Genomic DNA, 144,179 nt, shown 5'->3' on the forward strand with positions numbered 1-144,179 from the left:
TACACTTTGTTGATTTTTAAATGTTTTTCTGTCATGTTTATAAACTTAATTTATTTTTCCTTCAATTTTTGAGCTGCTCTTTACAGTATGTGTGACTTTAAAGAGCAGTTAATAAACTCTTGTTGTACCAAATTTGGCTTTGTTTGGACTTTTTTTGACCATAGGAACGCATTAATTGATTTTCAATGCATTCCTATGGGATTTCGTGCTTCGCAAGACAAAAAATTCGCTAGACGAAAAAACTCGCAGAACGAATTAATTTTGTCTTGCGAGGCACCACTGTACCTGCAGGTCTCAGGGAGGTTACAACATAAAAACACAATATAAAAACACAAAGTACATAATCAAAATAAAAACAAATACAACCGCCAATAACCTCCCCTAACACATTTTAAATGGGCATTAGATGCCAATCAGCTAAAGGCCTGGTTAAAGAGGAACATTTTTGCCTTGCACCTAAAGATGTATATTGAAGGTGCTTAGTGAACCTCCATGGAGAACATCCCACAAACAGGGAGCCACTGCAGAAAAGGCCTGTTCTGTAGATATGGTAGATGGGACTGTAAGCAAGGCTGATTAGAGGAGCTTCTGAGGGGACAAAGGAAGGAGGTGGAGCTTTGAATGAGTGGGGCTGTGGTGGGCATGGCTTGACAGAGTGGGAATTATGGCATCTTCAATTTTAGGAGACAGCAGCCACCACTGTTGACTTTATAATCTACTCACATCTTTTTTCACTGGACTGCACTTTGCCCCATCCTGGGCAAGAAAATGCCCAGGGCCTAGGATACCATAGGCAAAAAATCACTACCAAGAACTAAAGGAGAGGATTCCCCCCCCCCCAAAGGACCATTGAAAATGGATAAACAATTAAAAATGTATTGAAAGTAGAAAGGGGGGGAGAAAAAGAGAAATAATTTCTAATTAATTCTAGTGCCCTGCGCAACCCCAGTCTATTTGTAATCCTACAGGGAACATCTTTATTGATCTGGGGGACGTTGCTGCAGACTTCTGATGCTTATCTCAGCATAAAAATAGGCTCTCGTGATGAGCAGTGATTTAATTACATGACAATCACCGTTAACAGTGCATGGCGAAGACCCCCCTCCCCCCCCAAAAAAATATGCAGAGGAAGACTGGCAGTGATAAATGTGAGCCGATGGCTTTGACTTTCAGTAAAGTCATCCACTGCCAGGAATGGTAGGAAACCAACCCCCCTCCCTTCTTCCTTTTCCACCTCACTCACCCCGCCCCCCCCAGTCTTTTCTGTTTCTTAGAAAGCAGCTTGCTCTGTTTGAGATGTGCCCAAGGGATCTTAAGACATATTGGTGGGTGGGATAAGAGAGAGAAAGTGGAAGAAGGGGAGAGGATTGTGATCAAAGCAAGGCTTAAACCATATGACAGTTGAACTTGCCACCGTGTGATGCCTCTGAGGACATTGCTGTTTCATTGCACAGGTGCTCTTTGGGAAAATTTGCTGGAAAAAAATGTTTCCTGCAGTTCAGTACTTTTTAAAAGTGTACTTGGAGAGCAGATTTAGGCTTCTCAAAATTTGTCACCTGGGATGTCACCATCATACTTCTCACAGCATAGCCTTCCAAACCATGATAAGCAAATTTAGCAGTAGCCATTCAAATTTCAGATATTTCTTTCTGCTTTTTCAAATTTTCACTGCTTCTGTTTCAGTAACTTTCCTTCAATGTTGTCAGCTGCATGTTATGTGAGAGCACAATGCATCGTGGGATTTGTAGTCCTGGTTGTTGCCATTCTGGTGATGTTTATCACAGGCTGCACAGTTGTACAAATGTATCCGTAGTATGGCATGGTGCTTGCAGTATTTATCTCTGCACAACATTATGGGATTTGAAGAGATGCCAAAATACCAACATTTTCACATCAAAGCTTTGCAAGGACACAGATATCACAAGAATGTATGATCGTCATGAAAAGAAGAAAAAACCATTGTGTTGCAGGTGGAAGACTCCACTGTTTTGTCAAAAAAAATTGGCAGACTTTTAATATGGATGCCACAGTTTTTGAGCAGGATTCAGAAGTACTGAACTGCAGTAGAAATCCACAAAAATTGCCAATGGCAATTCTTTCAAATATGTGAAGAATTATCACCATGGCTGGTTCTTCCCTTGTTGGACGTTTCTGTGCAACTCATCTTTTATAACAAAAAAAATTTTTTTCTTTCCAGTAGCACCTTAAAGACCAACTAAGTTAGTTCTTGGTATGAGCTTTCGTGTGCATGCACACTTCTTCAGATACACTGAAGTATCTGTATACACAGATACACCATGTATCTGAAGAAGTGTGCATGCACACGAAAGCTCATACCAAGAACTAACTTAGTTGGTCTTTAAGGTGCTACTGGAAAGAATTTTTTTGTTTGTTTGTTTTGACTATGGCAGACCAACACGGCTACCTTTCTGTAACTCATCTTTTATAAGATGGGTATGCATAATTTAAGACTGATAAGAGTTAGGGACCTCCACATTCTTGGAGTATCCCTGTCCATTTAACCCACCAGCTTACTTTTCTGTCTCCTTGATGTTTAGACTGACAAGTCTTAGGTTACATCCTGTTTGCAACTCCCTCATTCTCATGCTGCTTTGGGATTTTTCAAAATGAATTTTCTTTTCTTGAAAAACAAATAAACACTGCCCTTCAATTTGTGCCCCCAGTCTGACAAAGCCCATATTTCCCCATGCATATTCTCTCTATGAGGATTATTACATTTGTTTTACCATCACATTACATTTCAATAGCCTTCTCCATTCACTTCAGTGGAATACAAATGGAGAACGGTCCTCTACTGAAGTCAACGGGTAAGCCATACATATTCTGCTTCTCCCCCATAAGGCATTACTGGATCAGATTGTAAATGAACACAGCTATAGAGGCAAACACACAAATACACACATCTTGGCTGGATTTGGATGAAATTTGGATGAACCCTTAACTCATGCAAGAAGAAGATGACCCTTTACTTTGAAATAAAATATATTCCACGTTGATATTTATTGTGCCATCAAAATGCTTTCTGTATATAAAAAAAGGAATCTCCCATAAACTAAACCCACAGAAAGCTGCTCAAAGTAACTGGATACATCTGATGGAAAGCAAGTGGATCCAACATCAACTGATCTGGTATGAATTTTCATGGCATGCATTATGCATGTGGGTCTAGAAAGAACAAATGGATATCAAGACCCAGGATATTTCTATCCAAGGCAAAAATGTTCTTAGATATGGATTTGGAGCCCTGCTGTCTTTGTAACATGCCCCCCAGCTTTCAGTGAACCAGTCTTGGATCAACTGAAGGAACTCAATCATACTCTGCTAAGAAACTTTCCAGAGTTGTCCTCAACCCAATGTGATGTTTCTTCACCTGCTTCACTCTGATGCTTCACAGGAACTTAAGGATGTAAGAATTGGCTTGCAGGATCAGAGAAAGACCCATTTAGACCAGTATTCCAAAGCTAGTCAAGGAGAAACCCACATTGGAATCTCACATATTGGGCATAAAGGATATTACATTCCACACTTGCCGTCTCATGTAAGAAAGCATAAATCTGTCAATCCTGGTTTTCTTGCTTTAACCATCTTATATTCTACTTCCCACATTTCAGCAGCAATTTGCAATTTTAGAAAACCCTTATTCACCAGTGTTTCTCCTAATATATACACATACACATTTTTCTATGCAGCTTTGACAAATATACACATGTTCCCAAACAATTTCCCCCAGTATAAGGCATTTTGTATATTATTTTCATTAATATATGCACTCGTGTGCCCACCTTCCCCTAATGTATGCATTTTTGTATTCAGAGAAATGCAAATTCTGAAAGCTGCCTGTGTTTCAGTATGTATATTGTTTTAGAAAGTGCACATTAGGTAGGTTCACCTTTAATTGCAAACGGAATCCATTCCTCCCCCCATCCCCACCAGAATTTCTTTGTTTTTTAAAAAATAGCTTTTAAAAAAGTTATGTTCCCTCTTGCCTTTCCTCTTGAAGGATAAGGCTTGCCTGGGAACTCAATCATTATAGCCTTTTCATATACAAAGCAAGAACTATTCTTCTAGATTTGCCTTCCTCAACCACACTCCTCAATTACTGGACTACAACTCCCATTGTCCTTGGGCAATTCTAGCAGGGGTTGTAGTCTAACAACACCTGGGACCCATCCTAGAGTGGAAAAGGCTGCTCTTGGGAACCAGCAATTGGGAACCTTCAGCCTATGAGCCTAATTAAGCCCAGCAGGGGGTCCTAATTCACCCACAATGCTTTTTTTCTCCAACCATGGTCACCTCTCTTACACCTAATGTCTTATGATCAGGTTTCGGTCAGGTAAAGATTTTGCTCTCTACCAAAAACAGGGCTTGGAAGCACTGCTGATCCACTGACTCCCAGTGGTTGCAAAGCCCTGTGCCTTTACCCACGTGATTTAAAGACAAGCTGCATGGGCTAAGGAAGTAGGGTTTGCAGTCTAATCAGTGGTCCTTACAGAGCTCTGCCAATCAGCTGGTCATCAGTGCCTTTGCCCATGCAGCTTGACAATGGAAGCACTTCACCCAACATCATGGTGATTGGCAGGTTCTGCAGCCATGCCCACCTGTCAAAATGATCTGTGGGTGTCGAGTGACCTGAGAATCCAGCCCACTAGCTGGAAAAGTATCACCATCTCCACTCTTGACCAATGCGTGGCATCAAAGGAATAACTAAAATACATTCAGGGGATTTGATGAACACACACAACTCTGGATTCCACAACCATGTTCTCTTCTCTTCTGCTTTTCTGGCATAATTTCCCCTGTTTGCAAGACAGACTAGAACTCAAAAGTCACTTCAGTCCTCTAAATGCAACTAGCAATGTATAATGTAACACAACCACCATCCAGATTGCACATTTTTAAAATAGCTCATTTAAAAAAAAAAATCACAGGCATTTTTGTTATAGCATTTCCTTTGGCGTGATGCAAATCAATGCATATAAGGTTATAAAAAATACTTTGCATATGTAGTGTTGGCAAGTCTTTAGATGAAGGTGTGGAGGGAAGGGACAAAGAGTTTGATAAGATGGAATTTTAGAAGGTAAAATCGGAAATCCATAGGGTCCAGAGAAGATTTGGTTCTGGTATTCCTGTTGAGTGGCTGATTGAAGGAAGTCTGTTGCCAGCAAAAGACTCCTCCCAAGAACAGCAGCAGGTACAAACAGTTTATAATGAATAAACAGCAGCAGCAACTGCTGGGTGAGAAAAAATCGAGACTGCTACAGCACTAAGCAATTTCTCGTAATTATGATAGAACAATTTTTCAAACTGTACATTGCTTATAGCCGAAGTTGGGCATCAAAGACTCACTAATTGAGAGTTGAATACCATCTACACACTGTCATTTGGCCTAACAATGACTCTTTTCTTCTGTCTTGATGCCAATCTGCTGGATATGTTTTAAAAAGTAAAGTAACCCAGAACATTTCATATCAGCTTTGTTGATCTGCTGTGTGAAGCAAAAAGAGAGAGATTGTTTTTCTATGATACAAAAATGAGAGGAAGTCCCTTGTATGGTTTCGACTCCAAAATCCACACTGAAAGCCATTCCAGCTTCTCCAGTTCTCATTTGGTTCTTACAGGGGCATATCAATGTGCTTGGGAAAAGAGTCAGATACACAGGATATATCTATATAGGTTGATGCATGTCTTGCAGATGAAACATCTTGGACACAAGGTAGGGACCACAGCACTGGACTGATCAGGAGAGGGCAGGGGAGATCCTGCGTGTACATTTGCAACGGAGTGTGTCTGTCTATGTGTGTGCGCACGTGCATGACGCATTCCAAGCTTCATATCCTACAGAGCACTCCGTTTCTTCCTAATGGGACTAGAGCCACTGTATGGTTTCAATTCAGCACGTTGCACCTGTAAAAACAAACAGACGTCACGTTTGCAACAAGGTAACCCAAGCTCACTATGCTGTGCATTAATGGCTCCCCAAGGAAAAGCCGAGGGAAAAACTAAGGAAGGTTCAAAAGTAATGAATCATTTTCTAAACACAGTAACATGGGGGATTAATTGCAGGAAGGATTTGAGAAGTCATGCATCATTTCTTGAAAACCAAAATATTAAAACCAGATTTTTTTTTCCTAATGAGATGCAACTGAGCGGGAGGTGGGGAGAGGGGTCTTCCACCTGACTTTGGCATTTGGCAGAAAAGGCCTCATTCCATTTTATTTTTAGTTCTCTTTCATGGAGTTTGATAAAGGAATGGGACCCCCCCTCCCACCATGTCATGTGGTAAGTGTGTAGTTCTTTCAGAATTTGGAGAACATAGTGTCTACATTTGTTTACAATACTCAACATAGTGTCTACAATTATCATTTCTTATTTGCTTCCATCCATTACAGCTGTATTCAAAGCAGTGCTAAGGGAAGTGTTCCATCAGCACAAGGAATTATTGCTGTGCAATGGAACTTTCTTCCCTTCTCCTTCCCCTGTATGCCCCCTAAATCTGTTCTGGGGTTCCCGCAACCCCAGAGCAGATTTGGGGATGGTGCAGGGCACACACATGGGGGTGCAAAGTGGGATACATTAGTGCTAGTGATAATCTTTGCACCCGCACAATTATTTGGTTGAATATCACTCTCAGGCATATTCAACAATAACATACTCAACAATAACGATAAAGGAAACCCAAAGCAAGATGTCTGAACAAAACCTTATTTCATGAAATGCAAGCCACAAGGTCACTAATACAAGTTAGTTTTGGTTTGACACAGTAAAGCCAAACTTTATCTAAACTTGGATGTTCCCGGTCCAGTTGACCCTTTGTGACTGGACCTTCTTCACTCTGACAGATTGACTTGTGTACAGAATCTCTCTTTCAAAGCATACAACCACTCTCTTTAAATTTCGCATTTAATTAAGCAAATTAATTAATATACCGCCCTATACCTGGAGGTCTCACCTTGCAAAACGGTTGTTCCCAAACCTAGTTGGACCTGAGTCTATGCATATTTAGCTTCATGAATTTCATGAAGCGGTCCTCTGTGTACAAAACCTCCTCCAAAAATAAGCCTATTGGCATTTAAATTAAAGTGTCGTGAGACTCTCTGTCTTATGCTTCAGCGACAGACTTACACAGCTACTCATCTAGAATTTATCCAGGTCAAAACACAATAATGACATCTTCCTCTCTCCAGCTCCACACTTTAAAAAAACACAGATTGAAAACAGAACCACCACCGAATGTTGTGTTTGTGGAAGGATTAGAAAATGTATGCAACAATTCTAGGTAACAACAACAACAACAACAACAACAACGACAACGACAACGACAATATGTCGCCCATCTGGCTGGGTTTCTCCAGCCACTTTGGGTGGCTCCCAACAGAGTATTAAAAACACAATTAAGCATCAAACATTAAAAACTTCCCTAAACAGGGCTGCCTTCAGATGTCTTCCTAAAGGTAGGCAATGGTAAACTGTTTGCCTCTGTTAGGGTGCTTCCAGATGACCTGTTTATTGAATATTGAATATTCATATTTATTGAATATTCATTTTGATTTGTTGGTAGGGAGTTTAGATGTTGCTGCATCAGGGCAAAAGTTATCACACACTTGCCAGTGAATTTCCCCATCCTAATTGCAAGAAGTCCAAGCTTTGGGGAAAATGGGTAGATAAAGGGGCCTGAAGGGCCACATTTGTCCCCCACTTCTGAGGTTCACTGCCCCTGCTCAAAGGCCACCAAGGATAAGAGAAACCACTCAAGCAAAATTCATAAATGCAAAACCTGAAATGCAACCTAAACAGAAAAACAGGAAAGCAACTTATTTCTGTATATAAATATTAATGCATGCCGCCAGTACAAATCCTGCATCTTCTACAAGAAAGAATTGGTGCAGACAGCGAGAGCAGAAAATACACTTAAGCTTAATGACTTTGTAGACTGGGCAGAAGCAAACAAAGATAAACTGGGATTCTGTCTGCCCAGAGGGTTTCCTCTAATGACTAGCCTGTTGGACCTTGATGCTTCTGGTCAAGAGCTGTTCGTCAAATGGCATAAAAGGATGTCAAGTTCACATGCCTTTTAAAACAAACCGGGAGCCAGAGATGTTTTGCTGCTTAAAGCAGAACTTAAACAGCGTCTAAGGGTCAATACTGTTGTAAAGTCTTGCTGTACCATTCAGACACCAGTTCAGGGCTGCCCTGCCCATGACACAGAGTGAGGCAGGCGCTTCGAGCATGGGAAGCCCAAATGAAATAATGTTAAAATCAGAGCAAAGGTGGCTGGGAGAAGTGGGTCTGTGACCGTTTTAGAAAGAGAGCGCTTTGGGGGATACAATTCCTTTCCATTCGGGTTTTCATCCCTCCCTTTTCCTGTGTCCGCCTCCTCCTTTCCCTTCCCACCCTGGTTTATGGTTCCTTCAGATGCCTTATCTCCTCCAGCCCAAATGCCCCTTCCGTGTGTTCCTCCAGCGCTGCACCTGGGGGCTCTTTGGGCTGGTGTCTCTGTTGGACGCAGCCATTCATTACTTACCCTTTGAACATCAGATGGCACCCTGGAGAGGAAGTCGAGCAACTCATTATTGTCAATGGCATAAGGGTTTCTAAGCTTCTTAGTAAATTTATTTATGCCTGCAAATGAAAACACCAACATAAAACATGGTTTTGTTTTTTGTTTTTTAAAAAAGGCAGTGATAAAACAGACACATCACACTATAGAAAAGGCCTTACTTGCTCAGGCAGGAAAGGGAGGAGGAGTTTAACAAGAAAAAATTAGTGCGAAAATACAGACAAGCCAGACACGTGTTGCTGTCATGTGGAATCATTCACAAACATCTTTCCTTAAAGGAAGTGGTGGGAGGTTTATTACAAAGCAAGCCGGCTTGTCTCGGCAATGAAAAGTCTCATTGTTCAAAAAAACGGGGGGAGCAGAGAAGCAAGAACAGCCATCACTCAGAACTTAAGGGTGGCATTTCTGGCTACATTTTGGCCTTGGGGAGGGGATGACCCATTGCAAAATATACCAAGTTGTGAGTGTCCCCTTCCATTCTGTGCATTCTCATTAGGGAGAGTGACAATTTAAATTCATGGGCCATTCGTAATTGACAAGGCTAGGGATGGGGGCAGGAATTCAGTTTGATTCACATTTTTAATGCAGACCTACCTAATTTGCAATGTCCAAAGCAATATATGAATTGAAATACAGTTATCCTTCAATATTCACACATCTCTGAATTTGTGATGGGGTTTTCTAGCCCAAATAAGGTATACAAAACCACATATATACAAGGGGAAACTGCACAAAATTGCATATTTCAGTGACAACATACAGAGCTACAATTTCCAGAGTGGTTTAACAAGCAGTCCCTCTTTCCATGGAACTCTGGGAAGAGTAGGTCTGTGAGGTGAATAAGGTTCTCCTACCAACTCACAGCGCCCTTACAAACTACAGCTCCCAGAGCTGAAGGGGGGGCAATGACTCTTCAGAGTGGTACCATAGTGCTTTATTTATTTATTTATTTTATCATAATTTTTATTGAGTTTTCCATATTTCATTTCAGTTCAATACACATATTCACAACTTATATTATTTACTCAAAATGAGCTTTGACTTCCTTCCGTACCATAGTGCTTTAAATGAATGATGACCAACTTACCCCAGATTAAAACGATGTACCTTAGTGGTATGTAATACAGGGTGATCATGGCTACTGCAAGGACTAAACAGGCCAGGCTAGAGAGGAAAGGAACTGTCCAGTTGAATGTGCTGTGGAAAAACAGGAAAAATCAAGAAGAGAGAAGTTTGTTGTTTCATGTTCACAGATATTTCTCATTTTGCAAATGCAACCATGACTCGAATGGTATTCCATTCAACAAGAGAATGCCACTGGAATGCACAAGTGAAGGCTACATGTTCTGAATTTCATTTCCTTGGAAACCAATGAGATATACAGCTGAATCGCACATGTTAGAGCTTTGCTCAATGACGTGCAGATGTGAACAGGCCACCACAGATAACAGCACCACATGCAGACTCAAACACAAGGCCAGTTCACACATTTGGGCTAAATCTAGTTGTTATAGCTGCCGCTAAGGCAAGTCCCTGCCATCTCCAGGTATGGCCTAGTAAACAAGCATGAAGTAACACCTTCACTTTCCTAGGAAAAGTGGCATCTTCATGTGCACCTCCAATGTTATCTCTCCCCCACCCCAAGGAGTCTATTTGTGTACTCATCAAAGTATGAGCATTTTTGTATTCACACAACTCTGATGGATATGACTTCTTCATTGGCTTCTGCAGGGACCAATCTACTACCGGTAGTGAAAACTGTTGCTAGGAGGGCAAACCCATCCCTTACAACGAATTTTCTTAGAGGAAGTGACCCTTTGTTTCCACCCCACAATAGCAGCTAAGTCAAAAAGCCCTGCTGGAAATTGAAGGAGACCCTGCTTCTAACAGTTTCCATGAGAGTTGCATTGTTGTGTGGCACTTGGTCTGGGGGTAAAAGCACAATCAAGGGGGGACAGATAAATTTATGGAGCCATGATAGGAATATGCTAGCTTTAGTGTCATGGGACGGGGCTGCCTCTGAATACCAGTGGCTGGGAATTGCAAGAGGGGAGCTCTTGTGCTCAGGTTCTGTTTGTGAGCTTCCCACTGGGGCATCTAGTAGGCCACTGTGAGAACAGGATGATGGACTATATGGGTTATTGGCCTGACCTAGTAGCCCTCCAGATACAGTTGGGGGTCTAGCTCCCCTTAGCCCCAGCCAGTATGGCCAACAATCAGTGATGATGGTTCAGCAACAGCCTGGAGAGAGGTGTATCTTGGGGAGGGTGAATCTCCTAGGGAGAGTCCCAAGAGCCAGACAGGGATGCAATGTAAACATCTTCAAAACCTGATGCTGGTGCAATCAGATGTGCTGAAATGGAGGAGCACCAATTGAGTCATGAAGAACACTTTGTCTTTATTGATTTCTTTTTTGTTTTGTTTAAGGAAGTATGGTGGGGGCCTGAGAGGAAATAATGCCTCTCTCAGCTTCAGTGAAGGCCTTACAATTTGAATTAAAGCAGGGGGTAAAGCGTACTTGCCCACAAACACATGGAAAATATTTTTAAGTCTGCCAACCCCAACAGAACAGAGCTATTTAAAGATCCCTTTGATAGGAAGGGTTATGCAGATGGAAGCGTTTATCCAAACCGTCATGACACTCGCTAAAACCACACTGGTGGACTTCTCCCCCTTCCCTCTCAGTCCCTAGCAACTTTAATATTGAGTTACAATGGGATTCCTGGAGGATTAGAGATGGCAGCCATATTAATGCCCCAGTGAGTTCTTAGGGATCATTGTAATCAAAATGAATATGGGTCACCCGGTGTCCCAAGCCTTCCTGCCATCCAGCTGCAAGGAGAACACAGCCCTCTGTTCACAGGCAAGGCCATCCCTTGGCCATTTCCCGCACAGCTGGGACAGATGTTGCAGAATAACAACACACATGGATCTGTTGCATTTTTAGACCCCACACGGCTGTTCTTTTAAAGAGCGGAACTGTTGACAAGCCTCAGTTTGTGTGTTTCAAAGAGGAAGGTCACACAGTTGTGCCAGTGCATGAGAGAGAGAGAAGATGTAATCACTCTTTGCTTCTTGGGGGATAAGCCATGCCAGAGAGTCACCCAGTGTATATTACACAATTTTGCCACTGAGACTAAGCAGGACTGGAAGCTGTAAGTTGGAAGGATGACAGACTGAGTGGGAACCATACATAAGATGTTCTGAGATCCTTGGAAAATATGTGGGATGGTACATATGTAAAGAATTAAAACAGGGGTGGACAACCTGTAGCCCTCCAGATATAGTTGGAGTCTAACTCCCAACAGCCCCATCCAGTAATGCCAATGGACAGGGATGATGGGAGTTGTAGTCCAGCAACATCTGAAGACCCCAGGTTCCTCATCCCTGAATTAAAGCAAATTAGTAGGTGTAACTAAAAGGCAACCAAGGTCGCTTGCTTTTCACTCTTCCTCCCAACTTGAGGGTCACCAACTTAGAAGGCTTTAAAAGAAGATAAGACAAATTCATGAAGGATAAGGCTATGCATAGCTACTTCCCCCTCTGCTGTTGGGGGAAGCATGCCTCTGAGTACAAGTTGCTGGATGGAAATCACAAGTGGAGAGAGCATGCTGTTGCGCTTAAGTCCTGCTTGTGGGTTTCCCAGAGGCATATGGTTTGTCACTATGCAAACAGAATGCTGGATTTGATAGGCTGGGCGTTTGGCTCGAGTCAGCAGCACTCTTCTTCTGTTTCCCATTTCCAGTAGGGCTCAGTAGTTTAATAGTAACACAGAAACACAAGGGTAGGTCAGAGGGATGTCACTGTTAGGAACCAGGCCTGGAGGCTTCTTGCAGGCGTGAGATAGCATTTCAGAAGCACAAGACAATAATTTGGTCTCAGTTCATCTGAACTATCCTGAAATCAGTCTAAGGGATTCTGCTCCATCTTAGTTTCCCAAATGAAGCCTTTAGCTGCTTCTGGATCAGGGTATTTTTACAGAGGATGAGATGGATGAGATTGGCAGAGCTAAGGTAGTGCCAGTGAACACACACAACATACTTACTCAGATCAGCTGCCCCTATTGATAGTGATGGGGCAAAGAAGGCAATGTTGGAGCTTACTGCTGTATCATTTTGTGCTCCTCTGCTGGGGGCAAGGGAGAGAGAGGTAGTTTTGGAAAATCCACGAGCACAGGTCTCAAAACAGTTTCCAGAGAGACGGGAAACAATGTCCAGAGATAAACCGAAGCATGCTTTTTCAGAAGCTTCCATGCATAATTTGCATGAAAGAGACCGAAAGAGAAATGAATGAATTGTTACAACGATGGGTGTCGTCACCAGTGAACTGAAAACACAGTGTAATAAATGAGCATTCTGCCATTTGATATTTGCTTCCAGCACTTCCCAGTTCAATCTTTTGTTTTCAGTCATGGCATTCAGAAACATTTCAGAGCATGGGAGCAACACTTGCACTTACTTCTTTATCCTCTCTGCAAAAGATGCGATTTCCTCCAAAAGTGTTTGGACTGTTATAACAATGTCTTGAACCATGTGGATTCTTTCTATCAAGCCTTTTTTATCAGATTCCTGGGAGGATTAAGGAAAAGAAAGGCAAGGGGGTGGGGGAGAAAAGAAAAACACAAATGCATAAGGTTTGTATGTCCTAAAATTGTCCCAGACAATGTGGGTTGTAGGAAGATTATTGTAAGATGTTTGGTAATATCTTTCAGCACAGCAAAGTTTGAAATTCAGGCACTCAAACCGTCTGGAGAGGTAACCTGGAAACCTATGGTATTCATTATGAATATTCTATTTCAAGACTTAAAACAACAGAAACCTACACTTCTGCTTTTAGCACTTTGGTGGAAGGTTCCTTCAGGTCACTTGAAAGTTCTTGGAACTGCAAAGCTGCTTATAAGAGAGGCAAAATATAGCACAGAAAGAGACATTTTCAGAAATTCATATCCTTTGAAACAGGCTCCCCCAACCTGGGGCCCCTCTAGATGTTCTGAACTACAACTTCCATTAGCAACAGTCCACACAGCCATATCACTGAGGATGGAAATAAACCAAGGATTGGCAATATGGTGTCCTCTACATGTGGCAGGCCACAATTCCCATCAGCTCCAGCTAGTCAGGGACGATGGGAATTGTCACCCAGGACACCCAGGACACAACACTGGCTACCTCAAAACTATACACTACAAGGAAAACACAGGCTGCTCATCCATGTGTTTTCCCCATAAGACCATCCTAGCAGATGGATGGGGATGCTTAACCCTCCCAATCATTGTTTGTTCCCTACAAATGCTTCCCTCCCCAGATGTTATCTCTGTACACACAGGTTTGGGCACATGTGTTTGCCAGCATGTAGCTCCATGTAGCCTTCTCCTGCCTTGGCACAGGTCACAGCACACTGCTTCCAAGGAGGAAAAGTGAGGCCTATGCTTAGAGATCTAGTAGGGTCACCCAGTGCTTTGCCTGGCTCTCTCTAACTTCTGGCCAATTCTTCATGGCAACAGAATTTAAAACACACACACACACACAATACCAAGATATTCCAGGGCAAGCCTGTTCTTGCAACCTGGAACTGTGAAGAATATCATCTGGCAGCTGGATATGCATCCTGCTGACTTTGTTTACACATCTTAGATTGTGCTACAAAAATGTGGTGATGACACACTTTAGCAAACACAACATTAAATCTTCTTGTTGCAGACTATCTGGACTGCCTGCGACTCAGAGATCAAGTTAAAATGAAGTCACCGATTTATGCTGAAGGACATCCTAAGAGTCATATGGGGGTCCGTATCTATATTAATAGCCATATGAATCTACATCTGTCTCCATCAATCTGTATATAACATAACAAGGGCTAAGAAATCCAGTGAACATATGAGTGGACTGCTGGTTAATCTGGGTTAGCTTCTGGCCTAAACTATAATTTATCACAGTGATGGGAAACTACTGTATTCTTACATGACCACTGTGCTCTCCTAGTAGAGGCCTAGGGCGGAGATTTCCAAACTGTGTGTTGCAACACATTAGTGTGTCGGCTGCGGTGTGTAGGTGTGTCGCCTGAATGCTCTCCGTGCTTCTCCTGGGGCTGGAAAGGGGTTAGTTTAACCTCTGGTTTGCAAATAAAACAGAATTATTGTGTCAAGAATATGTCTAAAAAGTGTGTCACCAACATGAAAAGTTTGGAAAGCTCTGGTCTAGGGGCTAGAAATAAGCTGCAAGACTGAAGATCTGTCTCCCATACACTTTTAAAATTGGACACAAGCTTCATATTTGTACATGATTAGGCAGGGGAAAGTTTAAGCCTATGGACTTGCCTGTCTTTTATTGGATCAGACTGCATTTTATTTATTTACCTAAGGATTTATAATTTGCATTTTCATGCAAGTATAACAAGGCGGTATACAACATAGATTATACCGTTCTTAAAAAGAAAAAGAATATTGCAAAGGCATGTCAAAATTATAGTTTTCAGAGAAGTTCTAAAAGAAGACATGGATGAATCCTGCCCAGTGTCTATGGGTAGGGACTTCTACAGGGCAGGGCCTGCCACACTTGGTTCCTAACAAAGGTTGACTGAACCTTAGGGATGTAGGAAACCACAAGAAGTGCCTCATGAGAGGATCTCAGTGATTGAAGTGGAGCATAAGGAATTATACGTTCCTTAAGATACTTTGGGTCCAACTTGTTTAGAGCTTTGTTAATGAACACAAGAACCTTGAACCAGACCCAATAGCAAATCAGCAAACAGTGCAGCTGTGTCAACAGTGGAATAGCCCATTGTCAGTAACCTGCCCCTTTGAGCAGTCTGTCTGCTGTGTTCTGCACTAGTTAAAGCTTCTGGGCTAGATACCAGGGTAGCTTCACACAATATGCATTTTGGTAAGAGTCTCGAGGCTGCATTGTATTGAACAATCCATTTCACTCCAGTTGTTCTGCATTCCACTTTTGGTGAATATTATTATTTTGATTGCGACTTCTTTGGCAACGTGGTCCTCTTAAGCCAATTTTTAACTGGCTCACTGAAGAAACACACACAGATGGGCATCAGTGACTTGATACCCTGAGCTCAGAAGCCTTTGTTTAAAATTATGGCGAAAATTCCCTGCCTGTATGACAAATCTGTCCTCTCAACCTTTCCTTCTCATCCTGAACTAAGCAGAGGGAGACCCCTTTTTCTTCACAGCCCCTTTCTTACTTCAACTGTTTCTCACCCAGCTGTGCTACTCAGTGTAGAATAAAAGCAGCCGTCTTCCTCTGGGAAAGCATTAAAACCATCAAAACGAATTTACAACTGAGAATTAATTACATGATCAGTGTGTTGCTTAAAATCTTCCCTGCATATTCTGAGCTAAGAAAAGACCTTGCTTCTCCATTAATTGCTTAAGCAAAACTACAAAAGAGGGTCTTGGTGAAGATTAAGCATGTCAGAGAAAAAGAACTAAGGGAGGGGTGGAGGAAAGTTGAACAGAGTCGGAATTTAAAGGCTTTTGTGTCTGAGTAATTCACCTCAGCTTGAACTTGGAAAATGAATAAGATGTGTAGCTCTTGCCCAAGAGAGGCCAAAATGTTCAACATCTAACGTTTGTCAAGCACCCATCACCCAATGGCTTACAATGAACACACTGGGTGTTCACTCCAAGAGGCCAAGGTTTTGTGACATTGTGCAACAGTGTGTCCCACTTTCAGCACCTCTGACCCTAGAGACAGGGTTATGCACATTGCCTGCAAAGCTGTCTAAAAATATATTTAATAAATAAAATGAGCCTCTGCAGAGCTAGCCCCCTGGAGAACAGGAAGCAGAGAAAATTGGGGTTATCTGTACAGGCTCCACCAGGAAAACAGGATGGATCAAAGACTTTGGTGAGAGGGTTAATTGGGTCTATGGCTGGACAGCCATACTGTGAGTAGCTTCCAAACAAATCAAGTTGGAGCGTAGTGCACAATGGTAGTTTTAACAGATTTCAATATTTGGTAGTTGTTGTTTTGGTAAAGAAAAGGTTATGCTACAGCCAGGGATCATTCAATACAGGGTGTATCTCGGTGACATCATAAACACAGTTTCTCAAGTCTCAATTAAAGAAAATTCCACTTGATTCCACTTGATGTAGATGAAAGATCAAGACAACCATCAGCAATGCAAGGCTAAGTTGGCCACACCCACCAAGAAAAGTATAGGTTGTATCCAGCTAAATTTTACTCAGAATAGACCCAATGAAATTAGTGGGCTAAGTGAGTTATGTCCTTCAATACCAGTGGCCTTTTGAATTTAGATCCAAAAGATTCTGAAGCTGATTTTACAGTATCAGGTGGTTTTGTGCTTGAGTCTCCTAAAGAAAGGCAAATTTAAGATCGGGGGAATGAGAAATGACACTAAAATGCAATTTGCTGCTTTATATAGGATGGACGAAAACTCAGCACTGTCCTCCAGGTGAGGGGCACTCCTATCCCCTTTTGGGAAGCTGGACTGTGGGTTGGCATTCCCTTGCCCATATCCCCAGGAAGTTTGGATGAAGCTCAAGCAAATTAGATGACAGGTTGAAAACTGATCAATGCAATCAGGTTTTTAATGTATGCTTAAATGAACTTCCCCGGCCAACATGAAAATGTTTAGATTGTTTAATTGATATGCAGTATGTAATATGTTTCTTTATAGTTTCATGCATTATAATATATTTGCTTTATAGTTTTCTAACATTTTCACTGTAAGCTGCCCTAGGATTCCTATTGTTCAGCTTTAGTATAGGATATTAAATATCCTGCATACATAGGGATGGATTAAATAAGTTCTTCAATGGAAATGTCTCAAAAGGCAAAGGCCAACTCGGCCCTCCAGCTGTTTTGGGACTACAACTCACATCATCCCTAGCTAACAGGACCAGTGGTCATGGATGATGGGAATTGTAGTCCCAAAACATCCGGAGGGCTGAGTTGTCCTATGCCAGGTCTAAAACAAGCCATAGGTCAGACTGTCATTGCTTGGCAGGGACGAATCATTAATTAGCAAAGGGCTGGGAGGTGCTTCTTTCAGCCTGAGGGTCACATTCTCTTCTGGGCAACTTTTGGTGGGGGAGCACAAACCAGTGGTGCGTGCAGGCAAAAATGGGCATATCAATGGGTGTAAATTTCACCTTATAAGAGGGGATGGTATGCTACAGCACTCTCAAAATTCCAAATATGCCCATAGGCCTCAAAGCATTGGTGGCACCCTGGTACAGATGGTCTAGTGCAGGGGTTGGGAACCAAGGGTTACCTCCTCCCCAAAATGTTTTCCAAGAGCCTCACACCAATGGTAGGTAGAAATAAAGGCTGAAGTGGGTTGGGGGCTGTGAGTTGGGGGCTGTGCCTTTCCCCTTCTAGAGTGATAATTCCCAGAGGGGTTTAACACTCAGTCCCTCTTCCAAGGGAGCTCGGCAAACTGTAGCTCCAAGAGGGGAATTTGGGTCTCCTAACAACTTCCAACACCCTCAAGAAACTCTACTTCCCAGGATTCTTTGGGGAGAAGCCCATGATTGTTTACAGCAGTAGCATAGTGCTTTAAATCTATGATGCGGATGTGGCCAAATACTCTGGGCCAAATGGGGAGGGTTACCCAAAATAGATTCTGCCTCAACTTCAGTTTACAGAGATTATATGTTGCTTCAGGAGCTGGTGCTTAGTCAAACAAACTCAGAGATGCTCTTCCAGACCCAAGGATCAAGGCCTTCTTTGAGCTATGCTATGTGAGTCGATACCTCAGGACCAGCTCAGTTCCCTTGAGCCTTTTTTTAAGCTTCCTTGGCAGGCTTTTCAACAGCTGTGTCTGACTCAAGACCGGAGTCCAGGACTCACATGAAAAAGCTGAAAAACCAACCATTCTCTCTCACTGAACAAACACAGAGCAAACACAAAGCAATACAGCTCATGAAAACTTGGCTCCTACACGGATATTGAATGATACAGGGACATGTTAAGACTGCATGGTCACTCAACAAGCTTTGGCTCATACCTGGAAGGCCTTACAAGGACTACCCTTGGAGTTACAGTGTAAAAATATTTGGTGTTCAGCCATGGCTGAGAAAATAATTCACAACTCAAAAGTGAAAAAGGAAGAGAAAAACCAGATAAATTTTATGCAATATGGTAGCCGTTTGTTACGAAACTGGTCTTAAGGATACACTATCCAAAGTATCTTTGCAGATACGTCTACCCTGAATGTGGGTGGCACTGTGGGTTAAACCACAGAGCCTAGGGCTTGCCAATCAGAAGGTTGGTGGTTTGAATCCCCGCAACAGGGTGAGCTCCCGTTCCTCGGTCCCTGCTCCTGCCAACCTAGCAGTTCAAAAGCATCTCAAAGTGCGGGGAAGGTACTTCCTCTGGCAGGAAGGTAAACGGCGTTTCTGTGCGCTGCTCTGGTTCGCCAGAAGCGGCTTAGTCATGCTGACCACATGACCCGGAAGCTGTACGCCGGCTCCCTCGGCCAATAAAGCGAGATGAGCGCCACAACCCCAGAGTCAGCCACGACTGGACCTAATGGTCAGGGGTCCCTTTACCTTTACGTTTACTATCCTGAACAGTACAGCTCAAACAACATTCTTCCTTGGCAACAACTGTCTGTGTCAGATAAAAACCATTTTTGTACTGTCCCCAGGACATTACAGCTGGAAATTTGGATAATGTGTATGGATTCATAAGAAGCATCCATGTTACATATATATATATATATATATATATATATATATATATATATATATATATTTTAAAAAGACCCCCCTGTGTGTATGCATTCCTTGTTGTAGAAGCAGAGCCCTTGTTGTAGAATCAGAGTTTCAGAGCTCTTACAATTTTACATAAGAAGTTGAAATATACATTTAACATGGCAATGCAATGGAGCGAGCATTCGAGAAAGGAAAAGTGCCCTGGGAATGAACCACTGTTATCTTCTGCTGCTGTCTCCTCTGTTGGATAAGGGGGAGCTGGAAGCTCAGCCCTTCCATTTTTAAAGATTGATCATTCAGATGGAAGGGAGTTAATCTGCTCTTCTGTTTTTGAACTAAGTGTCTATGTGTTTCTAAGTCGTAAACAGTTAGTCTCCCAGGGTGTGTTACAATTCCCAGAAGCGAGGTCTGTTATGTCTGACATGCAACAGAATCCCAGAAAGCTCCCTCTCCCCCTCTTTTCTCTGTATACTTTTGATAAAACACGCACACGTTTGATAGAAACCATGACCTTCTGTGTCAGATCCCAGCCAACAGCTTTTCCAAGTTTTAGGAGTGGGATGTATTTTACAAAGTTTACTTTTGTGTGCTTCGGTGACACAAGACTAAAATGTAATAATTATCCCAATGTTTCTGTGCAACAAGCAGTATTCTTGGACCTCACCAGTACTCTTCTAAAGCACCGTCCTTGAAAATCTAAATGGCCAGCAAAGATTACAGGGCTGAAATGATGCCGTTCATACATGTAGCAATGGTGTGAATGCTACTTTAAGAAGATAGGGTAGGGCCAGCCCCCCTGTCAAGGTGGTTTGTGGAGGTTAGGGGATGTTGGGATCTGGCTGGCTAGTCTGATCCAGTTCCCCAGCCCAGGAATCAAAATATTGTTTCACCGTCTCTTTACAGATTCACCACTGTCCCAATAGACCAACATGGCTGCCTCTCTGTGTATGTGTGTTACATTTAGAGATGCTTGAAGACCTAGTTTGGTCTTCGTTTTTAAATGGAACAACCTGATTTGTGCCTCCTGGATGGAACACACTTGTCTTGCAGTTTCGCACTTCTCTGAAATTTACGAGATAGTTCTTGGCTCCAGAAAAAAAGTCTATGAGGCTAAAGTGTATATTTTAGGATAAAATGTGAACAAAAGTGTGTATTTTGTGGGGTGAAACACAATAAGTAATATTCAAGTCCTACTCAGAACAGACCCATGAAAATAAATGAACGTTAGTCCTGTCTACTAGCTTCAGTGGGTCTACTCTGAGAAGGACAAGCATTGAATACCACCAGTGAAGTTAACAGACATGCCTAACTTAGGTCCAATAATTTTGGTGAGTCTACTTCAAGTAAAATGCAGTTGGCTTTAACCCTATAATATTAATTTTGGGCTTTTTTAAAAAAGTTGATGGCTACAGAAATGGGACTGAGGTCACTTCCAGATGACCTGTTTTATGTCAGTGGAGAGATTAGACAACACGGGCTGTTTAGTGAGCATTCATTGTGGTTTGCATGTGGGGAAATCAAACGATGTTGCATCAAGCATCATCCCACACTTTTTCATGCATTTCCCTGCTACTTTCCTTTGCCATGTTGTGAACGAATCTCAACTGAAAATAATGACAACTTGGAAGTGCCCTGAATGGACTCAGCAATGAACACATGGGACACTTGCTTGTATCCAATCTGCTCTATATTGCATCTTACCTTGTCGTCGTCATCTTCATCCTCCTCTACATCAATGCAGTCCTTAAAAAAACAAAACAGAAAATTAATCCAAATTCCAAATTGCTTAGCATAATTAATATCATTCTATTTATTTAAACATTTAAGGGGAACCCTGCTGGATCAGCCCAAAGGTGAATCAAGTCTATCATTCCACTGTGGTCAAACTGGATGTCTATGGGATCCCATAAACAATATATAAAGGCAACTAGCCCTTTCCTGATGTTTGTTCGCTGGCAACTGAGAACATGAGAAGAGGCCGCTGGATCAGGTCAACAGCTCATCTAATCCAGCATCCTGTTCTCACAGTGGCCACCCAGAGGCCTGTGGGAAACCCTCAAGCAGGGCCAGAGCACCATGTGGTTTCCAGCAAATGGCATTCAGAAGCATTACTGTTGCCAACCATAGAAGCAGAGCATAGCCATCATGGCTAGTAGCCATGATCATCACCAGTTGCATTTTGCCTCTAGTGCTATAGGTCCAGACTAGGTAACAAGTAGCCCTCTAGATGTTGCTTAGTTACAATTCCCATCCTCCGTGATTACTAGCCAGCCTGGCTGAGGCTGATGGAAGTTGGAGAGTCCAACACATTTGGAGGATCACAGGCTCCCTAACACTGCTGTCTGCATTCGCTCAACTAGGCTTGCTATTAGTGTGAAGTGTTGTATCCAATGTCAGACCTGCTCCGAGTTGACCCTTGAAATCAATTAACTTGGGTTTATTACTTTCAGTAGCCCTCTCTGAGTAAACCCCATTTAGATAAAGCTCAATGTCTTTATAATGGTCCATCAATAATGGCTAATCAAAAATGGCTGGTAATCATCAATTCATTTGATTTCCTTCTCCACACAACATAGTGTAATTCCAGAGTCACAACTTCCTTTTAAAAAATTAATAATTAAGACCTTGGATTATGACATTTTAAAACAATTGCTTTTTAATCCTCAAGGACTCTTCCCATCCTTTGGTCCATGTTCAGAAAACGGTAACAGAAATAACTCTCAACCATGACACAATTTTATGTTGGAACAAAGCTATCAGCAGCAGATGCAAGCCGAACCTTTCTAAAGGCAAGAAGGTTCAATTCTTGTTTTTTTTTCTTTTTTAAATGCTATTTTAATCCATTGCCAAGTTCTACTCTCGGTAAGCAGCTTTGTTCTTCCTCTGACAAATGAACCAGTTGGAATGTCAAGGCTGAGAATTCTTCTACACTCAGTTTATTCTATTCTCATTGCTTGTTTCAATGGCTGTTCGCTCCCTTTAGGGCCATTACCGAAACATTAGGGGGCAGAAAATACATTAGCACACACATAATCAATCTTAAGAATCAGATACAAAATTCTATACAGCATTATCACTCCACTTGCTAAGAAAAATGGGAGGGGGCGGTGGGGGAAAGGTTATGATTGAAGTGTAGGGGTAACAGGCATTTCAACACAGGTTCTTTGCTAGCAACACATAAAAAAAAGATTATCCAGGTCAGAAGGAACATTTCCTTTGAATAGGCAGATTTATTTATTTATTTTTAAATACAATAAGTGGAATGGAGGAAATGTTGAAGTGCAGAATTAAAAGTTGAGTTGGTAAATAAAATAAAATAAAATCCATTTTCGGGGCACAGGACTAAGCTCTTGAAAAGATTCAACTTGCGTTCCATTTTCCAGAAGGTGCAAGAAGCAACAATGAGATTGATGATCTTGGACCTGATCCTCACCAACAGGGAAGAACTGGTCAATAAGGTGGAAGTAGTGGGGACCTTGAGAGGAAGCGACCACATCCCTTTGGTATTCATTATACAGAGGAAAAGGAAAGCCAAGTGTAGTCGGACATCCACTTTGGACTTCTAGAAAGCGGACATCAAAAAGCTGGGTTAGATTCCATGGTCAGAAATACTCAAAGAGAAGGGAGTCCAGATGGGGGTTTCTTAAAGGCACAATCTCAAACAATTCCAACAAGACAGAAAAGTGGGATGCATCTAAAGAAACTGGTGTGGTTGCACAATGAGCTTACAGATGAGCTTAGAGTTAAGAAGGGCATGTATAAGAAATGGAAGAAGAGGTATCTCATAAACGAGCAGCCGACACTTGCAGGGGGAAGGTCTGGTAGGTTAAAGCTCAGAATGAGCTCAGACTTACAAGAGAGGTTAAAAATAATAATAAAAATGTTTGTTTTTTTCTTGGCTATGTTCGAAGCAAGAGAAAGAACAAAAATAATGTGTTCTTTGTGTAGAAAAGATGGAGAATATTGGGTGATGGAAAGCAAGTGAAAGTGCTCAATACCTACTTTCTCTCTGCCTTCTTCCAAAAGAAAAAATAGTGCCCAACCGGGTGATAATAAAATAAATGATGCAGAGAGGGAGCCCAAAACAGAAAAAAAGAGGTGGTAAAGGAACAGCTGGCTACTTTGAATGAATTCAAATATCCAGTGCCTGATGAACTGCAACCAAGGGTACTAAAGGAACTTGCAGATGCAATTGTAGAGCTTCTGTCTATAATCTTAAGAGAATTCTTAGGGAATTCTATGGACTGGAGGTGGTTGAATGTTGTCCCCATCTTCAAAAAGTGGAAGAAAGAGGACCCAGGCATCTTCCAGCTGTTCCAACAGGAATGGTCCAAAAACAGAAAATTAAACAGTCGTGTGTGATCACTTAAAAAGGGATGTCATGTTACTAAGGAGCTGCAAGGGTTTCTGAAAAGCAAGTCATGACAGATCACTCTTTTTTTTATTTTGATAGCGTTATAAAGCTTGGTGGATCAGGGGAATGCTGTGGATGCAATGTATCTTGATTTGAGCAAGGCTTTGGACAAAGCCCCTCAAGATATTCTTGTGGAGAAGCTGGTGCAGGGTTGGGAATGGTGACATCTGGAATCAAAAGGAAGTCATGGGGTCATGTTATGGATGTATCAGTGCACTGACAATGCACCCAAGTTTGGGTGCAGGTTTGGAGGGAGTATGAAATGCCCCTATGTGCATACAAGTGTAGACAGGAATAGCCCTCCTGGAACAGGCCAATGGACCATCAAGTCCAGCATCCTCTTCTCACAGTGGCCAAACAGATGGCCATGAGAAGCCTTGAAAGCAGAATCTGAGTACAACAGGACTCTCCACAGTTGTGCTCCTCAGCACCTGGCACTCAGAATCATACTGAAAGTGGAGATAGAACATAGCCATCTTGGCTAGTAGCTATTGATAGCCTTATCTCCCATAAATCTGTCTAATTTCCCGTTAAATCCATTTAGGCTTGTGGCCAAGGCTCCCTATTGTGGGAGCAAATTCCATAGTTTCACAATGCACTTTCTTTTGTCTGTCCTGAATCTTCCAAAATGCAGCTCATTGGATGGCCTTGAGTTCACGTATCACAAGGGAGAAATACCTTTCCCTATCCATGAATTCCATCTTCCATGAATTTGTCAAATCCTCTTTTAAAGCCATCCAGGTTAATGCCCATCACCGGCCCTTGTGGAAGCAAATTCCATAATTTAACTATGCACTGTGCAAAGAAATACTTTTTGTGCGTGTCTGTCTTGAATCCCCCAAAGTTCGGTTTCATTGGATGTCCATGAATTCTATTGTTATAAGAGAGGGAGAAAAGCTCTTCTCTATCCACTATTACCACACCATACGTAATTTTGCACACTTCTATCGTGTCACTTAGGGACGCAGGTGGCGCTGTGGGTTAAACCACAGAGCCTAGGACTTGCCTATCAGAAGGTCGGCAGTTTGAATCCCTGCGACGGGGTGAGCTCCCGTTGCTCGGTCCCTGCTCCTGCCAACCTAGCAGTTCGAAAGCACGTCAAAGTGCAAGTAGATAAATAGGTACCACTCCAGCGGGAAGGTAAACGGCATTTCCGTGTGCTGCTCTGGTTCACCAGAAGCAGCTTAGTCATGCTGGCCACATGACCCGGAAGTTGTACGCCGGCTCCCTTGGCCAATAAAGTGAGATGAGCGCCACAACCCCAGAGTCGGTCACGACTGGACCTTATGCTCAGGGGTCTCTTTACCTTTATCGTGTCGCTTCTTACTTGCCACTTCTGTAAACTAGAAAGCGCCAAATCTCATAGCATTTCTTCACAGGGAAGTTGTTCCTTTCCCTGGATCATCTGCCCTTTTCCAAGCCTTCTCCAGCCCTACAATATCCTTTTTGAAGTGAGGGGACCAGAACGGTACACAGTGTCAATGTAATGCTTACATGCGCAAGGCCTCCCGTATGTGAGAGGGAATCAGCCTAGGCTAATTGGGATTTCCCCTCATGTAGGTCCCTTTCACACGGTCCCTGAAAGTGGGCGCGGCTAGTCAGTGTGAACCCCTGCTCCAGCCCCTCACACATGCTTTCAATGGCATAAGAAGGTTCCTATGAACCCTCCTAAAATGAACTTTTGAAAATAATATGTGATGGGGAAGGGGAGGCTGTAAAGAAAAATAGTGTGCTCGACAAGACGTATGGCAAATCGCAACATCCATCACCCGCTTAGCATCAGTGGACAGAATCCTTGGGATTTCAGTGGGACAGCAACGTGTCGTCAGAGAATGAGTGATGGAGAGGGGTTGTTTTTAACTCTGTGTCCTCAGCCATCATCAGGTTTGCTGGATTTCACTATACCATTTTATCCCCCATAAAAACCCAATACAAACCTATCCCCTTTGCATTCGATAATGACTTGTTTGTCCCAAATTCCACCTAGAGAGTAAAACTTCAATTTTCCAGATGTAATAAAAGCCATGTTAAATGTTTTTATGGCTCCATCTGTAGGGATTAGGACTTCACTCTGATTATTTGGCCTCTAACCATTTGTCTTCGTATTTGATGTGCCTGAAATGGTCAGCTAACTGAAAATGCCATTTGCCCCAATCTGCAACTCTTTTCTCTCAAGTGGGGGTAGGGGTGGAGAGCAGACTCTGAACAGAACCAGAAAAGTAAAAATAAATAAAAATAAAATGGCAGGAAGATGCTTGAATACAACATAATTATAACCACAGTGCTATTATAATTGTTGCTGTTGTTGTTCTCAACATGGCATACATGGTCTACCTCCTCCTCATTTTACCCACACCCTGTGAGGTAGGTTAGGCTGAGTGACAATCAATAGCCCAAAGATCAGCATGGATTTATGGATGAGTGTGGATTTGGGGCCTGGGTCTCACAGTCCAACTAACCAATACACCAAACTGATTATTGCTTCCCCCAAGGTCCTATCCAGATTAAAAGTAACATAAAGTTGCTCGTAAGATTTGCTCTCTTTGAAGTTTCACAAGGTGAATCACAGAGAGTTGCCTTTTGACAGACAGGTTTAAAAACAGAGCCCTGCACGTTACAAAGAAGCATCCTGTTCCTTTCTAACTCCACAGACTTCCTGAACTTTTTTTTTTAAATGCGCAGGAAAGAATTCCTCTTCAGAGCCCCCTCGCCTCATTTTGCCACCTTAGGGCTCTCGTGGAAAAGGATTTGGGCACTTCAAAAGGGCAAGAGTACCAAGCAAAGTTACTTCAATTGAAGGTGGAAGAAGAGAAGGCAAAACCATTAAGCAAAGTTTAAAAGCTGACCCGAATTAATCTTAGTTTGATTCAAACTGATGACAAAAGCAGCTCGTTTTAAGAATATCTGTTGTGGTTTTGAATATAATGACTATAGCGATGTTAACAGAACCAGCTGGACACAAGCAATTGTGTTCAAGATGGATGAAGTTACTATGATATATTTTCTGTGGTGTACCATATCCATCTCTCTTATCTCACAGTCATATTGGGTCAAATATGACTGGCAGGCTTGTGAGGCATTATGCCACCTTTTCCAACCTTCCTGGCGCCCTCCAGATCTATTTTGGACTGTAACTCTTTATCAGCCCCAGTTGGGTCCTTCCCAGTCTTATCTAACCCATGGAAGTTGTAAGTCCAATACATCCGACAGGTTCCAGGTGGGATACAGCTGCATCGCAAAAAAATAATAATCTGCAAACCCCCATATCTCTTGTTTTGACTTATTTTGTTGTTGTTTTATGGTTTGAGGTTGCATTTTGGTATTAATGGATATTGTTTTGCTATTTTATATAGTGTCCACGACTTAGAGATTTCAAAAATAAATAAATAAGTGGTTTAGAAACACTTTTAAATGAAATAAATAAATGAAATAAAGGCAGTGAACAGATGCATTATGGGGCAGAGTGTGCTCAACACAGGCCTGTCTCGTAACACCTCCAAGAACTACCCTAAATTGATAGATTGAATTTGTAGTGAAGACTTGTCCGAACAAGCTATGTGCTGCCTGTGGGGTTTGCTTTTAAGGAAACACATATAGGGCCGTATTCAACAATAGTCCTACTCATAGGAGATGTACTGAAATTAGAGGACATGGCTAAGTTAGGTCCACACATTTCTAAGGGTACAAACGTAGTTGGACCTAGCTGAAAATAACCCATAGGGCTGTTATAAAGAAGCTTGGCACAACAAGCAATGATAGGGCTGCCATATGTCCAGTGTTTTGTCCTGGATCAATAGAAAAAGCACTTGTAAAAAACACTCAAAAACTTTAAAGTCGCTCTTTTTGCTTTGGCAGCCAAAAAGCTAAGAAAGAACTCCTTAGACAATATAGCAGTGAACTGTAAGGGAGACACAGGGATCTAACCAGAGACCATTATTTGTGGTGTGACACCCCTTTTACTTCTTAACACCCCTATGTATATTTGATTCAGATTTTTCATGGCCAACGGCTAGTACAAGAAAGTTATTTGAATTGGAAATAAAAAAAGCTCAACAACTTTCAGGGTGTCCTGGTTTTTACTTTTTGAAGTATGGCACCCTAAGCAATGAATGCAGGGAAACAATTCAGAAAAACTTTGGTTTTGATTCAAGCTATGTGTGTGAATGCTAGGGGTGGAAGGCCCTATGAATTCCAGTTTTCCTGGGTTTCTGATTTTTCTAATCCTAAATTCCCCTCTTCACATTTTACAGCAATTTGTTTTTTTCTGCAATATAATACAGTGGTACCTCTGGATGTGAATGGGATCCATTCCAGAGCCCCGTTCGCATCAAGAGCAGAACACAACCCACGTCTGCATGTGCACGGGTCTCGGGTCGCTGCATCTGCGCATGCGTGTGACGTCATTGTGAGTGTCTGTGCATGTGCAAGCAGCGAAACCCGGAAGTAACCCATTCTGTTACTTCCGGGACGCAACCTGAAAAGATTCAACCTGAAGCAAACGTAACAAGAGGTATGACTGTATAATGCATTTCTTAGTGCTATCTACACTGATGTCTTCATTTCCATGCACCCTTTCCTCTAACCTGTGTGTTTTTGTAGACATTGTTGGCTGGAAAACTGCACTGCAAAATTCAATTAAGTGTGAATTTTGAAGGATAGTTGTGTTTGGGTGTGCGTATTGCACATTTGAAAGATTTGGCTTTAAATGTGTACTAATTCAAATTCCTCCTCCATCCCTAGTAAAGACCAAGGGGTTAAGCCTTAATCAAGGTAAACTAGAAGCGAGGACTCTTTGGTCTTCCAGATGCTGTTGGAATCCCAACACACATCAGCCCCAGCAAGCTGATGGTGTCAGGGGTGATAGGAACTGTAGTCCATTGACACCAGGGGACCCAAGGAAGTACAACTCAAATCAGCCTCAGCTATCATGACTAGTGGTCAAGGATCATGGGAGTTGTAGTCTATTAACATCTGCAGGGTCACAAGCTCCCCATCCCTGGATTCACCTATATGACAATGCATAAATGCAACACACACCACTGTTCCATACTAAATTACAACCAGAACCTGAAATATTAAGCACAACTTAACTTACCTGGGGGTCTTGTGCGCTGGACACTTTCTCTGGAGAGATGAGGGAGAAGTTGTAAGCAAAAAGGAGCAGTAAAGCCAAGGGCACCATGTACAAATCAAAATGCCAAACCGTGACAACGAATACCTAAATGAAACAAAGGAAGACAGAAGGGGCTATTTACATCATTTGATGAAAGGAAAAGAGAGGAAGGAAGAAAAGGGAGGTGTGAAGAACAAAGCTTCTGACTCTTCATTCCTATGTGCATCCTTGAAGCTCTGCTAACCTCTGATCTCTCCCACTTTTGCATTCATGGGAAGATAATCACCTTGGATGTTTCCATGTTCCAAGTGCACCATGTCATCTGTTAGAATTGTTGGCGTTACCTTCTACTTTTGATTTTATTCTCATTGTAGGGATGTACAATTATGTAAACAAACAAGAAAAGAGAGACCTTGATGAAAGTTGAAAAAAAAGAGAGAAAAGGAACAAGAAGGGTGGGGGGAATGGAACACTCATTGAAACTGGATAGAAGAAATGCCTGTCACCTGCAGAACCACAAAAAGGATGTCAGGAGCCAGGCTGCCATCTTGATAACACAGCACTCAAGTTGTAATTAGCTTAAAGATTTATTGCAATACAAACACTCAGCCTCGGACACCTATCTGTATGTCCATGACTTATGAATCGGTTGACCCTTCTGGGGAGTGATTCCGGGTATGGCAGAATATCCGGACCCTATGTCCTTTCTGTTTCCAGCTTTGTTTTCTAAGACCTTTCCCATATGTCTGCTCCTTGGATGAATTAACTCCCCTTACGGTGTGGAACTGCTTTCCCTCTCGCCTGTGTCACTTGAGAGAGTTGGTTGCTCTCTAGCACACTCTCTGCATTCCTGTCATTCTCAAAGTGAGGGGAGTTGATAAACTACCGTTCACAGCTGTCTGGGAAGAATGCGAGCCTCTCTCTTGTTGGCTGCTTCCTGACTCCTCTTGAGCTCTTATACCTCGGGGAGAAGTGTTCATGACAAAGAATGTCTCCTATCTGGTTGTTTTCGATAGACATGAGCCATGCTGTTATAATAATAATAATTTATTATTTATACCCCACCCATCTGGCTGAGTTTCCCCAGCCACTCTGGGCAGCTCCCAATCGAGTGTTAAAAACAATACAGCATTAAATACTAAAAACTTCCCTAAACAGGGCTATCTTTTAAAAATAGGATAGCTGATTATTTCCTTGACATCTGATGGGAGGGCGTTCCACAGGGCGGGTGCCACTACCGAGAAGGCCCTCTGTCTGGTTCCCTGTAACCTCACTTCTCGCAATGAGGGAACTGTCAGAAGGCCCTCGGCGCTGGATCTCAGTGTCCAGGCTGAACGATGGGGGTGGAGACACTCCTTCAGGTATACAGGACCAAGGCTGTTTAGGGCTTTAAAGGTCAGCACCAACACATTGAATTGTGCTTGAAAACGTACTGGGAGTCAATGCAGATCTCTCTGCATTACTCGTTCAGGGCCAAGAGCATAAAAAGAACCTGCTTGGATCAGGCCCATGCCACATCTACTCTAGCATCCTGTTCTCGCAGTGATGCCCATGGGAAGCCCACAAGAGCCCTCTCCCCCTCTGTGGTTTCTAGCAACTGGTATTCAGAAGCATTACTGGCCTCTATCATGGCTAGGAGCGATTGATAGCCATGAGTTTGTCCTATTCTCTTTCAAAGCCATCCAAGCTGGTGAGAGTGAGTTCCATAGTCATGTTTGTTCTGCTTCCCAAAATAGCCAATATTGAAGATCCATCACTCAGGGTATGGGGAACCTCTGGTCTGGGGGCCACGTGGAGCTAGTCACACCTATCTGGCCCTTGGGACTCCCCCACAAGACGCACTCCTTCCTGAGTCACACCCCTCACCAGGCCAACCTCCTCCGGTGCTTTCGTCTGTGTGCAATTTGTCCTTGAGCTCCAGGAGTACTTCTTGTTGGGAGGGTAAAGAGGGGAGTATGAGTTTCTGTAGAAATTGTACAAAAGATAACAATCATGTTCAGTGTTCTTTCCACTTCTGCCTCTGGACCCAAGCACCCCATGACATATGGCTTCCAAATGGTTGCCCTGGAAGAAATGGGGCTCTTTGGCTGAAAATGGTTCTCTCCCTAACCCCCACGTTACCTGATTGCCCATCTCTTTTAATTTTTTTTGCATAAAGCAGCCATAGCAGGTCCCAATTCAAATCAGGACCTGTAACACTGATGAAAAGCATGCCCTCCAAACTTATCTAATGAAGCCAACGATAGTTGTTTGGTTGTGGGTTTTATTGTGGGGGGTTGTCTTTGCAAGGGAGGGGGAAGCACAAGTTTTTCTCTGGCAAAAGGAATGAAAGGAAAATAAGATACACAAGGGAAGAGTTCAGGATCTAGAGAAGGGATGGCCAACACGGTGTCCTTCAGCTGTTACTGGACTCCAGTTCCCATCAGAGGTGGTTATAGGGTAGCGAAACCAGTTTTGCTACAACAATGCTGTAAAACGGAGCGTGAGCAGGGACACTGAATTTTAGCACCACACAAAGGGTTTGAGAGCCCCAAGTCCACCACAGCAGTAATCAGGGATGGCAGGAGGTGTAGTCCGACAATGTCTTGAGGGTACCACACATTGACTAGAGTAATAAGGTTTTGTGTTGGCACAAGGGCTGGTGTAAATGTCTCCCTGTTTGGGGATTCACCCAATTTGAAGGGGTACTTTGGGCAAATCTTGAAATCCTTACAATGGATTGGGGGTTGAATTATTGCCATGCCTTTTTCCAAAAGGGGGAAAAATTATGTAGGATTTGCTGGTGTTTTGAGAAAGCTTTAGAAAGGCAAATGCATAAAAAGTTTTTTAAAAATTCCTCCTTCCCACCAAAAGACGCCTCCCCTAAATGCAGTTGAAATAGCACCATAGAGGCAACTTCAAATTATCTACCTGTGTACAGAGGTGCATGCTGTAGGCAGCTGTTTTCATCTTCTAGGTCTTAACACAAGAAACGAATAGCATCTATGCATAGCAGAGGGTGGGAGATAGAGCATAATAAGAAAAGGGGGGAGAAATCTGTTGACAACAGCTGCCTTTGCCACCACTTGGCCCCTCCTCCCAGTCAGCAGCATCAATGCAGGCAATGGGAAGTCAACTGAAGCAGCTAGAGGTGGCTATAGACAAAGCAGAAGACTGGGGGAGGGGAAAGTGTTTCTACACATGAATCATAGAGTTGGAAGGGACCACAAGGGCCATCTAGTGCAGGAATCTTTTGCCCAATGTGTGCAGCTCAAACCCACAACCCTGAGATTGTTAAGAGTTAAGAGAGGGCCTTCTCGGTAGTGGCACCCACCCTGTGGAATGCCCTCCCGCCAGATGTCAAAGAGAACAACAACTACCAAACTTTTAGACGACATCTGAAGGCAGCCCTGTTTAGGAAAGCTTTTAATGTTGTTGTTGTTGTTGTTGTTGTTGTTGTTGTTATTCCAACTCACAAAGGCACTCACCTTAACCCAGGCATAGGCAAACTCAGCCCTCCAGATGTTTTGGGACTACACCTCCCATCATCCCTAGCTAACAGGACCAGTGGTCAGGGATTATGTGAGTTGTAGTCCCAAAACATCTGGAGGGCAGAGTTGGCCTATGCCTGCCTTAACCTGTTCCTCTCCATACATTTCAGCCCACCGCTGCTTTTCAAGATAAATTAAATAAATAGGCTCCTATAGTTGTTATCTGTCAGGGATTAAACCAGATTGGCAGGTACAGTTCTGAGCAGTCAAATAGCCAGGGGAGAACACATTAGACAGTTGCTCCCTCTGCTCTGTCTGAAACCAGCTGCTTTGCCTGGTAAGAGAGTTGTATGCAATGCCAGCTATAATGCACAGAACTGACTTAAGTTCATTAATTTCAGTGGGTGTCTCTGACTAGAACTAGAACAGGATAAACCTAGAGTGCCTGATGGCAGGAGGACGAATTCTAGGTCCATATTTTAGGCGTAGTTTTGCATTTAGGAAGGAGACTTCTGATTTGGGTGCATGTATAGATTTGCTGAGTTCTTTTTCACACGCACCAGTTTTAATCCTATTGATTCTCTCATGCAGCTTTTATCATTTTTTGCTTTTGCAGTTTTATTTTAATTGCTTAATTCGTTTTGGGAATGCAATTTAAGGGCAGTATAGCACTGCTTTGAAACAAAGAAATAAATAAAACTAACATGCATGTTTCCCATTTGAATTTTCAGCAAAAAAAAAGAGAGAGAAAGAGAAAGAAACGTCGCACCTACAATTTTACGAGAAACGAAGCTGAAATCCCCACGCGGCTGTTCCAAAATTTCTGAGCTGGAGAACAGATCCAACTTGCAAGTTGAAAGGAAGGGCAGGCCAGAGAGTCATCCCGGGTGTTTTAGTAATTAAAGAAAAGTGCATAATGAACCATATGCCCAAAAGGGGCCTGTTTTTCATGCAGGACAGATTTTTGTTTGAATTTTTAATTTTTATATACAGATGAAACACTGGGTGGGATGAAGCAACTGTGTGAGGTAACGCACCATGCAGAAGAGGAAGAAGAGGAAACAGTCAATGTGAGGATGAGCCGAGCATCCTTCGATGATTATGTGTCTAGATTTCACTATTTTGAGACAAAGAATTTTTTTTTTAAAAAAATGCATCCTTCTCTCCTTTGAGCAACTGTTTTAGGCATCTGTTCAAAGTCTCCATGAAAGAGATATTGACAGCTTTTTAGGCTGAACAGTCCAAGAAGAAAAGAACAGAATGCTGCCTGCCAATTTTTAATTTTTTAAAAAATCAGGCTGACCCCACGGGACAAACAACAAGGATTCTTCTGCTATTTGTTGGACCCACCGCGTTGCCTCAACCACTCTGGTTTGGTGGAAAACCTGCCTTTGAAGCTCTAGCCAACACGTTGAACAACAGCAAGCCCAGCGCTTAAGCTCTGGAGTCTCTAAACTTCATTTGTTGTCATTTTCATTCCTTGGCTTCCCTGTTCCAAGGGAAGCAAGGAGTGTTTAACAAAGCTAAAAATAAAAGCCACAAACCTATCAATAAAACCAATTTACTTATACACCATAAAACACCAAGTTACCCCGCTTATTTTTATCATCGTCATGTTTAATACAGCTAAATTCCCAGTGAAGGCTGTCCAGCTTTGACCATATGCACACTGCATATTTGAACCACTATGATAACACTTTAAACATTCATGGCTCCCACCCCTAAATAATTTTGGGATCTGTAGTTAGTTAAGGGTGCTGAGAGTTTTGGGGAGAGCCCCTCCCAAAGCTATAGTTCCCAGAGTTCCCTGTGAAGAGGGATTTATAGCTCTGTGGTGGGAATAGGGGTCTCCTATCAACTCTCAGAACCCTTAACAAACTACAACTCCCAAAATTCTTTGGGGGAAGCCATGTCTGCTTAAAGTGATATCACAGTTTTCTGAAATTATGGTGCAAACGTGGCTCTAGATAAGGTCATGTGGCCTCCTTTGAGATTTAAGATTTTGGGTTTTTTGCATGTTTTATTTACTGTATAGGTCAAGTTTTTATTTGTATGTATAATTCTTATGTATATGTTTTGAGTTGCCCACAACCTGACCTTGGTTGCCATATGATTACTGATTTATCAACTTCCCTATATGGCCTGAGGTGACACAAAAATGTTAAAAAAGCATGATGGAGGTATATAAAATTAGGTATGATGTAGAGAAGGTGGATAAAGAACAGCTTTTCTCTCTCTCTCTAATAACACTAGAATTCAGCGACATCCAATGAAGATTCAGGACACTGGAAGATTCAGGACATTCAAAAGGAAGTCCTGCACACAGAACATTGTTAAACTATAAAATTTGCTCCCCCCAATTGGGATGGCCTTCAAAAAAGGGGTTAGAAAAAGTTATGGCGGGTGGGGTTCATAGAAAGAGAGGAGTTTTTTTCTCCTTCCTAATACCAGAACATTGGCCCTTGTGACTTTCCATAGGCAACTCCCCTCTACAGCCACATAAACTTTCCCCAAGCCGTATCTGTATCCATCACCAGCCAGTGTGTAGAAGCTATCCTGTTCTGCAAAGGGGAAAGGCATATTTGTTGCTCTGCCTCTGGACTCACCCACCCCTGGCATGTAGCCCCTGAAAGGTTGCCCAGAAGGATATGCAGCCCTCAGGCTGAAAAAGGTTCCACACTGTGTGTCTTATGGGGCTGATGGGAACTGGAGCCCAACATCTGGAGGACATCATGTTGATTGACCCTGAGTTTCAAGGGCACTTAGGAGAATATTCTCCCTGTATTTCTGCAAGACAATGAGGGTGATATATGAGAGACACCCAATATGTCTCCACCTTTGAGAAGCTGTCTAGGGGACTGCTTAACACTTGAGACTTTGTGCCGACCATCAGGCAATGGCTTTTTCCACCTGCTTTGCCCCACCCCCAGCCCTAGGAGCCTTCAGAATGGAGCTGTTGCCATGGGCATTATGTGTATGTGTCTTTTGATGAACTGAGTGGAATATTATGAATCATGGAGGTGGGGAGTGTGTGTGTGTGTGTGTGTGTGTGTGTGTGTGTGTGTGTGTGTCTGTGTGTGAATTTCCACAGTGCTTAGTTTGTTAGTCTGTTAATTGTTAATGCTGTTAATATTACTTTGTGGATTATGAGTGCTGCAGTCCTTTGTGAATCTCATAATATGACTTTTGTTGTGGTTGTGCTGTTTAACTTATTTTTTTAGTTGTTTTGTTAATGGTGTTTTATAGAAGGTGGTTGTTTTACAGATGATTTGTTCATTGTTATACATGGTTTATGTTGTAATTGTGATGTTCTATTATGTTTTTGTTATTTATTGTTTGTGACTCGGGGAGTGGAAAGTGGACTAGAAATATAATAAATGAAATGTAATGAATTTACCTCCCTGCTGTTTGTCTGCTCAAAGTCGTCATCAACACCAGCTTTTCTCATAGACGCAAGGACCCGGTACCATTTCCCTCTCCAGGTAGGAAAGCAGCTTATGAAAAGCAATTTTGAGCAGGAAAAAGCTGGAAGGGAAAGGGTTGAGCAGCCCTTCTCCTGCTGCTATTCCACTCCCCACTGCTGTATCTGATGCTCCTTTTCATTTAAAAGAAGCCATGGAGAGAGGCAGCTCACATTCATCCTTGCTTATTGTCTAGTCTGAACCAAAGTTAACCAAGACTGAAACACTACTTGGTATTCTGATTGTATACACTTCCACAATCCTTTGCTTTGCTTGTCACATTATTATTTTTTTCTCAACGGCATCTCTCCCCTTTTTTAAATTATGCAGGTGACCAATGTGATAATGAAACACTTTGGCACTGTTTTGATCCTTCAGATATAATGACAATTAGCACCATGCAGCATCTATCTTAATGCTTGCTCCATTTAATGAAATGCTTATCGTAGTAGAAGGAGTCTCACAGTTTTGGAGGGATCTATATATGAATGATTAAAAAGAAACTGGCCCATTTTTTGTACACACACAGAGACACCACTGCTCTGTTTCCAAGACTCAAGGACACTTGACAACAGTTCTGCATTGTAAAGTGGATCTGTGCACATTAAAGAGATAACACTGGGAAGAAGACATCATTGACTGGCATCAGAACATATGAAGCTGTCTCATACTGAGAAAGACCACTGGCTACTGGTCCACAAATAATGAACTGAAGCCAAGGAATTTCACTATTCGCTTACTAGACGTAGCATGAATCCAATCGCCAATGATGGGCAACCCAACAGTTGTGGTTGGACTACAGCTCCTACCATCTCTGACCATTGACCATACTGGGTGGGTCTGATGGAAGTTTGACTCCAACCATATCTGGAGGGCTACAGTTTGCCCACACCTCCTTTAATTAAGTGTGTTTATACCATTTGACACATCTTCCAAGGAACTCAGGGCATCCAACTCACCACTTCCAGGCCTGCCTGGGCAAACTTTTTATCATATAGTTTAATCCAGGGATGGAGAACCTGTGACCCTCCATATGTGGCTAGATGACAACTCTCAGACCATCAGCCATGACGGCTGGGGCTGATGAGCACTGAAGTTCAACAGCACCCAGAGAGTACCGTCTTGTCCACCATGGCATTTTAGAGGGTTGGGTCTAAATGTACAAAGCTACCCCAGCTATGGAATCATCTCCTCAGTACTACTTGTCTTCTGGCACCAACTTTGTTAACTTTTAGGCTCCATTAAGGTTTTATTTTTATTTTTTGCCTATAATTTTATTTATTAATATTGAGTATTTTACTGCTGTTTCTATGAGTTTGATGGGGTTTTTTTCTCTTTTATGTTGCACATTTCTATTTTATCATTTGTTGCTTAATTTTACTATTCAAATCATATTTTATATTGGGTTTTGTTTTTTCCATTCAATTGTAAACTGTCTTGGCAGGTTCTCAAAAGTTTGCCAGCATTTTAGTGCAGATTATTTCATTCACACACACACACACACACACACACACAGGCATGCAATTTTGCCCAATGTACAGATTTTAAAATTATTATTATAAGCATTCCTGTGTACATTTATCCATATTAGATACATTTTGGAGTGTATTGCCTGGTTGGAGAATTGCGTTGCAAAATTCAGGGAAGTGAGAATTTTAAAGGATGGCTGCATGGCAGTTCACGTATTGTTTCAGGAAGTGCCAATTAGGTAGAGTTCACAATATAAATGTGAACTGAACCAAAATTCCTCACCCCACAATCCCACTTATGGGCTGAGCTATCTGCATAATATCTGTCTGAAGAACAATGCACAGTCCTTCCAGATCAGAAGGTGCAGAGGTGCAGTGGCCAAGGGTTCAAGACTTGTTACCATTTCTGCAACAGGGTTCCTGCCTCCAGCATCCTAGGGTTGGTCAATCAGCATGAAAGGTGGAGGCTTTTAGCCACTGAGAAGAAGCCTTCTCACCTTTTGTGTTGGTTGGAACCAAACACAGTGAAAAGAGGTGAGTCAGCCAGTGAGGATTGGCTCCTTGGGTCAATCTGGAGAAGGCAACCAAGAAAGAAGTTATCCCATAAGCTCCAAAGCTAAGCATTTAGGAACACAGGCAAAAACAAGGTCCTTCAGTTTCCAGAGAATAGTGTGGCAAGTTATGTCAAGTACAATGGAACTTCAAAGCAAAAGCAACCGACGTTGCTTCAAAAGAAGATATCTGAGCACTCCAAATCATTTGCCCAGAAAATAGTAGATTTAGCTGAAAGTCAACCTGTGGAGACCTGCAATGGTTGTTGCAACGCACCCATAAGTATGATTATTGTGTAATTATAAGATTGTTGTATAATCTTAAAAGGTTGTCTAATGGTATGGCTATGAGAGCACTCAGCTGTGGCAATTTCTGAATTTACCACTACACTACTTGACTTGACTTAAAAGGGCCCAACTTCCTCGCCTATTGCGAAAGAGCAGAGTGGCCTCTTATCTTTCTGGGTCTTTTGCAGTTGAGTCCTCCAGGGAAGTTAGGGCCACATCCTGGCTCCCTGGGCTCATCTGATAGTAGGATTTCTGTTACCCTTCTCCTTTGGGTTATATGTATTATTTATTCTCTACACTCTCCTCCTTTACCTGATGAAGAGAACTCCTGGTCCCTGACAAAAACCCTGTCAAGCCTGCTTGCTTTTTGTTTGTTTTGATGCTTTGCTGATCAGTTGGCAAACCCACGCAGCCCCCCGTCTACCAGAATTTCAGTAGTTGCGTGTTAACACAGCTCAAATTGCCTCACAGCTGAAGACGAAACGTGCATCCAGTTATCAAGATTTTGTACAAGTTGTACTGCAGATCAAGGCTGAAGCAACAGATAAGCAAACGGGGCTAGAAAATAACTTGGGGGTGGGGGAGAGACGAGAGAGCAATTCTGCCAGAATGAACCAGAAACAGTAACAACAAAGGGTGTAAGGAATATAATATTTTGGACTTTCCCCCCATTTGTGATTGTATATCGCCACCTACAGGAATTCCCCACCTCTCTACTCCTTGAAAACTGTATAAAGATTATGGCTGATGCTTCTAGACTATTTTACAAAGTTATTTAACAGGGAACTCAATTGGAAGAGTGTGTGTGTGTGTGTGTGTGTGTGTGTGTGTGTGTGTGTAAGGGCCAGGAATTCCCACCAGACATAGAATGAAGCATTTTGACTAGGGCAGTTGTAATAAATGAACACTTCTTAGCATGGACTCAAGATTCATTTCAAGTGTTCAGAGCCTTTCAGGTGAATTCCCTCAACAACGTGCTCACAACTAGCCCCAAATTGGGGTAGCAAATTGTGTGAGGGTGTGGATGGGTGTGGAAGATGTTTATTTAACTCCATTAAATAAATAAAAATAAAAACATGTTTTTAAAAATGAATTAAATTTATTAGTCACTTGTCACCCAAAAGGTTTCCAAGCGACTTGCACTGGAAAAAAATACATTTTTTTCTGTCATCAACATAGCAATATGTAGTTAACTGAGCTATATGGAACTTTCCCATCAGTTCTGTAGAGTTAAGAAACATAGGCCATAGTCCTGTTAAAGTGTACAGAAATTATTATGGACATTACTTTCTTGCAGAAGCCAGAATGGATAATTCTCAGCATTCTTGACTTTGCCAAGTTGGTGTCCCTCACCTCCCATCAGCCCTGTCAGAGGTGTCAAGTTGCCCCCAAGACTGAGGGGATACACACATGACATCACGTTGTCTGGAGGAGGATGAGAGATCTGGAGGAGCAGGCCTCTGAAGCTGTGCATCGCTCAGCTCTGTGCCTTGCCTCCTCTGGAGGACACTATATTGACAAAGAAACAGAATCTGGCCTGTGTGAGCAGGTGGTGGGCTAACCCTTACTCGTAGGGTATCCATAGTGGGCTACACTCCTCCAAGTCTCCCTCTTACTTTCTGTAAGTTTCCATGTGCATGCACACATACCACTTATAAGAACATAACAACAGCCTCCTGGATCAGACCAGTGGCCCATCTAGTCCAACATTCTGTTCTCACCGTGGTCTGTAAGAAACTCATAAGCAGGATCCAAGCACAACAGCACTCTTACCCCCTGCAAGCTAGACCTGAGCACAACAGCAGCACTCTACTCACCTGCGATTCCTAGCCACTGGCATTCTAAGGCATAATGCCTCTGTTGCAGCTAGTAGCCACTGATAGGGTTCTCCTCCATGAATCTGCCTAATCCTCTTTTTAAGCCATCCAAGATGATGACCATCACTGCCTCCTGTGGGAATGAATCCCATGGTTTAAGTATGCACTGCATAAAGAAGTACTATGTTTTATTTGTCCTGAATCTACCGACATTCAGCATCATTGGATGTCCATGAGAACAAGTGTTACGAGGAAGAAAAACCTTTTTCTATCCATTTTCTCGATGCCATGCATACTTATATAAACTTCTGTCAAGTCACCTCTAACTCAGTTTCTCTCTAAAATTGTTGTTTAGTCATTTAGTTGTGTCCAACTCTTCGTGACCCCATGGACCAGAGCACGCCAGGCACTCCTGTCTTCCACTGCCTCCCAAAGGTCGGTCAAACTCATGCTGGTAGCTTCGAGAACACTGTCCAGCCATCTCGTCCTCTGTCGTCCTCTTCTCCTTGTGCCCTCCATCTTTCCCAGCATCAGGGTCTTTTCCAGGGAGTCTTCTCTTCTCATGAGGTGGCCAAAGTATTGGAGCCTCAGCTTGAGGATCTGTCCTTCCAGTGAGCACTCAGGGCTGATTTCCTTAAGAATGGATAGGTTTGATCTTCTTGCAGTCCATGGGACTCTCAAGAGTCTCCTCCAGAACCATAATTCAAAAGCATCCATTCTTCGGCAATCAGCCTTCTTTATGGTCCAGCTCTCACTTCCATATATCACTACTGGGAAAACCATAGCTTTAAGTATACGGAGCTTTGTCGGCAAAGTGATGTCTCTGCTTTTTAAGATGCTGTCTAGGTTTGTCATTGCTCTCTCTAAACTAGAAGGTCCCAAATGCTGCAACCTTTCCTCATAGGGCGGCCCCTCCATCCCCTTTATCATTTTGGTTGCCCTTTTCTGAACCCTTTCCAACTCCATTGAATACTTTTGAGATGTGGCAACCAGAACTGCACACAGCATAATGAGGGACATGCTGATAGTTTATACAGAGAAGCCAACAAAATATTTGGTACTGGTAACAAAATATTGGAATATCAGTATCAGAAACAGCACTCTCTCCACTCATGATTCCTGGCAAGTGGGATTCAGAGGCAATCCTGAGATAGATGGTCTGACTTGGCACACAGCTGTTTCCCATGTCCTAAATCAGCCTCTCCCATGGGAGATGCAATAGTCCATAAGAACACAGGAAGAGCGGTGCTGGACCAGGTCAAAGGCCCAATTAGTGCAACATCCTGTTCTCAGAGGAGCCAACCAGATGCCTCTGGGATGCCTGCAAGCAAGACCTGAGTCCTCTCCACACCTGTTATTCTCAGAAAGCGATACTCAGGGGCCTACAGCTGCCAATGGTGGAGGTAAAACATAGCCATCATGGCTAGTATTCCCCATCCATTCTTGTAATATAGAAGCTCTCCTCACTGCCACTACAAACATCAATAGGCATTTTATGGGTATTAAAATAAAGAGATGCAGTACATAAAAATAAATTCTGGCAACTATTGTGAGTAAAAAAACACAAAACAATTCAAGGCGAGTGAAAAACAGCCCACAGACAGCACTGAGCCACAGAGGTGGGTGAAGGGACCATGATGGGGGTTTTCTCTCTCCAGAAAACATCGGATCAGGCAGCTAAAATTATTGCCGCCGTTCTCTTGTAACTGTCACCTGTGGTGGGTATAATTACAGGTTACTGCCGCCAGCACGCCCACCTCATATGGCAGTAAAAAGGACCACTGCTTGCCAAGCCCAGGCGCACAATGGAGAAGACGTACCATCTAACTGAGTCCAAAAAAGAGAACAGCCAGGGAGACTAATAAAAATGACAGCTTAGAAACAAAAGTGATAAAGCTCTGAAGCTTCGGAAACCAACCAACCAACCAACACACACACACACACACACAAGCAAGCAAGCTAGCTAGCTGGCAACGTAAGTACTGAGCTCAGTTCTCTGACAGTTCAGGGCAATGCAAGCAGTTTGAATTGTCTCCTTGTTTCCTTTCTGCTGGGTTTGGGTTTTTTTGTTCTTCCTTCCTGACATAAAATGCTTGCACAAGTTATTAAGAGCCAGGAGGGTGGACGAAATCAGCAAAACAAAATGAAAGGCATGGCTAGCAAGCCACAAAGAGTATTCAAAATGGAACAAAGGTTAGCTTCGGAAAGGCTGTATCTCAGTGGTAGATCATCTGCTTTGCATGCAGAGGGTTCAGTCTCTGATATCTCCATGTTCTCTGCATGAAACCTTGGAAAGCCACTGCCAGTCAGTGTAGACCATGGGTAGGCAAACCAAGGCCTGGGGGCCGGATCTGGCCCAATCACCTTCTAAATCCGGCCCGTGGACGGTCTGGGAATCAGCATGTTTTTATATGAGTAGAATGTGTCCTTTTATTTATAATGCATCTCTGGGTTATTTGTGGGGCATAGGAATTCTTTCTTTCTTTCTTTTTCCAAAATATAGTCTTGTCCACCACAAGGTTTGAGGAACAGCGGAGCAGCCCCCTGCTGAAAACATTTGCTGACCCCTGCTGTAGACAATACTGAGGTAGTTGGATCAAAAGCATCACGCCATGTTTCTAAAGGCACCTTATTGCTCTCTCTTCCCGAGCACCACAGCATCAATGCACAAAAATAAAGGTATCCACCATTTGTGGCTCAGCACACTTGAAAGATCATAGGTGGCCAGTGTGGAACACTAGATAAATATGAAAAGCTTGATCCAGCAGGCTCTCCTTATGTTCTTATGGGTAAGTTGCAAAGTTCAGAGCAGCAAAAATATGACATATGTAGGGTCTGTACCACTTGGCCCACCCAAGCTACAACTCTGCATGCACAGAAGATATAAATATGTTCATTGGAGGCATCACCACTTGTCGTGGGAGACAGAACTAGACCTGCCTCCCCCTCCAAATCCTGTCCAGCCAGTCAGTCAAGGCAGCACCTGGAGATCATCTACCTCCCCTGACTTTGGTGATGCTCTTTCCCCATCAGAGGGAGGGAGGAGCCAGCACTTCAGCTTCACCATAAAAGCCTGCCAAGTTTGGAAATGGGGGGACCACCACCTTCCTACTCTGCTCCTGTGTTGTAGCCTCCCTCTCCCATTCCTCCTCACCTTCCACTAGAATCTGCCCTCCTGGGCTTTACCCAAAGGGGCTGAGACACTCGTGACAGCATGCAAAATAATGGGGGATGACCACTAGCCTATATGTTTGTAATGGGGAGAAGGGCTATAATTTATCGAATAGGAAGAGATGTACATCAGAAGCTATTGACCATGACAGACATATAAAGCTTTTCATATGATACCTATGAAAAGCCCTGCTAAGGGTCCAGCATCCCACAATGCTGTAGTTTTCCACAATGGCCAACTAAATGCCTATGGGAAGCCCACAAGGTGATAGCAGTTGTATGGTGGGGTGCTGGTTAGTGTCAGAGACTGGCTAAATGAGGAAGATTGATTGGTGGGAGTTGGGTGGGCTCCGAAGACTTAGATACCAGATTCTGGTGGTGGGATACTGAAGAGAAATCTGCAGAAGAGACAAGCTGGGAGTGGGTTGAGTGATCAAAGGGGGGTCATGAGAAGGAGGCCTTTCCAGGACACAGTTAGAGGCCGAAAGTCACAGCGTGAGCACAGACCGTCCCAGTCCTGCTGACTCTCCTCCCTCTCTGACACCCTGTTCGAGGAGAGTCTTGCACATTTGCTGAGCAACAGATCAGGCAGGCCCAGAGGAGGAGCTCACCCCATCAATGCAGGTTTCGTCTGCTTGGGAAGGATCCAGACTGAAAGGCTAGAAGGAGAGGGTGCAGCTAGTGGTCAGTTTCAGTAACATCTCAGCTGGAGGACTCTGCTGCATTGTTATGTTCTGTTAATAAAGAGCTAATTGCATTCTGTGCCTCCCATGTGTGTGCCTGCCCTGTGGTTGACCTGGCTCGCTGACGGCTCCTTGACAGAGTGCTGGACAGAGTGCTCCTTGACAGAGTGCTGGACCTGAGAGACCAGGGTTCAAATCCTCACTCTGCCATGCAGCTCACTGAGTGACCTCGGGACAGTCACTGCCTCTCAATCGAGCTCACAGGGTTATTGTGGGGGTTAAATGAGGGAAAGAACCATGTGTGCCATATCTTGAGCCCCTTGGAGAAAAATGTGGGACATAAATGCCATAAATAAATAGTGTTCTGCCATAGGTGACCCTACTGCAGCTGGTAGTCAGTGGCATGTTGCCTCTGAACTGAGAGGTTTTATATGTGGTCAATAGTGATGGCCTTTTCCCTAAACTAAAGGTAAAGGTAAAGGGACCCCTGACCATTAGGTCCAGTCGTGGCCGACTCTGGGGTTGCGGTGCTCATCTCGCTTTATTGGCCAAGGGAGCCGACGTACAGCTTCCAGGTCATGTGGCCAGCATGACTAAGCCGCTTCTGGCGAACCAGAGCAGTGCACGAAAATGCCATTTACCTTCTCGCCGGAGCAGTATCTATTTATCTACTTGCACTTTGACCTGCTTTCGAACTGGTAGGTTGGCAGGAGCAGGGACCTAACAACAGGAGCTCACCCCGTCACGGGGAATCAAACCGCTGACCTTCTGATCGGCAAGTCCACAGCGCCACCCTCATCCCTCTTTCCCTAAACTAAAAAGTCCCAAATGCCCCAACTTTTCCACATAGCAGAGTTACTCCATCCCCTTGAACATTGCCCTTTTCTAAACTTTTCCAATTCTACAGGGGGTTTTTTTCAAGGTGAGGTGACCAAGTCTATTTTAGCTGATGAACATGATTTTTATTTTGTTTTGTGAGAATAGGAAATCAAAGTCAGTCCAAGAAGTCTGCTACCAGATGGTGCCCTCTGATTTCATGTTTAGAATTCAGCTGGACTGATAAAAAAAAACCTTTGACTTAGTTCAAAACTGGCGATGGGAATATGTCCTCCATCTGAGGGCCCCACCCTCAATATCTGCTGTCTGAGGTGGCTGCCTTACTCTGCCTAATGGTAGAGCTATCACTGTAGAAAACTCACATTGGTTCTCTCCATTTACCCTCCTGTATCATCAAGGCTGGTGAGGCCGCTTAAGTCTTCATTCAAGAAAGGTATATTTTATAAGAAAAAGCCCCAGCTTGCATACAAACTTGTCTGTACAGACTTTTAAAGGGCTGGAGTAAGGGTGGAGGAGAGACATTCGAATACAACGTCCTTTTAATTTCCCTCATATTACAGTAATTGCATTAAGAAAACTGTAATTTCATTAAATGGCATAATTACCATTAATACTTGGCAAACTGTCAATAGAAGGGGTAATTATTCCAGAGAAAAAATTATAAGCAGAATGTGCAACGATGCATAATTCCTCACAACAGCAATTCAACGCTTAAAATTTACCTTTAAAATGTTTTTAAAATATGTATTACCCAGTGGTAGCAATTAGCTCCATGTGGCAGGCGTAACTTTCAGGACCAAAAATCTGCAGAGGGAGCTTTTCAGCAGAGATTTAGAAGGCAATTCAAAGCAACTTCCCAAATACTATTAAAAGGAGGAATCTTGGAATATGTTTCACTTTTGCATTCATTAGGAGAAGCACACACAAAAATGTGTATACATTTTCATGCACTTTTGGGGTTTTTTAAAGAAAAGTTTGCAAACTCAAACAGGAATGCAACAGACTGAACTTTTTGCATTGGATCAGATTGTTATTACGTGTGTGATCTTTGCTGTCTATTTAGTTGTTTCTTCAGCTTGTAAACTGCCTTGGGTATAGTAACATAGAAAGGCAGCATACAAATTGAAAGCGAAATGAAAATGAGCTCATGATTGGGGGAAATGAGAAATCAAGAGAAACTGAAAATTTACAGGTTCAGCCATCCCTAGATCCTAGTCATGTACCTGCCCACCACCCTACTAGCCAGCTGTTTCCATCAAAGACAGAAAGCATCCTTATAAAAACAACTAAACATTAATATATGATCTATTAAAACAAAGAGATCATGAAAACATATATGGAATTGTTTTTAATTGTTTTATCATTGAGGCTCTTAACTGCAAGATTGCTTCAAGATATTTTGTGGGGTGAGACTCCTAAATGAAATCATATAAATTAAATATATGAATTTGTGTGCTTGTGTGTGTGTGTGTGTGTGTGTGTGGATGAGAGTGGAGGATGTGGATTTGAAGTCACAACTGAAAAAAACAACAGTGGGATTTTGGCTGCTGGGACTTGCTGATGAGACTCTTTCCTATTTTTATTTTCAACCAATATAGGCTAAAGAGTGAGAGAACCACCAAAGATGATGAGAATCAGGGCAGAATTATTTCCTGCATAGTTCTGGCAAGCGGCACACCCAATAGCTGCTAGGGTGTAACCAAACCGTTAATTTAAAGAAAACGAGGCTTTGCAGAAACTCAGAGATGGAACGGAAAAGGTCTATCAACATATCCTGACAAATCAGCCCAGAATCATATCCACCCACTAAGGGCAGGTCACAATTTAGAACCAGAACACAAACTTCTGCAAAATGAGCAAGTGACTCCAAATCAAGACTGAGAATTTATTTCAATAACACACCAAGATAATTTTATCAATGGTCAACCATATACAGTTAAGGAATGTGAATAATAATTTAAAAAAACAGGACAGTGCTGAATGTTCTCCTGTTCTGATTTTCAGTTCAGAAATAATGTCTGTTCTACTGCAGGGGCGAGGAACCCCAGTCAGCACAGAGCGTCTTCTTCTCCATGGCTAAAAAGTTCCCCTTTCAGGCTGACTGGGGGGCTCCAGGACACTGCAGAAAGGGGGCTTGCTGCAGAAATAGTAATGGGTCTGTGACTGTCAGGGACTGGACTGAGGAGGAATGGTGAGGACCGCCCACCCCTTCCTGAACCTTCCCAAGAACAGGAGGACAGTGTTGATTTAGAATAGTGGTTTGCAGAAGGTCATAGTTCAGAGGCTGCAGAGGGGAAGAGCTGGGAAATATTGGGAGAGCAGCAGGAAGAAAAAGAACCAGGGGAGAGACAGCTGACAGACTCAGTGTCTTTGGAAAGCATTCATGGACCAACACCACCCCCGGACCCAGCGTGCACTGAGAGTAGTAGAACAGAAAACTCAGAGGCAGAAAGCACAGGTCAGCCAGAGCAGGGATAATGTAGAATAAGAGAGATGGAGGGGTGGGAATTTACTTGGAGCAATGCCATTATCTGAGAGTTGGCATCATCCATCTCTCTCTGTGAATTTTGAATAAAATAACATGGTAAGAACTTCTTGTTTTCCCATTGCTGGCTGCCAGCCGTGAGGGAGGGGGAGCCTGACAGTGACCCCGCTTGCCCTGCACAACCGCAGACCACTACACCTCTCCTTGGAACACTTCCCAGGCTCACAAACCCTCTCTGACCCAGCTCTTAGACTTCCTTCTGTCATTTTACCTGGCTGGAATGTGTCCAAGTGTGGTAACACCTCTTGTTTGCCTGGGTGAGGGATGGATAGAGATGATTGTGCCTGGTCATACTCTCTTTTCCCACACCGAGCCATGGTATGTGGTCCTCATGAGGAAATGAATCCCTTGGAATGGAAAGGGCTCCCCACTGCTGCCTTAGTACTTTATACTATACAAAGGCATATATATCAAATCTGTTGCTCGTATTAGGCAACGTCCATCACTGAAACATACCCTCTGCCTCAGAAGGTTACCCACAAGGGAATGTGACCTTCAGGCTGAAAAGGGTCCCATCGCCGCTTCCATAACATGGTATTGGTATCACAGCACAGTGCAGCTAATCAGATTTGGTGACATGACAACCTTGTTAAGAGCAAACAGAAGACTAGCTCTCACTGACTTGGTCAATGGCTGCTGCAGGTAGGGGCTCACAGGCAAAGCTATCACATTAGGGCCAAGTGTAGGCAAGATATTTGTCTATGACGTGTGAGTATGTGCAAAGATTTCAGTGTGTTTGTGTACATATATTATGTAACGCCACACACCAGATTCTGCATCAAAATGCAATTTTGTTGCTTGCATACAAATAAATAAATAAGCAGATTTACCTTTTCCTGATTGTTCTGCACAACTTGGGAAAGGCCAGCTGCTATATGGATGTTGGTAGACCCATCCCCAAATATTGACAATCTACCAGACACTGCCCACACAATTTCTAGTTCTTACGGCTGCAAATATCCATTTGGAACTTGTGGTTTTGAATATATGTTATCAGGACATTTGATTCTGCACCTAATACTAGATTTTGTAGCAGGATTTATATGCTTGCCTGGAAATGTAATGTAAACTTTACCCTAGAGTTAATGATGACTACTCTTCCATTGCCAAGAAAGGGGACAGATTTGCAAATAATTTGCACATGCTAGTTTATATGTATATATCCCAATGTAGGGGAAATGCTTTTTATCCAACTGAGTTCGACTCACAGTAGACCAATTAAAATTAATGAGTATATCTAATTTAGGCCCCTTAATTTCAATAGGTTTACTCTGAGCAAAATGTCATTGGATGCAACCCAATTTCTATAATTTGAACAGAGATTTTGCCACAGTGGGAAAGAATGTGACCAGGGGACCTGTTTGCTCCCTCAGTCTGCTTTCCAAATGCTGTTAACTGAGGGTGGGGGACAAATTCAAAGCCCAAGCTCTTCCTCCCTATGGTTCTTTATCTCCAAATTAGACTTAGACCTCCAAATAGAGGGGCAATTCAACTCCACATGGCTCTCTGAAATATAAATAGCCCATTCCTCCAGACACATACACAGCCCATCATAACAAGGAGCATTTCACAGTCATCTACTGAGAAAAGTCATTTATGAGAACACATTTAATTTTGTGAGAAGGCTTAGCCACTTACCACAAATGCTATCACACTCCTTACGGGAGATTCCCACAGAAAGCAGCTTTGGAGAAACTGTATCATGTTCCATATTGCCATAGTGATTCTTTTCACACGGTCAACGTTTCTCGACAAGATCTAGTGAGCATGAGGTGGGAGGGAAAAGAAGATTCAAAACAAGGAGGACTTTAAAAACAAAACAAAAAGGAACAGGGGCATGATAAAAAAAAATTTAAATAAATAAATAAAGCAAGCTCTTGCATATCTATCTAACCTTTCTGCATGTGGAAATGCCCTCTCTAGTTAAGTCTGTGTGCTTGGAATGCATCAACAAATCTCTTTACTCCTCCCTGACTATTCCACCACCGCTAAAGGACAAAATGATAGGAGACAACTATTATTGAAGGGAGGCAGGCAGTCACAGCAGGACGATCACTGGCTGGGAGGTGGGTACCAACATTAGCCTCCCTAGCCCTTTGCCACTGCACCTGTAGAACAGCAGCCTGCTGTAGAGGCAAGTTTTGGCTACCCAGAGGCAGAGCTACCTGCTCCAGAACCCGGAGCGGCGTGGAGGTGGACGCACAGTAAGCATCCCTAGCTGCCCGCTAGCTGCCTGCAGCAAGTGTCCAGGGGGCATGGCAAGCATGGGGGGGCACCAATGTCGCCCCCACTCAGGGATGACACCCAGAGCAGGACGCAACCCCTGCAACCCCCTTCCTCCACCAGTGTGGCCACCTAGCCTGACTTGTGAAGAGTAAAAAATTTGCCACAGCTGTAGCTGATTTCAGGGGCAGGGGGCATGGTATTTATTTGGAAGCAATTGTGGATGGTGAGTTGACACCAAATGAGCTGTCTGAGAGAGGAGGTTACCCTTTTGGGTCTCGCCTTTGGCATGAGATGAGGCTGAGAGAACTCCCCATGGGCAATTGGCTGTGGACTTGCTCCTAGGCCAGAGACTGGAGCAGCCGGTACATGTAAGTGAGTTAACCCAATTTGCAAGTGAGAGGGGGATTGCTGGGGAGCCACATATGTAGTAAGAGCCTGAATGCAGATTCAGGACAACTGGTGAGTATTTGATGATTTTGCTATTTTATATTGTTTTGATTGTTTTAGTGCATTTATTGCAGCTCACTTTTGTATAGGGACGCGGGTGGCGCTGTGGGTAAAACCTCAGTGCCTAGGGCTTGCCGATCGCATGGTTGGCGGTTCGAATCCCCGCGGCGGGGTGAGCTCCCGTCGTTCGGTCCCAGCTCCTGCCCACCTAGCAGTTCGAAAGCACCCCCAAGTGCAAGTAGATAAATAGATACCGCTTTATAGCAGGAAGGTAAAAGGCGTTTCCGTGCACTGCGCTGGTGCTGGCTCGCCAGAGCAGCTTCGTCACGCTGGCCACGTGACCCGGAAGTGTCTCCGGACAGCGCTGGGTCCCGGCCTCTTAAGCAAGATGAGCACGCAACCCCAGAGTCGGACACAACTGGCCCGTACGGGCAGGGATACCTTTACCTTTACCTTACTTTTGTATCAATAGGCTGTGCAACTGTCTGGGAGCCCTTACTGGTACCTCGGGCTACAGACGCTTCAGGTTACAAACACTTCGGGTTACAGACTCTACTAACTCAGAAATAGTACCTCAGGTTAAGAACTTTGCTTCAGGATGAGAACAGAAATCGCGCCATGGCAGCGTGGCGGCAGCGGGAGGCCCAATTAGCTAAAGTGGTACCTCAGGTTAAGAACAGTTTCAGGTTAAGAATGGACCTCTGGAACGAATTAAGTGCGTAACCAGAGGTACCACTGTATATCTGAAGCAAACTAAAGAGTTCCAATTTGGAACCCTCCTTATTTTTAAAACAAAGCCTTCATGTTCTGCGGCCACAAACTATTGTTCCTTATGTACAAAATTTTGTTAAAACCACAACAAAAAAGACAAAGACAATCCCCGCTGAGGGACAAACATACCTTCTTTGAAAACTTGCGGTTGTCTTCCAAAAACCGCCTTTCGCGTGGAAAAAAGGTTCTGATGCTGGCTTTTACCTTTGAAAGAAATATAAATAATTGCATGACTTTGGTGTTTATGTTCAGATGCTCCATCTTGGTTTGGTACTTCAGCAACCAACTCTTTTAACCCATCCAGACTCGTGAAGATTATTAGATCTCCTGGCACCAAACTCCCCTAACCATTTTAGCCAGACAACAAGCCTGCGAGGTAGGCCAGGCTCATTGGCAGAGTAGCTGCTCTGTAAGGCAGCTCCCTATGTTCCTAGGAAAAGGGCGATTCTCTGAAGCCATTCGACTTACAGGATTAAATAGAACATCCAGCTCCAAGTAGATGACACCTTTTGAGGGAAGTTCCAGGTCTTTGTTCTTCAGGGTGTAGCAACTTTGCTCACCATTTCTAATCTGCAAATTGAAAGAAATAAAAAAACAAATGAGAAAAAGATAAGAATCTCAACTGAATATCACCGAGTGCGCTTCAGTTTCCACAGCAATGCTATAGGGTGCACGCTGGAGAGACAGTGCTTTTGTTTTATATGCAAGCGGAGCATGAGCAGAGGCAAAGAGATTCCCATAGAGCATCCTGCATGAGCATCCTTCATCCTAAGGTGCTTTGCCTGCATCCAACTCATAAGCCTCTGAGTGCTGCTCATCACCACAATGGGGTGAATGCTGGCTGAGTGAAGAGGGAAAGTCCAATTCTTATTTAATATACAGATTAAATGCCAGCTTTGGGTCTTCTGCCCTTCATTCTGCTACAGGCACCAGTTCAATGGCTAAACAGTACTCTGCTTGAATTTCCCTTAAATTGGAGAGATCATGCTTTAAAAGAGCATAATTGGCTAACAAAAAACAAAAACAAAAGCAGAGATTTAAAATATCAGGGTCCAGTTTCACATTAGGGGTATTATTCTTTACTGAAGCAAGTCTAAAACATAACACAGAGCCAACAAGCAAAACACACTCCAGAACCCCACCAGCCAGTAGGGAATCATTTGCTCCAGTTATTTACAATTTTAAATAGCTATTTTCCTTCCAAATAGCAATAGGTTGTTTGGCCGGACAACTGATGAAGCAAAGTTACTACCAAAAAATCCATAAATTCAATGATGAATTTAGGAAAGCCACCATCTCTCAGTCTCTGAACACCCTAACTCCTCCGTCTCTGCAATACTGAAACCATCCTTGCAAGATTGCTGTAGATATGAAATGTGAAGCATGTGGAATATTTAAAATGCCGAAGACCACTGTACAATACCTTCCAACTGTTTCTGATACAAAACCGGAACATGTGTCTTCCGAGACGCACTTCCAGGCTTGCGCACCTTGCTCTGACCCCCCAAAAGCATTTTTTGGGAGCCAGATATTGTGTGGCACCCCAAAATATGCAGTTCTGGATGCTATGCATGCTCACAGCCCCTTTCTCGGGACGAGAGCAAGGTGTGAGAGAACATGTGAGATTGCGATGCACAAAATGGCCGCCGAGATCTCACACGAAGAAACAGGATGTCTTGTTTTCTCCCCACAGCACTTGGAAAGTATACACTGTGTTGAGACTTCCAAGCTCCATTGAATGCCATGGCCTATGGTCCCAGAAGATATCAAATATCAGCCAACTATATGCCAGATTTCCCAAGGGAGGGTCACCTGGTGCCTACGTTACATATCTTTAGTTGCCAGGAAAGAAACAGTGAGACTTGCTAGGAGGCTCCTATTCCCTCACAGAGCTCCAATTCCCAAAGTTCCCCGTGAAGAGGGATTGATAGTTCAGCTACTCTGGGAATTGTAGCTCTATGAGGTCTGTAAAGGTAAATGTACCCCTGCCCGTACGGGCCAGTCGTGTCTGACTCTAGGGTTGTGCGCCCATCTCACTTAAGAGGCCGGGGGCCAGCGCTGTCCGGAGACACTTCCGGGTCACGTGGCCAGCGTGACAAAGCTGCTCTGGCGAGCCAGCACCAGCATAGCACACGGAAACGCCGTTTACCTTTCTGCTATAAAGCGGTACCTATTTATCTACTTGCACTTAAGAGTGCTTTCGAACTGCTAGGTGGGCAGGAGCTGGGACCAAAAGATGGGAGCTCACCATGCCGCGGGGATTCTAACCGCTGACCATGCGATCGACAAGCCCTAGGCGCTGAGGTTTTACCCACAGCGCCACCCACGTCCCGCATGAGGGCTGTAGGTAGGCCTTTTTTTCCCACCCAGAACTCACCACAACCTCTCAGGTGGGTGCCATTGCCATTCTAAAAGAACGAAGGAGGTATTCAATGGTGAGAAGGGTATCATAGCCCTTTAAATGTATGGTGTGAATGTGGCCAAAGAAACTAGACGAAATAGTTAGGAATTTTCTCACATTGCAGACACAGAGAGAGAGACTTCTCCTCCCCTCCCGCTGCCTCCTCTTGCCTGCCTTGTTATGCAAATCCTGAGGGACACTTGACAAATGTCTATAAAATCAAGGAGGGGGGGTGGAATCAGAATCTAACATCTTCTCACTGTCATCTCACACAGCCGGCTGCCTCTCGCATAGACCATTTGGCAGGCGCCTGCTCTCCAGGAGACCAGCTGCTCACACCACTCCTGTCCAGTAACATCAGGGATACGAGGACTCAGGGAGAAATTAACAGAGTCATCAAAAATTGAATAAAAGATGTTAAGGAGTTGTTCCTTCCCTGTAAACATCAAACGGCCCGTCACATGATGCAGGCCGTTCAAAAAAAAAAAGTCTGAGCAAGCATTGAGTAGCTATAGCCTGTACAGAAGGGGCTTAATGCAGTCCCGAAGTCAAGGACATTGTGAAAAAGGGGGCGATGGTGCTGTGTTCAAGGTCGAAAGAGGAATATGAAGCTTGGAAGTGATAAAACTACCGTTCTAATCTAAAAAATTAAGGCTTGCATCCAACCAAGGTACTATACATATTGTTGAGGAAACCCCAATCTCCATGTAGCAAGACACTTCAAGCATACCTGTGCTTACCCAGGGTTCAGTTTTCCTGGAATGAAAGTCAATAGAGACTGTATCTATAGGACATATGGTTTTATTTACAATCCGAGCATAAGATGGAGGGCCCCCCAGCATTTACACCCCGGCAGATTTTGCTTTCCCACTGGGGTGAAGCCTTAAGTCACAGCTTTGGGTCCAGCACAGAGCATCAGCCAAAACTCTCTCACACAGCACCCCCCCCTTTAGTGTATTGTTCTCCATTCTAGGATGATGTGGCATCCAGCCAGGTAAGGTAGGGGAAAGTCCATCCGTTTGTCTCTATGGCAACAGGACAACCTCTTCAGATATGCAAGTGATAGTACTTAACTGGCCAGCTAAGGCCGTTATCTTTCAAAGCAACTAGTCTGACCAGTTCAGCATGTTTCCACTTATAGATTCTAACCTCATATACAGAGGATCACAGGTTTCAAAGGGACTCATGGGTATCATCCAGATGGACCCTCTCAAACCTATAACGTTATAAAGCAGTATCATAACACTTTAAACAGTTGTGGTTTCCACCCAAAGAATCTTGGAAACCGTAGTTTGATGAGAGTACAGAATATTATTAAGAGACTCCTATTCCCCCAATAGAGCTACAATTCCCAGAGTTCCCTGGGAAGATGGATTTACTGTTAAAGCACTCTGGTAATGCCAAATGCTCACCCCACCCCATTAATACCCCTTGGCATCCCACCATAAGCACCATTAAGGACAGGCAAGGCTAACTGCTAACCCAGCCTTTGCATGTTCAGACACAGAAACCTCCCCCCTAAATAAATTCAAACTTGACTCAAATTTTTGGTTTGGTTTTTGGCAGAATTTAGGCCACAACTTTATTGATTACAGAAAGTGACTGGTTGCATAGGCTCTGGTTCGACTAGCTCTCTGCCATGCAGGTAGCGCGGACCCAGGGTTCCAGCATAGGTCAGCCAAGGGTGAACACCTGGATAAGCGGAAAGCCGGGAATGGGCTAACTCCACCACCCAAATGTCCCCCTGGACTCAGGCATGGGCACAACCCCCTCCCAGGGGTTGACCAAACCATCGAGTCCCTGGATTCCTTTAACAGAATACCCTTCACATAGGGATGGCGAGAGTGTTCTCCCATCCCTCATCACCTGAACCAATCCACAACCTTACAAGTTGTGACGATTTGCTTTGTGGCAGGTGAAACCCAAATGGCAACAGCCAATCAGCCAAGTGCGGAAAATTCCTGCCATGCTCCTGTCCCAATGACAGACGATGGCATAGCAAGGTCAAGTGCAAGCCCTAAAAGCAGGAAGAGGTGGGCGGGTGTTCCAATGCACGAGCCAAAAGAGGAAGCTCTGGGTCACGTGCATGGGCATAAATAGGTCCCTCAAACCGTTTGGACTGTGTCCCATTGGCCAGATTGCACCCAGCTACGAGGGACCTACCAATCGGGTGTTGTGGTTGACCAATCATACCCACTCACAACACAGGGTGTCGGTCTCCAGGTCTCACGGCAATACGTGCCCTCTTTAAGGGATGGCCCGATTTGTGGAACTGAATGCACATCTGTCATGCAAAATGCCACAAAAGGGAAGAAGGTGCCTTCAGAGGCATAGCGTGGGCGGGGTGAGGGAGGGGTCACTGCCCCAGGCACGGTTTCTTCAAGGGCGCATTTTGCTCCTCACACTGCCCCCGCCAACCCCACACTGCTTTGCGAATCTGATTGCACATCCCAGCTTTGCAAAGCAGCATGGGGCTGGCAGAGCATCAGGAGGACACAACAGACACGCACCCTTCCAATCAGTCCAATCCAGACTGATTGGAAAATGCCTGCCTGCCTTGCTGTGTCCTCCTCATATTGCCCTCCATACCCTGTTTCCCCAGCCAGCACAGCTGTGCACACCTGCCCCGGGCACCATGAGGACATGATCCACCACTGGGTGCCCTAACAATGAAAGGGAAGAACACTCATGACTTCTCTTTAAATATTATGTCCATTTTCACTCATAAATTGGCAACAACAGGCACCTAAGAGAGCTCTGAAACCACCTGGAGAAAAATGTGTAGCAACTCATTTGGTACTACTCACCTGGAGTACAAAAAAATAAAGGGAAGAAAGAAGAGATAGCATAATATTATATTCCAAAGGGAAATCAAGCTGATGAGCCAATGTTATCTCCGTTCTCTTTCTCTCAATTAATCACAGTATTTGACTGAAAGGCTACCCCACTTGCAACATAAAGGACCATCATAAATACTGACTGAAGCTTACGAATCACAAAGCATTTTGTTCTTTTCAGCACAGTTCCTACATGCAACAGGCTAGGTAGCCATATCCCACTGAAACCATCAAGGCAGGAGCGATAACGCAGAGCCGAAGAGAAAAACTCACAGACAGTAAAGGGATCACAACTTTGCCCAGGAAATCGGGAGGCTTATCTCCATCTTCATCAAACACCGTCACTTCTAGAACATCGTGGATGTCTTTAACGGGGCTGGTGAGATTCACAGATACAAAGGAATGACAAAAGTCAAGATCTAAATGAACGTAATGTATGTCTATGTAAGAATTTAAAAGTTCACAAAAAAGAAGTCTATGGCAAGAGGCCAATAGAACATACAATAATAACCAAAATACCTTATGTGCTTTACAACATTGCAATGCAAACACAGTGTGTTATGTCACATAAAAAATTTCTAAAACTTAAGAGGTGTATCTTTTCAGGAACCACTCTATTCCTGTAATGGTAATTTGTCTTAATTTGTTTGATATTCTGAGTTTTAAATTACTGTAGCACACCCCAAGCCCTGCTGGTTAAAGGTGGGTAATAGACGAAGGAGGGTTGCAAAAGATGTATTTTGAAAAAATGCATTTCGACTTAAACATTTTGACATCAGTGGCATCTAAGCTAAATAGCATCATTCTTTGCATGGCCTCAGATAATTAATTCTAATAATATACTGTGGTGCTGTAGATTCTAGAAAAAAAATTATGCAGAACTCCTTTGCAATACAGAAATAGGCAAGCTTCCATGATTCTTGAATCAATGCTGATCTTAAATTTTCTTGATAAGTTCTGTGAACTGGTTTTAACCCTGCTCTATGGAATCTTTCAATGAAGGCTAGCAAATAACTACCTTAAAACAAAGTTTCAGATGCAAATCCACTTACAATGTGAAGACCTGGTTCCATTCTGGATTAAGGTTTTTGTAAACAGTGTAACTCTGAAGTCTGCCATTCCCCAGCTCCAACACACAAAAGGGGTCACTTTTTCCTGGGAAGGAAAGCCAGATATATAATTTGTTAGTGCATTATTTGACCACTGAAGAAAAACTTGCCAGTTATCTTGGTAAACTGCTTGACGACACTTTTCCTCATTTCAGAGCTTCCAATATAGCCTTTTCAGTAATGCATTTTTTTGCTTGAGTTGCAGGAATCGCATATTAGAAAACCTTTCAACTATTGAAAAGTTCTACTCAGCTAGCAGAGGGCTATGTGAGGGCAACTGGAAAATGACTCTGCTGCAGGGAAATAAGTTATTGCAAAACAAGAAAACAGCGCTGCGCAAATGGTATCCTTTCCTTGCAAAACTCACTCATTTACCGCCCCAGCACGTTAAAGACGCAGCATTTTCCTTACAACAGTCTGCTCAAGGAGGTGCTGTCGCTGTGTGAATTATTTCTGTACTTATTGAAATGTGGAGCAATGTGTTGTTGCTGCTGAAAAATGTTTTGCAACCTTATAATTTTAAAAGAGGGCTTATCATGTTTAAATTGTGTGGTTTTTTTCTATAAATCGAGCGGGGATCTATGTTAGATGAAAGGCAGCTTAGAAGTTGTGCAAACCAGTAGCAGCAGCTAAAATAAGTTTCAGGAACTCATGCCCAGGTCTAACTTTTAGAGCGCTATGGCTGTAGGTCATGAGTCGGGAATATTTTTCAGCCTTAGGGGATGCATACCAGTGGTGGGTGGAGCCAAAGGCAAATGTGGGTGGAGCAACAGGTGCGACTCTACTTTGTATAGTGCAGTTGTAGCTTGGAAGTCGAACGGAATCCATTCCAAAAGTCTGTTCGACTTCTAAAACATTAGAAAACCAAATCGCAGCTTCTGATTGGCTGCAGGAAGTCCCTGCAGCCAATCAGAAGCCACAGAAGCCCTGACGGATGCTCAGCTTCCAAAAGAATGTTTGAGAACCAGAACACTCACTTCCGGGTTTGCGGCATTTGGGAGCCAAAACGTCCAAGTTCCAGGGTGTTCAGGATCCAAGGTACAACTGTAGATTGCATTCTACTGTGCCCTGAACATACTATATAAAAATGAAAATCTCTTCTGCAGAGAAACTGGAGGACAAATTTCAGCACAACAAATGTTTGCTAGCTTTCGTTCTGTGTTAATGTGTATATGACTTTTACTACACATACTAAAGCCAGGCTTTCCCTGACCCATAACACTGGGCCCTGGTATACTGTGTGTGGGCCCCCTAAATCAGTTTTATTTGTTTTAATGTTTTCATACTGTTCTGTTGATTGAAACCCATATTTGTTGTTTAGATGACTTGTTAGCATCCGCCTGTCTCAGGAGACCATGGAGGAGTGTGCCTTTGCGTGTGAAGTCAACCTGATGGAAGGTTGCAGTGCCTGCTGTGGCTGTAGAGGCCGATACAGGAAAGACATGTTTTGCTGCAGTTGAGGCAGGTGCAGGTGTTCAGTTGTACTGATGCAGGCACACCATGGCATTTCTTCTCTTCTTTTTACATTGTACACTGTTTACAATGCTTAATTTTTTATTTATACCCCGCCCACCCCAGCCAGAGCCAGGCTCAGGGCGGCTAACACCAGTAAAATTACAATACAAACATAATAGGAAAAGAAAAGGAAAAAGAAAAAGAAACAATTTAAAATATGGGTTAAAATACAATTTAAAATGCAGCCTCATTTTAATAGTAGCCCATAGATCAAAACAATAAGGGGAGGGAAACATAAGGGTCAGACTGAGTCCAAACCAAAGGCCAGGTGAAACAGCTCTGTCTTGCAGGCCCTGCGGAAAGATGTCAAGTCCCGCAGGGCCCTAGTGTCTTGTGACACAGTGTTCCACCAAGTTGGGGCCAGTACTGAAAAGGCCCTGGCCCTAGTTGAGACCAATCTGACCACCTTGCGACTTGGGACCTCCAAAGTGTTGTCATTTGTGGACCTTAAGGTCCTCTGCGGGGCATACCAGGAGAGGCAGTCCCGTAGGTACGCGGGTCTTGGGCCGCATAGGGCTTTAAAGGTCAAAACCAGCACCTTAAACCTGACCCTGTACTCCACCGGGAGCCAGAGCAGTTGGTAAAGCACTGGATGAATGTGATCCCAAGGCAAGGACCCCGTAAGGAGCCTCGCCGCAGCATTCTGCACCCGCTGGAGTTTCTGGATCAGCTTCAAGAGCAGCCCCACGTAGAGCGAGTTACAATAATCAAATTAGAGATTTGAAAAATGTTAAGCAGTTTAGAAAAGTTTGAAATACAGCATGATCACATCTTACAAGGGGGTTCGGTTCCAAGAGTTCTGCATATGCATGAAAATCACATGTACCCACATCTTGGAGCAACCCAATGGCTAGCAGGTAAGGGAAAAGAGAATCCTTAGTAGTTCCACAGCCAATGCACCAAGCGAACCTTGCCCAGCAAGCAAGGTGGAGAGTTTAAAATATATTTCTATGCTAGCATAGGTGCAAACTCCCTGGGGCCCTTGGTGCCAGAGCACCCACAAAATTCCCCATGAAAGGGCCAGGCACCCACAAATTTTGTTGCCAGTGCCAGTGCCATGCATAGTGCATGGCATCCACAGCCCCAGATACCCACAGTCATGGGGCCAAGCTGGGACTCCTGCAAGCCAGGTAACCCCCAAAGGAACCCAGTGCAAAAAGAGATTTTTGGATTTAACTTGCATGATTTCAGCCAGCCTGCCTTCAACCGTGTATCATTGAAATCACACAAGTTAAACACATGTAAGATGTGATCATAAGGGACGCGGGTGGCGCTGTGGGTAAAACCTCAGCGCCTAGGGCTTGCCAATCGCATGGTCGGCGGTTCGAATCCCCACGGCGGGGTGAGCTCCCGTCTCTCGGTCCCAGCTCCTGCCCACCTAGCAGTTCGAAAGCACCCCTAAGTGCAAGTAGATAAATAGGTACCGCTTTATAGCGGGAAGGTAAACGGTGTTTCCGTGTGCTGCGCTGGTGCCAGCTCGCCAGAGCAGCTTCGTCACGCTGGCCACGTGACCCGGAAGTGTCTCCGGACAGCGCTGGGTCCCGGCCTCTTAAGTGAGATGGGCGCACAACCCTAGAGTCGGACACGACTGGCCCATACGGGCAGGGGTACCTTTACCTTTACCTTTAAGATGTGATCATGCTATATAAATAAATAAATATGAAAGACTCATACACTTTGAAAAAAATGCCACTATCATATATGTATTCTTTTTGGTATTTTCTGTTTTTCATAAGATAAAAAAGGGGTCAGCACTGGCAACTTCTACTATAACATGTTGGGGGAAATAATCTAAAGTATAGATCAGCAATATTTCATACCAGAAAAATCAGCAGCCAACAGATCAGCAGCTTTTAATAATTTGACTTGCAAAAATCCAATATCCTTTATGTTATGGAAAGAGTTCCTGATGCACTGCAATGAAAACATTGTCAGAAGAAGTTAAAATATTTTTAAACATTTATTTTATTTACACATTTGTATTATGCCTTTTTTAAAGAACAAATTCTATGCAAAGCCAAATAGTGATTTAGACAACAGCTCTGTAAGTAAACTATAAGAAATCATTTAATTATGATCTGCTCAAGGCTCTTCCTTGCCCTCCCAAGTCCCCTGAACAATAAACTCATGACTAATTTATTTTCTGGTGATGACAACATTGCAGTTGAATATCTATAGCTGTTTTAAAATTGCATTCCTTCTATTTGCATAAAAATAAATGCCTGAAAAGCACAATAGCACGGAACGTTTTTAAAAAGAAAGCTGCCATTTTGAACTCCTCCTTGTATTGGAAAGGAAATTTCTGGATTATTTTGTACCCTATATTTCACAGAACTCTAAATGTTTCTGGCATTTTCCCCAGCACCACATACAAGTGCACAGAAAAATGCACGGCTGTCCCATGCTTGCTTGAGATGTTGAAGAATGGAATCTAAATGAATCTATAAATATGCTGTGTCCCAGGATGGCATAGGGAGTCAATCCAATTTCAAGAACCAGCTGTGTTCACTCTTACAATCCAGGGCATTTTCCTGGATTGCAGCAATGCAGGGGATGGTTGGGAATATTTCATATTTGAATGTTTCCCCTAGTTGGATGTTATGTACTGAAGTTCTCACCCTGGGCCAGCAGGGGGATACTGTAGATAGCTATGCAAATAAGGGACCGAAAGTGACGTTCACTGATAGGATAGTTTTAGAAAATTGTTACAGTTACATTGTACTGGAGCTCTATATAAGCAGGCTGACTGAACCCTTCAGTTCAGTTCTGTTCTGGCCGGTGAATAAACAAGAGCTGTTTGAAGAATCGCTGTGTCATCTGATATGTTCACCCACAATTTAACATTGGAAGAAAAAAAAGGAAAGGAAAACTCCCTGCATATAGAAAGTAAGCATGTCAACAAGAAGGCTATGCTTTCTTCATATCTGCCCCTCTTTTCCCCACAAGGAGGATGTATTTAAAACCAGTGACCTACCCTACTTAAGTGGAACAGGCTGCTCCTGTTCAGTGCTCTAGTGTGATGATGAGCATCATGTGGTGTTTCAGATATTGTCAGACTGCAACTCCCATTATTATCCCTTACCATTGGCCCTGCTAGCTTGGGCTGAAGGGAACTGGAGTCGAATAACATTTGGATGGGAAAGTTTCCCCATTCTCATTCTGTAATTAACTAAACTTGATCTGATAGCCAATTGTCACATCGGAAGTGCAAAACAGAGCTGAAACAAATTTGGGGAAGATGGAGAAAGATCTCTCTCTCTCTCTCTCTCTCTCCTGCTCTGTAATAGTAAAGGAAATTACTGTTTTGAGAACTATCAAATGCAAACCACCCATATGGCTTGGGGCTAACTGTACAGACAATTGATTAAATCACACCAGCCATAATATTTAGTGTGAGATATACTTCATTCCCCCATTAACAGACATGTGATTAGGATCTGGGCTTTGACGTCATTTTTTGGTGCAGTTCCCTTCTACACACACACTCCTGATTTTCCTTAAAGAGAAGGGGAGGTCTTTGAACTCACATAGCGCTGGAAAAGTTGTTTCCTCTCACTGGGGTCTCCCAGAGGGCAAACACACAAATCAGAGATAGAAACTCCTGAGCAGGGAATGACAGAGATCACCATCAACAGGGACCCAGGCTGTTTCTCCAAGGGCAATTCCAAATGGTTGGCCTGTTTTCCAGGGAGCGCACTAACATCAACTTTACACCTAAAAACAATAGAATCAAAAGGGGTTGGAATTAATGTGCAGTAGCCGTTTCAGAAAACATGCAAACTGTCTTACTAGTGCTGTGCTGAAATCTGACCTCCAATTTCACACACACAAGTTTCCTTCATCTGCAGAAGAGTTTATGTACCAGTAAACATTTCTCCAGCCTCCCCAGTGGCCCATGCTTCCTGATCTGGGAAGAACTATGGGAGGGGTTATCTCACAATAGCACCACCCTAAGCTGTACATCTGAAGCACAAGCACCCAGGGAGACTGCAGGATGAAAATCATTGGTGAGACGACTTTGCAGAATGAAAGAACAGACCCTCTCAAACACCCCCTGGCCACTGCATTCAATGTTAGGGTGACTGATCTAAACATAATCTTGGGAGGGCTGAATGGATACTCTGCTGGAAAGTTAATTTCAATTCTGAACGCACCCCATCAAAGGAGGATTGTCGGGAGCAATAAGACCTTGGCAAGTCAGTAAATTAGATTCATTCATTTGGCTATTCTTCAATCCTTATTGGCAGATTTATTCAAGATCCTTCATCAGCCTTCTGCTGGCTGCCATCTTGGATCTGCCCCACAATGCATGGGCCAGGCACCTTGGCAACCACAAAAGGAAGGCAAATTGGGGAGGGAAACCCTGCACTCCACATGTGAGAATTTCACCAACATTTTCTCTCCCCTTTGATAATTTCTGAATGCAATTTCTTTCTTGTCAATTGATGCAAGAATAGTCGGGGAAATCACAGGATAAAACATCAGCACAATACTATAGATTACTATACACGGCATCCATTATACACTTCTTGCAATGTGCACAGTTGTTTTTAAAGTGAGTTTGATTTTTTTAAAAAAAGCTCAGACAGTTGGTGGTTCCAGAGAAGAGTCTCTAACACCTTCTTCATCACATAAACAATTTTTAAAGATTTATTTATGTTAGGGTAATATTCCAGTCAACATATGCATGTTCCCAAAGACCTGTTGGAATTATGTATATTAAGCAGAAAATATGCCCAGTTCCCTCTTTATGGGCAGATGATGTGCACATTTCTCATGAGGCCGGACAATATCAACCACTCAACTTACATTACCCCTAACATATGTGTGTCATACACTTTTTTGAAAAAAGAGGAGGGCAACAAAAACATTTAAGCATTTTCCAAGAATTGGGAAGGGAGGGACTTGCATCCTTGTAGCTGTGAAAAATCTTGGCATGAAAGCATTAAAATACATTTTACTCGGAAATACATGGGGCAAACTTTTCAAGAAGCTCTGTAAAAGAAAGTTATTATGGAAGACGTTAAGCAAATATTTGCATCTTGCAACTGAAAGGGACTCAAAGAGGAAGAGTTTTGCTGCCATGGGTTGCAGTGGGATTGAGTTTCCAAACACAGGCAGAGATGGGAAGATTTTGGAACAGCCTTTCGGTGCTTAAGGCCTGTCGACAGGTTTTCATTTAAACAGAAACTTGTTTAGGTGTTTTCTTAATGGCCATTTAAAAAAAATCCTCAGAGGTTCCCCCCAGTTGGGTTCCTTCTAGGTAAATGGGGCACACATTACTCCAGTTTGATCCCTTTCCAGCTGTAGAACCACAGTGGTTGCCAGCCATCTGCTCTAAATTGCAGAGACTTGCTACTTCTAAATAGCCAGTTTTGGAGAGGAAGGGTGGACACACAAAACCTCTCCCTCCTTCCCCCCAAAACATTCAAGCTAATGTCATTCTAGGTGGGAAAGACGGTGGCATACAATAGAGGCTAAGCAATCCACTTGCAAGTCATTCAAAATATTTGCTTTCGTTAAGTGTTTAAACCAAGGGAATGAAGCAACTCTGGCTTATGTCTTTGCAGAACTGGTTGCCAGTTGCACAAGAAACTGAAAGTTTGCTCTTAAAAGGCTACACCATTAAAAAGTAGAGACATCACCTTGCCAACAAAGGTCCGTATCGTAAAAGCTATGGTTTTCCCAGTAGTGATGTATGGAAGTGAGAGCTGGACAATAAAGGCTGATCGCTGAAGAATTGATGCTTTTGAATTATGGTGCTGGAGGAGACTCTTGAGAGTCCCATGCACTGCAAGAAGATCAAACCTCTCCATTCTCAAGGAAATCAGCCCTGAGTGCTCACTGGAAGGACAGATCATGAGCTGAGGCTCCAATACTTTGGCCACCTCATGAGAAGAGAAGACTCCCTGGAAAAGACCGTGATGCTGGGAAAGATGGAGGGCACAAGGAGAAGGGGACGACAGAGGATGAGATGGTTGGATAGTGTTCTCGAAGCTACCAGCATGAGTTTGACCAAACTGCGGGAGGCAGTAGAAGACAGAAGTGCCTGGTGTGCTCTGGTCCATGGGGTCACGAAGAGTGGGACACGACTAAACGACTAAACAACAACAATGCCTGGGGAAGGTGCATAGTTCAGTGGTAGAACATCTGCTTAGCATGCAGAAGGCCCCCAGCTTCAATCCACAACCTTTTCAGGTAGGACTGGGAGCACACCCTGTCTGAAACCTTGGAGAGCCCTGGCCAGTTGGAGAGGACTTTACTGAGCTAGGTGGTCTGACTTGGGCTGCTCCCTATGTTTTGTTTCGTCAGCAGAGACATGAAACCAAGTCTTCTTGTGCAACTAAATACTTCTCTCAATCACATAGAACAGGTGTGGAGAACTTGTAGACCTTCGGATGCTGATAGACCCCAACTTCCATCAGGTTGAACCAGCATACACAATGGCCAGGGATGGGCATTAGAATGGATGGTCAGAGATTCTGCAGCCCTGGAAAACCCCTGCAGGCTTATCAGTAATGGCTGGCAAACCTCCCAGGATGCCAATTATCTCATCAATACACTTCCTCCCCAATGAATGCTTTTCAAGGTGAGAGTGACACGCCTTCCTCTTTGTTAGAACTGCATATTATGCAGATTGCCTCTTAATTCTATAAGTCATCTTGCCCGTGCTAGAGACAGGCAAATCTGTCAATTTCAGTTCCTCTCCGTTTCTCATTTTCCAAATCCTAAATGCAGCTTCCACATCTTCACGTCAATTTGCAATTTTTTAAAAAAAGAAGTCCTCGTGAAAAATTCATCTGCATTTTAGTGCAAATTTCTCCTAACATGCACATTTTTTTCTATGAAATTTTGCTCAATATGCACATTTGCAAAGCTGTTTCCTCTAATGTAATGCATTTTTGTACCTTTTAAAAAGCTGATATATCTATTTTTATACACAATTTACCCCAGTATCTGCATTTTTGTACACATGACTTGGCTGGAGAACAACATTTGAAAATTCAGATGAATGCTAATAAAATTAAAGATTTGGGTTTCAAAAAGTATAAATTGGGGAGCCTTGTCTTTTAAGGCAAACTGCTTCAGATTTTTCCGGCATCCCAACCCCTGATCTGCATGGCTGACATGCCACTAGAGGAGGTCTGAGGAGACATAACATAGGGGACAACAACTCATACAGTAAACAGTTGTAGACATTACAGCAGAGTTACGAGTCCCTCGCCTTGGGGGAGACCATTTTAGAACCATCACTGCTGGGTTCTTTGCATTCCATCTGATGCTCACACGGTGGCAGGGGGGGAGATGCGAACGGATTGTAGCATTGCACTGAGATAAACTGCTGTGTAAACAATTAGACACACAAGCAATTAAACAGCTGGATTGCCACATTAAAACTCAATATGCATTCGCATTTCTTAACAGAGTCTTTTCATACTACTGGATCGCATAAAGTTTAATCACTTATTTTTTAAGCGTGCAAATGTGTTTCGAGTGGGATCTGCTGTCCCGGTGCAGGTGGGAACTCTGTTGGCAATTCCTTAGCAAAACTGTACAATCAAGTCTGGGCTGTGGTCTGAGTGATCCCAGATGGTTTGAATAGTTAGTGGCTGTACAAAAATCTTTCAGCCTTGGAGAAAAGCAGCATTTAACCCTGCTTTACCCGATGGTTTCAATCAGCAGGAATATATCAGATGCCATCAAACTTGAGATTTCATCTTTCTCTCTCTTGTCTGTTTAAACTTTCACTTAAACTATTTAGTTGTTTATTATTATTACTATTACATTTATACTTATTAATACCCTGCCTTTTTCCCAGACAGGGACTCAAGGCCGCTTACAGATAAAATAGAAACAGCTAAAAGCATAGAAAAAACAATCATTTCAAAGTAATTAAACACTGAGATTTTTAAAATGAGAGAAAGGGAGGGGGGAGAGTAAGATATTAAAACATACAGATAATTAGAGTTTTTATTTTAACTTGACTTTACATAAATTTATTTCATAATCTTGTCTTGCTGATGCCTAGAATCTTGTAAATGCTTTTTAAAAAACCATTTATGCTCATTTCAATATTGAATTGATTTCACTTATGAGTCCCATAAAATATATCCAAGTGACTGCACAGCAAACACATGGCCTAAAAACACAACTCCATATGTAAAAACAATTCCATATATGCAAACAATTACAAATATAAAAACAGTTAGAAGTACAGATGCAAACTGGGATAAACACCTCCAATTAAAAGGTTTGTTGGAAGAGGAAGGTATTCAGCAGGCACTAAATGGCGTCGTCAGTCTAATATTCAAGGAAAGGGAATTCCAAAGGGCAGGTTCCACACTCCTGAAGCTCTGATTCCTACATTGTATGGAATAGACCTCCTGATAAGTTGGTATCTGCAGAAGGCCTTGCCATCAGAGTGCAGTGATCAGTTGGGTATATAGGGGGTGAGACTATCTTTCAGGTATCCTGGTCCCAAGCTATATATACAGCTTTGTATACAGCTTGAGCTCAGCTAGGTAGCTCATTAGCAGCCAGTGCAATATTTCCAGTGGCAGTTTAACAAGACAGTCATGGTTCACCTGTGCATTTTGAGCTAGTAGGTCAGGCTACCCTTGTCCAAAAGCAGCCATAGCTATCTTACCAGCTGACAGGCACTCCTAAACAGTGAAGTCACCATGGTCTCTAGTGATACAGATGTATCCAGGAGAATCCCCACATACTATAGACCAGGGACTCAGCTACAATAGCCCAAAGAACCACATTTTGAATGTGTTATAAGCATGCAACACCAGATGGCACTGGAGAGTAAAATAAATTCTATGCAATTTTCCATAGCGTTTTTTTACTTTTGTTATAATGATTTAATTTCTTACATATTTGTAGCGGGTTTTTCCCTGTGTGTAGATCCCCAGCTCTTTTGCTATTCAGGTTATTATACATGGATTGTTGATTGCCACAAGTTGTCCACAGATATGCATGCACTGGGGTATACACTTTTAAAACAGAAGGTGCGGGATGTTCTAAATTGGTTATGCAGCATGGGTCACATTCACACCATACATTTAAAGTACTATGAAACCACTTTAAACAGTCAACTCCCAAAGAATCCTGGGAGTTGTAGTTAAGGGTACGGAGAGTTGTTGGGAGGCCCCTGTACAATTCTCAGAGTGGTTTCACCATCAATTCCTCTTCCACAACCTGGGACCTCCAGCTGTTTTTGACCGCACCCAACATAGCAGTCATTGCGTCCCATGCAAATGCAAGTGGTACAGTTCACAGAATCACATTCTAGAGTGACAAAGAAGCAGACAAAGGGAGAATGGGGCTATGCAGAAGCAGATTTTATTCCCCATGGCTGGGCTCACTACATATATAAGCCTCTAAATAAGAGTACCGTATTTTTCCATGTATAACATGCCCCCATGTATAATACGCTCCCTATTTTTGGGGAGTCTAAATTAAGAAAATGAGGGGAAGTTGCTTTGGGGGGGGATTGACCAGAGTTGTTGAGCTTTTTTGCGGGGGATTGCAGACCGCCAGCAGTCCCAAATCGTCCACCTGATTGCCACAGCAGCAGCCACCAATCAACCACCCAAACGCCGCTGACAAGCTCCAGCTCCCAGCTACAACCAATCACACGTCACAACACTCTACTACCCATGAATAAGACCAGCCCCAATTTTTGACATTGTTTTTGGGTCAAAAAACCTCATGTTATACACGGAGAAATATGGTAATCCCTTGCAGGGTTGCAGTTCAGTAATAAAGCATCTGTTTCATAAGCAGAAGGTCCCAGGTTCAATCACTGATAGCTTCAGGTAGGGTTAGGGTTCAAATCCTTACTCAGCCATGAAGCTCACTGGGTGACCTTGGGCCAGTCAATGCCTCTCAGTCTAACCTACCTCACAGGGTTGTTGTGAGGGGGTTAAATGAGGAAGGGGGGAACCACATATGCCACTTTGAGCTTCTTGGAGGAAAAGGTAGGATAAAAATGCAACAAATAAATAAATACACTGAGAGCGAGTGAACGAGTGAGTAAGAGAGATTAATCCACATTTTGTTCCCCCCATCAACTTCATTCATATTCAAGGCTTTCACAAAACACATATTTAAAGAGGGGGGGGGAGAAACTTACATTCCCAAAACTTCTTCGTGCTTTTTGTTATCCTTTCCCCAGATCTCAATCTCCAACACATCCTTCCTGTCAGAGAAGTAGTGAAAATCAAATTGTTCCCTCCACTGTGGATTTGCACTCTTACAAAGTGTCTAGAAAACATGCAGTTACAAGGTTTATTTTTCTTTCAAAAGATTGTTGCTTTCGTTAAAACAAACAAATAAATAAAATTCAATCTGCCGAAACAAAAGGGGGAGAGGGGGAAAGAACACAAATACAATCTAAAACAATTAATATTTAGGGCATAAAACATTGGAGCAGGAAAAGGTCTGTCCCGGAGGACTTAAATCTTTGACACACAAATTGAACAGGTGTGCAAATGTAAAACACGCCGAGAGGTAGCCATATTGAAGCAGGTACGATCAACTGTTGTGTGGCTCCTGAAGGGAAAGGGCCATAACTTAATGGTAGAGCATCGGCTTAGCATGCAGACTTTACCCTACTACACATATTTGTAAAGGTAAAGGTAAAGGACCCCTGGACAGTAAAGTCCAGTCAAAGGCGACTATAGGGCTGTGGCGCTCATCTCGCTTTCAGGCCGAGGGAGCCGGCGTTTGTCCACAGACAGCTTTCCGGGTCATATGGCCAGCATGGCTAAACCGCTTACACATCATGTGACTAGAGAACTCCACTGCAAAAGTGCAAATTTTGAAGGAAGGCTTTGGTGTTTCAGTTCACCTATCGTCTTGCAAAGTGCAAAACAGGTGGATTTGTCATTAAATGCCAACTGAGTCAGACTTCTCCCCCCACCTTCCTAGCCTGAGGACGTGTTATTTTGTGTTTAATCTTGATAACGGGGTGGCAAGGGCTAAACGCCCGCTCTGCTCTAAAGAAGCTGGCAGCAACCACAATACGAACACAGACACTGAGCTGCATTTCAGTTTTTTTAAAAAAATACAGTTGAACATCCATGATTAGCTATCCACAAAATGCTTCATTTGACCCTTTCGTAGTTAGTTTCCTTTGTTGTGTGCTTACATTTCAGAATCAAGGTGTGCTAAATATCTAGTGGAATGAGGTTATTGGAGAAGCCACACACACAACGACCGCCACCGGCACCAGACGCTTCAGAGAAACAAACATCAGTAGGTTAGCCCTTTCCATTAGCATGCTTACCTTACTCTTGTATTTTTGCTCTCCCATTTTCAACACAACAAATATCTGTGCCATGCCCCCTGCAGGGATGTGCTTCCCTTCTATTAAGGCAATGGTCACCGTCCCATTCCACAGCTGGCTCTTCCGCCAGGAATCTGTCAGCCTCAAGGATCGAATGACACTTGCCTGAAAAAAGGTGAGACGAGCACAATTCCATAAATTCCCCATGTATACATTGGGTATACATTGTTTTCTAAAAAAGAAGTATACATATGCAAACATATATCCAGTGCTTTTTTCTGGGGGTACGCATACCCCTAAACATTTTGTGAATCTAATGGGAGAAGAAACTAAATTTTTAAAAAAATTAGTTGCTTCTCTAGCATGGTGAATCGTCAGTTCCGTTGCTACCCCCGATGGCGGCTTCCTTTCCCTTCCCAGTGTTTCCTGAGTCTCAGGCGGAAACAAGAGTGCCCCTAAACATTGTTTTTAGGGGGGAAAAGCACTGCATATATCTATATCTACACACACACACACACACACAGGTTCAGTAGAAGGGCTAGATGAATTAAGTAATTTTAGTTTAGACCAGGCTAAAGATCTAAGAGATTTTGCAGTGCCTGTTCTACATTAGAGCACTTCAAGTGTTTTAATTTCTGTGGTGCTTAAGCAAGTTTCTTGATCATGCATTATTTCCCCCCTTATTGCCTCACCAATCCAGTGCCCTCTCTGGATGGCCTTCACTGTGTCCCACTGCATGGGAACGCTAGTGTCTAGAAAATCAGTCTCCTTGAAATATTGTTCTAGTGATTTAAATAGGCACTCCTTGGACACTGCATCGGAGAGCAAACTCGGATCAAAGTACAAATGTTCTGTTCTAGGAGAGAAGGCATACAGAGGTAAATGTAAGTCACTTTGAGTTGCCTTTGGCAAGAAAAGGCGACTAATAAATTTGTTGTTGTTTCGTTGATAGACACTGGGACATGGCCAGAAAGTGTTATCAAGCCAATATCTGTCAAACTATACCTTTTGGTACCAGTATTAGATTGATATGTTAAAGTGTTTTAGGCCTTTTAGAAAAGCATGAAAAATCCTGAGATGTGGGGTGTGAAGCTTGCCAAGCGTCCCCAAAGTCCCAGTTTTCGAATAAGCTTGTACTGTTTCTGGAGTTCAAAGGCTTTATTCATGCAGGAACTATTTACAGAGTGAGTGCAGATCAGAGAGCGAAAGCAGCAGACATCTTGTCTGGAGAGAACAACAAAGTGGCTCAGCTTTTTGAGGTGGATTTAACTGAGACACAGAGGCTCAAGCAGAGCCATCATGTGGTTTAAAGTAACACATGTATTAACTAGAAGCTCAAGAGAAGGAAATGTATTTGCTTTTCTCCAACATACACTACATAGCAATGGGTCTCACTTCTCACTTGGCAAGACATTCAGCAAGTTGGCCACCACCAAATAGAATGTTCTAGCCCTGACTGCTGCCAGCCATGGTCCAGGGGCATAGACCAGGGTGTCAAGATGATGTTCAGAGCCATTACAGAAAATCTCTTTCTCTCTCTCTCCCATTCTCACACACAGCCACCCCTTGATGACTGCAGGTAACATCACATGGTGACCTGCATATCTGTGATGGCTCACTAACAGCTCCCATCAGAGACAGAACTTCTCTAATTGGCTCAAATGCAATGCCTCAGAAAATTTCCACATTAACTTGCCCAGTCATCAAGCATAGAACAAATCAAGCAATGTTTATGCATGTGTGGACCACCTCTAGATAAAACGATACCTGCGGAAAAGCTCAGAAAAGAGACTGGCCTTTTTAAACAATTGTTGCTTGACAAACCTTTATCAAAATGTCTTAATCAGGAGAATTGTGTGTGCACTCTCTCTCCCAGACACAAGCACATAGCGTGCTGAATTTTTTCTTGTAAACTAAGCATCCATGCCTTCTGCAATCCCACACACAGATCCATTTATTTCTGTACAATCACGACATTCCACTGGAAATACACATCTTGACTTTCCTTGTACCAAGCTAAGAACTCCCACTTTTTTAACAAGAGAGAGAGAGAGATTTCATAAATCCAGCTGCAGAGGGTTTTTTCCTTTTTCTTTTTAAGGTTTTGTCTCACAGGACAAAAAAACCAAAAGCCTGCCCGTTCCCATGGACATACTTCAAAGTCCCCACTGATCGTTTTCTCCCTAAAAGCAGCAAACTATTTGAAATCCCGTTTTCTTTTGCTCTAGCCTCCCCCCCCACCCTTCTACTCCCCCTTGTTAAAAGGAAATGGGGGAAATGTCCCCAAAGGATCAAAGGGCAAGCCTACAATCTGCCAATTGCCAAAGAAAAACAGCCCCGCTTCCGTGAAATATGCTCTAAAATAATTTTGCGGCTTGGTATGTCCTAATTCCGCTCTTCCCCGCTCCCCCCTCACAATTGGATGTTTGTCTTGGAAAGGCTTCTTTCTAACTTGTCCATAAAAACAGGCCCACTTAGGTTCTGTGAGGCCTGCGAAAACGGAATCCGAGGCTGGCCATTAAAAGGGGCTGGGAGATTGCTTCCATATGGCAGAACAGCATGAGAGAGGAGAGGCCAAGGCCCTCCAGCAGGCTGCACTTGGCTGGGACCTCCTGCTCTATCCGTGGACACTCGTTGCGTTACAGCAGAACATCTGGATTATTGCTTGCAATGTCCCTGGGAAATATCCACATCCCATCAAAGCCCTTTATCTCTCTCCACCGTACTTTGAACATTTTAGCGCAAAGCACAGCCCTGTTTGATGTGCGAAGCTCACTGTGTTTAAAATCCAAAGTGAGCCCCCCCCCTCCAAACCTAGCCTGTTTTCCCCTCACCTTTTTCTCTTCCCCTTTCTCTTTATTCTTTTCTTAGGATGGGAGAGGATAGCTGAAACTCACTCCCAGAGAGGCAAAACAACACACACACACGTTGGGTCATTTCTTGAAGTAATTTCCTTGTCAGTGAAATCCAGACTCAGAGAACAGGGGGTGTGAGGGGAAAGAGGGAAGAAGGGGTTTCATTTAAAAAATAAAAAAAAATGACCTCTGATTTGGAGATCATATTGGAGGAACACTGGAGTTTTTCGAGTGCAATTTCATTTTCAACTCGCTCTCCCTCCTGAACACACTCACACAACATATAAAGTCATATTTGTGCATACTTGCATTTAGGCTGTGTACAGAACATGAATCTAAAGCATATTTAAATGACATTTTGTCTCCTAAGTATTCTGGGAACTTTAGCTTACTCTTCACAGAACTATAATTCCCAAGAAGTCAGCAGCCACCAGTTCTACATAGCTGCTCTCAAGTCTATAGGCGCTCACAACAAAAGTTTGCTAACAGGGCTAGTAAACAAGGATGTTTGTAGGAGCACTGAGCAGGAGAGTTTAAGGTTGAGGCCCAGAGTGCTGTGTTTCCACATATATAGGATCAAGAGACATGCACAGCAAGGCAGCAGGAACAGTGGTGAACAACACCTATGCCTTGTGGATCAGGGGAATGCTGTGGATGTAATGTATCCAGATTTTAGTATGGCTTTTTGAAAAAGTCCCCCATGATTTTCTTGCAGTAAAGCTGGTAAAATGTGGGCTGGACAATGTTACTGCTAAGTGCATTTGTAGCTGGTTGATTGACCCAACTCAAAGAGTGCCCACTAATAGTTCCTTGTCATGCCTCAAAAAAAATGACAAGTGGGGTGTCATGGAGTTCTGCTCTAGGCCTGGAGGTGCTCAATATCCTTATAAATGATTTGGATTACGGAGTTGAGGGGATGCTAATAGACTTTGCAGATGACACCAAACTGGGAGGGGTAGCTAACATCTCAGAAGGTTGAATCAGGATTCAGCACGACCTTAACAAAATGAATTTCAGTAGGGACTAATGCAAGGTTCTGCACTTAGGCAGATACACAGTTATGGGATGTGGGGATACCTGACTTCATAGCAGTACATGTGAAAAGGATCTTAGTAAAGCACAAGCTTAACGTGTCAATAGTGTGATGCAGCAGCAAAAAAAAGCTAGTGCTATTCTAGGATGTATCAACAGAAGTATAATGTCCAGATTGCGGGATGCCATAGTACTGCTCTAGTCTACCTTGGTCAGAACCCACCTGGAATACTGTGTCTAGTTCTGGGAACCACAGTTTAAGGGTACAGTATTGACAAGCTGGAATGGGTGCAGAGAACACCGACCCAAATTATAATGCGTTGGAAACCAAGTCTGATTAGGAACAGTTCAGAGAGTTGGGTGTGTTTAGCCTGGAGAAAAGAATATGGAGAGGTGAGATGATAGCTATCTTCCGATAGCTGAAGGGCTGTCACATGGATGATGGAGCAAGCTTGCTTTCTCCTGTTCCAGAGGGGAGCACCCAAACCAGTGGATTCAAATTACAATAAAGGAGATTCCAACTAAACAGGAGGAAGAACCTTCTGGCACTAAGAGCTGTACAATAGTGAAACTGACTCCCTCGGAAGGTGGTGGACTCTCCTGAACTGGAGATGTTTCAGCAGAGGTTGGGTGGCCATCTGCTAGGGGTTCTTTAGCTGTGATCCTGCATTGCATGGGCTAGATGACACTTCTGTGATATTGTTTAGAATGAGAACATAGGAAGTTGCCTTATAGCAAGTCAAATCCTTGGTCCATCTAGCTCAGCATTGTCTACCATGATTTGCAACAGATCTCTAGGCAAGGACACACTCCCTGTCCTACCTGGAGATGTTGAGAGTTGAAGCTGCGACCTTCTGCATGCAAATGTCCTACCACTAAACTACAGACCTGATGTTTTAACCACTACAGGACACCCCTTTCAGCCGCATCATGCAAGAGAGCTTCAAAAACGAAAGCATTGTCTATAAATGAGACAGCATGTCCTTAAAAGGGACATAATAACTTAATTCACAGAATAAACGATTCACGGAATAAAATAAGAATGCAAAAGTCTAATGGATGAGGCCAGCGGCCCCATCTAGTTGAGCATCCTGTTCTCACAAGGGCCAATCACATGCTTACAGGGAACCCTTGAGCAGGACCTGTGTCAAACAACACTCCTGCCTTGCTGTGGTTTCCAGCAACTAGTATTCAGAAGCATTGCAGCTTCTGATCGTGGAAGCAGAACATAGACATCATGGCTACCAGCCAGGATAATCTTATTCCCCCATGATTTTGTCTAATCCAGGGGTCAGCAAACTTTTTCAGCAGGGGGCCGGTCCACTGTCCCTCAGACCTTGTGGGGGGACCGGACTATATTTTGGGGGGGAAAGAAAAAAAGAATGAATTCCTATGTCCCACAAATAACCCAGAGATGCATTTTAAATAAAAGCACACATTCTACTCATGTAAAAACATGCTGATTTCCGGACCCTCTGCGGGCCAGATTTAGAAGGCTATTGGGCCACATCTGGCCTCCCAGCCTTAGTTTGCCTACCCATGGTCTAATCCTTTTTTAAAGCCATCAAAGATGCTGGCCAGTTCCTTAGTTTCAGTATGCACCGTGTAAATGAGTACTTTCTCTTGCCAGTCCTGAATCTTCCAACTTTCAGCTTCATTGGTCATCCCTGAGTCCTTGTGTTACGATAAAGTGAGGGAGAGAAAAATATATATCTCCGCTGTCTCCATATCATACGTAATTTTAAATACTTCTATCATGTTGTCTCATTCAGAAATGAAGAAAATAATATTGAGTTCTTCCTCCTTCTAATACATTGTCAGATGTCAGAAGTGTTGCAGCGGTGGAGGTGATGCGTGGGGTGGGGGTGGGGGGAATACACCAGTGTCAAGTATATGGATCCATTAGAGTGCTTGGGTTTGTTTTTTTATTTCCTTCTGGTCTCTTAATCCAGTCCATCCTCATTTCTTCTGCCCCATCAGGCTCCTCCTGACCATACTTCCATAACCTCCCGTGCCTCCCTGAGATACCCAAATTCCCCCAGCACACAATTTTTCTTTTGTAGCCTTTATGTTCCACCATGTGCGTGCACACACACATTAAAAAAAATGAAAAAGAAGAAAAATGGGGGTGGGAAAGAGCCAGTAATGTTTCCACAAGCTGGCATTTCCTAACTAAAGAAAGTTATTGATGTACAAAGCCAGTTTTTTTTAGTGTGGCAAGAAAATCAATAAACCAGGAAATATGGCTTTGTCAAGTGTTGCCCAGGTAGTCTTTCTGGGAAATCCTTTACTGCCTCTCAGACGGTCGCAGGAGTTGTTGTTTTGTCTTAAGAGCTCGCTCCAGATCCCAAACTCTGCCTTCTGTATGAAGTACTGACATTCTTCCACCCTCTAGTGACAGCAACAGAAAAAGGCAAAAGGTTTGGAGTTCCCCTCTGCTGCTTTCTCTCCTCTTGTTTCCTTTTGCAAAATAATAATTTTGCCTCTGCTACACACACTTGGTTCACCCTCTTTGGAAACTGTTAAATTTCATTTGTGTGCGATGGCGGGAGGGGGAGAAAGATCTTGAGACTTTTGCCAGAACCTTGCAAACTAAGCAATCTATCAAAAGTTTTGTCTCAGTTATTTTATTTTTAAAAAAAGGAAATATAGAAATAACACATGAAAAGTTACCACCAAAAAAAAAAAAAACCGAGAGAGATGGAGGGGTTTTTTAAACTAGATGGACTGTGAAGACCAGAGCTTAGAAGTCTGGATTCTTTTTGAGGGATCTCCAAGGCCAATGAAATAAAGCAAAACTGAATGGCGGTTGAAGAGAGCAGCGCACTACCTTATAGGGCTGTTGCAGAGATCAAATATAGGGTTGAGATGCCAACCCTGAACTCCTTTGAGAAAAGGTGGCGGAAATCCTCAATGATACATTGGGCAATACACATGGGAATGATTGTGGAATACGGACATAAAATCCACAGCATGCTATGGTTTAAGAGAAAACTATAGAAAAGTGTTTTATCAATGGTATCTAACACCGAGAAAATAGGCAAAAATATATAAATCAAAAATGTTGGAAATGCAAAGAGAAAGAAGGTACTTTTTATCATATGTGGTGGTCTTGTAGCAGGGTTAAAGCTTACTGGGAAATGATATATAATGAATTGAAAAAGATGTTGAAAATAAGATTTGTAAAAAGAAGAAGAAGAAGCTTTTCTTTTGGGAATTATAGGGGCAGAACTACCCAAACGGTATAGAAATTTATTCACGTATGCGACTACAGTGACAAGAATGTTATTTGCCCAAAAATGGAAAGAAGAAGCCCCGACGGAAGAAGAGTAGATACAAAAACTTATGCAGAAATGGTGAAACTTACTGGAAAAATAAGAAATAAAGATAACAAACTTTTTATAAATGAATAGAAATGGTTTATTGAATATTTACAAACTAACTATAAACAAATAAGAACATTGGCAGGATTATTGTAATAACCTGCAATTTTATAAGAGTCAATATTTAAAGTACATGAATAAATGAGTAAGTTAATTTAGAATATGCAGGAAATATAAAAAATAAATTTAAGGAACTGCAGGAAGAGGGGGAAGGAAGTCGAGTTTTGAAATGTTAAAATGATTGGGAAACTATTGAAATGTATATAACTGAAAATCATAAATTAAAAAAATGGGAAAGAATGGGGAAACACTTGGGGAAGAATATCACCTGGATTCTGAGGAATAAATAAATGGCAAAATTTTGTTAATAATGGAGAAAAGAGGAACACATGCTTTCCACTCATCCACCTCTCCACTTGTTCCACCATTGCGCTAATGTTACCCAAATCAGTAACTTTGGGAAGAAGACAGGAGAACAAGACTGCAAGAGTTCCAGATGCACATTGAGGGCAGTTGGCAGGCAACTTACCTTGGGGGTAGAACGCTTTCTTCGGTTCGTCCATCTCTATTTGTCACGTCCCCAAACAGAGCATCCATGGGGCAGAGGAGGAGGGAAGCAGAAAGGGACAAAAAGGTGGAGATAGTTAGCAACTAAGCCTAGCCTTTGAGAAGAGCTCATACAGTGGTACCTCTGGTTATGAACACTTCTGGTTATGAACGCTTCAGGTTACGAGCTCCACTAACCCAGAAGTACATAGCTGCTTCTGGTTGCAAACTTTGCCCCAGGATGCGAACGGAAATCGCGCGTCACAGGCGCGCACACAGCGGCAGACCCCATTAGCAAAAGTGCGCCTCAGGATAAGAACGGTTTCAGCCTAAGAACGGACCTCCAGAACGAATTAAGTTCGTAACCAGTGGTACCACTGTATCTCCTGCAGATTCTTAAGTTCTACAAATGCTATCAGAAAGGCCCTGCATAGATAGAACTTTTTAAATGTTTGTAACCTCTTTTTCAACTAAATGTCTCAAAGGAGACCTAAATAGACATACTAAAAGCAATACAATTTTTAAAGCTACTATGTTGTATTATTACATACAATGAAAATGTAATGATGCCATCATGCTGCAGTCTGCTTGGCCACAGACATGTGGCATTGAAAACTGGACTCTCAGAACCGCTGAGCCATTGCGGGATGGGCAGTTGGGTGGGCAGCTCAGGCAAGCAGCCCAGGTGAGCTGTGGAGGTTTGGCATGGTCTAAGAGAGGGAGGAAGTGAGAGGTGGACCATAAAGAAGGCTGATTGCTTTTGAATTATGGAGCTGGAGGAGACTCTTGAGAGTCCCCTGGACTGCAAGAAGATCAAACCTCTCCATTCTTAAGGAAATCAGCCCTGAGTGCCCACTGGAAGGACAGATCCTGAAGCTGAGACTCCAATACTTTGGCCACCTCATGAGAAGAGAAGACTCCCTGGAAAAGACCCTGATGTTGGGAAAGATGGCGGGCACAAAGAGAAGGGGACGATAGAGGACGAGATGGTTGGACAGTGTTCTTGAAGCTACCAGCATGAGTTTGACCAAACTGCGGGAGGCAGTGGAAGACAGGAGTGCCTGGCATGCTCTGGTCCATGGGGTCACGAAGAGTCGGACATGACTAAACGACTAAACAACAACAACAAGAGAGGGAGGGGTGGCTTTGTTGAGCTCTAGGGGGGTGGGGGGTGCTATGGCAAGGAGTAAAGGGAGAAGCAGGTAGTTAAGTTGCCGTTTCCAAAGAAGCAGTCAGGGATTGTGTCTGGAACCATCATTTGCATACAAATCATGTGCTCTGCCACTGCACTCTGGCACTGCACTGAATGCAGTGCACCTGTCCTACCTGCCTCCCTCTATGCCCTGCCAGGGACACTTGACCATCTTCCCACCTGTCCTAATGCCAGTTATTTTTCCTGGAGAAGTATAAGAGAGCCATCTCTTGAACCACTTACATTTCTTTTAACATCTCCTTGTTTCACAGCAAGCCTCACGTCCAACAATATCACACCCATGTCATCCTCTAAGCTGTTTGGATCTTCCAGTTTTAGGGTCAACTCACTAGTCCTAAAAGCGGGAAAGAAGAGTTTATTTAGCCAAAGACTGCCTTTAAGATCACAGCAGACAGCCATCAACTATTAGATGGTGCCACTAAGATGATATTTTGGTTCTCCATAGCCTGTTACTATTAATGTGCACGATTTACATATTATTTAAATGAGCAGAGGTGGGGCAGTTTTGGCTTTCCAGGTCTTGCTAGACTACATCTCCCATTAATCCTGACCATTAGCTATGCTGCCTGAGGCTGATGGGAATTGGAGTCCAACAACATTTGGAGGACAACTGTTTTGCCAGCCCTCTTCTAGAGCAGTCATTATAAAGAAAAAGGCAGGTGTCTGCATGAGAGACCAAAGGAAATAGAAAGAAGAATGGACAAAGTTTTGAGGCCAAGGTAATAAATAATAATAATAATAATAATTTATTTATACCCCGCCCATCAGGCTGAGTTTCCCCAGCCACTCTGAGCGGCTCCCAACATCATCATCATCATCATCATCATCATAATAACAACAACAATGCGATAAAACATCAGACATTAAAAACTTCCCTAAACAAGGCTGCCTTCAGATGTCTTCTAAAAGTCAGATAGTTGTTTATTTCTTTGACATCTGATGGGAGGGCCTTCCACAGGACCACTACTGAGAAGGCCCTCTGCATGGTTCCCAGTAACCTCACTTCTCGCAGTAAGGGAACTGCCAGAAGGCCCTCAGAGCTGGACCTCAGAGACCAGGCTGAATGATGGGGGTGGAATCACAGTGACTTAGAGTTGCACCCACACTTTGTGTACCATAGAGCTTATATGAATTTAGAGACAAACATTATTAACAAAATTCTAATTTGAATTTGCTTGCAATATTTCTTTCATAAATTTGAGAAAGGGTATTGACACAAGTAAAAAGAATTTGTACAGACCTATACAGGGTATTGAAATAAGTATATTGCTGTAAATATACAGTGGTACCTTGGTTCTCGAACTTCCGAATGGTTTGACTTCCTAAACGTTTGAAAACCAAGGCTTTCAATTTGTGCAGGCGCCCTGGAAACAATAGCCAACAACTGCATCGGATGTTCGGCTTCCGAAAAATGTTCAGAAACCAGAACATTCAGGAGCCGAAACATTTGAGTATCAAGGCGTTTGAGAACCAAAGTTCCACTGTATATGAATTTAGGGAACTAAATGCTTATCATTGTCCTAATTTGTTTTTGTTTTTTTGTTTGGGAGGGTCATTATTATTTTTCCCAATTTCCTAATTCTTCATTTAAGACTCTTAGAGGAAACATAATATCAATTTCTAAATAATATCGCCTTAAAATTCAAATGCAAGCTGTAAATTTGAAGAGTTTATGCATTCCTCATGGTTTAATTTTAAAAGAAAAAGAAAGAAAGAAAGATTCAGCAAGCTAAATTAGAATTCTGTAAGTTTTAGCATTTCAGGTCTCACAGAATGGATAACCAGCATCCCTAAGTAAATCAAATTAATGTTTAATAAGTTCTAAGTATACCTGTTCAGTTCCAGTTCACCCAGCATGACAACCGCTGAACCCATGAAGTCTGAAGAGGTTAAATCTCGATCATACACCTGATGCATATGGAAACAGGAGAAGTGGAAAAAGATATGTATCTGGACACCTGGAAACAATTTCTGCGTTTCAGATAAAAGAGCTATTTGTTCTCATTTAGGTCTACGTCAGGCTCTACAATTCACGTGAAAAGCAACTGTTGATTGCATTTTTTATTGTTGTTTATTGGCCTGGTTCAAAACACCAAGCTGTGGTTTGTTTAGATAGCATGTGGCTTGTTTGAATGCCTGAACCGAGACAAGCAGACTAACCTGGCTTGTTATCTTGAAATGATGCAAAGCCAGGGTTTGTTGTTGGTTTACAAACCTTGGCTTGCTTTAAACTCTACTTTGGCATTGGTTTGAGCCCAACTATTCTGTTCAGTCATGCTTTGTTTGGCTATCCCAGTTCAGATATTCAACAGGCTATAGGCAAGACAACTGGAAAACAAACCCAGCTTTGGAGAAGCAAATTGGCCTGTGTTTGCTCATCTGAGAGATGGCTCGATGTTTGTTGAGCAAACCATGGTTTCATGTTAAGTGTAAATAAAGCCACTGAGAAGTTTTCAGGTGTATTCATAGCACTTCTCCCCCCCCCAAAAAAAAAAAAACAACAACCCCTCAATATATTTTGTTCACTTTTGTCAACAAAACAACTCAAATTTTCCCTAAAACCAATTTGTAATTATTATTATTTTAAATGCAGTTTTGGAAGTTTCAAACAAAAACCATGAACACATTTTTTCTTTTAAAAAATACTCAAAAGAAATAAGAAAACCTGACAAGCTGTTAACTTTTAAAGTTGCTAGTTTTTTGTTTGTTTTTTAAGGGATAAAGCTTGCCTTTGCCACCCTCAGACAGATGGTTCCTAACATACCGATAGTTAAAAGTATTCATTGAGATTATGCCCAGAAATAGGTGTTTTTTCTATAGGCAGTGCTTGCAACTGCTATTACGAAGGCTTGTTCTATGGATAAGAGACAGTTTTCAACAGAAAGTTAGGACTATAAGCTCCTTTGTACCAAAGTCAAGCTCCTTTAGCTGAGATTCCTGCATTGCAGGGGGTTAGGCTAGATGACCGTTGGCCCTTCCAACTCTATGATTCTATGCTTCTGATCCATCTAGCTCAGCACTATCTTCACAGACTGGCAGGGGCTCTCCAGAGTTTCAAAAACAAGTCTTTCCTAACCCAATGTTGAAATGCCTTTGAAATACACTTGGAGTCGAGAGTGGATTTCATGCTCTTTATTCAGCTCATAGTAGTGAGGAATGGAAGTTCCCCTGAAATGTCTGCTTTATATACATTATTTACACAATGGGCCCCACGTGATTGGCTAATTCTGGGATTCTCCTGTAGGCCAATCAGGTTGTGGATTCACTTCCATCTGGAGTTGGATTGGGTGGCTCCTGCGGACCAATCAGACTGCTGCATTCTGGATCCTATTGTTCTAGGACCAATCAGACTTTTGCATTTTGGATCCTATTCAACTCATGGAATGAACCCAAAGCCTTCTCTGCATGAAAAACATGAAATTGCTGACAGAAGAATACAAACCTTGCCTATTATGTACAGATTTGGGGGGGGGGGTTCCTCCCATCACCACTGGTAGTTAGGCAGGCTTTTGAAATACTATAAAAATCTAGCTCCTTCCTATTAAGAGTGACACTCCTGAGAAAATGCTGATCTGGTCTTGCTTTCTTTCCATCAGGAAAAGAACTATGCTGAGAATTAGAACCTATCTAGATATACAGGAAATGGTCTGGGGGTTGCTATGTAGTAAACTCTACTTATGGGTGAAGGGCTACAATAGATTAGTCTATGGGCACTCTGAGTAGAAACTCATTCTGTCTACAAATATGTTAACCCAGAGAAAAAACACAGAGTGGAATTGCAAAGTTCCAGGGCCATTCTCAAATTGAATCAACGTCAGTCGAGAACATCATCTGTTCTGCATTTTCAAGATGCCATCTGCTTGTAGACAGCACATCTCAAAGATAATTCCTCAGGTGTGAGAGGTTTCATTTGTGTATTTATTTTATCTACGAGCCACCCGTAACATGTGTCTGCGGAGCGATGAACAAATGATAAATAAGACCATTTAAAACGAGAATCTCAAATGCACACTAAAATCTAGCATAGCTATAACCAGACTCTTCTCTGAGATGGGGGCTGAGATGTCAAGCCACTTTGAGAACTGTAGCTCTGTAAGGGGATTTGGAGATCACCAAATGACTCTCAGCAGCACCCTTCACAAGCCACAGATCCCAGGATTTTGGGGGGCAGGTGCCATGACTGTTCATAGTGGTATAACACTGCTTTAAACACTTGGGGCCCAAGTGAAGCTCCTAGACTACCTTCCCATACCCTCCAACATTTCTCTGATGATAACAGGGACATTCAAAGACAACCTCATATACAGTGCACCGCAGCAATCCAGAGAGGATGGTTGCCAGAGCATGGATCATCAAAGAAAAGTTATCAGCATCCCGATAGGGTTGTCATACCTGAGGTTCTAGCTTAATGTGGTCAAAAGCCAGCCTTCCCCAGGCCATTTTAAACAAAATTCAGCGGCCGCTTACCTTCACGCAGAGTCTCTGGTCAAGGGCCTGTATTGGAATTATGACAGTTTCATTCCAAACAGGGTTCAGGTTCTTATAGATGACTTTGCTTTTGAAAAGCGTTTTCCCATTCAGCTGAAACTTCACATAAGGGTCACTCGTACCTGAACAAGGAAAGAACGAAAATTCAGTTGATCTAGAAAACATTATCCCAGCTATCAGGTTAAACCAATAATTCCCAAACGGTGTATCTTGGCACTCTACAATGAGAAGAGGATTAAGTTAATTAAGGGACCTCTCCAGATGTCCTTTTTATCGTACATTCGTGGTGATTTGTGATTGTGATGGTATCAGTGCTGTTAGAGATGGAACTGGTGTTGTTACTCGTTCCGCATTTGTAAGAAATCAAACTTTTAATGTGGCGCCACCCACACTTCGGAACTCCCTGCCGATTGGCATCAGGCAAACTCCTTTGCTGTTTTCTTTTTAGCACCTGCTAAAAACTTTTCCCCTGTTCCTGCCAACCTAGCAATTCAAAAGCACGTCAAACTACAAGTAGATAAATAGGTTACGCTCTGGCAGGAAGGTAAACGGCATTTCCGTGCGCTGCTCTGGTTCGCCAGAAGTGGCTTTGTCATACTGGCCACATGACCCAGAAGCTGTGTGCGGACAAACACCGGCTCCCTCGGCCAGTAAAGCTAAATGAGCGCCACAACCCCAGAGTCGTGTGTCACTGGACCTAATGGCCAGGGGTCCCTTTACCTTTACCTTACCCAGAAATCTAGAATGCTGACAATGTGTTTTGATCTGGCTTTCAGCTTATTGCTGGTTTTTATTATTTTTTGAGGTTTTGAAATCTTGTTTTTAACTGGGCTTTTTTTTGCTGAAAATTTCATTGTTTTATTCTTTCCACGAAACACGTTGAGGTTTGTTTTGCTTTTACAATCAAGATATATAAATATATTGTAAGGAATAATTAATACATAACGCACGACCACTTTCAGCACTGTTTATTTAACAAAATTTATGTGCCACTTGACTGTAAGAAAACCTCTGATTGGTTTCCAAGTTTATAAATGGATTGATTTCTTGCAAGTGCGGAATGAGTATTGTGTGCCACCTCCTCAGATCGAAGCAGTTGAGTGGCTGAATATGGGACAAGGCAGTTCTGCTCTCAATATTGCCGGTGCCTGCAACAGTTTTGGGGGGACATACTGCTTTGCTTCCAGTCGTTGTATGTTTTCACACATTTCTGCCCTGTCCATTCCCACCTCAGTCAGAGAAAGAGAGAGACAGAGAGATGCCATGTTCTATTCACGTCATATATTTAAAGCACTATGATTCCACTTTAAACAGTCATGGCTCCTCCTAAGGAATTCTGGGAGCTGTAGTTAAGGGTGCTAACAGTTGTTAGGAGACCCCTATTCCCCTTACAGAGCTACAATTCCCAGAGTTCCCTCTCAAGATAAGCAGCCCTGGGAATTGCAGCTCAGTGAGGGGAATAGGGGCCTCCTAACAACACTAAGCACCCTTAACAAACTACAGCTCCCAGAATTCTTTGGGGGAAAACCAAAGCATCATCATAGTGCTTTAAATATGTGGTGGGAATGCACCCATAGGCTCCTGTGGATCAGCCAACTTAGAACTGGATATCCCTTTATTTAATGCAAGGGAAGAGAAACTACTATCATTGCACATTCACAGAAGGAAGGGCAAAGCTCCACAGATAATACCGCTGAGCGTTAAGCATTTCCAATAACCTTCCAGAGGATGTTTCAACGCTTAGAAATGAGATGAACAGAGGTGATTTGCCTTACGTTCTATTGTTAATTTCTCTTAAATATTCCGGTCCCTTCTCTCCTTTCTTAAAAATAAAATAAAGGAAGGGGAGACAAGAAGGCTCAAGAGAAGAGCCGGCCTTTATCTCCCTGATAAGCAGAGGCTGCCAGCATATTAATAATAATTAAAGAAGAAGAAGTCCCTCAACTATTAACTACATTAAAAAGGCTATATCTGGAGGAGGCCAGGGAAGCAACTGGTAGAATGAAAACATGAATAAGGAGATTGAAGGCAGGTTGGTCCAAACGCATTCACTTATCTGTTTCTTAAATGGAACAAGAACCGCACAACAAAGCACTTTTTAAAAAGAAGAAAGGAAATGAACAGAGACAATATGTTTTTTCAGCTAATGCAATATTCAATCCCCAAATAACCTCTCCTCTTCGAGAAGGGGATGAAAACATTCTCTGTGGGGATATTCTGCCTTTCTCACATCAACGTTGGAAGTTTTACGGTTGCCGGAACATCCCCACGGCTGCTACCCCGCCTTCCCTTACTGTAAAACAATGCCGTTCGTGCAAAACGAAGGGTTTTTGTTGTTTCTGTTAGTTTTCTTTTTTTTAAGCGTGCATTGGGGGGGACGGACGGGTTGGCGGGCGGTTGAGGGGGGTGGGCGGCGGGAGGCGAACTATAATGAAAGAGCCTTTTAATTAAATGAGATTGCCTCCCTGGGATCAGGACTTCATGCTTGTCAGCTTACTCTCAAAATAAACATCTCAGAAGCAGGGCCTCGGCGGTGTCACTTACGGAGGCAAAGCACGCCGGGTAATCCCTAGGTATCTTGACAGCTACATAATGTTCAAACTGTTTCACGGGTGAACGGCAGCACTTGCGTGAAAGAAAATATTAATGTCTGGAATTAATAGGGAGAAAAAGGGGGGACGGCGTTTGACAGCACCAAAACGGGGGGTGGGGGGTAGGAGTGTCAAGTTAGGAGAACGTTAATTGTGAGGAGGGAAATAATTGAGAGGCGCTGGGGGGGGGAGAAGAGGAGAGGCGAGAGAAAAGCAACGAACGCAGCAAGCGAGGGGGGCCTCTCTCTCAGCGCCCACCCCAGAAAAGAAGAAGAAGAAGAAGAAGAAGAAGAAGAAGAAGAAGAAGAAGAAGAAGAAGAAGAAATAATTGTCTCACTGTCAATAAAGTAACGTCTCTACTAGGCAAGCCAGCCAGGAGGAGGGGTGAGAAAGGAGAACAGGCGAAAGGAGGAAGGAGCCTCCGTCGCTTGAGATGGCGACGCCAAGGATGAACAAGTGATGGGCCGTCCGCGTCAGCCAACAGATGGGCTTTAACCCCGATAATCAGCAGCTTTGCAAATAACGGGCCTGAGAGGCATTTCCGTAAGCAGAGAGTCGGCTGCCGAGATCCGAACCGGTAACCAAGCGACTCCCCATTTCAAAATATGTCCATTTGGCCTTCCCTGCTGAGCTCTGAAATGATCTTTTCTCTAACCTGCGTGCTGCCGGCACAGCTATGTTTCCAGTCTGTGCCGAGATCCTACACAGTAGTCCAAGAACTTCAATTTTTAAATAAATATATGTTAACCTCCCCTCTATGCTTAGTGGCTAAAGAACATCTGTTTTTAATAGTAACAACAACAACAATAACAACAACAATAATTTATTTATACCCTGCCCATCTGCCTGGGTTTCCCCAGCCACAAATATACAGTTGTATCTTGGAAGTCAAATGGAATCTGTTCCAGAAGTCCCTTCGACTTCCAAAACGTTCGGAAACCAAAGCACGGCTTCTGATTAGCTGCAGGATTTTGAAAACCATTTGAAAACCGGAACACTCACTTCTGGGTTTCTATTGTTCAGGAGCCAATTTGTTTGGGAGCCAAGGTGTTCGAGATCCAAGGTACAACCATATATACTATACCTGAAACTGTTACATACAGCATATAATACCCATTTCCGCATTTGTAATGAAGGCTGAAGCCTTATCCTTGCCAGGGAATCGTTTGCCTGCGTCCCCAGGGCCGAAGAGAGAGAGCAAAAAGCACCAGGAAAGATTCTTCTTTGGAGAAAAAAAGTTTTATTGAAATCTGTGCACAGAGGTGGCCAGTGGGATCGTTCCCAAAAGACTGGCCCATAGATACAAATAAACAAGCATCTTTATACCTAAGAGTCTGCCCATCTCTTCCCACCTCTTCAAATTCTCCAATCAGCTGGCAAGGTTAAGCTTATTTCCTTATATGGTATATGGCTACTCGGCTAGCTAAGCCCCCCTCCTTCCCTTGTTTGTGTGTTCCTCTCTTGCGTTACTGCAGCAAAGAGCATGTGCAGAGAGTAGTTCCTGGTTTGCAGAGCTCAAGTAATTGCAGAGAGGAAGTAGCTCCCAGCTTGCAAAGCTAAAGCAATTGCGGTTTTGTTAGCTGCTTAACCACAACTGCAGAAGTTAGCTTAGGTGCAGATAGTATTGAGATTAACCCTTTCAATTCCCTCCTCTTCTTTTGGACAACCTATCTCCTAGGTTCGTCCTGGTCTCTTGGGTTTATAATCCTGGGGGAGAACAATAAGGGCCATGATATTTTATTTTTTTGCATCACACCTTGTAAGCATTGCACCAAGCAGGGTATACAGAGGCAAAGAAGCAAAAGGATTAATAGCGGCCCTGCTAATAATACCACAATATGCCTGAGCCAACTGCCATGAGGCAGCCAGAAATATAACCAACCCCATAGATCACCTCCTGTAGTTTTCAGCGGGTTCCTGGCTATCATTGTTTCCATGTGATCAATGGTGGCTGAAATGCTGACATTATTATCTGGGACATATCTATTTTATTGCTGAAGGGCCCACTGATACTCGTGCTCTATCAGCTGCCTTGCTTCTTGGGAGGTTGTGTCCCACCTCTCTAAGGAGGAGCCTATTATCTTAACCAATTTTCCCACCTGTCCTTGTGGATGCTTAATACTCTCATGATTTCCTCCCAACACACTGTATCCGAAAGGGGCTTCTCCCTCTACATATATTAACATATACCCACAGGAATATATATCCACCCTTGCAGAGGCCTGACACACAGAGTGACTATATCAAAGAGTTCTGGCCCCAATATCAAAAGTCCTGGCGGTGCCTTAAATTTTGCTGGGGAAAAAAAGTCTCTACGTTGGGGACGCTGCCCGCGGGCGTCCCTCCCATCCACTTGTCCAGCCGTCTGGCGCTCTTCTGGAGATGGTTAGCTTCAGAGGATCATCAGGATTTGGTGTAACTGTCCAATCTAAAATAGCCTTCTTCACTTAAGTGTGGTGGACCCAAGGGGTGAGGTAACAGCAGTGGGCCTGGGTCCACCTGTTAAGAAAGAGACAAAATCTCGGGAGAGTTACTGCACATAATTATCAAACTGCACATTTTGACTAGCATGGGGGGTTATTGCAAAACTGAGTGGACAAAGGCTGGTCCATTGTCAGATTCTATTAACCTAGGTAGTCCATAGCGGGGAATGATCTCCCTAAGCAGGCACCTGGTTACCTCTGGAGGTAAGCAAACCTCTTTCCTTCCATAAGGCTCCATGGGCATGTAAAGTCAGAAAGGCATACTTAGAATCAATATAAATGTTTATCTTCTGTCCCTTTGCTAGGGTCAGGGCTCTGGTGAGCGCTGTTATTTATGCCAGCCGGGCCGACGTTCCAGGCGGGAGTGGCTGCACTTCGATCACTTGGTCTTCGAAGGCTACCACTGCATAGCCTGCTTTTCGTTGTCCAGCCTTAACAAAGCTGCTTCCATCCACAAACCATGAAGGCCAGTGGGGGTTTGCTTCATCCTTGAGGTCAGGCCTGCTAAAATATTCTTCATCATCTTTGCTTGGGAGAGGAAATAGGTACCCTTCATGTCAAGCAGAGCTGGGACTGCATGCGGGGTCACACAAACAGTGTCTTGGCCAAAAATAAATTTGTCTGCTTTGTTCAGTAGGGTGGCTACTGCCACAACTGCTCTCATGCACGGCGGTAAGCCTTGTTCTGTAGGCGTCAGGCGCTCAGATAGGTATGCCACTGGCTGTTGCCAGCTTCCCAATTTTGGCACAAAACCCCTTTCGCCGTCCCTTGGTCCTCATCCACGAATAGAGTAAAGGGTTTCTCAGGGTTTGGGATGCCAAGCGCTGGGGCTTGCTGTAGTGCCCTCTTCAAATCCACGAAGGCTTGCTGTTGTTCTGTGCCTCAAACAAAGGGGTCTCTCTCAGTTCCTCTGGTTGACTCATGTAGAGGCTTGGCAATGATGCTGTAATTAAATATCCATATCCTACAAAATCCTGCAGACCCCAGAAAGCCACGGAGTTCTTTGGTTCTGGTATCAGGATAATAGCCTGCTTCCTTTCTTCACTGGTAACAAAAGGGTGTTCCACTGTGATTGGCATTGCCTCAAGATCCTATGTTGGAGCAGTCGCTCTAGATGCACCTACACTTCTTCAGTCGCCCTTCGTGGGATGGGATACTTATTTACTGCAACAGGATTGACAAATGGCTTGGGCTTCACAATTATTGGTGGGATATTCTTTGCCATTCCTGGGGGGTTCACTTGTTCCAGAATACTGGCGGGGATGGGTCCCTCCTCTTCTTTTACCATCATGAGGCGCCAGTACTCTCTCAGGGGTGCCTCCACAACCAGTTCCCCAAGTGACATAGTGGACAATGTAGCTTCTCCCGATGGCTTAAAAATAATTTGGGCTTGCAACTTTACCAACAAATCTCTTCCTAATAATAGAATAGGGCATTCTCTCTTCCAGTGCCCTTCCTGTCGGCAGATGGCGCACTGATTCCTCCCCAGACGGCTTCGCCCTCCTCCCCGGGCACTTCCTCTTTCCTGAGGGGTGGGTGTGGTAGCCTGTAATGCCATCAACTTCCTTGTTTGATACTTCTCCTTTTTTCTCTGGGCCTCCTCATCTCTCTAATTGTAAGTGGTTTGAGCTATTTCCAACATCTATTCCAGCCCATGGCCGATGAACCTCTTATGCTTCTGGATTTTTTTCTTTTGGCGAATATCGGACGCTGCCTGAGCTACAAAGGCAGCCTTTATAATGGGGCGTTGGCAATATCATCTGGGTTCTCCTCAAAGGTAGGGTTCTGATTTCTCCAATTGCACACATCAGCACTTGAAAAAGGCACATGTTGGACTGTATAAGTGCGTGGTGGTGCTTCCCCACCCTGTCCTGGGGGGGGGGGGCCTGGTGGGTCATACACTCTGCGTAGAGGCATCATTGCAGTCCCACCCTTTTTCTGTGCCTTATGGGACTTATAGAGGGACGCCCTGGTTGCTGCTTCTATCCATTTCTTCTGCCATTTCTTCCCTTGTGTTGGGGAACATCCTGCTGCTGCCAACAAATGGGAACTAACATCCACGTCTTTCGCATAGGGTTGTACATACTGTTGCAATCTCAATGTGTCCACCTTTTTTCCTTTCTTTGCTAACTCAATTAGTCCCTTCATAAACTCCTCATCATTCTCTTCCTCTTCGCTCTCTAATTCATCAACCTTGGAGGGTTCAGGCTGAGGGCCGGCTCCTCCCTGGTCCTGGGGCCCTGGGCCTGGGGGATTCGCTAGAGGGGCAGTTGGTGGAGCATAGGGTGGCGGCGGTTTAATGACTTCCCCCTCTTCTCCTTCTTCTCCTTCCGGCTCTGATATCACCGGGGGCTTTTCTGACTTCCCTGCCGGTTGGACTGCACAAATTGTATTTTGTGGGGCGTCGCCTCGGCAGGCTTTCAGCCACGGTGGATTCTTTTCTACATTGATTTTCCAGGTAGAAATATAAGGGATCTGGTCTGGGTGGACGTTCAAGATATTTTGATATAGTGGGTTGATTAGTTGCAAATTAAATCTGCCCTCCAAGGGCCAATTAGTTCCTTGGGTGGGCCAATCAACCTCACATAATGTCCTCATCCTCTCTCTTCTCAATTTGAACCCCATCATCATGCTTCGTAGCTGCTTTCCAGTTGGTTAAAAAGCATTTCAGAGGACTACGTTGGCTTGCCCCAGACCCCATTTTTTCAGATACTCCGCTCCTAACCGGGCTTAAGATCCTTTCACACTTCACACACTACAGACTGTGACTTGGCGAACTCGCGTTGCCAAGAAATGCACAGCCCTGCAATCGCTCGGCCAAGGGGACGCTAAGCCCCGGCCCACACTTGACAATTCAGCCACTGGAGTATCTGACATGCAACACACAAAACACACCCCAATATAATTCCAACATGCAACACACAAAACACACCAAAATAATTCCAACATGCAACACACAAAACACACCAAAATAATTTTCCCTCTGTTTCCCCTTTCCCCAACCTTACTGGCGGCACTCTACTGCCACCTCTGTTTCCCCTTTTCCCTTTTCCCGTCCCTGTCTGGCGGGGCGGCACCTTATTGCCACGGCCAGTTCCCTTGTTCCTTTTCTGGCGGCACTCTACTGCTCACAGCCAGACCCTTTATCCCTTTTCTGGCGGCACTCTACTGCTCACAGCCAGGTGAAGCTGTCCAGGCTTCCTACCACGCCCTTTCCCTTAGGGTTACCTGTTCCGCTGCGGACCCCTCCTTCGGCCGTCCTCTTTTCTCCCTCGACCAGGTGTCTCACTCCGGAGCGGTGTGGCCGGCTCCCCCCACGAACAGGCAGGGGTGCGCACTTGGAGCCGCGAACGCCGGTCCGGGGCTGTTCACCGAGGTCGGGCCTGGCCCTCCCCGGCCCCCTGGGGTGGGGCGATTCCCGGCCAACGCACCAAAATGAAGGCTGAAGCCTTATCCTTGCCAGGGAATCGTTTGCCTGCGTCCCCAGGGCCGAAGAGAGAGAGCAAAAAGCACCAGGAAAGATTCTTCTTTGGAGAAAAAAAGTTTTATTGAAATCTGTGCACAGAGGTGGCCAGTGGGATCGTTCCCAAAAGACTGGCCCATAGATACAAATAAACAAGCATCTTTATACCTAAGAGTCTGCCCATCTCTTCCCACCTCTTCAAATTCTCCAATCAGCTGGCAAGGTTAAGCTTATTTCCTTATATGGTATATGGCTACTCGGCTAGCTAAGCCCCCCTCCTTCCCTTGTTTGTGTGTTCCTCTCTTGCGTTACTGCAGCAAAGAGCATGTGCAGAGAGTAGTTCCTGGTTTGCAGAGCTCAAGTAATTGCAGAGAGGAAGTAGCTCCCAGCTTGCAAAGCTAAAGCAATTGCGGTTTTGTTAGCTGCTTAACCACAACTGCAGAAGTTAGCTTAGGTGCAGATAGTATTGAGATTAACCCTTTCAGTAAGAAATCAGTCTTTTAGTTGGGCAGCAATCAACCGTTGGAACTCCCTGCCAATTGACCACCAGACAGGCTCCTTCGCTGTACCCTTTTTGGCTAAAAACATTTTTGTTTAGGCAAGCCTGTTCAGGCACGGATATGCTGATGTGTTTCTTTCTCTTTTTAGTCTACTGTTATTTTAAATATTATTTCGAAAATATTTTAAATAGTTGTTTTTAACTGTTTTTACTGCTATTTCCATTTTTTAAACAGCTTTGAGGTGGTTTTTATTGTTGTTGTTGTTTTACAATCAAGAGGTATATGCATTTTAGGAAACAAATAAAATAACAAATAAATATTTTTCCCTTGTAAACTTTGTGGGGTGTTTTTTCTCTAACCTACATGCTTTCAGCATGGCTATGTTTTCCCTTCAAGCAGGCAAGCACAAGCTGAGAGGAAAGCAATATGAACTATACATTTTTTGCCCTTCAAACAACCCCATAAATGCTGGCAAATGTTACTACCACTAAATGCTACTGTTTCATTTAAAAATAAAAATAGGGCACATTGAAAATTTATCCGGGGCCCTGCCTTCCTTCCTAGCTTGAGTGTAAATAAATTCTACATTTGTTTGTTTTGTGTTGTGCATTACCTAAAAATATTAAGCATTTGAAGCAGCACCTAAGTATAATTTACTTAACACAGATGAATGGCATCTAATATAAGGGGCGGGACAGAGTATAAATTCTAAAACCTGAATTGTGAATTATGAGAATGATTGGTTGTTAAGCCACTCTGGAAATTGTAGTTCTGTGAGAGGAATATTAAAATTATGATTATTATTACAATTAATGTCACCTTGGCTTTCAAAAAAATCAAAAATTTAAGGAATAGTAGTAGCAGCAATACCCCAGTAGCATGACCTCTGCCAATGTTTCCAGTGAAATTATATGTTATTGGCATGTTTAGGCCCAAGACTAATCTGAAATATCCATGCACAGTTTTGACATTCTTATAAGAGAGAAAGGTTTTGAGCCCTAGTCTCAAGTCCTCTTCCATTCTCTCTGTACGCATTTTGGGCAGATTGTTGGAAAGTTCCTTTTGTAGCGAGAACTTCCTAGCATCACCAATGCACTGCCTGTACAATCCAATTGGCATTTAATGTTTCTCAAATTAGAGGCAGATATGGTGTTTTAAATGGTTGCTGCTGCCCTCTAGCAGTTAAAAGGAGAACTGCCTCTGAACTTTCCCAGTTTCTCGTAGGTGTGTCCTGAAATCAGTGGAAATACCACAGCGGGGGAAATGAAAATAAAAAGTTAATAAAATCAGGACACACTAGTTTTCTTCTCTTTTTTTACCAAAATACATTTGAATATTATAAAATGGAATATATATATATATAGAGAGAGAGGGTGCCAGTTTGTTTTGTGGTTAGAGTATTGGATTAAGACCTGCCTCTCAACCTAACCTACCTCACAAGATTGTTGTGGCGATTAAATGCAGGAAGAGGGGGACCATATACACTACCTTGAGCCCCTTGGAGAAAAGGGTGGAATATAAATCCAATCGGTCGATCGAATCAAATACCTGGTAAAAGAGGTATTTCACAGTGACCGCCCAGACATCTATGAGAAGCCTGCAAGCTGGACATGAGCAATATAGAATCCAGCCCATCCAGCAACTGGCACTGAGAGACATAATGACTCTGACAGTACAAGTAGAAAATAACCATTGTGGCTAGTTGAGAGCCAGTGTGGTGTAGTGGTTAAGAGCGGTAGTCTTGTAATCTGGGGAACCAGGTTCGCGTCTCCGCTCCTCCACATGCAGCTGCTGGGTACCTTGGGCTAGTCACACTTCTCTGAAGTCTCTCAGCCCCACTCACCTCACAGAGTGTTTGTTGTGGGGGAGGAAGGGAAAGGAGAATGTTAGCCGCTTTGAGACTCCTGAAGGGGAGTGAAAGGCGGGATATCAAATCCAAACTCTTCTAGTAGCATGGATAGCCTTGTCCTCCACAAATTTGGAAATGTGTACATGATGCTGGGGATATGGGCTGTCTGGATCTCTGCAGAAAAGAGGGAACCAGATGACCCAAACCAAGTCTAACACTGCTGCAGTGGTCGAAGGTTTGTTTGTACATATGCCATAATGGGATCAAGAGCCATTTCACATAGCAAAAGCGGCAAACACAAACTCATCGACAAGTCTTCTCATCGGTGCATGACTTTGCTTTTTCATTCTTATCTATGTATCTAAAACTATCATGTATGAATTAGTCCTCAGGGCAAATTCTTGCCTGCTTGCCACTGTGGCAATCACTGAAAGCCTGAGAATAAGGAACTGCCTTTCTGTTCAATTTTCTGGGTGCTTGAATTGTAAAGGTGTCTGCAAAACAACTCATATTGATGTCCAATGAGACGCAACTAGCAGCCTATGATCCTGTCACGACTATAGCAGTGGGAGGGAAGGAGTTAACCCTTCCCCTCCCCCCCCCCTTTGGATGCCATTTTGCATTAAACCACTGGAAGCACTCATAGGAGATTTGGGCATCTGTATGCTATATTTTCCTGGTTACATCTGAATCAGAAGAGGCCAGGGCCTGGTTGAAGGCCAGTGAAATGAGGCCAAATCATGGTAAGATGGAATCTTTGTGGGTAAGGGGTTCCCAGATCTGGGAGTTCACCTGTCTCTGAAGAAACAGGTGCACAGGTTGTGGGTGCTCCTAGGTACAACTTTTGTCACTGTAGGCTTATGCAACTTCTGTGGTGAGGAGGGGCTATTATTAGATTAGGTTGAAACACCAACCACACCTTTCCAGGACAGGGATTGGACTACTGTAATGCACTCTGTGTAGGGCTTCCCTTGAGATTGGTCCAGGAGCTGTAGCTGGTGTAGAACGCTGCTACCGAGTTGTTGAGTGGAGCACCAGGTCATGCAGATATTATAGCTGTGCTGGGAGAACAGCACTGCCTGCCAATCAGCTACAAAGCCATGGCTGTAGTGTGGCATAGTGGTTAAGAGTGCTGGACCAGGACCTGGGAGACCAGGGTTCAAATCCCCAAGCAGCTATGAAGTTCACTGAGTGACTTTAGGTGTGTCCCTACGTCTTAGCCTAACCTACCTCATAGGGTTGTTCTGAGGATAAAATAGGAGGAGGAAGTGTGTGTGCCACTTTGAGCTCCTAGGGGGAAAAGGTGGGATATAAATACAGTAGTAGCTGCAATAACAACAACAACAACAACTATAAAGCCCTGAGCAAATCAAGACTAGGTTACCTAAAAGACCACATGCCCCTCTATAGACTTGCAAGATCACTTAGATCATCTGGGGAAATTCTACTTGTGGTGCCACACTCTACAGCAGGGGTAGGCAACCTAAGGCCCAGCGGCTGGATGCGGCCCAATCACCTTCTCAATCTGGCCCATGGACGCTTCAGGGATTTCACTCATCGGCCAGGAGCAAGTTTCTTGCTCAATATCTAAAGGGAATTGCCGATGATACGAATGAAGCCAAACTGAGATATCTATTAAATGATGATGACCCCCTAAGATCACTCATGGTTGCCAGATTCTTGATCAGCGTTCTATCCCTAAAGAAGAGAAACGGACTCCTGTGCGGCTCGGATAATCCCTTTAAACTATGATCTATGTTTTAGGATGTAATTAGGTGATATCACCATTGATGTCTTCTACTAATTTATGAGTAGAGGGAGGGCGATGTTTATGTTACAAATTTATTGTAATGTATGATGTTGGTCTTTTGTTTTTGTTTTGCTTTGGTTCTTGTCTGTTTTTTGTAAGTTTTGGCAGTTTTAAATTTGGAGGTTTAAGTACATTATGTTGGTATGGGAAACTGTCGTGTGATGGGCCAATGGCCGTAATAAAGTTCAATACAATACAATACATGGACGCTTCAGGAATCAGCGTGTTTTTACATGAGTAGAATGTGAGCTTTTATTTAAAATGCATCTCTGGGTTATTTGTGGGGCATAGGAATTCTTTCATTTATTTTATTTTTTCAAAATATAGTCTGGCCCACCACAGGGTCTGAGGGACAGTGGACTGGCCCACAGCTGAAAAAGGTTGCTGACCCCTGCTCTACAGAATATCACAGGGCGGTGATCGGAAAATATACATTTACTGCTGTCGCCCCATCAGTTGCGTCATACGTCTTGCAAAGACTTATCCTTTTTGTCCAGGCTTTCCCTGTTTACCATAAGATTCGACCCGGATTTATATGCATGAATTCCCTAGATCTGTTTCATTTGTTTTTATGTCTTTATACTGTTTTGTTGATTTTAGGCTACATTGGATACTGGTTTGTATACTGTACATATTTAAAAAACATTAAGGGGTTTAGAAAAGCTTTAAAATAAATATATAAATATATTTTCCCAACAGAAATTGTCACATACAGAGCACACTTTGCCAGTTTATGAAACAGCTGAAATTTTGTCACAAGAATTGTGCAAATATGTGCATATGTATGTGCAGGTGAGCAGTCTTTCACTGCTGTCTTGCAATGTTTAAAGCATCACAAGTCTTTCCTGCAGCATGGAAAAACATCCACAAGAGGGCACCACCAAAACAGACACAGATTTTGTCCCAGTGTCCTGCGGATACTGTCACATATAAAGTATGGTAGATTTTGCAAAGTAAAAGCTTAGTATTTCCCACAAAAGTAGATCCTGCCTCAACCACAGCTGGAGGACCCCAGGTTCCCTTGATAGTTTTCAGCCATTATCCCAGCTCACTCTAAGACAACTTCATGTGACTACTTCATGAATGCAAAATTTAGTACTGGGCAGAAGAATTGAGATTTTGAGAACTGTTCCCCTTCTGTTTTGTTTTGTTTAAGCAGCAATTTTGTAGCTCTTGTCGCAGCAAAGATAGGTTTGAAACTATGAAGTCAGAAAGCAGAAAAAGTAGTTCATGGCCAGTGATTGAATACAGTGTAACTCGGGTTACATACGCTTCAGGTTACAGACTCCACTGACCCAGAAATTGGGACGCGGGTGGCGCTGTGGGTAAAACCTCGGTGCCTAGGACTTGCCGATCGTATGGTCGGCGGTTCAAATCTCCGCGGCGGGGTGAGCTCCCGTCGTTCGGTCCCAGCTCCTGCCCACCTAGCAGTTTGAAAGCACCCCCAAGTGCAAGTAGATAAATAGGTACTGCTTTATAGCGGGAAGGTAAACAGCGTTTCCGTGTGCTGCGCTGGTGCCGGCTCGCCAGAGCAGCTTCGTCACGCTGGCCACGTGACCCGGAAGTGTCTCCGGACAGCGCTGGCTCCCGGCCTCTTAAGTGAGATGAGCGCACAACCCTAGAGTCGGACATGACTGGCCCGCAGGGGCAGGGGTACCTTTTTAACCCAGAAATAGTGCTTCAGCTTAAGAACTTTGCTTCAGGATTAGAACAGAAATCATGCTCCGGCTGCGCGGCAGCAGCAGGAGGCCCCATTAGCTAAAGTTAGCTTCAGGTTAAGAACAGTTTCAGGTTAAGAACGGACCTCTGGAACGAATTAAGTACTTAACCCGAGGTACCACTGTAATTGATACAAAGAAAGAGTTTCCGTGCAAAATCCCATCATGTATACAAGAAATCATAACATGTGGATAAGACCCAACCCTCAGGTGCACAGCAAGTTGCAAAATTGGCTCTTGGAGCTCAGCTAAAGCTCCACTCCAGTTATCTGTACATCTTTGAAGAAGAAGAGGAAGAAGAAGGATCAGCATTGTACATATAGCAAGAGACTGACTCACCACAGCGATCCCTGATGACCAGGTTTCTGCCTTCCTTCAGATGTATTGTTAACAGATATGCAAATGTGGTGGGCAATTTGCTCAAACCATCGCTTCCTTCCTCAAGCATCTGTGGGAAAAGTTTCAAAAGGAAAGGTATACATCAGTTTCACTTCTCATAAAGAGCATGTACTAAACACAGATCCACCCTATCACAATTCTAGGAATCTGAAAGCTAGGACCACATGAAAGACTACTAAAAGTAGACACAACACATTGTGTCTTGCCTAGGCATTAAGGTCATCATCCAAGGCCCTTCATTGACTGCCATCATTTGTGTGCTCAGGCAATTATTTGCCATCACTCTGTCCTTTTCTGGTTCCATTGGGATCATCTTCTTATTCACAACACTATTTCTCATGATGCTTTCATTTAATTGTATCTTAAAGAGGGGTGGGCAAGTCTGTCAATTTTGGTTTCTCGCTTTCTCTTTTTTTCCAACCTTAAATTCCATTCTCTACATTTTTACATCAGTCTGCAAAAAGAAATTCACACACAAAAAATCCTCGTGTAGAAAAGTAAAGGAATTTTGGGATACGGTTTACAATGAACTCAAAAAGATATTGAAGATTACCTTTTGGGGTGGGAGAAACATGAAGCCTTCCTTTTAGGCATCATAAGACACTGATGTACCAAATATTTCTTTATGCCACCGTGGCAGCAAGAATTCTAATAGCTAGAAACTGGAAAGGAGATGTGATACCGACGAAATTGGCGTGGCAATCAAAACTGTTAGAATCTGCAGAATTGGCTAAAATGATGGAAAAACATTTATAAAGGAATGGGACCTGTACAGAAAGTATCTCAGGGAGCACTGAAAGAATTTGAAATCATTGACAGGCCTGGAGTAACTTCTGTAGAAAATTTGGAAATTATAGAAACTTAAGAGAATAAAGATGCATTAGCATTGATAAAGATAAGTGTGACAATTTAAAAAGTAATAAGGTATCATGATGGGGTGATGGAAAGCCATTATAGAAGATATATATCAGGAAATTATTGTACTTAGATGTATTGTGTTAAAGCGTTTGTTGTTGTTGTTGTTGGTTGGTTGGGTTTTTTGTTGGAACTAATAAAGCAAAAATAAATAAATAAATAATCCTCGTGAAATTTCATCAGCATTTTAATGTGAATTTTTCCTAAAATAGACATTTTTATATGCAATGTTGTCTCTCTCTCTCACACACACACACACACACACACTCTTACAAAGCAATTTTCCCTAATCGAAAGCATTTTTACAGGTTTCTTTCACTAACATATGCATCTTTATGTTAGTTATGTTTACTCTAGGATATGCATTTTCATTCATATTACTTGGCTGGAGAATAGCACTGCAAAATTCAGGGAAGTGCAGATTTTGAAGAATGGCTGTGTTTCGTTTGCGTATTGTTTCAAAAAGTGTGAATTTGGAGGTTTGCCTTCAAATGCAAACTGAACTCAATTCCCCCCCCCCCCATCCTCAACTTTAAATTCATTTTGTGGTTGTTGTATATACCACTCTGGAATCTGTTTGGATGACGGGTAGTTTGGGCATTTTAAAAGTGGGTAAAATTGGTCTGATTCTGACACTACAATCAAATTGTGGCTTGACCATTGGGGAGATGCTTTGAGATCCTAAGCTTCCCCCTTTGTGCTCAAATTCATTACCTCTTCTCCAGGTTCACACAAACCGTAGTTACCCTCCAAACCAGAATCAGAAACCATAGTTTGAACTGGATTTTCAGTTCTGAGCTGGAAGTAAAAGGTAAAGGACCCCTGACAGTTAAGTCCAGATGCAGACAACTCTGGGGTTGCAGCGCTCATCTCGCTTTACAGGCCGAGGGAGCCGACGTTTGTCCACAGACAGTTTTTACGGGTCATGTGGCCAGCATGTCTAAGCCGCTTCTGGCAAAACCAGAGCAGCATACAGAAACACCATTTACCTTCCCACCAGAGCAGTATCTATTTATCTACTTGCACTTTGACATGCTTTCAAACTGCTAGGTTGGCAGGAGCTAGGACCGAGCAACGGGAGCTCACCCCGTCACAGGGATTCAAAAGGCCGACCTTCTGATCAGCAAGCCCAAGAGGCTCAGTGGTTTAGACCACAGCCCCACCCATGAGCTTGTGGTAAACCATAATTTAAACCAAGAAGGGAAGGAGTAAATTGGAAGACATGAGTGTGAAGCCCTTTGTAATGGCCAGTTTGACTATTACATCTAATCTGGGTCATTGATTTAATGATCCCTAGATTTACATTTGCAGAGGTAACATGAATACAGGGATTGGGAGAGGAGAGAGTGTTGTGTAGTTATTAAAAGAGCTAGAGTATCTATATGCATATAGACAGGGCAGATAGATAGTCAAAGCTGGGGGGGGGGGAATATGGGAGAATCGTACTTTGGAAATGTTGTCTATAGGAATAAAAGAAAATTATTATAAATTAATTTGGAGATGGTATTTAACACCAGTCAGATTAAATCAAATAAACAAGGAATATTTGGTGTTATGTTGGAGGGAATGCCAGGAAACTGGGGATGATGTTCACATGTGGTGGGGGTGTAAATATGTACTATTTTTCTGGCAAAGGGTGTTTAAGGAGATAACAGAAATCACTGGGTTAAAGTCTAGAGGCAGCATTATTATCAATTTACGATGGGGTGGAAGGTTCACAGGCTACGAAGGACTTGCTCACAAATTTATTGACAGCTGCATGAATTATGATAGCTAGGAAGTGGAAGGGGCAAGCAGAATATAAAATGGAAGAATTGTATAAAGAGGTGTGGGACATAGCTATTAATGATAAATTAACAGGTGCCATTAAGGTAAGACAGGGAATATTCAGGAGACGTGATTTTGAGGAAATATGGAGGGTGTTTGTAGAATTCGTACTGTTAAAACGGAAAGGGGTCAAACCATTGCAAGAGGTGTTGAAATTGTGGGAGGTCGGATAGTTACAATGGAGTGGTTTTAGTGGTGCGGAGCACATTTTTATTCTTATTTATGTATGATTATTACTTTGTCAAAATAAAATAATGATGATGATGATGATGATGATGAGAGAGAGCTAGAGTAGGACCTGGGAGATCAAGGTTCAAATTTCCATTCGGCCATGAAGCTCACAGGGTGATTTTGGGCCAATCACCACCTCTTAGCCCAGGCATCCCCAACCTGCGGCCCTCCAGATGTTTTGGCCTACAATTCCCATGATTCCTAGCTAACAGGACCAGTGGTCAGGAATGATGGGAATTGTAGTCCAAAACATCTGGAGGGCCAAAGGTTGGGGATGCCTGTCTTAGCCTAACCTGGAAGATTGTATAACCAACTAAGGTAAGAGTCATGTTTATTGCTCCACCTACTTTTACCTGTCCATGTGTGTCCTCTGGAAGGACTTGCAGCCCCTGGGCTGAAAAATGTTCCTCACTTTCTGTTAGGTCACAGTGCATTCAAAGCAGATTTCAGAACAAGTCACCACATCATTGGGGACTAGTGCTGCAGACAAGGTTACTTCTGCAGGAGGCAACATGAGAGTAACACAAGAATCCAGTCTTAGGGAAGGCAGAAACCAAGGAACATGCTGAGTCAAAGTCCATCTAGCTCAATAGCTTGTCTTCTCCAAGATTTCTGACAGGGGACTTTTCTAGCCCTACCTAGAGGTGCCATTATTGAATCAGATCTTCTACATGTAAATCAGATGCTCTGGCACTGAGCCATAGCCTTTCCCATTAGATTGAGGTGAACCCAACACACCTCCACCTGCCTTGAGAACCATTAACCGCACCACAATTCTTCCACATTCCTTCCTGTTATGCAATGCCCATTGCTAGATTCTACAAAAGTGATTTCTATTAACACAAGCTTCAGAGGCTCTGCACCTGATATTTGCAGCTTACAGCCTGGCATTCGTTTTTTTAAAAAATGTACCACTCACCGACTGCTCCTCAAACAGCTGAGAAGAGCTGGAGGAGTCAAGGATGGAGCCTCCGCCATACGAACGCTATGAAAAGAATAGAACAGAGGTTGTATTGACATTGCATTGTATTGCTGTTGCTCAATCCTTCAGCGACGACGTTCCATTCCAGTGCGAAAAAAGAAAGAAAAGAGAAAGGTGCAAAAAGGAAAAAAAGGGCTTATCTTTGAGCAAGTTGAGGAATGTCACCAGACAGCAGACCAAGTCACATGCTTTCCCCCATCATTCACATACATAATGTGTCAAGCCTGGTGCTGTGAGCCCATACACACTATGGTCCAAACTGCACAATCATGCAAGCCAGATTACTTGGTCTAGATGACTCGCAGCAGCTCTGCAGGGTTCCAGGTGAAGGACATTCCCAACCCCTCCCTGGAGATAATGAGGATTAAGCCTGAGACCCTTCTCGCTGCAAACCAGATACTCTACCACTAAGCTGCGGCACTTTCCCAAGGTTCCAGTCCTCATGTTTCTGAATAAAGGGTTGAAGTAAATGGGAACATTAGAGCCTGCCTTATTAGACTATCATCTGTTGTCCACATTGACTAGCAGTGTCTTTTGGGGGTTTCAAACAGGAGATAATCCCAGACCTACCTGGAGGTGCCAAGGATTGAACCCAAGACCTTCTGCATTTGCTGTTTTACTGTTGTTGCTGCTGTTTGTAGGGTAGATGGATAACCATGCAATTGCGCATACAGGCCTATGAACTAGATCACACTTCACATTATGCACAAGGTAAAGGGGAAGGGCAACCAAACAATCCATCCCACAAACTGGATCACCAGCCAGCTGGCGTCAGATCTGGGCCAGTGCTGTGGTGGCACATTCTTTCCAACTAAAGGATCCCCAAAATCCTAGGTTCAAAGAATGGCGAGATTTCCCCTACCAATATGAGGATTTGTAGGGGAAATGTCGGGGATTGGATGGGGATTGGTTGACTGTGTAATATGTAAGGATGAGTGACCATATCAGTTTTGCTTTCTAACCTTTCCATTTTTAAGATCAGTTCTCCACATTTCCGTGTCAGTTTGTGATGAGAGAGTCCTCATGAAAATTCATCAGCGTGTTTGTGCATATTTAACATACACATTTTTGCACACCATTTCCCCTAAAATAATGTTATTTTCATCAACACATGCATTTTTGTGGAGACATTATCCCAGTATATGCATTTTTGTACACATTACTTGGTTGGCAAATTGCATTGCAAATTTCAGAAAAGGACAAATTTCAAAGGACTGCTGTGTTTCAGCTTGCATACCATTTTAGAAAGTGTGAATTAGATAAATTCATTTTTAAATGCAAACTGAATTGACTTTCTCCCCCACCCTTAGTAATATGCTTGTTGTACAGTACTAACACAGATGTGTATATAGCATATAAATGTTTTGATCCCCTTTGGGCGCTCACCAACTGACCTTCCCTCCACAACCTTGAGGGAATGTGGCACACAGGGCAAAGGTTCCCCCCCTTCCTCTAGCATCAGGTCTAAACCAGCCCACTGACATTGGTCAACCCCCAGGCACATTACCTCAAGAACATCTTCTGCAAGGTCACTGCTAAAACTGCTTCTTTTCAATAATTCAAAGAGATCTTCACTCGATTTCCGCTTCACGTCCAACTGTGGGCCACAAGCAACCGGTTCCTCAACTCCAATTTCCAAGTGCACAGTCTCCTGCTGGTTCCACTGCCACTTCTCCCCAGTCTGTTTTGAGGAAGAGCTGCTGCTCTCCTGAAGGAACATCTCCGTTGCAGAAAAACCACTGGGGAAATAAGTGGACAGAGCCTTGGAACGCGAACAATTCATTTCTTCTTCAACAACTGTCTCCACGTCCAACATGTCCGGTACTGAGGAACTAAGACGCCGGTCTAACGGATGCCTTTTCCTGGTCTCCACTAGTTTAGAAGAGCTTTTCTTAGTCCTTCTGATGCTGAAGTTCTGTAACCTTCTTGTTTTTTGTTTGAATGATCCCCAGACAGAAGACTTATCCAGTTCCATGATTAAAATGGATTTTCCACACCAGGTCTTAAGGCCTTTCCATTGACTCCTAAGGGTAATGTGGAGAGGGACAGAACATAAGGAGAAATAAAGTGAGCTGTAGCATTACAGAGACTTGAATCATAGGTTGGAATGTCTCAGACCTGAACGGATTCTCAGCCAAAACAGGTTGCATTACTAATTCCTCCCAGTGTAGGAACAAAATAATCTCACAGGCAATCAGGAAGGAAATAAAGGAAAGAGAGTTTTTAATCCTACATAAATCTATCATGAGGATAAAAATAACCAAGGGGTGAGCTATTTTGATTATTTCCAAGATTTGACATGATGGGAATTCTCAAATGCTATAGATAAAAAAAGATGCTACCAGGCATTGTGCTGTAGGAAAGGCAACTAGACTCTTTTTGGGTGTTTATTGATGAATCACCAACAAGTATTAACTCCGAGGTGTAAGCCTTATTGTGATTATACACAGCAGTACACAGCCAAGAGCATAGGCTGAAAATGTTCCACAGGTCTGCATTTGGTCAAAGCCTCAATGCAAGGCCAGCTGTGAAAGCTGTGTTCCATGACTGATTTACTGGTGCAGTCCACAAACTCAGTATTGAAAGTATTGGATCGCCTTACTTTCATCCAGCTTCTAGAAAACGACCTGGGTCTAAGGAAAGGCATCGACCTCACATGGAGCAATAAAGAGGATTTTGAAAGACTCCTAGCTTTGCATCCAAGCATAACCATTGTTTGGTCCCATCTGCTGGAAAGGTGATATCGGCGTGATAGCTCTGACCTGGCAGGCATCAAGAAGGCCAACCGTTCAGTTGCACAAAAGGTGCAACTCCTAAATGGCAACCTTTCACTAGGAGGCCTTCTAATGCAATGACGGGGTACACCTGTCTGAACTGGACAATGAAAATTGGTTAAATAACACTGTGGAGGGTGTCAGGGGTTGGTTGCAGGTGTGAAGGATTTGGTGGTGAGTCGGTTTTGGCTCGACCGGTAGTTAGGCATTGGGTAAGCCTCAAAGCGGCTAACATTCTCCTTTCCCTTCCTCCCCCACAACAAACACTCTGTGAGGTGAGTGGGGCTGAGAGACTTCAAAGAAGTGTGACTAGCCCAAGGTCACCCAGCAGCTGCATGTGGAGCAGCGGAGACACGAACCTGGTTCCCCAGAGTGCGAGACTACCGCTCTTAACCACTACACCACACTGGCTGTATTGGCTGAAGGGGAGGTTGTAGCCTCTGCCTGCCCCTCCCTGGTTAATGGTATCCTGTTAAAGTAATCCAGGGGGAGTGGCTTCTGTCTGATGCTTAAGGCCACAGCACTCCTCCAACGGAGACCCCTCAGGGGGTATGCCTATTTGATGTAGGTCATAGGGCTCCCCCTAATGGTGGTTTACACTTAGATGAATTCCCAGGAGACCGGCTGGAGTGATATAATCTGATATAATCTGGCTTCACCCAATGCCTATGCCAAACTGCTCACATCTGTAACCAATAAAAGGTGTGGCAGATTTGAACCCAGAAAACCATATGTTGTTGTCTTGTCTGGTTATTTACCCTTAGGGAACTGTGAGGTCATGGGTAGGGTTGCCATATGTCCAGAAATTCCCAGGCATAGATGGAATACTGTAGTTGGAAGCAGTGCCTGGACAAAAATTGCTTTAAAAAGTCATCAGCTTTTGAAAAATGGCAACCCTAGTCATGGGGTCTTGGCACACAAGTCTCATAATCCCTGATGACTGCCCATGAAGGCTGAGGAGCTGTAGCCCACTTGGAGGGCCACAGTGCCCAAACCCTCATGTTAAAGGGACATCTAGAGCATCAACAGAAATATATGTCATTATAACAACCTGCAAAAACTATAAGGCAGGGAAGGCTAAAATAAAATAAAATACATCTGATGAGGGGGCACATAGTTGGCTAGACATTCTCAAACCATGCAATGGGATCTGTTAACTCAATAAAAGCTTCCGTGAGCCCAAACCATCTACAGCCAGAGGTGATGTGTCCAGATCAGACAATCATGCAGAAGGAATTTCCAGCCCTACCTGGAGATCCTGGGGTGTTGAACCTGGAACCTTTTGCACCCAAGACAGACGCTCAACCACAGAGCTATGGTCTGTCCCCAGTTCAGCTGGGCAAAACAGCAATATAGGAAACTATCTAATACCAAGCCAGGCTATCTCTAGCTCAATACTGTATACACTGACCAGTAAGCGGCCCTCTAGATTTTCAGACAGGGGTCTGGAAACATCCAACCACACCTGGAGATGCCAGATTTTGAGCATGGGATTTTTTACATGCAAAGTGCGTGCTGTCCCACAGAGACAGAGCCTCACCATTTGAGATTATGAATGCATTACCTTTTTTTCCCCAGAAAGAAAGGAGCCTTCAACTATCAGAAGATGTTTCAAAGTTCATCACAACAGTTCCATTCCGTCTTCCTAATGATCTTCACACCGTGGCCACAAATGATTTGTGAGGCTTTGCTTTCGCTCTCTATGTAGTAATTCAAACAGGAAAGCCATTTCCTTTCAAGATCCAGTCACTGTGGAAAAACAAGTTACTCTCCTCCTGTTTAGCAAGCCTTCAGCCATGAGCTGGAAGGCAGAGGCATTTACCGCATCCTGCGGGGGGGGGGGATCCTAAGATGCCTCTGTAAGCTTAAGTATTAAAGTATTTTAACACTTTCCTCTCGACCAAAAAGTGTCATTTCATGAAAAGGAAACGAAAAACTATTTCTTGCCAATTGTGTGCTGTTTTAATATTAGATATGAAATGACATCTAGTTTGGGGGTAAATGTAAAGGTAAAGGACCCCTGACCGTTAAGTCGAGTCACGAATGACTCTGGGGTTGCGGCGCTCATCTTGCTTTATTGGCCAAGGGAGCCGGCATTTGTCCGCAGACAGTTTTTCTGGGTCATGTGGCCAGCATGACTAAGCCGCTTCTGGCGAACCAGAGCAGTGCACAGAAATGCCATTTACCTTCCCGCCGGAGGAGAACCTATTTATCTATTTATTGGCGGTTCAAATCCCCACAACAGGGTGAGCTCCAGTTGCTCAGTCCCTGCTCTTGCCAACCTAGCAGTTCAAAAGCACATCAAAGTGGAAGATGATAAACAGGTACTGCTCCGGCGGGGAGGTAAACGGCGTTTCCGTGCACTGCTCTGGTTTCGCCAGAAGCAGCTTGGTCCTGCTGGCCACATGACCCATAAAAACCATCTGCGGACAAACGTCAGCTTCCCCGGCCAGTAAAGTGACTGGACTTAACTGTCAGGGGTTCTTTACCTTTTACCTTTATATATCTGAGTTTCTAACACTGCATGAGTGTTTTTCATTCATTCATTCATTCTTTCTTTCTTTTGATACAGCATTTTCTCTTAGGAAAACCCGCGTCTTACCGCTGAATCAGAGCAAACAGCAACCCGAAGAAAACCATTGCAATTTGCTCTAATTCAACATTAAACATGGGTTTTCCCTGGGAAAGTGCTGGGACAAAAAATAATAATTGCTCAGACATGGAGCTTTAAAGCTGCGACCTGTACCTAGAAATGCAACACAAAAGAAAGTCTGGATGATCCCTAAGTCACAGAGCAGATGCTTTGCACACCAAAAGTTCAGATGCTCAATCCCTGGCATCTCTGTGTGGGTATTAACTGCTAGAAAGTCACTGCCAGTCAGCGCAGACAGCACTGTGTTAGGTGGACCAAAGATCTGATTCCATATCAGAGGGAAAGGGGTCCAAGGTTGCAAGGGCTTAAAGGCTCATTACTATTTCTGCAGCAGGGTCACAGCAAGGTCGCTGTCTCCAGCATCCTAGAGCAACTTGATCAACATGGAAGGGGAGATTTTTAGCCACAGAAAAGATGTCTTCTCACCCTTTGTGCTGATTGGAGTGAGAATGAAAGGTGAGTCAGCCACTGAGGATTGGCTCCTAGGGTCACTCTGAGGAGTTATCTGTATGCTCCAAAGCTAATCGTTTAAATACACTGGGGGGGACGGGACGACCCAAGATGTTTCAGTTTCAAGAGAATGGTGTGCAAGTTCTGTTACTTGCAACGGAACTTCAAGGAAAGCACAACTTCCGTCACTCCAAAATAAGACACTGGGGCACTCCAAATGGCATGTATGTGCACAGAAAATAGATCTAGCTGAAAGGCAGCCCATGAAGGCCACATCAATTGCCTCAATGCATGCCCAATTATTATGATTGTGCAATTATAATATTATATCATCTCAAAAGTTTGTATTACCTTAGAAGGACTGTGGCTGTGAGGGGGTCTGGCTGTGACTATCAATGAAAGGAGCCTCTTCTTCTGCGTTTGCCAGTGAGCTCAGTGTTATTATCAAGGAAGGGACACAGCTCCATGGTAGAACATCTGTTCTGAAATGCAGAAGGTGCCAGCTTCAATATGTGGCATCTCCAGGTACGGCTGGAGAGATTCCCATCTGAAACCCTGGAGGAGCTGCTGGTAGCAAGTGTGCACAATACTGAGCTAGACAGGTCAGTGTTCTGATAAGGCAGCTTCCTATGTCCCTCAGTTCCTATGTCCCTAAGCTAGCAGACTGCTACGCCGAAAACGTCTGAAAAGCAATGGCATGCCCTTCAAGGGAATCCCACTCTTCGCAGCCTGGTTCCTTGTCTGAGGGAATCAGTTGCTCAATTACTTCTGATTGCAACCCTTGGCTGCACCCATCAACTCTCCCGATTCTGAAAGGGACAACAGCAGGCTGCCACATGCTCAGAGGAGTTTTTAAGCACAATTCAACCTTCTCCTTTTGCCAACGATCAAGATGGGGTGGGGAAATCCTGCTTCCTCTTGCTGATTCTTAATTGTTGTGGCAATTCAAAGCATTTCCAGAGCAAGTGGGCTTATGCAACCAATCCTGCCTCACGTTGCCTGCCAAGATCTCCAGGACTGGTCTAGCTGAGAAACCCATGGCCCGAAGGCAGAGGGAGTCAGCTTTCTTGGACAAAGGGAGCAGAAATTGAGGCACAGTTAAAGGGCACTTGGTCTACTAAACTTCACTTTAACTCATCAGTTAGGAAGTCTAATTCACCAGTTATGAGCAGGAGGAAGGACTGTGGCTCTGTGGTAGAACACATGCTTGGCATGCAGAAGGTCCTAGGTTCAATCTCCAGAATAATAATAATAATAATAATTTTTTATTTATACCCCACCCTCCCCAGCCAAGGCCGGGCTCAGAGCAGCTTACAAGCAATAATAAAAACAAGATGAATGAATGTCCAGCTACAGCTGCGAACAGACCACTGTGTAAAGTAGAAGACACCTAACTGATGTAAATTGTTCACAAACCTAGTTTTTGACTGCAGTATTTACAATGCATATGCATGGAATGTTTCTTGGAGGGTTGGGGGGTATATGGGGATGGCTTGCTATATGTATTTTCAGAAACTTAAAAATAAAGTTAAGAAAAAGAACAGGGAGAGAAGACCACAGCTTGCCTATTTCAGATTTTATTTTTTTAAATATACAGTGGTACCTCGGGTTAAGTACTTAATTCGTTCCGGATGTCCGTTCTTAACCTGAAACTGTTCTTAACCTGAAGCACCACTTTAGCTTATGGGGCCTCCCGCTGCCGCCACGCCACCGGAGCACAATTTCTGTTCTCATCCTGAAGCAAAGTTCTTAACCCGAGGTACTATTTCTGGGTTAGCGGAGTCTGTAACCTGAAGCGTATGTAACCTGAAGCATATGTAACCTGAGGTATCACTGTAATTTTATGTATAACTACTGTAAATCACTCTGATAAGCTTTTATGAATCATAGTACAGTGGTACCTCAGTTCTCAAATGTCTCCATTGACAAACGTTTCAGAACCCAAACACTGAAAACCCGGAAGTAAATGAGTTCATTATTTAGATCCATTCCAACCTGGGTTCAGGCCTGGCCACAGAACTGAGTCAGCCTTGGTTGCCCTGATGAATGACCTCTGCGAAGAGCAGGACAGAGGGAATGAGACCTTGGCTCTTGCTTCTTGACCTCTTGTCAGTGGTTCTGATCCTACTTTCAGGATTCGAGTCCAGAGAGTAGCATTGGGAGAGTGCCTTTCAGACCCCTGATGGCTACACAATCTGATCTCTGGTGCAATTTAACGAAGCTGTCGGTGGAGCAGCCATTAGAAGTTTCGGGGTGAGGTGCCATCAGTATGCTGATGACACTCAGCTCTATTTCACCATAACATCTGAATCAGGAGAGGCTGCCCAGTCCCTGGGCCATTGCCTAGACACAGTGGTGAAGTGGGTGAGGAAAAACAAGCTGAGTTTGAATCCTGGCAAGATGGAGGCACTGTGGAATAGTAGCTCCCGTGTCCAAGAAAGTGGTCAGTTGCCTACCCTGGATGGGGTTGCACTCCCCCTGAAGCTTCCCAGTTTGGGAGTGCTTCTGGATCCAGTTCTGTCACTGGAGGTTCAACTAACCTCAGTGGCTAGAAATGTCTTTCACCAACTTCAATTGGTTCAACAGCTGCATCCATTCCTGAACCAGGAAAGCCTTGCCACAGTATACACAACGAATTGAAGAAAATGTTTAAGGTAGCTTTCAACACAAAAAAAGAAGCTTTTCTTTTAGGGATAGTAGGTAGTAAGATACCAAAAGACCCAAAAAAAATTATTATTATTTATGTATGCCAGAACTGCACCTAAAATATTCCTGGTTAGGCAAGCCTAGCCAGCTGCTTAGAAAGTTGAAGTAATTATAATTTGCTTTAGTATTTCAACTTCTGTATGTTTTAAAGTATGGTTGTGATTTTTTCTCTCTCCATTTTATTGTTTTATCTTTTTGTAAACAGCTTTGAGGTTTTTAACAATCAAACGGCATATAAATTTTGTGAAATAAATAAATAACTTGCGTTAAAAGTGGGCAGCAGCAAGCAGGCCGCATTCATTAGGATGCTGACACAAACCTGTCCCCTCCTACTTTTCATGCAAATGTTCACCCTTCACTTTTGTTTCTGCAACTAATTCATGGTGTGTCATTGCACCTGCACGTTTTTGCCAGTCTCGGTTCGCTCCAAGCCACAATAGTTAAATGTGTCATTTGCAAAGTGTTGTTTGAAGCAAGCCATGGCTGACAGATACACCTGTGCATCGGCAGCACTGCGTTGAAAACAAACCAAAACAAGCACAGAGTAGGGAAATCTACATGTGCAGGTTGAACTGTGAAATAGAGGAATGCAACTAGTCTGTAGGGCACTGTCGATCCTCTCAATGTGGCTAGGGGATCAGGGAGTATTATAACCAAGCCGTGCAATCAAAGCAAAGCAAAACACACCCACAGACTGATTATTACCTCCAGATGATCAAGAGAAGGCTTAAATCAGGTAGGCTATGAAATCAACTTTCCTGGCCAAAACAAACAGCCATTTGTTTAAGGTGGAACTTCCCAGCTTGTCCTTCAAATGCAAACAACATCCCACTTAACATTTAGAGACGTCAATATTGAGTTGCTTTAAATATTTGGCAGCATTCGGAGCGCAGATCTTCAGTGGGCGAGTCACTTCCAAGCTAAAGTGTTTCTCCTGCGGCCACCACCACCCACCCGTTTCTATCGGAGTTTTGTTTAAGGTTTGTATTTTCAAAGATGGTGAAAGAAGCAGATCACAAGCACGGAGCTCCCTTACTTCCATCTTGAGCATAGCTCAGTCAGTAGGGAATGAGACTCTGAATCTCAGGGTTGTGAGTTTGAGCCCCACGTGGGGTGAAATATTCCTGCATTGTAGAGGGTTGGACTACATGATCTATGATTCTATTCCATATGGGGAATATCAGAGGGTGCAGCTTCTCTCCTCTTTGGAGTAAGCTGAACCTTCCAATATTCTCTCACATCTGCACTGAAGATACAGGAGGCCAGTCATTCTTTGCTACTGGTCATCCTGAAAAGAGAAATAAAAAGATAGAGGGGGGTTTTGGGAGGGGGTTATAGGTTGGATCTGGAACATTTCTGATCTCTCACATTTTTCCAATCTTAAATTCAGTTCTTCACATTTCTGCAGCAACTTGTGATTAAAAAAAAAAAATCCTTGAGAAAACTTTATAGCATTTTTGAGCTATATTGGGATGGGGCGGGGATTTCACTCGATGTACATTGCCTTCTAGGTTACCTTGCTGCTGCCCACACATACCCTTGAATAAATTGTAGGATTTGCCATCAAACAATGTACAAATGTTTTTTTTAATGGGTCTACCTGGAGGCAGTGCTCTTTGTAAGAGAAGGAAAGAGAAGGAAATCAAAATCATCAAGAAACCATGTTTGCTGATGATGGACTTCCAAACAGACACCACCACTGATATTTGGACCAGAAGACTATGCATTGATTTTAAGAGCCAGATGTCCAAGCAAAGAGTCATGCAATCATGATCTTCAACTTTGGAGCCCCAAATGTTGTCGGACTGCAACCTCCATCAGTTCCCTGCTGGTTTAGTCAATGATAAGGGATTACAGGAGTTGTAGCCCCAAAATATCTGGGAACCCATGGCAGAAGGACACTGATTTATACATGTGAACAGAGACCCAGTTTCTGCTATACAGGACAATTAATTAGTCCAAATACCGTATTTTTATGTGTATAAGACAAGGTTGTTTTTTTACTAAAATAATGTTAAAAAACATGCCTCGTCTTATACATGGATAGTGAATGGGGTGGACAGGTGATTGTCTGCAGCCGTGAGCAGGAGCATGTCAGCGACAATTGTTGGCTGCTAGAAGGGCTTCTTTGGATTGGCTGCTGCTGCTCTAACTGGGCTGGTGATTGGTTTAAGCAGCAAACACTGCTGTTGATTGGCTACCGCTGCCGTGATTGGTGGTTGCTGTTTTGGGACACATGCAATTGTGATTGTCAGCTGACAGCTTTTCTCAGGTGGGTTAGAGATTTTCTGCTGGGGAAGGGTCTGTTGGCAATTTGCTGTCGCTGTGTCAAGTGGGCGTTCATCGTCGGTGCTGCAGGTGAGCAATTTTTGGCAATCCTCCCCCCCCAAGCTGTAAAACTCTGGTCAATCCCGGGCAATCCTACGCAAAAGAAGCTCAACCACTCTGAGCCATTTCCCCCCTATTTTCTTAAATTTGAGTCCCCCAAAATAGGGGGCGTCTTATACATGGGGCGTCTTATAGACAGAAAAGTACGATAGCTTGGAGATATAACGAGGGCTAACCGCACTTACTAGGAGTAAGCCCCGGTGAATTCAGTTGGTCTCACTTCTAAGTACATCATCTAAATACAATCATCAACTTGTGGATGAAAACAGGTTTAATACTAAGAACTTATTCATTGCAAAGTTTTGTGTTGTCCATGTGACATTCCCTTTCTCTCAATCATTCATTCCCACACTTGGGACTAAACATTTCAAATTCCTGTATGCCAAAGATAGATCACAAGTGGATCACCTATGTGTGTTTTTCCTAAACCTACTAGTCACCATGTTTATGTTTTTCTCTTACTTTTTTTTAAAAGTTCATGCTTCTTAGAAAAGTACTCAACTTACAGGGTAGGAAGGCATCAGATCTATCAGAGTGGGTTTGCATAACAGGCTACTGCACAGTGAAACCTGATCTCCCAAATTAGTTTTCTGAAGCAACACAAATTTCCTCACCGACAAACAACCGCCTACTGTGCCCTGAGGACAGAAGTGGTGCCGCTCTATACTTGTTAAGGAGAATTTCCTCGGAAGAAGATGATTGCACCATAATGGCATAACCTTGCTCAAGCAGGCTGACTTCAAGCAAAGCATGAGTTCTGCCAGCAGTTGAAAGGGAAGAGAGATAGCTCAGTGGTAGAGCACATGGCTCACAGACAGAAAGTCCCAGGTTCAATCCCTGGCATCTCCGGGTAGAGAACCTTACCAGAAACCATGGAGAGCTACTGCCAGTCAAGAGTAGACAATACTCTGCTAGATGGACCAAAGGTCTGATTCAGTAGAAGGCAACTTCATATGCTCCTGATAATACACTTGTAGGATGAGCTGGAAGGGGACACATGCACAAATGGTGTACACAATGGTAGTTTAAAACACAGAGAGGTCATTTCAAGTTGCATCTGCTGTACATATCAAGGCGGGGTGGGGATTTCACTTGACGTACATTGCCTACTTGGTTACCCTGCCGCTGCACACACATACCCCAAATTCCTGTTTATGAATCATAGAATCATAGAAGCTGTCTTCTAAGCATGTGCTACCATTTGAGCATGGGCAACAGCTGTCTCAAATGTGCGCATTTCAGCTTAACTGCAAAGTCAATGTGGCTGAAGTTTTCTATGTGGATTGAAACTGGTTTGAGGTATCAAACAGCAGGATTTCTCAAGAAACTACAGGATAGATCTGGATTGTGGTGTGAGTCATGTGTACATATCTTTGAACACCAGCAATGGGAGAGCACTAGAGTCAGAGTTAAGGGTAATGTGCACATAGACTGAGCTAGTTTAGAAAAACAGGAGAACCCTCAGTTCTAACACTGCACAATTCCACACCAGCCTGCTATGATTTCGAATGGTTTGACTAAGCTCCCTCACCACCACATCTATGACATTTAGTATGTCAAACAGGCTAAGGAGATGTTCTCTCCATACAGCCCTGCTCCTCAAACAGAAAAATCCTGTAGGTTCTATAAAAACCACTGAAGTTATATACTGTAGACCCCCAAGTCTCAAACTGAAGACTTGAATGATGCCATCCTCGAGCAGATTACCAAAAAGGAGAGATGTTGTAGTCATGTGAAACTGCACCTACCCAGATATCTGCTGGAACTCAAACTCTGCTAACCATGTTAAGCTCCAACAAATTCCTCAATTGCCTCATTGACAATTTCATTTCCCAGAAGGTGGAAGAAGCAACAAGAGGATCATCTATCTTGGACCTGGTCCTCACCATCAAGGAGGAACTGACCAATGAAGTGAAAGTACTGAAAACCTTGGGAGGAAGTGATTATATCCTCTTCAGATACAAAGGCAAGGGAAAGCTGAGTGCAGTCAGACATGCACTCGGGACTTTATGGCCAATTTCAAAAAGCTTAAGGAACTACTGGGTCAGAAATACCCAAAGAGAAGGGAGTCCAAGATGGATGGGAGTTTTGTAAAGGTAAAATATCAAAGGCACAAATGCAGACAATTCCAACAGGAAAGAAAAGTAGGAGGCATCTAAAGAAATGAATGTGGCTGCATAAGGAACTTACAGATGAGCTGCCATTTAAGAAGGGCATGTATAAGAAACAGAAGAAAGGGGAAATCACAAAGGAAGAGTATAAATGAATAGCCAATACTTGCAAGGAGACGGTCAGGTGCACTAAAGCTCAGGAGTGCAGGCTTGCAAGAGAGGTTAAAAACAATAAGATTTATTCAGCTATGTTTGAAGCAAGAGAAAGAACAAGCAAGTTCTGCATGGAGAAGACAGAGAAATGCTATTGGGTGATGGAGAGAAGGCAGAACTGCTCAACACCTACTTTGCCTCTGTCTTCACCCCAAAGGAAAGCAGTGCCCAACCTGGTGATAACAGAATAAATGATGCAAGGAGGGAGCTGTAGCCCAAGATGTAAAAGAGGCAGTAAGGAAACACCTAGCTACTTTAAATGAATTCAAATCTCCAGGGCCTGATAAGCTGTACCCAAAGGTTCTAAAGTAACTTGCAGATGTAATCTCAGAGCCTCTGTCTATAATCTTGGAGAACAGGTAAGGTTCCTGCAGGCGGGAGATGGGCGAATGTTGTCCCCATCTTCAATAGGGGGGAAAAGAAGACCCAGGAAAGTACCGACTGATGATACCAGGAAATACCAGGAAAGGTCCTATAACAGATAATTCAAAAGTTGGTCTGTAAGCACTTAGAAAAGAATGCTATAATTACTAAGACCCAGCACAAATTTCTCAAAAGCCAGTCATGCCAGATGAATCTCATTTCTTTTTTCTTTTCTTATTCTTTCTTTTTTCTTTTTTGATAAAGCTACAAGCTTGATGGATCAGGGGAATGCTGTGGACATGGTTTATCTTGATTTCAGTAAGGCATTTTACAAAGTCCCCCAGGAAATTATTGTGTAGAAACTGGTAAAATGTGGGCTGGACAAGGTAACTGTTAAATGAAATTGTAGCTGGTTGACTGACAAAACCCAAAGAGTGCTCATCAATAGTTCCTCACCATCCTGCAGAAAAGTGAAAAGCGGCATGCCACAAGGTCCTGTCCTGGTCCCATTGTTCACCATCTTTATGAATGACTTGGATGAAGAAATTAAGGAGATGCTCATCTAATTTACAGATGACACCAAGATGGGAAGGTTAGCTAGTGCCACGGAAGACAGAATCAGGATTCAAAATGACCTTAACAGTTGGAGAACTGAATCAAAACTAAACTAACAGCATGAATTTCAATAGGAACAAACGTAAAATTCTGCACTTAGGCAGGAATAACGCGCTATACAAATATAAGATGGGGGACACCTGGCTTGCCAGTAGTACATGTGAAAAGGATTTGGGATCTTAGTAGACCGCAAGCTTAACATGAGTCAACAGTGTGATGCAGTAGCAAAAAAAAAAAAAGGAAAAAAACTAATGTTCTTCTAGGTTTCATCAACAGAAGTATAGTGTCCAGATCAAGGGAAGTACCGGTAATAGTACCACTCTATTCTGCCTTGGTCAGACGATACCTTGAATGCTATGTCCAGTTCTGGGCACCACAATCTAAGAAGGATGTTGACAAGCTGGAATGTGTCCAGAGGAAGGCGACCAAGATGTTCAAGGATCTGAAAACCAAGCCTTATGAGGAACAGTTGAGGGAGTGGGTATGTTTAGCCTAGATAAGAGGAGACTGAGAGGAGTCTAGATAAAAGGAGACTCCCAGAAGATAATAGCCATCTTATACTCAATACTCAAGCACACAGGCCAATACAGTGGTACCTTGGGTTGCATATGCTTCAGGTTACAGACTCCGCTAACCCAGAAATATTACCTCGGGTTAAGAACTTTGCTTCAGGATGGGAACAGAAATTGTGCTCCGACGGCGTGGTGGCATTCATACAGATTCTCAAACAATTCCATGGTCACACTAGAGGCACAGCCTGACTACATAACTGAAATCACATAATTAATATGCCATTTAAATTCTGTGTATGTGGGGAGGAGGCTTAATTTATCCAGAAGAATAAATTGCTCACAAAAACCTCTGGCTACAGTGACACACCTCTGGCCACAGCGCTGCAAGTTACTTGGAGCATTAAACAACTGAAACAGAGTGGTTGAAAACACTACTTTTGTCCTTCAGCACAAGTCATCTTCCATGATCATTGAAAGAACCACAGAAACCACACCATATCTATCCCCACCTTAAGTCACACGTTAAACTCAATATGAGTCAATGCTCCTCTGAATGAGGTTTCAGCCTGAATGAGGTGTTAGCACCAACACTTCAGAAAGTTTGATATTAGCAGGCAAGGGGCGTGGGGGGAGCAGAAACCAAATGTCAGTTACCCAGCGGGGTTGCCAAATGCTCAACAGCCTTCAGACAGTAGTTAAACTTGCAGCAAAGGTGGTAAGGTTTTCATGCCCATGCATCATTTCATCTTATGGTTTCTGCAGATCATGCTGTTATTTTTTTAAAAAACTTGAGAACATGCTAGGAGGGTGGATTTTGTTGATTGGCAACCCTACAAAAGATAATAAAAAGGCCTGCCTTTAACTGTTGCCTAACAAGAAAACAAGGGACGCGGGTGGCGCTGTGGGTCAAACCACAGAGCGTAGGACTTGCCGATCAGAAGGTCGGCGGTTCGAATCCCCACAAAGGGGTGAGCTCCCATTGCTCGGTCCCTGCTCCTGCCAACCTAGCAGTTCGAAAGCATGTCAAAGTGCAAGTAGATAAATAGGTACCGCCCCAGAGGGAAGGTAAACGGCATTTCCGAGCACTGCTCTGGTTCTCCAGAAGCAGCTCAGTCATGCTCGCCCCATGACCCGGAAGCTGTACTCTGGCTCCCTCAGCCAGTAAGCGAGATGAGCGCCGCAACCCCAGAGTCGGTCACGACTGGACCTAATGGTCAGGGGTCCCTTTACCCTTTACCTTTACCAAGAAAACATTCAGAAAGTGAAGCATTTTCTGGCACAGAGATAAACTGATGGAGAAAGTTCCACCTGCTGAATTTCTATGTCTTGGGTTACTATTATAAGCACAGGAGTCAAGCTGGTAAATGATGGCAACCCTATTTGTCTACCAGTTTGGGACCAAGATACTTGAAGAGCTGTCTTTGCCTTCATCAACCAGCCCAGCCACCATCTTCACTGTAAAGAGCCCTTGCTTTCGATCTCACTCCCATCAGAGGTGTGACTGGCTGGGATGCGGCACAGGGCCTTTTCAGTTGCAGCACCCAAGCTGTGAAACTACTTCCCCAGAGAGGTTCATTCAGCTCCTTTCCTGATAGGGAAACGTTTTTGACCAGAGGGCCACATTCTCTTCTGGGCAACTTTCCAAGGCCACATGCCAGGGATGTGCATAATCAGAGACAAAAGTGGGCAAAACAACCAATGTAAATTTTGCTTTTGAACAAGAGGCTAGTTTCTACACATACTCACATGCCCCCCCCCCCCCGCGCCTTTATCAAGGCAAGCAAGAGGCATTTAGGATTTCAAAGGTACTGTCCAATCAGGAAGAAATTCTCAGGGTGAAAAGCAAGGCCAATGAGGTGTATGGCCTGGAGAAAGTTCCAGGGCCAGACAGAAAGAATGGAGGGCCACATCTGGTCAGCAGGCCTGAGTTTCTCCATCTCAGCATTAGTGGTTTTTAATTAAAGGCTTTTTTATTCTATTTTGCCAAATCTTTGATTAAATTAGATATGATCTTTGTTTTATCTGACACAGTTTGTTTTAAAGATCTGTTCTTTCATTGTTAACTTATTTTTGAGTTATCCTTGTGAGTCTCCACTTGTGAGTCTTTTTTAATTAAATTAAATTAAAAACTGTTCTAAGCCTATCTGCAACGCTGGACCATCTAATAGATGTGTGCTCTCAGAAAACGGCAGAGGCTGTGATCCCAGAAATTAGCCTCCAGCTTTCTGCTTACGTGTTCCTGCATCAATAAATCCATCAGCCCAGCTAGCCGGTTGTTTAAAGAGGGGGAAGCTAGAGGCAGCTTCTCCATGTCACACCTATCTCTGGTGCACCAACTTAAGGAGAAGGGAGAAGTCCTTGAGATGTACGGTTCTCTCCAGCAGAAGAAACAGGCCACAGGTTTTGGAGAAACTGCTCCCCACCACCAAGCCAGTGCTCAAATGATAGAGGGGGGCGGATAGGCTTCCACCTTCATCTCTTAACTATTGTGGCAATACATGTGTGTTTCCATAAGGATCCACAATTTTGAGTAAGGTTCTGGGGAGTCAGGGTAGGGTTTGGGGGTCTCATTGTCTCATTCCCTTCCCTGCATTGATTAGACCATGGCAGTCAGCAGTTATGCAGATCGTTAGAGTTACCATCGGACCAGAACAGCCTGGCACAATCTTTGACAGACATGATTAAAACAGATCTACAGAAATCAGCACACAGTCAAAACATAATGGAGATAAGCATTTATCTGCTTATTGAGCTGTGCTTTAAAAAATGGTGGCGGGGAGGGGAGCGAGGAGTCTGGTTCAAAAGTTTAGTCAGTTCTGGGACTGCCAACTCTGCCACTGGGCAGCTGATTTGGGACATCACAAAATGATAGCAATTTGGGAGTTGTTTAATTTATTTGTTACTTGTACTGGGGGGAGGCACTTGTGGTATTTGACAGGCTTTAAGTATTTTGTACCTTGATGTGGGGGGCATTTCCTGTACCCCCGAACCTGGATGTAAATGCCAAAGAAGTCTCTATGTTTAAGTAGACTGCATGTTCATTCTCTCTCTCTCAATGTATCTCATTTGCTTAGAAAAGCCTCCCCCTCCAGATGTCTTTGGACTTAACCACCATCACTCCTGAAAATGGGCCATGTTAGTTGGGGCTGGAGTTGTGGTCTAGCAACATCTGCAGGCTTAGAGGAGGCGAGACCATTTCCCCAGCAATCCTAACAGTCCAATCCAAAATCATGCCTACTCAGAAGTTAAACCCCAACCAGTTTCAGAGTAGGGCTGACTCTCAGGTGAGTGGGGTAAGGAGGATGGCAGCCCAACTAAGTCCCGCTGTAGGGATGCAACAGTAGACTGACTGACTTAGAATCATACAATTGCACGGCTGGAAAAGACCACGGGGGTCATTTAGTCCAACCCCTGCAATGCAGGAATCTTTGCCCGACCTGGGGCTCGAACCCACAACCCTGAGATAAAGAATCTACCTCCCAGGAAGTTGAGATTTTGGCAGCTTGGTGAGCGACTAGCATATAAGGAGCGTTTTTATTTCTCCTCCCGGTCAACCTCCTCAGCAAGTTGAAAAGGGGCAGGAAAGGTGAGCGCATCCGCCTCTGTCCCACAACATCTCGACGGCCACATGCGCCTCTTCGCTGCTCCAGGGGCGCCCATCCGCTACTTTCCTAAGCGCCCAAATTGCGGACGGCGACCTCCAACTCCAAGCTCCCTTCCACCCACCCCGCTTTTAAAAATCCCCCCAAAATCTCCTCTCTAAAAGTCTTTGTCCCCAGCTGGTTCTTCCCTTCCAGCGAGGGGAACTGCACCATCCACCAACCCCTCCGGTACCTGCCTCTCCGTCCCCGAAAACGCACAGAGACTCCTGACGCGCGGCGCGCCGCTCCAACCTTACCTGCCGTCCAGCGCGCGGCTCCTCCGGGGGGAAAATCGCCTCCGCCTTCGCCGACGCAGCTGCTTCCTCCTCCGGCTGCTGCACCCTACCTCCAGCGGTTCGCCGCCGCCTCTGACACTCCAGGGGAGGAGCCGGGCCGAGACGGCTCTACCAGCGCCGGAGCGCAGCCCCAAGCAGGGGAACGGGAAGAAGAGGGTGCAATCAGGAGCCTCCTTCTGTCCCCGACACTCTCTCTCTCTCTCTCTCTCTCTCTCTCTCTCTCTCCCCCCCCCCCCGCCTTCCTTCCCTCCCTGGACTGGGAGAGATGGGCGTCCGTCCTGGAAAAGTTGCGCCTTGCCGGGAAATTAGTTGGCAATGAATGAGTTAAGTGTCAAGGCTTTTTAAAAGGGGGGGGGGGGAGAAACTCTTATGCAACTGGAATTGGGCTTGGAATCCTGACCCACCCACCGCAAGCCACTACCCCTGTTTAAGCACGCCCCTTCTCCTTGGCCACGCCCTTTCTTTCTTTCAATAAATAGAAACCATAAATCAAGGGAACCCGAGCATGTGTAGAGTGCTGATCTCTCTTCTTTTCCCCCACACTGCAACTGCAGCCTGGCCCTAGACCACGGGCAGCCAACACTGTGCCCTCCCATTTGTTTACTGGTTCCCCTTTGTGAATCACTTCTCATAAAATATCACTGAGTTTCACATTAAAAGCATCAGCAATAGAAGCAGTCTAAAACAATTCCATTTGTAAGGTGGGGGGATACAATTCCATATAAGCAAGTTTCCGGGTTTTGTGTTGCTGTTACCAATATGTTGATGACACCCAGCTATATTTCTGCTTTCCAACTAAATCCAATGAAGCTGCCTGGGTTCTAAACTGGTGTCTGTCATCAGAAATGGACGGGATGAGGGTGAACAAACTGAAACTTAATCCAGACAAGACAGGGGTATTCTTGGTCAGTCAGAAGGCAGAACAGGGAATAGGGATTCAGCCTGTGCTGGATGCGGGTAACACTCCCCCTTGAAGACACAGGTTGACAGTTTGGGTGTGTTTCTGGACTCAGCCCTGTGCCTGGATACCCAGGTCTCTGCAGTGGCCAGGAGTGCAATTGCACAGTTAGTGCACCAACAGCACCTGTTCCTTGAGATGGCTGATTTGGCTATGCGATACACACCTTAGTTACATCCCATTTGGTTTACTGTAATGTGCTCTATGTGGGGCTGCCTTTGAAAAATGCTGAGAAACTTCAACTGGCTTAAAGAGCTGCAGTTAGATCACTGGTCGTGCCAGTTCTGCAGATCAAAGCACTTGAGTGGACATGTATGGGCAAGGCGATATCTAATCACTACATCTCACTGCATTATGTTCCTGTCTGGAAGCCCTCTTGTAGAATGAGAATTTCATCTCCACATGCAGGTACAGGGTCAGGTTTTACGTCCACCTGAGCCCCTCTGCACTGCTAGCTCCAGGAACTCTTTACCCAGTAGACACACTTTTCGGCTTCTTTAACTATGAACCCCAAAATCTGCAATCCTCTCGAAACCGGTGCCAAATTTTTTCAGCGTTTTGCAGCAAAAACCCTGTGTTTTGCAGTGCCCACACAAATGAAGTAATTAGTACAGCAAACCCAGGTTCGTAGTTGGTGCCCCCCAACTCAACGTGGTCCGATTCACTCCAAACTTTGGCAAAGGTTTTGCCGCATTTTGCATCAATAACCCCCACATTTTTCAGCGCCCAACAAACGGAGGAACAGCCACTCAAACCCAGGGGTCAAAGGGGAACCAAAAACCCAATATTATCCAATTCACTCCACACCAGTGCCAAACTTTGGCAAAAGTTTTACAGCGAAAATCCTGAGTTTTGCAACACCCCACAAACGGAGCAATAGCCACTCAAAACATGGGGTCACGGGGTAATCAAAAACCCAATGTTTTCCAATTCACTCCAAGCCAGTGCCAAACTTTGGCAAAAGTTTTGCGGGGTTTTGCATCAGCTTCCGCCGCATCTCCCAACACTCCCAAGGAGGAGGAAGACTGCTCAAAGGTAGGTGGGGGGAGGGGTGAGCAGGAGGGTGAGGGTGGTAGGGTGCCCCGAATTGCCCTCCCAAAATTAGAGGTTGGCATTCAACTTCGTTTTACTCAGAGTAAAGCCACTGAAATTAATGACTTAACAGTCCCACATTGGCCATGGCACAATCCACCAGGAAATTCAAGTCTGTGTTTATGAATGAGCATGCAGATGGCACAAAACAAACTGCTGGAGGATGTAGCCTTGTGGCTCTTGGGGCTTATCGAAGCGATCAGTCTTTGCGAGCGCTGACTGTGCTATAAACCCAGATGCCCTACCTTCAGCAAGCACTGCTTTTGTAGGGAAATATAATTCACCCCTCTACTCAAAACGCTAATCTGTGTCACTCGGGAAATTAAATCTGCCTTTCAGCTCATTTCCTGCAACTTTTCATGCGGTGATGAGTTATGTGTGGACAAACAGTGGCTGTACAAATAGAACAAGCACCTATTGCACAGTGCCCATAACATCACCAGAACTGAGCAACACGTCCCCTCTCTTCCATGGCCAAGGCACTACAGATAGTGTTTCTAGCTAATATTTTGTTTTATTTATTGCAAGGCCATATCGGCCACCACTCCGAAAAACAACAACAAACAGGAATAGAACTCGAGTAGCTTTTCAAAGGAAAGGAAAGGTGGTGACAGCCAGAGTTCTGTGATTGTTGCTTCATCATCATAAGAAACTGGGGGAAAGCCAATGACATAAACAATGGTTTTGAAGAAAAGAAAAGGAAAATACTTCTTGGGGGGGGGGATAAAGAAGAACAGAATGAGGTGGGGAGGGAAGGAGGTAGAGCACGCTGAATTTAGGATTGGAAAAATGGCAAATGTGTCCTCTTTTTTGTGCTCTTCAAAATATGGCAAACCTAGCTTGTGGCATGAACACAGCGTGTGGCTGGCAGCTGGCACAGGAGATATATAAAAAAAGGTAAAGGACCCCTGACAGTTAAGTCCAGTCGCGGACGACTCTGGGGTTGTGGCACTCATCTCGCTTTACAGGCCGAGGAAGCCGGCGTTTGTCCGCAGACAGTTTCCAGGTCATGTGGCCAGCATGACTAAGCCGCTTCTGGAGCAATGGAACACCAATACCAGAGCAGCGCACAGAAATGCCGTTTACCTTCCCGCCAGAGCGGTACCTATTTATCTACTTGCACTTTGACGTGCTTTCGAACTGCTAGGTTGGCAGGAGCAGGGATCGAGCCACGGGAGCTCACCCCATCACGGGGATTTCAACCGCTGACCTTCTGATCGGCAAGCCCAAGAGGCTCAGTGGTTTAGATAGGAGAGTTGAAATCCCCCCCATCAATTCACTTCACAGTATGGACCTCACTGGGTTTGGTTATTTTGGTTGAATTATTCTGGTTGCGGGGTTGCGGGAGGTGCTCTCTAGGAGGCTAAGACAGGCAAGGACCCACAGCCCAGGTGGGGCTCACTAGCTCAGGGAGGAGGTGTGTGATTCCTCAGCTGGAGTAGTTCAGGACGGGTCACATGCCTCAGCAAGCCCAGATGATGCAGTGAATATGCAAGACAGAAAAGGAAAGCTGGGCTGGCATCCCGGCCAATCCAGATGTATGGCAGCCCTAAGTTAAAGAAGCCCCACTTTTCCTTTCAGGTATGAGTACATTACAAAGACTTCACTTCCTTTTCCTCCTCCTGCCAGAAGCACACAATAAATTCCTGCTACCTTTGCTTGCTTTTCTATAATACATCCTATTTTCTGGGTAGCCAAATAAACCTCCTATCTAATGCAAACATCACTGAAGCTATAAAACTTTGTGTCCACCGGACTTTGGGCTCACGTTTTGTCTTGGTAATATAACACTCAGCTCAGTGTTCCATGGATTGGAAGAATGAGATTAAATATTTGCCTAGAAGGCAGATTTAATTACATATACCAGGGGTGGGGAACTCTGGGCCTAGGGCTTCAAAGGAGGCTTCCTAGGGCTCTGTAGCTGACCTCCTACACATACTTATCTGGGAGAAAGCCCCATTGACCTGATTACATTGCATGATCCAACTAAGTTCTATGCAGAGTTGATCCATTTAAGTTAATGAACCTAAGTAATTCAAGGGTGTTATGTACTGAAGTTCTCACCCTGGGCCAGCAGGGGATACTGTAGATAGTTTTCACTCAGGTCCACATATGCAAATAAGGGATTGAAAGTGAGGTTCAGTGATTGCATAGTTACAGAAAGTGGTTACAGTTGCGTTGCAATGGAGCTCTATATAAGCAGGCTGGCTGAACCCTTCAGTTCAGTTCTGTTCTGGCCTGTGAATAAACAAGAGCTGTTTGAAAAATCACTGTGTTGTCTGATATGTTCACCTACAACTTAACAAACGGCAGTTCGAATCCTCGCAATGGGGTGAACTCCCGTTGCTCGGTCCCTGCTCCTGCCAACCTAGCAGTTCAAAGGCACCTCAAAGTGCAAGTAGATAAATAGGTACCGCTCCGGCGGGAAGGTAAACGGCGTTTCCATGTGCTGCTCTGGTTCACCAGAAGCGGCTTAGTCATGCTGGCCACATGACCCGGAAGCTGTACACCGGCTTCCTTGGCCAAAAAAGCGAGATGAGCGCCGCAACCCCAGAGTCGGTCATGACTGGACCTAATGGTCAGGGATCCCTTTACCTTTAACTTAACAAAGGGCATGACCGGGGGGCGGGAGGAGCACCTGCCCCCCAAAATAAATAAAAATGCATAGCAGACTGAGGTTCTGCCCCCCTAACAAAAGGCCTACACCCCCTGAGAAAAATCCTGGCTACACCCATGAAGTTAGTCCATTTCAAAGAGTCCACCCTTGATTTTGATCTCTGTCTAAACATGCAAGATTGCAGTGTTAGCTGATTTACCAGGTATGAGCAGGGAGGGTTGCTTTGAAACATGGAGATTTTGTTTAACTACTGCAAAAGAAGAACACATAAAAGTTATGCAGGAAATGTGTGCCATTGCATGACCCTCCTCTGCAAATTGCTCTGCAGGCTGTTTCTTGTCGGGGTCCGGAAACGAGCAAGAGAAACAGTGTGGCTCCCTCATGCCTCTTTCCATTCCCCTGGGTTTGTTCTGGGCATTGTCACATTCATGGGCAACAAATGCCAAGTGTGAGACAACATTATTCCTAACACAGTTGACTCATAATTCCTTGTATCCCATTTTAATCTCCTGTTGGAAGCCGCCCAGAGTGGCTGGGGAAACCAGCCAGATGGGCGGGGTATAAGTAATAAATTATTATTATTATTATTATTATTATTATTATTATTATTATTATTATTTATTATTACATCTGCTCTTTCTAGGGCTCCCTGTTTTGTAGCTTTTAAAAAAGCTAAAGCTCCAATGCTGCACCAGGAAAAAATGGAATCCTGCAACCTCGTAAAGTTATGTAAATGAAGGAGACTGGCAGGATTCCTCCTATTCGTTTGCATAATTCAAGTTTTGCTAATCATCGGCAATGACAAGCAGCAAAATAGGAATGACCTTTTATACAACTGGAAATTTTGATACAGTGGTGCCTCTGGTTACGTACTTAATTCGTTCTGGAGGTCCGTTCTTAACCTGAAACTGTTCTTAACCTGAAGTACCACTTTAGCTAATGGGGCCTCCCACTGCTGCTGCTACACCATTGCCGCACGATTTCTGTTCTCATCCTGAAGCAAAGTTCTTAACCCGAGGTACTATTTCTGTGTTAGCGGAGTCTGTAAGCTGAAGCGTCTGTAAGCTGAAGCGTCTGTAACATTTACTTAGTCTATGCATTTACTTGGGTGCAGAACTGCACTGCAAAATTCAGAGAAAATATTTTCGAAGGATGGCCATGTTTTCAGTTTGCATATCATTTCCAAAAGTGTGATAGTTTTGTCTTTAAACACACACTGAATTGAAATTCTCCCCTCACTCCCCACTTCCAAGCATATCTTAATAAGGACTAGAAACCTATTTTACAATAAATGGGAGCAGAGATGCCCAGGATGCTGATTCTGCACCCAGTACCCTTGGGGTTTGTTTTCTGCACTGGCAGGTATACACACAGAGTCACATTCCATCCTGGTCCTTGCACACAGCCCTGATGGTGCATGTGCAGGGTTAAGGTTGTCCTGGACACAAGCCAAGCCAATCTAGTCTCTGCCCTGGCAGGCCCATTCTGTTGATCTTATGTCACCACCAGCTGCAGTTACTTACACACCATTGATTCCCAAAGTGATGGCTTCTGCACACAGCTCGCTGGTTTGTGCTGCCCATCAGTCCTGACAATGTACAGTGTGTGCTTCTGGAACAATCCAAACAGGAAAGAGACACCATTTATGCCTGGTTGGAAATGCAATCGGACGACAGCAGTGCACAAATAGGGAATATTTCTGCACCTGCTGAAGAAAGGCAGCTGAGACCACAGGCCTTTTCTTTTCTTTCTTTTCTGTGCCCCATAAAAGTGTTTGTGTTCTCCTGTTTGCCTAAGGCAGCTTCTCCAGAAGGATATTGCAGGATGCACGTGACCGCTTCTCATAACTCCTGTTGATCAAGTCTCCAGCTAGATCAGATTACAGAACAAAGTTTGGCGGTTCTGACATGAAGCATCAGCCAAGGGAGAGAATCACCTGCCTGATTCAGGAGAACTACCTGCAACAAATCTCCTTCATAAGAAGCAGCCTTGATCCATACAGCTCAATATTGTCTACATTAGACAAGCAGCAGCAGCTCTGCCAGTTGCTTCTGAATCCCAGTTGGTGGAAACCACAGCAGGGGGTGGGAGTGATGTTGTGCTCAGGTTCTTCTCATTGGGGCATCTGCACAGCCAAGATGAGTACAGAATGCTGGACTAGATTGGCCACTGGCTGATCAAACAGGGCCAGCCCAAGACATTTAGGCACCTGAGGCAGGCCCCCAAATGGCACCACCCTCCACACTGGTGAAGAAGGGGTGAGGGAAGATCTACATCAGATACAAGGGGTGGAGAGAGAAAGATTGACATCAGCATCTGCTGCCCCTGTGGATCCTACTACCTGAGGCAGTTGCCTCACCTTACCTCATGGGTGGGCCGGCCCTGAATAAAGATCTACATTGGTACCTACTGCCCTGTGGATCCAGCCACCTGAGACAGTAGCCTCACCTTGCCTCATGAGTTGGACATCCCTGCCAGCAGGGCTCTTATGTTCTCCAGGGTTTATGGCAAGGAACATCTTCAGCCCTACCAGAAGAGGCTGAGGGCTGAACCTTGGACCTTCTGCATGCAAAGCAGATGCTCTAGCACTGAGCCCCAGTCCCGGGCAGTTCTGCAGCAGGAATCCCATCCATCTCAACTGTTCTGTTTTGACCACAGGCAGCTGATGTTTTCTGGTCCCTGGCCATTGCCTTTTCAGGAGCATCTGGGAAGTCCTCATGGCATGCCGTTGAGTCTTTATTTGTTTTTTAAAGCATTTTCATCCCCATTCTAAGAGTGGCTTAGAAATGTCAGAGCTGAGATGGAAAGTAAAAACCAGGACACACCGAAAGTTTTTGAGCTCCCCCCCCACACACAAATGCCATAATTGCGGAGCATTTTTTAAACCAAAAAAAGCCAAAATTAACTTGCCTAAGATCCAGGACAAAGTGCCACCTTTCTTTGAAAACCAGGGGAAATCTGGATGTATGGCAGCCCTACTGGAAAGGGGGGAGGAAAACAACCCCCAGCACTTCAGTTTCAATATTGCTGGCTGGTGCCAATGACAGCTATATTCCAAAAAAATGGCAACAGGTTGCCAAAGGCTGTCCTACACCATTGAAATGATGGCAATACAGCAGAGCTCTGAAAATAGGCTAAGCAAAATTTACCTCTATGCTAAATTCTCTTCCATATGAATAATGGAAGTTCTGGAGTAAATAATCCTGATGTTTAATAAGGAAGTGTAAATAATCATTGCAACCACAAACTACCTCCTTGTTAGGGAGTTCCTCATTGTCTGCTTTCATTTCAAAACTCGGAAGAGATGCCTCTTTGGAATCCCGCAAGCAGTGTCTGAGCATAATAGCACTCTTCCTTCTGCATGCCAAGCAGGTGCCCCGCCACTAAACGACTGGCCTATATGGTACAGTATTTCCCACACTGACTGCCAGAGGCTGTCTAGAGTTTCAGATCTATCTGACGATGCCGGGGATTGAAGCTGGCACCTTCTGCATACAAAGCAGGTGATCTGCCACTGAGCTGTGGCCTTTTGCCAGACACTTCTGGTATATTCCAAGTCAAACCACTGCCCCCTCTAGCTCAGTATCGCCTGCACTGACTGGCAGCAGCTCCCCAATATTTCTGCCAGAGCTGCCTGGAGATACTGCAAACTGAACTGGGACCATCTACAGATACCCTACGACTCAGCTACTGTCTTTCCCAGCAACAAATAAGCACACTAGGAGCCAGTCCTTTAGGACTGGTGTTATATGGTCCCAGCAGCTGCTCCCAGTCACCAGTCTAGCTGCCACATTCTGGATTAGTTGCAGTTTCTGCATCACCTTCGAAGGTAGCCCCACATACAGTGCATTGCAGTAGTCCAAGCGGGAGATAACCAGCTGCTAGCTCCCTACACCCTGCACACTATATTCTTTTCTGGTGTGTTTTTCTTTAAAAAAAATATTAAATTTTCTGTTTTACAATTTCAGATACTCATTTTACATCCTTAAGATATCAATGACTTCCCTTCTTCTCTTTCCATGGTTCATTTGACATATCTTATATCCCTGCATATTTTACAAAAACCATACCAATCAGTTTTCCATTATTGCATCCATCAAAACTTATTTACACTGTTGACTTTATCTCAATGCTGCCAGCGTTTTCAGCTGAACACAATTATTTTCCATATACAGTGGTACCTCGGGTTAAGTACTTATAATTCATTCCGGAGGTCCGTTCTTAACCTGAAACTGTTCTTAGCCTGAAGCACCACTTTAGCTAATGGGGCCTCCCACTGCCACTGCGCTGCCAGAGCATGATTTTTGTTCTCATCCTGAAGCAAAGTTCTTAACCCGAGGTACTATTTCTGGGTTAGCGGAGTCTGTAACCTGAAGCGTATGTAACCTGAGGTACCACTGTATTCAATAAACGTTTTCCAATCTTCTTTAAACGTATGTTCTCTTCTTCTATATGTTAAGTCTGCAAGTTGCACATATTCTGTCAGCTTAAGTTGCTACTCTTTTTCGGTTGGGACTTCGCTCGTTTTCCATCCTGCGTACTGTATTTATTTCTTCTGCGAGGTCCTAAACTGTTCTCAAGAAAGATGTTTCGTAAGGGCTTTCTTAAAACAAAACAAACTTAAGAATGTTTGGTAAGTGTGTTACAGGCATACACCTATAGGCATTGTAGGAAACTGTCTTATACTGAGGGGAAGTTTTCATCAGAGTTATTTAACAGTCAATTTCTCTTCTCAGGAAATACTGAAAATTGTAGCTCAGGGAGGGTAACAGGAATCTCCCAGTCATTTATAAACAAGCCAGTGTCATTTCCCTGCAGCCTGCCTGTCTGTTCCAGAAGAAAACAAGTGTCACTTGGTAGTTTTCATGCAAACATGTGTACGTCTGAGTGAAGATCAAAGGCTTTCTTTTCGCACTCCATTCTCATTGTTCTCTGATATGCCTTTTGTAGTACAATTTCAAACTAATCTGCCGTCCATGTAAATCTTTTTTTAAAAAAAATCTAAACAGTCCAGGAAATTCCGAGTTGACAAGGAAACAGTAACATAAACAGTTATTTTTAAGGCTCTGGGTTTTCTAGACCGGATCAAACCAGTGAGCCACCCAGACCTTACGTCCTGCCTGCAAGGACTTTGCAAGGTGGCTTGCCGGTTGCAAAACACAACAGCTTGTGGGAAATGATTCTTTTTGTGGTCACAGCAGGAAGCCAGTTGATGCATTCAAGCTTCAGATCAGGCCTGCACCTAACAGGAGAAACCATACAGTGTCCAGTAGTAGTATATTAGCCTCAAATTAGATTGCATCCTTAGGAGTGAATCAATCTCTCTTCTTTCCCCAGGAGAATGGTTCCCACTCTGTAGACTTTCCAAAGAATAATGAGTGAGTCTCTTTTCTCAGAAGAAGTTTACGGGAATTTGTCTTGAGGAGGGATGCAGGAGAACTTCTGATGAAAACAGAAACAAGCGTGGAAATTGCCAATGTTTGCTCATTCATCTCATGTCCAGATTAGAAATTGATCCCGCAAACACTATTGATATTTGCTATGGTTATTGTTTTCTTTTTCTTTATCAATTTTAAATATATACAGTGGTACCTCAGGTTAAGTACTTAATTCGTTCCGGAGGTCTGTTCTTAACCTGAAACTGTTCTTAACCTGAAGCACCACCTTAGCTAATGGGGCCTCCTCCTGCTGCTGCTGCTGCTGCGCCGCCGGAGCCCGATTTCTGTTCTTATCCTGAAGCAAAGTTCTTAACCTGAAGCACTATTTCTGGGTTAGCAGAGTGTGTAACCTGAAGTGTATGTAACCTGAAGCGTATGTAACTCGAGGTACTACTGTATATATTTTTAATAAATTTTACATAACAAATTTTAAATTATCACTACCCCCTACTTACAGAGAAAGGTTGTTCAGACTGTAGATCAAGGGCTCTCAGACCTTTTATCCCCAGCTTGAGAGGGCTGGAAATCACTAAGGCCCGCCTGTCACAGAAGGTTGGAAAAAAGGCAAAACCTGTCATGAACTAGTAGCGGGCAGAGGTGGGGTCTGGCATAATCAGCTGGCATTTGCTACCTTTGCTGAACCCCTTGACTGGGTTTCTGTAGCTGTACACTTTAGGTTTCAAATGTTGTACATTATGAAGGACAGTCCCCTTTTCTTGGTCCCTTGTAAATCACTGCTCCCATTTTTGCCTTGTTAAAATTTGGTTTTAGCATGTGAGATTCTAGCATGTATTTATTTGATTCCATCTCTGAATCATTCCCCATTGAACACCTCAAAGCAAAATGGGCACTGCATAATACCCATTCCGTATTTCTAAGAACCTGATCGTTTACTGTGGCAGCGGCCACACTTTGGAACTCCCTGCCTTATGATATCAAGCAGGCACCTTCACGGTACTCTTCATACTGAAGAGCCAGTGTGGTGTAGTGGTTAAGAGTGGTAGACTCGTAATCTGGGGAACCGGGTTCGCGTCTCCGCACCTCCACATGCAGCTGCTGGGTGACCTTGGGGCAGTCACACTTCTCTGAAGTCTCTCAGCCCCACTCACCTCACAGAGTGTTTGTTGTGGGGGAGGAAGGGAAAGGAGAATGTTAGCTGCTTTGAGACTCCTTAGGGTAGTGATAAAGCTGGATATCAAATCCAAACTCCTCTTCTTTTCAGCACATTCTAAAACCATTTTTTTTGTTTAGGCAAGCCTACCCAGATGTTTTAGAAAATGCAAGTTTAAATCTGTTCTTAGCCTATTCTTTTTTTAATTTTTTGAAAGTCTTAAATTATCGTTGTTGGTCATTTTATTGTTTCCTTTCTAAAAACCACTTATAGGTTTGTTTGCTTTTTACAATCATGTGGTGTCTAAAATTGCACAGAATAAATAACCGTGAAAACATCAACAATACACACAATTCCATATATGTACAAACAAACAAACAAACAAATTCCATCTATACAGTGGTACCTCAGGTTACATATGCTTCAGGTTACATACGCTTCATGTTACAGACTCCGCTAACCCAGAAATAGTGCTTCAGGTTAAGAACTTTGCTTCAGGATGAGAACAGAAATCATGTGGTAGCGGTGCGGCGGCAGCAGGAGGCCCCATTAGCTAAAGTGGTGCTTCAGCTAATGAACAGTTTCAAGTTGAGAACGGACCTCCGGAACGAATTAAGTACTTAACCCGAGGTACCACTGTAAAAATAATTAAAAACAAGGAATGTCTGCAATAGCCACCCAAAAGGCAATCATTGTGGATTTAAAAACAGAGAAATGCCTCCATCACTTTTAATAATCAACAGCTTTCATTAAAAAGGCAACATGCTTTTATTCTTCATTTTACACAGTGATGTTCTATGTAAAAAGGGCACTTCTCAAATACAGTTTGTGATGCTAACTATAGTCAGAGCCACTGACAACTTTTTGCAACTGAGAAGGAATTTTGGCCAAAAAAAAAATTCCTCCATTAAAAGGGGACATCCTGTATACCTACGTCTGCTTCTTACGGGACCAGGGATATCTTTGGAAGTGTCAATGGAGCAAGAAAATAACTCGGCAGAGAACATTGTGTTCAGATGTACGCTGGGGCTGTCATGTTTTGACTAAGATGGATCCCTCCGTGAGTCATTTTTAGCCCCACAGTCCTGTTCTTTATCTGGAGTTCATCACTCCCTTGCGATTCATGCAATATCAAAAGAAGGTGGAGGTGCATCGCATATCAACCCGGCACATGGCAAAGTTTGATGAAAAGAAGAGATTTACACACACAAAAACCACAGTCTTTCCACCCCAACAGAAAATACCAATTGATTTTCTTTTTAGGAAAGATAATTCATTTCATTCAGTTCAGTGCCATGGGTGGCATTACTCAGTGTCCTACTTTGTGAACTAATTGACTCTGTGGGTACATATTTATTTATCTAATCTATCTATCTATCTATTGCAAGATGTAGATGAAAAGGCTGGTCCCTTCTCTGCAGGAAAACCATAGAAAGTAGTCACTGTGAAAAGGAATGAATTATGGAAACCCAGCCTGATGGGCAGGTTAGAAATAATAAATTGTTGTTGTTGTTGTTAGGTGTGGAGCAGTGTTGGGATGCAAGGAGAATGGTACAGTGTATACACTGCAGAAACATCTCTCCTTTTGGGTGTGTTCTTTTTAAAAAACAATCTGTAGACAGCACTGATTGGATAGTGTCCATGCCATGCTGAATACGGCAGACCGATGTGGAAATGTGGAGAAGTGAACTTAAGATTAGAAAAATGAGAAAATGAGGACAACCAAAATGGACAGATTTACCCATGAATACAGGTTCCCTGTTATATATTTTGGTAAGGACTTTGTCTGTTGGTTCTCTATGTGCTTGGATGCCTCTCAAGATATCATCACCAAACTTAGAACAAGGATTCTTGAGGAGGATGGCAGTTTTGTTGATGCTGAGATACCATCTCCCATAACTTTGACTTTGCCAGATTTCAAACTCGGCATGAGGGTTCTGAAGGTGGCGGCAGTGGACTTCATTGACTTTTGGATGCCAGGAGCCATTTTGAATCAAGATGGTGGACCGAAACATCACTTTGGTATTACTTCATCCATTTTTTGGCACAGGTTTGGTTGCTGTTCACAGTATTGTTGCCACACTTGGCACAGCAGTTCCCAAGGTGGGAGTGGCAGTCTTCATTAATATTTGGACACCAAGCACCATTTTGAATCAAGATAGCAGACCATAATGTGACTTTACCATCATTTTGCCTATTTTTTAGAATAATGGGCCCAACCTGCACCAATCTGGATTGCTCTGAAGATATTGTTATCCAATTTGGTGGGACCAAATTGACACCAAAGTTGGTACAAGGGTTCCTAAGGTGAAGATCTTTGTCTATGTTTGGATGCCGTGTGCCATTTTGAAAAAAGATGGTAGAACAAATTAACTCTAATTAAATATGTCTCCTCTCCCCACCAGGACCAGAGTAGGTGCTCCCCAGTTCATGACAGAGTTCTGGGTTGGTGTGTGTATGTGCACAGACGTGTGTGTACATCCATTTAAAAATAATATTTATTTTGATGTTGTTTCTTTGAATTCCCAGGCAGATCCAGGCACTCCCTGGTAGTACATAATACTTCTAATATTTCTACTTGGCAAGGGGGATGAAATTCTTCTGCCAGTGATCCACATATTGCTTCACCAATAACCCAGTCAGACGCCAAGTTCCTCTGAAACTGACCCTGACAAACATCCCCAGTTGATGTAAAGTCCATCTTTCATAGCCTCTCAGCTACATTACTGGAGTAAGACTCCTGCTTTGAGCCGCAAAGAAGGATGATTGTATAGATTAGGATGCAGGGACTCTTCATTTTGAGTCCAGCCTTGGACTTATACAAGAATTAATCTTGACAAGAAGTAGTCTGCTGCAGCGAGATCCTCATCTCCCTGAGCAGAGTGATTTAACAAAGGAGAAGTTAAAAATCCATCTTAGCTGATGCTATTTTTCTTCTGTGGCAAATGCCTGGGAAGGCAGGGGAAATGAAAAGCTGAAAATTGGTGTCAGGGTCCTTATCCTCCCAGTTGTCAACAATGCAGAGATAAATCTGCTTCAGTCACAATCCATCACCTCTCGCAAACCCACAAGGACCAGAATGAACAAATGTAGGGAAAGGGGTGGGTGAGAAGGAAACAGTTATGCCAGTCTGTGGGTTAGTGTAGAGTTGTGGTATTTCTGAAGGTATATCAGTGCAACAAAGGGGTTTTTAGAGGGGTGTCATCATGCATATACAGTCATACCTTGGGTTACAGATGCTTCGGGTTGCGCACTGCGCCGAACCTAGAAGTACCGGAACAGGTTACTTCCAGGTTTTTTGAGCTTGCACATGTGCAGAAGCGCTAAATCGTGCTTTGCACATGAGCGCCGAATCGTGTCCCACACATGCGCAGACGTGGCACTGTGGGTTTTGGACGCTGCAGGTTGCAAACGTGCTTCCCACGTGGATCATGTTCGCAACCCAAGCGTCCACTGTAGTTAGATCTATGTTTTGCCTACTGAAGGAGTCATTAGTCTGCTTTGACAGTAGGTGAAGTTGTAACTTATCACAAGGGCTTAAAAATTTCTTGCTTCCCTTTCTCTGTCTTATTTGAACAAGTCTAACTTCCTATTCCTGTATATCCCCCCACCTGTCAGGATGCTGTCAGCGGCCCCCGGCTAGTTGCCCAGGAAAGTATAAAGACAAGGGGAAATTTCTTACCGGCCTTTTTTATTTCAAACTTTACAGAGAGGAGCTATAGAACCCAGCCTCTTGGATGATGGCATTGTCCCAAGTGAATCTCCACCCCACCCCACCCTTCTCTCCTATTTCCTCATTCTTCACTTCTATGGGTGCTGCTACGTGCCCTCTGCCTTTGAGCTCTAGAGCACCCTTCCCCAACCCTTGGCCCTCCAGATGCTGGCCAGGGCTGGTTGAAGCTGGTGTCCACCAACATCTGGAGAGCAACAGGTTATGGAAGGCAGCTCTGGAAAGTCATAAATAGGGAAGACAACCATGGTGGGATGGCCCTATTGAAGTCTCGTGGCTGTTTTAAGTGCCAAATCAACACACCCTCAACACTTATTATCTAATTCTGGTTTTTGAAAGAAAGAAAGAGTTTTCACCAACTAAGCTCTGCTCAAGAGTAGACCCACTGGAAGTAATAGACCTACATTAATAATGTCCATTAATTTCAATGGACCTGCTGTGAAGAGGCCTATAATAGTTCCCTTGAATATGTTTCAAGTAGTCATCTGAAGCTTGCCCAGGAGATGGCAGCATTGCTTTGTGAACAGATCATCTCTCGCTTTCTCTTAAGAAATATAATTCTGCAGAGAGACTATGGGTGAGAGCATTATGAAAAGACCATTGTGGAGAAAAGGTGGTTCGAGATCTCCTACAGCACATAGTGCCAAGTCGAACACTCCGCTCAGCTAAATAGCAGATCATAGGTTGCTTTTTTCAGTAGGCATAATGTTAAGAATATCTAGTTACAAGTTCTTCTAGGCCAGAGATCTGGATCACCATGCGGCCCTCCATGCCCCTCTGTCTGGCCCTTGGGAGTCTTCCAAAGCCCCACACCTCTCCAGGTGTTACCGTTAACCAATTTTGCTTCCCACCCTCCTTGAGTGATTGCACCTGACTGGAATGAGTCCTTGACGTACGATAAGGCCTCTTTCTTGCTTGGATGGATGGAGGTTAGGAAGATGCATTAAGTAACATAAGAACATAAGACTAGCCTGTTGGATCAGGTTAATTTTATCATCACCATCATTATTTACATTTGTATACCACCCTCTCTCCAAAGATCACGGGGGGGGGGGGACGGTAACAGCAAGTCAATGGCCAATATAGTCCTTTTCACAGCGGCTACCCAGATGTTTGTGGGAGACCCTCGATCAGGACCTGAGCACTCACCCTTTCTGTGGTTTCCAGCAAATTGCATTCAGAAGCATTAGTGCCTCCAGCTGTGAGTAGAAACTAGACAAAGGGTAGACTTCTCATCCATTGCTCCACCTACTTTTGCCTCTGGCCCCTCTCACCACTGGCATGTGGCCCCCAGAATGTGGTCACCCAAAAAGCAATGTGGCCCTCAAATTGAAAATAAATAAATAAATCTTCACCTCTTCTCTATGCAGAGAGATTTTAAGAAGTTGGCTTACACTGAACCCATCTAGCTCAGTTTTGTCTGCCCTGGTAGGCACCCAACTTTGAGAGACACCAAACAAGTGCTCTACTGCTGAGTAGTGGACCATTGCGCCCTAATCCTCAGGGTCACTGTTTCGCCAAAAACCCGACGTCCGATTCACTCGAAAACTGTGCCAAACACCTCCAAATTATCCCCTGTAACAATTGGTGGTGCAAAACCCACGTTTTGACACAGGCCTGGGCAGGATGCAGGTCTTCCTGCTATATAAGGTAAAGGTACCCCTGACCATTAGGTCCAGTCGTGGACAACTATGGGCTTGCATGCTCATCTCCTTCTATAGGCCAAGGAAGCCGACATTTGTCTGCAGACAGCTTCCAGGTCATGTGGCCAGCATGACTAAGCCGCTTCTGGCGAACCAGAGTAGCACACAGAAACCCCATTTCCTGTTATATACTCTGGGCTTTATGAGGCTTTATGAGGCATCTCAACCTCACCTGAGCCTACTCCAGTTGAGGCATCACACACCTACTCCCCAAACCAGTGAGCCCCACCTGGCTATTACACTATTCAGGTCAACTTTACAAGGTTTCATTTCCATTCCTCTCAGAAAACCTTTCTTTGGCAGGTCTGCTATAATCCTGAAGTTTCTGTGTCCAAGCCTCTTATACCACAGATGAACACAGGTTGCACTTGAACAAAAGGACATAACAAGAGAAACTAAATACAGCAATATGAGGCAGGCCTGAGGCAAGAAACAAAATGAGAGCATTAGTTCCCTCTTAACTAACATTCTTAACTCAGCACACACTGAAGGGAGGGGCCGATTGAGGAGCCAAGCACACAACCCACCAGATACCAAGCACTCTACTATTCAAATTAGGCCCCAGGGTTTTTCTTACAATCCCCTTCTCAATGTGCTTAATTTTAATTCATCAGTTTTAATCCACCTTGTAAATTCTCAAAACTTTCTTATTTGGATTTTTGAACAATCTTGTTTGTTCTCAGTAACCAAAATTATATTGTCAATATATACAAGCAGGAAAGTTATTTTCCCATTTTTTTATTTTTCTCATGATACATCGGTTCAATTGGACCACATATATCAGTATGAATAAGTTGCAAAGCCTCTTTCCTGGCTTGCTTGGGGATAGAAGGTCTTGTTCTTTTGCTCACCAAACAACTTTCACATATTTCACTATCCAGGCCAACTTGACATGGTTTCATTTCCAAACCTCTCACCAAACCTTTCTTTGGCAGGTCTGCTCTAACCCTGAAGCCTCTGTGTCCAAGCCAGGCATTGGCAACCTCGGCCCTCCAGATGTTTTGGGACTACGACTCCCATGATCCCTAGCTAACAGGACCAGTGGTCAGGGATGATGAGAATTGTAGTCCCAAAATATCGGGAGGGCCGAGGTTGCCTGTGCCTGGTCCAAGCCTTTGGTGCCACAGATGAACAAAGCTTCCACTTGTAGCTCCTTTTCCTTGCACAGATATTTTCTTGCCATTTGCAACTATAACTGTCTCTTATGAGTTTTCATTTAACTCTCTGGGAAAAATTGGCATCACACGTCATGGGCACGGAAGCTGCCGAATCAATTAACCAACTAGAAGGGTTACTGTTAATAGCACCAGTTTTCCTATAACTTCATTTTGCTAGATATTTCTGATGAACTGCAAAAGCATTTTTAGTTTGCTTTATATTGCCACCCCGGAACTTTTCCTTATGAGTGCCACTTTGTTTTGTACAATTCCTAGCAAAACCTCCTATTTTTTCCTCATGGCAAGCATCTAGTTTTGTCATTTTTGTCTGTACCTTGAAAAGCAGTTTTATTTCTAAAGCACAAGCCCCACAAAATGAGCCCTGGGCGCCCTAACCCACGGGGTCAAGATTTCACCGTGTCGGTTGGCGAGACTGCCTGTGTGGTTCTGGTCTGTGGGGGGTTCACTCCGACAAAGTCGGCAGCGGGGACTGGGTTGGCATGGCAAGCTCTATTCACCCTTTGCACGCCACCCCCTTGCAAGCCTGCACCTACCCCGAGTCCCGGCAAACCATGCTATGCCACTGTCTTTGGGGCTGCTGGGGCAAGAGGCAGAAGGAGCAGCAGTAGGTGGAACCAGAGTTTATGAAAGGCAGATCTGACCCTAAGCTTGTTGTAAGTAAGAAGGCAAGCAGGAGAGGGCCAACTAAAGACAGACTGAAGTTGGTGGGGCACTGGCCCATTTGACCTAGTGGACCAGTCTCAACTGCTACTAACTACCCCTTTGGGCTCTCCCTGTATTGCACATAGCAATTATTTGTGTTTCTGTTCAGCAGCGACTAGATTTTTTTGCCTGCCACTAGGTGGCGAAATCCAACAGAAATCCAATTATTTGTTTCTTTCCACTGTTTTTAGAAACCTTGGCAGGCAGGGTGCATACAAGTAGTTAAAATTAAAACAAAAAAATGAGCAAGGCTACACTTAGGCGGGCCAAGTGTGAAAATGGTTGCAAGTTGCCCATCAAAAAGGAAGACAATTTAGTTTGAGGAAGCTGGGAATTGCGCTCGTAAGCAAACAAACAGCCAGAGTGTTGCACAATGACGATTTTGCTATCCAAGCATTTAATGGGTTTTGAAAACCAGAGCTGGGGCTTTTTGTGGTCAAGACATAATCACTCCAGTGTGCTGGGTGTGTGGAACATCCAGTCATTCCGCACAAATCCCAGGCCAGGGGTGATGAGGAAATCCAAGCAGATTGGATAAAGTTGCTGCTGCGATCAGGTCCCTTTGCCACTTTCTGCCTTGGAAGACTTTGATCTTAAAGCAGTTGATTGGCTGAGATGAATCTGTACCCGCCCCCCACCAGACAAATTTGTGTGTGTGTGAATTTAGTGGCAATTTTTTGCATGCTGTTGTGATCTTTTTACACGGTTTTAACATCTTGTGGTATTTTTATGTATTGTGCTTTTGTTATTATTTTTTTACTGATTATAATTTAAATATTGATTCCCTGTAATTGCTGAGAGTGAATTTTCTGTTTAATTCTTACTTGCTGATATCTTGAGAGTTAATTTTATAATGTACTATTATGTTCTAAGGGATTATTGAATACTGCTTTGTTTGAAATAAGTTGTTTATTTAAAGTCATATTTTTATTATTTGTATGGGGTCGAATTTTTCTTCATCTTTGTTGTACTTGTTTGTTGTTTGTTTCTTCAGCTTGTAAACAGCTTTGTGAATAGCAATATGGAAAGGCAGTATACAGATTAAAAATGAAATGAAAATGAAAAATGGATGACATTGCCAAACTGGTGTTCAGAGATATAAATCCTTTCTTAAACTCAAGATGCCGTAAGAGGTTAATAACTACTATATAACCTTTGTTATAAAACTGTCATATACATAGGAGCCAACTCCTAGGGGCCGTGGAGGCTTCAGCCCCCACAATAAAATATTTGAGGGTGCTGGGCCCAAAGTTGATTCCTATTCAAATAGTGTGTTTGCACTGCATCATGTGATTGATTATGTGGGGCGGGGCTTACCTGGGTCCCCACAATATTTTATTCAAGTTGACACCCCTGGTTATATATACTATATAACCAATATAAAACCTCAAAACCAGATGCTGGGGTCACAGACAGAAATCTCTGTTGTCCTGTTTTGATTTTTCCAGGAGTTTCTGACTGGCTACAGCAGAAAACAGAATGCTGTACCTAATAAACTCTTGGCCTGATATTTTATGTGTTTAACCTGAAAATACTGAAGAAAATATATGACAGCAGTTTGGCCCCTAACATCCCTTTGAATAAATGTTCTGTTGTATAAGAGCCAACTCCTAGGGGCTGAGGGGGGTCTTAGCCCCCCCCCATAAAATATTTGAGGGGGCCGCCCCCCAAAAAGTTGATGGGCATTGCCATTCAGATGGTGTGTGTGTGTGCACTTTGTCACGTGATCGATTATGTGGGCGGAGCTTACCTGGGCCCCCTCAATATTTCATTCAAATTGGCACCCCTGTTCTCTTGCTTTCCAAGAACAGAAAGAGAAATTATGTCGCTGGAAGAACTGAGTGTGCAATGCAAAGGATCTCCTTTAGAGGGCAATGCAATGTCTAGTAAAAATTAAGTTTACTGCACCAGCGTAGAAATCTGAGCAAATTTTAGGAAGGGAATCCTGAGCGAGTCCCAAATGGCACATACCGCACCTGTCTTAACGAAAATGCCAGAGTCTATGTCAGGAGTGAGTTACACTCACTGTTGGGTGTGTGTAACTCTGGAACCACTTTTGGGATTTGATGATGGTAGACTGTCTCTCTCTCTATATTTTTAAACATCTGGACTGTCTTCAACATTAGCCCTAGAGTAGACTCATTGAAACTGATGCATACTTCTAACTTAAGTCTATTAATTTCAATAGGTCTGCTTTGACTAGAATTTAGCTGGATGCACCCATTTTTTATATGTCATCTAGTGAGCTTTTGCTTTCTAAAATCAGTAATTGACATGTGACTTTCCATGAAGGGAAGTTGATTATTTTATTGCATTGCATTACATTGCATTCTTTGTCTATTTCCTTTCGATTGTGGACCGCTTTGGGGAGCAACTTTTCATTTTGAAAAGAGGTGTGTTGCAATATAGGTCTCACTTGCATTATACAGTTAAAGTAGTCATCACTCCCTGCAAAGAAATGGGCATCGTAATTTGTTAAGAATGCTGAGAGTTGTTAAAACAGAACCCTATTCCACACACAGACCTACAGTTCTCAGAGTTCCCTTGGAAGAGGCATTGATTGTTAAAACATTCTGGCCATACATACCAGTGTTATAAGAATTTTAAGGTCTCAAATATAGAATAAATATTCATAAATGCACACATATCTAAATATAGGAACCATGTGTCTGAAATAGTATGGGAGAACAATCCTGAAGCCATTTTGACTCTCCCAATGACATCAGTTATTCCTCTGCAGTAAGGGAGGCAAATGGGGAGGCAAATTGTCTTTTTGCTTGCAAATCCTGTCTTAAGGGCGTCTTTGTGTATGAATAGGGTGAGCTTGTGACCTGTATTAACCATCACAAAAGAATGGCCAGGCTGCCCAAGTAATGCAATCAGTGACCATAATCAGGACAGGATTTCTGCTGTAGACCGCCTCCTTCTGGGATGTATGTATGATGTTTTGGGGGGTGGTCTTGGGCTATAGGACGGGCAATTTCAAAAGTCTATATAAGGGCTTACGCACCATTGTTAAGGGTTCACCTCCCTCTCGCATGTGGTGAGTGGGACCCTGTTGCAACAGTTCCTTGAATAAAGATCAGGCTTACTAGCTGCTTTGCTCCTCAATATACTCTGGTTGACCTCTGTTTTCTGCTACCGATAGGGAACCCACTTAAGGATTCTATACGGGCGCCAGAATAGCCCATAAGGGAAAAGCAGCAGTTTTTCTTATAACACCAGAGAAAGAGCAAGGATATCTTTGTATGATGTACATTACCTGATTTGTTTTCCTGCACCCTCAGCCCCCAAAACTCCTATTCATTAATCTGTCATCTGCACATTTGTAACAGCCGTCATACATGTACACACCTCAGCTTAACTGTAGCTTCTGTTTTCTAAATGAATGGTAGATGATTTGAGATGAAACACATCAAACAGCAGGATTTTTTTAAGAAACTACATGATATCTATGGATTGTGGCTAATGTCATGTGTAAGGTAAAGGTAAAAGGACCCCTGACCATTTAGGTCCAGTCGTGACCGACTCCGGGGTTGCGGCGCTCATCTCACTTTACTGGCCAAGGGAGCTGGCATACAGCTTCCGGGTCATGTGGCCAGCATGACTAAGCTGCTTCTGGCAAACCAGAGCAGTGCATGGAAACGCCGTTTACCTTCCCGCCTGAGTGGTACCTATTTATCTACTTGCACTTTGACGTGCTTTCGAACTGCTAGGTTGGCGGGAGCAGGGACCGAGCAATGGGAGCTCACCCTGTCGTGGGGATTCGAACCGCTGACCTTCTGATCGGCAAATCCTAAGCTCTGTGGTTTAACCCACAGCACCACCCGCATCCCAATGTCATGTGTACTCAACTTCAAATACCCGTGGTAAAGAGTGCATTGGAGCAATGTGAGCACAGCATATGTCACACTCAAAATAAACCCATTGAAATCAATGGACTTTTGTTTGTGGTGACTTCATTGCTTCCACTCTAAGTTAGACATTCATCAAATAACAGAAACAGACATACATTGCCATCTACATTGGATCCCAAACGCCTTGGTACTCGGACGTTTTAGCTCCTGAATGCCACAAACCCGGAAGTGGGTGTTCTGGTTTGCAAACGTTCTTTGGAACCCAAACATCCAATGGGACTTTGGCGGCTTCCAATTGGCTGCAGGAGCTTCCTGCAGCCGATCAGAAGCCGCGTTTTGGTTTCTGAACATTTTGGAAGTCAAACGGACTTCTAGAATGGATTCCATTTGACTTCCAAGGTACGATTGTAATGTGAGTCTCACCTAATTCCCAAACTATTGTTGTGAATGAAAACACAGCTATCCTTTGAGAGTCACACTTCTCCCAATTTTGAAATGCTGGTCTCTATCCAAAAACAGGCACAGTAATGTGTATATTACAGGAAAACTATGCATAACAATGGCATATATACCACTGAAAATAATGTGCAACAATGTGGGATGTTAGGGAAGGTTGCTTGTGAAAAATGAGTATGACAGGCAAAGTTTCATCCAAATATGTGTAAATTAGCAGAAATTTGCCCTGAAATGCTGGTGAATTTTCCATGATGACAAATTGATGTGCAAATGTAGAGAACAGAAGGGGGGTGAGAAGGTGAAATGGAGAGAAACCGAAATGTACTGATTTCTTCATCCTCAGCTGACTGGTGGAGGCTACTCAAAGCCCGGGCCCTTCTCTCTTCTTAGGGTTCTTTGTATTTTGACCTGGCTTGGACCAGTGGGCAGCCCTTCAGAGAGAGGAATCTGAGGCAAGGCACTAGATCACCTTGAGGAGAAAAGAGAGCAGGAGAAAAGGGGGGAAGTGGAAGCTGTTGTGGTTGTTGTTGTTGTTGTTTAGTCATGTCCAACTCTTCGTGACCCCATGGACCAGAGCATGCCAGGCACTCCTGTCTTCCACTGCCTCCCGCACTTTGGTCAAACTCATGCTGGTA

At 43.7% G+C, this 144,179-nt stretch overlaps 1 protein-coding gene across 2 annotated transcripts; it reads right to left on the minus strand.

Annotated features, from left to right (window-relative positions):
• Positions 1-3,554: 3,554 nt before the first annotated feature.
• Positions 3,555-120,833, minus strand: MCTP2 (multiple C2 and transmembrane domain containing 2). Of its 2 annotated transcripts, XM_053364694.1 has the most exons (24): positions 120,664-120,833; positions 108,209-108,339; positions 103,488-104,004; positions 101,918-101,983; positions 97,966-98,074; positions 83,192-83,334; positions 80,556-80,632; positions 78,947-79,058; positions 77,495-77,530; positions 69,696-69,860; positions 68,541-68,671; positions 61,927-62,113; positions 60,220-60,313; positions 56,828-56,930; positions 56,049-56,151; positions 51,006-51,107; positions 50,667-50,741; positions 48,732-48,851; positions 28,784-28,906; positions 20,976-21,017; positions 13,037-13,146; positions 9,666-9,775; positions 8,543-8,640; positions 3,555-5,925 (listed from the first exon to the last, which is right to left on the minus strand). In XM_053364694.1, the coding sequence occupies exons 3-24, from the start codon at positions 103,953-103,955 to the stop codon at positions 5,857-5,859; spliced, it is 2,643 nt and encodes an 880-aa protein (XP_053220669.1). In that variant the 5' UTR covers positions 103,956-104,004; positions 108,209-108,339; positions 120,664-120,833; the 3' UTR covers positions 3,555-5,856. The 2 variants fall into 2 exon arrangements, with proteins under 2 accessions (XP_053220669.1, XP_053220670.1); XM_053364695.1 differs by lacking the exon at positions 108,209-108,339.
• Positions 120,834-144,179: the final 23,346 nt, after the last annotated feature.

Source organism: Podarcis raffonei, chromosome 14, assembly GCF_027172205.1.
Source record: "Podarcis raffonei isolate rPodRaf1 chromosome 14, rPodRaf1.pri, whole genome shotgun sequence".
NCBI classification, from domain to species: Eukaryota; Metazoa; Chordata; class Lepidosauria; order Squamata; family Lacertidae; genus Podarcis; species Podarcis raffonei.

Coding starts and splice junctions, on each gene's coding strand:
- MCTP2 (XM_053364695.1), bottom strand. CDS start 103,955: ATGGAACTGGATAAGTCTTCTGTCTGGGGATCATTCAAACAAAAAACA. Junction 56,152..56,827: donor TGGAACCAGGTCTTCACATT/GTAAGTGGATTT, acceptor GAATCTCACCAG/CCCCGTTAAAGACATCCACG. Junction 13,147..20,975: donor ATGAAGATGACGACGACAAG/GTAAGATGCAAT, acceptor TAATCCTCCCAG/GAATCTGATAAAAAAGGCTT.